General features: G+C 48.4%; 1 protein-coding gene, 1 long non-coding RNA gene and 1 other non-coding gene across 5 annotated transcripts; 1 reads left to right on the forward strand and 2 right to left on the reverse strand.

Moving 5' to 3' along the window:
* Positions 1–48394: 48394 nt before the first annotated feature.
* Positions 48395–89178, reverse strand: NECAP1 (NECAP endocytosis associated 1). Of its 3 annotated transcripts, none has more exons than XM_063962516.1 (8): positions 89017–89177; positions 88728–88828; positions 82318–82422; positions 82135–82216; positions 81213–81321; positions 57354–57540; positions 50614–50704; positions 48395–49184 (listed from the first exon to the last, which is right to left on the reverse strand). In XM_063962516.1, exons 1-8 carry the CDS (start codon positions 89109–89111, stop codon positions 49139–49141), a joined length of 816 nt encoding a protein of 271 aa, XP_063818586.1. In that variant the 5' UTR covers positions 89112–89177; the 3' UTR covers positions 48395–49138. The 3 variants fall into 3 exon arrangements, with proteins under 3 accessions (XP_063818586.1, XP_063818585.1, XP_063818587.1); XM_063962515.1 differs by having other exon boundaries at positions 48395–49187; XM_063962517.1 differs by lacking the exon at positions 48395–49184 and adding an exon at positions 49634–50215 and having other exon boundaries at positions 89017–89178.
* On the reverse strand, positions 71451–71569 carry LOC135061731 (5S ribosomal RNA). Its single transcript, XR_010248104.1, has one exon. It is a non-coding gene; the product is annotated as a 5S ribosomal RNA (ribosomal RNA).
* A 1-nt stretch (position 89179) lies between the features above and the next one.
* On the forward strand, positions 89180–106904 carry LOC135056850 (uncharacterized). Its single transcript, XR_010244088.1, has 2 exons — positions 89180–89247; positions 105913–106904. It is a non-coding gene; the product is annotated as an uncharacterized LOC135056850 (long non-coding RNA).
* Positions 106905–144179: the final 37275 nt, after the last annotated feature.

The raw sequence follows: 144179 nt of genomic DNA on the forward strand, positions 1-144179 counted from the left end.
AATAAGTAATAACTGCAGATAGAGTCCGCACTGGGACGGGCGCCCAGCATCCTCTACGGACTAAGAGAAAAGGATTTACCGGTAGGTATTAAAATCCTATTTTCTCCTACACTACTTCATGGCAGCCCTTACTCTTGGGATTGTATCCCATTCCTAGACTTAGACAGGGAATCCTCTCAACACTTTAGGACCACCCACCTTGGGTATATAGCCCTGCTCCTCCCCTTCCTCCATTAGTCTTTTTCCTGTCTCCTAGCTTGACAGGGGATTATGTGTTTTGATTTTTGAGAAACGTTTTTTACCTGTATTCCCAGTAATACGCCTCTGTGTAGCCGTACTGGAAGAGGGTGGCTCCCTGGAGAAGGCAGAGTGTGCTTGGGGCGATTGTAAGTCCCCGCTGTTCAGCTTAAGGTGTCCGCCCGCTGTTTTGCTGCTGGTCCCTCTCCCTAGTGCCGCTGTCTGAAGCCGTTTCCCCGGGTGCTTTGCTCCGCTAGCCGCAGCGCCTGTATCTCCGGCGAGACCGGAAGTGCGGGTAGCCGGAAGGGCAGCGGGGCGAAGGGGAAGTGCGGCTGGCGGGCGGAAGCGCTGTGAGAGACAGCGTGCGGCGGTTGGCGGGCGGAAGTGCTGGGGCGGCCGTCCTGTAGCTGGGACGGTCTGCTCAGCGCCGCTCACTATGATCCTTTGGAGCTTAAATATGGCGCTGCACACTAGGAGTGAGAGTCTCCTATGAGCTGGGCAGGTGTATGCTTACCAGCAGGATGGATAGAGAGCCTTCTCCCCATAAGCCGATGAGTGCCCGGAAGAGGTAAGTCCTCATAGAGGATATGGTTTTTGATTTTCTGCGTGGTTAGGATTTTAATGTAGTACTACTGCTGTTCATTTTTTAGTGTGTCTCCTCCTAAGAAGAGGCTATGCAAGAAGAGGCATATGGATATACAGTGTGCAGCATGTGATAAGATCTTTTCTTCTACTGAGAATGTGAAGTTCTGTGAGGACTGTATACAGAGTGACATTTAGCAGGCCAGTCAAACCAGTCAGATTCAGCAATTGAAGGACTGGATGAAGAGGTCTTTTGTTACGAGAGAACAGCTGGCTGATTTGCAGGGAAATAAGAGGTCTAGATCCCTGGCTAGTATTGACTCTCAGGACGAGTCAGCCTCTTTGTATGCTGATTATCAGGTTTCCTCTAGTTCTGGGTCAGAAGAGAAGGAGGAAGTCAGAGAGTTTAATTTGGATCTCGTTGACAGTCTCTTAAAGAATATATTTAAGACCATGAACTATAGGCAAAAGGATAAAGGAGATGAAGATAAGGATGTCTTGTTTGGAGATAAGTCCAAAAGGAGCAGATACTTTCCGGTTCACAGAGCATTGAAGGATGTAGTGTCTAAGGAGTGGCAAAACATAGATAAGAGACTTGGAAGTATTAAACGAGTGGATCGGATGTTTCCAGTAGAAGATGAGCAATTTCTGGGCTGGTGCACAGTGCCTAAGATAGATGCGGCAGTGGCAGAAATGGTGTCTAAAACTACGATTCTGTTAGAGGACGGAGCTGTCCTTAAGGATGGCATGGATAAGCGTATGGAGAGTGCGCTAAAGAAATTACATATGTCCTCGGCAGTATCCTTAAGGTCCGGTGTGGCTGTGGCATCTGTTTCCAGAGCTTTGAGAGTTTGGGGATCAGTGTTGTCCACAGATATTGAAGAGAAAATCTCAAGGCAATACTTGCAGAGAAGCCTGGGTATTATGCTCAAGGGCATAGAGTATCTGTGCGAAGCTTCTTTGGATGTGTTAGATTTCGCAGCGAAATCCATGGCGGCAGGCGTTATGGCTAGAAGAGCTTTGTGGCTTAGAGCATGGTCGGCGGATATGCATTCCAAGAACCGGTTGGTGTCATTACCGTATGAGGGTTCCCTATTATTTGGAAATAAGCTTGAGGCTATTATACAAAAGATGTCAGGGGGTAAGTCAGCGAGGCTGCCTCAGGACAAGAGGAATAAATTTCCGTTTCCTTCTTCTAAACAACAATTTAAGGAAGCGAGAAGTTATAGGCCGGGGCGAGCTTATATGGGAAGGTATTCCTCGGGGACGAATAGGCAGTCCTTTCGCCAGGCCTATAGGAGAGGTGGACGGAGACAATGACTGTCGCGGAGTTCTGGTATCCTTTCCGGTGGGAGCCAGGCTTCAGAAGTTTGCCAGTCTCTGGCAGTATTCAATTCAGGACACTTGGGTACTGGATGTGATATCTCAGGGATACCGGATAGAGTTTTCCGAAGTTCCAAAGAGGGACAAATTTGTGAGTTCAAGAAGCCCAGCTGCGAGTCTGGAACTAAAGGCTCTGGAAGACAGTTTGGAAAAATTGATCCAGGTGAATGCGGTAGAACCTGTTCCTCCTTCAGAAAGAAAGAGGGGATTTTATTCCAGAATTTTTCTGATAAGAAAGGCGTCGGGAGATTTCAGAACGATACTAGATCTCAGACAGCTCAACAATTATGTAAAGACGATAAGATTTCGTATGGAGACGATGAAATCCATTCTGTCAGGGGTAAGGAAGGAGGATTTCCTAGCGTCCATAGACCTAGAGGATGCTTACTTTCATGTGCCGGTACACACACGGCACAGAAGATACCTGAGGTTTTCGGTCATGGGCAAGCATTTTCAGTTTACGTGCCTCCCTTTCGGTCTGAAATCGTCTCCAAGGATATTTACCAAGGTACTGTCGGCACTGGTAACCGTAATAAGAGGTCAAAGAATTGCAATTTGGGCATATCTAGACGATCTACTAGTGTGCGGAGAGTCAAAACAGGAAGTAAAGATGGCGTTAGAAGTGACGCTGCAGATCCTACAAGAACATGGCTGGTTAATAAATTGGAAGAAAAGTCAACTAGAACCAAGACAAGAAATTCAGTTTCTCGGAGTACAGGTGGATACTGCCAATTATACAATAGGTCTGTCAGAAGAAAGATGCTCGAAGATTCGGAGTCTGGCTTCTTTGCTAAGGGAATGCAACAGTGTGACTCTGCGTCAGGGGATGAGTCTTTTGGGTATGATGGCCTCCTCCATAGACGTGGTCCCGTGGGCGAGATGGCGGATGAGGGACCTTCAGCTAGAGATACTAGGCTATTGTCGGAGACGTTATTCCCTGAATCATCGCATAGGGTGAAGTCAAGGGGCAAAACGTTCCCTAGACTGGTGGATGGAAACAGAACTGGTCGACAGGAAGACGACTCTGTCGGATCGTCACTTCCTCATTCTAACAACAGATGCAAGTGCAGTCGGTTGGGGGGCGCACTTGTTGCAACAGAATTGCCAAGGAAGGTGGAACCACCAGGAGAGAAGATTATCCTCAAACCACAGGGAAATGAGAGCTGTGTGGAAGGCGATGAAATATTTCCAGAAGCAGTTACAGGGGAAACATCTCAGGATATTTTCAGACAATGTAGCAGTGGTAGCCTATCTCAATCGGCAAGGAGGCACCAGAAGTCATGTATTAATGGAAGAGGTGTCAAACATACTTCATTGGGCGGAACGTCATCTAGAATCCCTATCAGCACTACATGTTCCCGGAGTAGACAATTACGTGGCAGATTTCCTCAGCAGACAAGAGGTGTTACCGGGAGAGTGGGAATTGAACGACGCAGTGTTCAATCAGATTGTACAAAGGTTCGGCCAGCCACAGGTGGATCTGATGGCCACACACGTCAATACGAAAGTTCCTCTGTTCTTCTCCCGATATCTCCCAGGATCAAGCGGGGTGGATGTCTTCTCTCTCCCATGGGGGTTCAGACTAGCATATGTTTTCCCTCCGTTTCCAATGATTGCACGTATCCTAAGGAAGATCAGAGAAGAGAGGGCGCAGGTCATAATAGTTCTTCCATATTGGCCAAAGAGAGCGTGGTTTCCTTCAGTACTGAGGATGGCAGCAGGGGAACCTTTGACGTTGCCGCTAATAACGGATCTGTTGCATCAGGGTCCATTGCTGCACCCGAATTTGCGACAACTGCATTTGACGGCATGGAAATTGAACGGCAATTATTGAGAGGTAAAGGGTTGTCTGAGCAAGTTGTTAATTTGTTGATTCAGTCGAGAAAGAAGGTATCCTCTAAGATCTACTATAGAGTCTGGAAAACTTTCATTTCCTGGTCGGGCTCAAGATTTAACCCGCAGGAAGCAGAGACATCGCAGGTCCTTCAATTCTTGTTTGATGGATTTGAGAAGGGGCTGGCGGTATCTACCATCAAGGTCCAGATAGCAGCACTGAGTGTCCTATTGGAGAGAAGATTATCTGATGAGAGCTTAGTGAGGAAGTTCTGTCAGGCAATTAAAAGGATAAGACCTCGCTTCAGGTCGGTGGTCGCTCCGTGGGATCTGAATTTAGTTTTAAATTCATTAATGTTGTCTCCGTTTGAGCCATTGCAGGACGTCTCCGTTAAATTTCTAACTTGGAAAGTAGTGTTCCTGGTAGCCATTACGTCAGCCAGAAGAGTTGGAGAGCTACAGGCCCTGTGGTCAGAGGAGCCCTACCTTAATTTCCTTCCGGGTAGACTTGTTTTAAGGACGAATCCAGAATTTTTGCCTAAGGTGGTGTCAGATTTCCATTTGAATCAAGACATCGTGTTACCATCATTCTACCCACAGCCGCAGAATGAGGAGGAGAAGAGAATGCATAGTTTGGATCTAATCAGAGCAATTTCAGTATATCTGGACAGAGTGAAGGAGTTCCGTAAGACAAAACACCTGTTTGTGTTATATTCAGGTGCAAGGAAGGGTGAGAAACCTACGAAACAGACCATCTCCAGATGGATCACAGAACTCCTGGCGTTTATTTACAAACAGAATGGTCAAGAGGTTCCGGAGCAGCTAAAGGCACACTCTACCAGGGCCATGGCAGCTTCCTGGGCTAAGAAGGCAAGGCTTTCGGCGAAGGATATATGTGCAGCAGCCACATGGTCTTCTATGCATACATTCTCCAGTCATTATGCGGTGGATGTTATGGAGGCACACTTTGGGAAACGTGTCTTTGATGCAGCATTGAATTAAACAAATTATAGTTTTCAGCATTGACAAGATGTCTGTGGTATTTTTTTTATTGCCCTCCCTATATTGAGTGTTGGTATATCCCAAGAGTAAGGGCTGCCATGAAGTAGTGTAGGAGAAAAAAGCAAATTATACTTACCGATAATTTCATTTCTCCGAGGTACTTCATGGCAGCCTACAATATACCCTCCCTTAGTAAAGTTTAAATATAGTCTGGTCACAGGAGACACTCAAAAGACTAATGGAGGAAGGGGAGGAGCAGGGCTATATACCCAAGGTGGGTGGTCCTAAAGTGTTGAGAGGATTCCCTGTCTAAGTCTAGGAATGGGATACAATCCCAAGAGTAAGGGCTGCCATGAAGTACCTCGGAGAAATGAAATTATCGGTAAGTATAATTTGCTTTTTTCTCATACGTCCTAGAGGATGCTGGGGACACTTCAAGAACCATGGGGTTTATACCAAAGCTCTAGAACGGGCGGGAGAGTGCGGATGAATCTGCAGCACCGATTGACCAAACATGAGGTCCTCATCATCCAGGGTATCAAACTTTCTCTGACGTCCTAGTGGATACTGGGGACTCCGTAAGGACCATGGGGAATAGCGGCTCCGCAGGAGACTGGGCACAAAAGTAAAGCTTTAGGACTACCTGGTGTGCGCTGGCTCCTCCCCCTATGACCCTCCTCCAAGCCTCAGTTAGATTTTTGTGCCCGAACGAGAAGGGTGCACACTAGGTGGCTCTCCTGAGCTGCTTAGTGAAAAGTTTAGTTTAGGTTTTTTATTTTCAGTGAGACCTGCTGGCAACAGGCTCACTGCATCGAGGGACTAAGGGGAGAAGAAGCGAACTCACCTGCGTGCAGAGTGGATTGGGCTTCTTAGGCTACTGGACACCATTAGCTCCAGAGGGATCGAACACAGGCCCAGCCATGGAGTCCGGTCCCAGAGCCGCGCCGCCGGCCCCCTTACAGAGCCAGAAGCAAGAAGAGGTCCGGAAAATCGGCGGCAGAAGACATCCTGTCTTCACCAAGGTAGCGCACAGCACTGCAGCTGTGCGCCATTGCTCCTCAGCACACTTCACACTTCGGTCACTGAGGGTGCAGGGCGCTAGGGGGGGGGGTGCCCTGAGCAGCAATTAAAACACCTTGGCTGGCGAAAATACATCACATATAGCCCCCAGGGCTATATGGATGAATTTTAACCCCTGCCAGAATCCATAAAAAAGCAGGAGAAAAGTCCGCGAAAAAGGGGCGGAGCCTATCTCCTCAGCACACTGGCGCCATTTTCCCTCACAGCTCCGTTGGAGGGAAGCTCCCTGGCTCTCCCCTGCAGTCACTACACTACAGAAAGGGTTAAAAAAGAGAGGGGGGCACAAATTAGGCGCAGTATTAACAATACAGCAGCTATAAGGGGAAAAACACTTATATAAGGTTATCCCTGTATATATATAGCGCTCTGGTGTGTGCTGGCAAACTCTCCCTCTGTCTCCCCAAAGGGCTAGTGGGGTCCTGTCCTCTATCAGAGCATTCCCTGTGTGTGTGCTGTGTGTCGGTACGTTTGTGTCGACATGTATGAGGAGGAAAATGATGTGGAGGCGGAGCAAATTGCCTGTAATAGGGATGTCACCCCCTAGGGGGTCGACACCTGAGTGGGTGAACTGTTGGAAGGAATTAACAGTGTCAGCTCTTTACAAAAGATAGTGGTTGACATGAGACAGCCGGCTACTCAGCTTGTGCCTGTCCAGACGTCTCATAGGCCGTCAGGGGCTCTAAAGCGCCCGTTACCTCAGATGGCAGATACAGACGCCGACACGGATACTGACTCCAGTGTCGACGGTGAAGAGACAAATGTGACTTCCAGTAGGGCCACACGTTACATGATTGAGGCAATGAAAAATGTTTTACACAATTCTGATAATACGAGTACCACCAAAAGGGGTATTCTGTTCGGTGAGGAAAAACTACCTGTAGTTTTCCTGAATCTGAGAAATTAAATGAGGTGTGTGATGAAGCGTGGGTTTCCCCCGATAAAAACTGATAATTTATAAACAGTTATTGGCATTATATCCTTTCCCGCCAGAGGTTAGGGTGCGTTGGGAAACATCCCCTAGGGTGGATAAAGCGCTCACACGCTTGTAAAAACAAGGGCTCTACCCTCTCCTGAGATGGCCGCCCTTAAGGATCCTGCTGATAGAAAGCAGGAGGGTATCCTAAAATGTATTTACACACATACTGGTGTTATACTGCGACCAGCAATCGCCTCAGCCTGGATGTGCAGTGCTGGGTTGGCGTGGTCGGTTTTCCTGACTGAAAATATTGATACCCTAGATAGGGACAGTATATAATTGCCTATAGAGCATTTAAAAGATGCATTTCTATATATGCGTGATGCACAGCGGAATATTTGCCGACTGGCATCAAGAGTAAGTGCGTTGTCCATTTCTGCCAGAAGAGGGTTATGGACACGACAGTGGTCAGGTGATGCGGATTCCAAACGGCATATGGAAGTATTGCCTTATAAAGGGGAGGAGTTATTTGGGGTCGGTCTTTCAGACCTGGTGGCCACGGCAACAGCTGGGAAATCCACGTTTTTACCCCAGGTCGCCTCTCAACATAAGAAGACGCCGTATTATCAGGCGCAGTCCTTTCGTTCCCATAAGGGCAAGCGGGCAAAAGGTTCCTCATTTCTGCCCCGTGACAGAGGGAGAGGAAAAAGGCTGCAGAAATCAGCCAGTTCCCAGGAACAGAAGCCCTCTCCCGCCTCTGCCAAGCCCTCAGCATGACGCTGGGGCTTTACAAGCGGACTCAGGCAGGGTGGGGGCCCGTCTCAAGAATTTCAGCGCGCAGTGGGCTCACTCGCAAGTAGACCCCTGGATCCTTCAGGTGGTATCTCAGGGGTACAAATTGGAATTCGAGACGTCTCCCCCTCGCCGTTTCCTAAAGTCGGCTTTACCGACGTCTCCCTCCGACAGGGAGGCAGTTTTGGAAGCCATTCACAAGCTGTATTCCCAGCAGGTGATAATCAAGGTACCCCTCCTGCAACAGGGAAAGGGGTATTATTCCACACTGTTGTGGTACCGAAGCCGGACGGCTCGGTGAGACCGATTTTAAATCTAAAATCTTTGAACACTTACATACAGAAGTTCAAATTCAAGATGGAGTCACTCAGAGCAGTGATTGCGAACCTGGAAGAAGGGGACTACATGGTGTCTCTGGACATAAAGGATGCTTACCTTCATGTCCCAATTTACCCTTCTCATCAAGGGTACCTCAGGTTTGTGGTACAGAACTGTCACTATCAGTTTCAGACGCTGCCGTTTGGATGGTCCACGGCACCCCGGGTCTTTACCAAGGTAATGGCCGAAATGATGATACTCCTTCGAAGGAAGGGAGTTTTAGTTATCCCTTACTTGGACGATCTCCTGATAAGGGTAAGATCCAGAGAACAGTTGGAGGTCGGTGTAGCACTATCTCAGGTAGTGTTGCGGCAGCACGGTTGGATTCTCAATATTCCAAAATCACAGCTGGTTCCGACGACTCGTCTTCTGTTCCTAGGGATGATCCTGGACACAGTCCAGAAAAAAGGTGTTTCTCCCGGAGGAGAAAGCCAGGGAGTTATCCGAGCTAGTCAGGAACCTCCTAAAACCGAGCCAAGTCTCAGTGCATCAATGCACAAGGGTTCTGGGAAAAATGGTGGCTTCCTACGAAGCAATCCCATTCGGCAGATTCCACGCAAGAACTTTCCAGTGGGACCTGCTGGACAAATGGTCCGGGTCGCATCTTCAGATGCATCAGCGGATAACCCTGTCACCAAGGACAAGGGTGTCCCTCCTGTGGTGGTTGCAGAGTGCTCATCTTCTAGAGGGCCGCAGATTCGGCATTCAGGACTGGGTCCTGGTGACCACGGATGCCAGCCTGCGAGGCTGGGGAGCAGTCACACAGGGAAGGAATTTCCAGGGCTTATGGTCAAGCCTGGAGACATCACTTCACATAAATATCCTGAAGCTAAGGGCCATTTACAATGCTCTAAGCTTAGCAAGACCTCTGCTTCAAGGTCAGCCGATGTTGATCCAGTCGGACAACATCACGGCAGTCACCCACGTAAACAGACAGGGTGGCACAAGAAGCAGGAGGGCAATGGCAGAAGCTGCAAGGATTCTTCGCTGGGCGGAAAATCATGTGATAGCACTGTCAGCAGTATTCATTCCGGGAGTGGACAACTGGGAAGCAGACTTCCTCAGCAGACACGATCTCCACCCGGGAGAGTGGGGACTTCACCCAGAAGTCTTCCACATGATTATAAACCGTTGGGAAAAACTCGACAGGTATTGCGCCAGGTCAAGGGACCCTCAGGCAATAGCTGTAGACGCTCTGGTAACACCGTGGGTGTACCAGTCAGTGTATGTGTTCCCTCCTCTGCCTCTCATACCCAAGGTACTGAGAATTATAAGATGGAGAGGAGTAAGCACTATATTCGTGGCTCCGGATTGGCCAAGAAGGACTTGGTAACCGGAACTTCAAGAGATGCTCACGGAGGATCCGTGGCCTCTACCTCTAAGAAGGGACCTGCTCCAGCAAGGACCCTGTCTGTTCCAAGACTTACCGCGGCTGCGTTTGGCGGCATGGCGGTTGAACGCCGGATCCTGAAGGAAAAAGGCATTCCGGATGAAGTCATCCCTATCCTGATCAAAGCCAGGAAGGATGTAACCGCAAAACATTATCACCGCATTTGGCGAAAATATGTTGCGTGGTGCGAGGCCAGTAAGGCCCGACGGAGGAATTTCAACTGGGTCGATTCCTACATTTCCTGCAAACAGGAGTGTCTATGGGCCTGAAATTGGGGTCCATTAAGGTTCAAATTTCGGCCCTGTCAATTTTCTTCCAAAAAGAACTAGCTTCAGTCCCTGAAGTTCAGACGTTTGTAAAAGGGGTACTGTATATACAGCCTCCTTTTGTGCCTCCAGTGGCACCTTGGGATCTCAATGTAGTTTTGGGTTCCAAAAGTCACATTGGTTTGAACCACTTAAATTTGTGGAGTTAAAATATCTCACATGGAAAGTGGTCATGCTGTTGGCCCTGGCCTGGGCCAGACGCGTGTCAGAATTGGCGGCTTTATCCTGTAAAAGCTCTTATCTGATTTTCCATTCGGACAGGGCGGAATTGAGGACTCGTCCTCAGTTTCTCCCTAAGGTGGTTTCAGCGTTTCACCTGAACCAACCTATTGTGGTGCCTGCGGCTACTAGGGACTTGGAGGACTCCAAGTTGCTAGACGTTGTCTGGGCCCTGAAAATATATGTTTCCAGGACGGCTGGAGTCAGAAAATCTGACTCGCTGTTTATCCTGTATGCACCCAACAAGCTGGGTGCTCCTGCTTCTAAGCAGACTATTGCTCGTTGGATTTGTAGTACAATTCAGCTTGCACATTCTGTGGCAGGCCTGCCACAGCCAAAAATCTGTAAATGCCCACTCCACAAGGAAGGTGGGCTCATCTTGGGCGGCTGCCCGAGGGGTCTCGGCTTTACAACTTTGCCGAGCAGTTACTTGGTCAGGAGCAAATACGTTTGTAAAATTCTACAAATTTGATACCCTGGCTGAGGAGGACCTGGAGTTCTCTCATTTGGTGCTGCAGAGTCATCCGCACTCTCCCGCCCGTTTGGGAGCTTTGGTATAATCCCCATGGTCCTTACGGAGTCCCCAGTATCCACTAGGACGTCAGAGAAAATAAAGAATTTACTTACTGATAATTTTATTTCTCGTAGTCCGTAGTGGATGCTGGGCGCCCATCCCAAGTGCGGATTGTCTGCAATACTGGTACATAGTTATTGTTACCAAAAATCGGGTTATTGCTGTAGTGAGCCATCTTTTCTAGAGGCTCCTCTGTTATCATGCTGTTAACTGGGTTTAGATCACAAGTTATACGGTGTGATTGGTGTGGCTGGTATGAGTCTTACCCGGGATTCAAAATCCTTCCTTATTGTGTACGCTCGTCCGGGCACAGTATCCTGTGTAGTGTGCACCCTTCTCGTTCGGGCACAAAAATCTAACTGAGGCTTGGAGGAGGGTCATAGGGGGAGGAGCCAGTGCACACCAGGTAGTCCTAAAGCTTTACTTTTGTGCCCAGTCTCCTGCGGAGCCGCTATTCCCCATGGTCCTTACGGAGTCCCCAGCATCCACTACGGACTACGAGAAATAGAATTATCGGTAAGTAAATTCTTATTTATAAAATTTAGCAAAAGTGTTTGAACCCGACCAAGTAGCTGCTCGCAGAGTTGTAATGCCGAGACCCCCTGGACAGCCGCCCAAGATGAGCCCACCTTTCTGGTAGAGTGGGCCTTCACTGATTTCGGTAACGGCAATCCAGCCGTAGAATGAGCATGCTGAATCGTATTACAGATCCAGCGCGCAATAGTCTGCTTGGAAGCAGGCGTCCCAATCTTGTTGGCAGCGTACAGGACAAACAGAGTTTCCGTTTTCCTAAGTTGAGCTGTTCTGGTGACATAAATCTTTAAGGCCCTGACAACATCGAGAGATTTTGACTTTGCGAAGGCGTCAGTAGCCACCAGTACCACAATAGGCTGGTCCATGTGGAACGATGAAACCACCTTCGGCAGAAATTGTTGACGAGTCCTCAACTCCGCTCTATCTTCATGGAAGATTAAATAAGGACTCTTGTGAGACAAAGCCGCTAACTCAGACACACACCTTGTGGATGCTAAGGCCAATAGCATGACCACTTTCCAAGTGAGAAATTTCAACTCTACCTTCTGTAAAGGTTCAAATCAATGCTACTGAAAGATATGCAACACCACGTTAAGATCCCATGGTGCCACTGGGGGCACAAATGGAGGATGGATGTGCAACACGCCTTTCACGAAAGTCTGAACTTCTGGAAGGGAGGCCAATTGCTTTTGAAAAAAAACCGACAAGGCCGAAATTTGTACTTTAATCGAGCCTAACTTTAGGACCTCATCCACACCTGCTTGCAGGAAATTGTGAAAACGCCCTAGCTGAAATTCTTCCGTAGGAGCCCTCTTGGATTCACACCAAGACACACATATTTTCTCCAAATACGGTGATAATGTTTAGACGTTACTCCTTTTCTAGCCTGAAGAAGTGTGGGAATGACTTCACTGGGAACACCCTTTTCAGGCTAGGATCCGGCGTTCAACCGCCAAGCCATCAAACGTAGCTGCGGTAAGTCATGATATACGCACGGCCCCTGCTGTAACAGATCCTCTCGTAGAGGAAGAGGCCAGGGACCTCTTATGAGTAATTCCTGAAGATCTGGATACCAAGCCCACCTTGGCCAGTCCGGAACAATGAGGATCGCCTGAACCTTTTTTCTTCTTATGATCTTTAGCACCTTTGGAATTAGTGGAAGCGGAGGGAACACGTACACCGACTGAAACACCCATGGTGTCACCAGTGCGTCCACTGCTATTGCTTGAGGGTCCCTCGACCTGGAACAATATCTCTGAAGCTTCTTGTTGAGGCGAGACGCCATCATGTCTATTTGAGGAATTCCCCAAAGACTTGTCACTTCTGTGAAGCCCTCTTGATGAAGACCCTACTCTCCTGGATGGAGATCGTGTCTGCTGAGGAAGTCTGCTTCCCAGTTGTCTACTCCTGGAATGAAGATTGCTGACAGAGCGCTTGTATGTCTTTCCGCCCAGCGGAGAACTTTTGTGGCCTCTGCCATTGCCGCCCTGCTCTTTGTTCCACCCTTGCGGTTTATGTGCGCTACTGCTGTTATGTTGTCCGTCTGTATTAGGACGGGTAGATTGCGAAGAAGATGTTCCGCTTGAAGAAGGCCGTTGTAAATGGCCCTCAACTCCAGAACGTTTATGTGTAAACAAACTTCCTGGCTTGACCATTTTCCCTGGAAGGATTACCCCTGTGTGACTGCTCCCCAGCCTCGGAGACTCGCATCCGTGGTTACTAGGATCCAGTCCTGGATCCCGAACCTGCGTCCCTCTAGGAGGTGAGAGTTGTGCAGCCACTACAGGAGTGAGATTCTGGTCTTGGAGGACAGGATTATTTTCCGGTGCATGTGCAGATGGGATCCGGACCACTTGTCCAATAGGTCCCACTGAAACACTCTGGCATGGAATCTGCCAAACTGAATGGCCTCGTAGGTCGCCACCATCTTCCCCAGCAATCAAGTGCATTTTTGGATTGATACTCTCACTGGTTTCAGAATTTGTTTGACCAAACTCTGAATTTCCAGAGCCTTCTCTTCTGGAAGAAAAACTCTCTGTAAATCCGTGTCCAGAATCATTCCCAAAAACGACAGCCGTTTCGTCGGATTTAACTGCGATTTCGGCAAGTTCAGGAGCCAACCATGTTGCTGTCAGGGAGAGTGCAATGTCCTGCTCCAGCTTGTCTTTGGATCTCGACTGTATCAGGAGATCGTCCAAGTAAGGGATAATTGTGACTCCTTGTTTGCGAAGGAGAACCATCATTTCCGCCATTACCTTGGTGAAAATCCTCGGAGCCGTGGACAAACCAAACGGCAACGTCTGAAATTGGTAATGACAATCCTGAATAGCAAACCTCAGGTAAGCCTGATGCGGAGGATAGGATATATGGGGACGTGTAAGTAGGCATCCTTTATGTCGACCGACACCATGAAATCCCCTTCCTCCAGACTGGAGATCACTGCTCGGAGGGATTCCATCTTGAATTTTCTTAGGTAAAGATTGAGGGAATTTAGGCTCAGAATTGGTCTGACCGAGCCGTCCGGTTTCGGGACCACAAACAGGCTTGAATAAAAGCCTTCTCCCTGTTGTGACGGGAGAACCCTGATAATGTGTTGATTCAGACACAACTTTTGTATTGCATCGCATACAACCTTCCTGTCCGGAAGAGAAGCTGGTAAGGCCGATTTGAAAAATTGGTGAGGGGGAACGTCTTGAAACTCCAGTTTGTACCCCTGGGACACTCTCTCTAAAACCCATGGGTCCAGGGCCGAACGAGCCCAGAATTGACTGAAGAGCTTGAGACGTGCCCCCACCGGTGCGGACTCCCGCAGAGGAGCCCCAGCATCTTGCGGTGGATTTGGCCGAAGCTGGCGAGGACTTCTGCTCCTGGGAACCTGCCACGGCCGGAGATCTTTTACCTGTTCCTCTTCCCCTATTAGTAAGGAAGGAAAAACCTCTGCCTTTTTTGTATTATTTGGCCGAAAGGACTGCACCTGAAAGTGGTGAGCTTTCTTTTGTTGTGGAGGAACATAAGGCAAAAATGACAACTTACCCGCGGTAGCCGTAGATACCAGATCAGTGAGACCCTCACCAAACAAAACACTATTTTTATATGGGAGAGACTCTATAGCGTTCTTAGAGTCAGCATCAGCATTCCATTGATGAATCCACAATGCCCTCTTAGCTGAAATCGCCATGGCATTGGCTTTTGATCCCAAAATGCCAATATCTCTCGCCGCCTCCTTTAGGTAGGCCGAAGCGTCCCTGATATAACTCAGAGTTAACAGGATGCTATCCCTATCTAGGGTATCTATATCAGATGACAAGTTATCTGCCCACTTTTTGATAGCACTACTCACCCACGCAGATGCGATGGTTGGTCTGAGCAGTGTACCTGTGGTGACGTAAATGGATTTTAACGTATTTTCCTGTCTACGATCCGCAGGATCCTTAAGGGCTGCCGTGTCAGGAGATAGTAAAGCCACCTTTTTAGACAACCGTGATAGCGCCTTGTCAACAATGTGGGATGACTCCCATTTTTCTCTATCCCCAGAGGGGAACGGATACGCCACCTAAATCCTTTTGGGAATCAAACTTTTTGACAGGATTTTTCCACGTTTTTTCAAACAGAGTATTCAGTTCATGAGAGGGAGTAAACGTTACCTCAGGTTTCTTTCCCTTAAACATACAGACCCTAGTAACAGGAACCGCAGGGTCTTCAGTGATATGTAACACGTCTTTTATTGCCACAATCATGTACTGAATGTTCTTTGACGATTTTGGGTCTAATCTGGCATCACTATAGTCGACACTGGAGTCAGTGTCCGTGTCGGTATCTGTGTCTACCAACTGAGCAAACGAACGTTTATGTGACACCTAGGGGGTCTGAACCTGTGATAACACATCCTCCACAGATTTCTTCCATACCTGGTTCTGAGAATCAGATCTATCTAATCTCTTATTAATAAGAGCTACATTAGCATTCAAGACGTTTACCCAATCAGTAGGTCGGCGGTGCAGACAGGGTCACTTCCACAGCCGTTTCTGTCCCCAACAGTCTCCTCCTGGAAAGAGCACTCCGCCTCAGACATGCCGACACACGCGTACCGACACCCACAGACACACTGGGCAACAAGGGGACAGACCCACAGTAAAGCCTGTCAGAGAAACACAGAAGGAGTTTGCCAGCTCACAACCCAGCGCCCAATCCCGGTTTTGAAACGATAATATAAAGCTTCAGACCTGTAGCGCTTTTAGAATACTTATATTTGCACCAAATCAACTGTGCCCCCCTCCCCCGTTTTGCACCCTGTTACTTGTACAGCAGTGTTGAGGAAGAACCAGCGTCTCTGCAGCTCAGTTAAAAGAAAATAGGATTTTAATACCTACCGGTAAATCCTTTTCTCTTAGTCCGTAGAGGATGCTGGGGACTCCGTAAGGACCATGGGGTATAGACGGGATCCGCAGGAGACATGGGCACACTAAAAGACTTTGACTGGGTGTGAACTGGCTCCTCCCTCTATGCCCCTCCTCCAGACCTCAGTTAGAAAACTGTGCCCAGGGAGACGGGCATTTTGAGGAAAGAATTTATTGTGTAAACACGGTGAGTGTCATACGTGGCATTCAATAGAATACCAGCCAACAGCATGAACAATACACAGCCACATGCTGAGAGAATATGTAACACAACCAGTGTGTCAACACAACCAACAAGACACTGCATGCCCTGGCATGCACAACGTCAGCAACAGCCTGACAGAAAAGAAACACCACAAGAGTGTAACCATAACCAATAACTGCAGAGACAGTACACACTGGGACGGGCGCCCAGCATCCTCTACGGACTAAGAGAAAAGGATTTACCAGTATGTCCTAGAGGATGCTGGGGACTCCGTAAGGACCATGGGGTTTATACCAAAGCTCCAGACCGGGCAGGAGAGTGCGGACGACTCTGCAGCACCGATTGAGCAACCATGAGGTCCCCATCAGCCAGGGTATCAAACTTGTAGAACTTAGCAAAAGTGTTTGAACCCGACCAAGTAACCGCTCGGCAAATTTGAACCGCCGAGACTCTTTGGGCATCCACCCCAGAAGAGCCCATCTTCCTAGCAGAATGGGTCTCCACCGACTTCGGTAACGGCAATCCAGCCGTAGAACGAGCACGCTGAATCATATCACAGATCCAGCGTATAACAGACTGCATACACGCAGGCGCCCCAATCCGGATAAACAGAGCCTCTGTTTCCCCAATCTGAGCCAAATTGGTGACATAAATATTCAAAGCCCTGACTACATCGAGAGACCTTGAATCAGCCAATGCTTAAGCAACCACAGGCATCAAATAAGCAGGTTTCTGCGAAACACCGAAAACACTTTTGGCAGAACTATTATCAGAGTTCTCAAATCCGCTCTATCCACCTGTAAGTTCAAACAAGGGCTCTTGTGAGACCCAGCCGCTACTTACGAAATCCGCCCTGCGGACGCCAAAGCCAAAAGCATGACCACTCTCCAAGAGAGAGTTTTTTAACACAACCTTTCATAAAGGTTCCAACAATTTGACACAAGAAAACGCAACACCACGTCAAGGTCCCACGGTGCCAATGGGGGCACAAATGGAGGTTGAATGCGCAGTACTCCTTCCACGAAGGACCGAACTTCCGGAAAGGTTGACAATTCATTCTCGAAAGAAAATTTATAAGGCCAAAACCGCACTTAAATGGAGCTTAATTTTAGGCCTGCACCCACACCGGCTTGTAATGAATTGAGAAGAACGACCCAGCTGAAATCTTCCGTAGTAGCCTTCTTGGATTCACACCAAGACACACATTTTCTCCAAACACGGTGGTAAGGCTTTGCCGTTACTTCTTATCTAGCCCGAAGAAGTGTGGAAACGACTTCACTGGGAATATCCTTTTCTGGGTAGGATATGGCGTTCAACCGCCACGCCGTCAAACGCAGCCGCGGTAAGTCTTGAGACACGCACGGATCTTGTTGTAACAGTTCCTCATGTAGAGGAAGAAGCCAGAGATCTTCCATGAGTAAATCCTGAAGAACTGGATACCAAGCCCTCCTCGTTTAGACCGGAACAATGAGGATCACCTGAGCCTTTGTTCTTCTTACGTTTATCACCTTCAGAAGAGTGAAAACGGAGGGGAAACATAAACCAACTGTAAACACTCAAGGTGTCCTGAGGACGTCCACTGCTATAAGCTTGAGTGTCTTCTGACCTGGAACAATATCATTGAGATCTCTCGTTGAGGCGAGACGCCAACATGTCCAATTGAGGCACTCCCCAAAGACTTGTCGCTTCAGTGAAAACTTCTCGATGACGACCGTGTTTCTCCTCGTCTGCAGAGGAATCTAAGTCTCCGTCGTTCACATCCGGAACGAAGACTGCTAATATAGCGTTTACCAGTCTTTCCACACAGCAAAAAACTTTTTTCGGCATCTGCCATCGCCGCTTTGCTCCTTGTTCTGTCCTAGCGGCTTACTTACACCACTGCTGTCAAGTCGTCCGACAGAATTAACAGGGGCAGATCACGAAGCATATGTTCATTGAAAATAGCTCTAAATTCAATTAAGCTTATTGCAGACAAGCTTCCCAGCTTGACCTTTTCCTCTGGAAATACTTCCCTTGCACGGACTGCTCCCCAGTCTCGGAGATCTGCATGCATGGACACCAAGATCTCATCCTGTATTGCGAACCTTTGTCCCTCTAGGACAGGGGTGGGGAACCTCCGGCCCGCGGGCCGTATAAGGCCCGCTAAGCCGTTTGGTCCGGCCCACCCGCTCCTCTCAGTGAGACACGCCACTGCACAGTCCGGCAGCAGCGTGTCTCAGCTGTCACCACACGGAGGAGAGCGCGGTTATTGTCGGGTGGCGGCGTGTAGGACTTGAAACCAGCCGCCGGTTCGTGAGCCAATCAGAGCTTGCGGACCGGCAGCCAATCAGGAGCCGCGGCTGCCGGTCCGCGAGCTCTGATTGGCTCTCGAACCGGCGGCTGGTTTCAAGTCTTACACGCCGCCGCCCAACATAGCCGCGCTCTCCTCCGTGTCCCCGCCGAAAGGAGCGGTAAGCGGGATGGGGGGGCGGAGGGGCGGGGGGGGGGGCGGAGGGGCGGGGGGGGGGGGCGGCGCATCTGTATACCTGGCACTGTGGGGGGGCATCTGTATACCTGGCACTGTGAGGGGCATCTGTATACCTGGCACTGTGAGGGGCATTTGTATGCCTGGCACTGTGAGGGGCATTTGTATGCCTGGCACTGTGAGGGGCATTTGTATGCCTGGCACTGTGGGGGCATTTGTATACCTGGCACTGTGGGGGCATTTGTATACCTGGCACTGTGAGGGGCATTTGTATACCTGGCACTGTGTGGACATCTGTATACCTGGCACTGTGGGGGCATTTGTATACCTGGCACTGTGGGGGCATTTGTATACCTGGCACTGTGAGGGGCATTTGTATAGCTGGCACTGTGGGGGCATTTGTATACCTGGCACTGTGGGGGCATTTGTATACCTGGCACTGCACTATTGGGGGCATGTGTGTATCACGTCCCATTTTAACTGGCCACACCCATTTTTTTGGCACGCGCGGGGACAGACTTGTATGGCCCCCGAAGGATTTTATAAATATACAAATGGCCCTCGGTAGAAAAAAGGTTCCCCACCCCTGCTCTAGGAGGTGAGAACCAAGCCGACACCACAGGAGGGAAAACCTGGCCATCAGGATTATATTCCGGCGCATGCGCAGGTGAGACCCGGACCACATTTCCAACTGGCTCCGTGAAAACCAGTCTGGCATTTGACCTGCTCACCGAAAAGGCCTCTTAGGCTGCACCGATCTTCTTCATCAACGGAACATATTGATGGATTGTCACTTCAAATCTGATCCGACACCGGGTCCTCAGATCTCTTTCCACAGGAACACACAGAACTTTAACCGTTCCGTATCTACTCTGATACCCACCTCCGACGCCTGCGTCGTTGGGAACAACAGCCTTCCCCTGTGTTGAAGAACAGAGAGAAAACAACGATTTGCACCACTTGTGTCTTGACCTCGCCTTAATCAGGAGAGTGTCCCAGTACAGAACATCAATGGCTCTTACTATTGAAAGAATACCATCCCACTGCCATCACTCTGGGGAAATGGTAATCTGAATGCGGAGAACAACGCATTTAAACTAGAGATGTGCACTTGAAATTTTTCGGGTTTTGGTTTTGGGTTCGGTTCCGCGGCCGTGTTTTGGGTTCGACCGCGTTTTGGCAAAACCTCACCGAATTTTTTTTGTCGGATTCGGGTGTGTTTTGGATTCGGGTGTTTTTTTTCAAAAAACCCTAAAAAACAGCTTAAATCATAGAATTTGGGGGTCATTTTGATCCCAAAGTATTTAGAGGTAAGGGCGCACAGGCTAAAGTACAGATACGTATTGTTTAAGCACAAAAACCCCCAGAAAAATATTGATTTTAATTTCACTCTAAGATTATCACAAAAAAAATGGGGGGTGCTACCACGGACACAGAGACTGTAGTCATATAATTCAAAAGAAAGAGGAAAATGTCCAGAATGTGGTGCACAAGAAATTACATAATAACTAAAATATAACCTTTATTAATATTCCAAGTTTAAAAATATACGTAAAAAGCGAAAAATTGATTTAAAAGGAGTATAGAAGTGTCACAAAAGAATGAAAAATGTGTGTTAAAAAATGCTATATGTGAAAAGACTCCATGAGCTATTTTTTCTAGAAATTCAGAAAATAGAAGGAGAGCAAATAATCTGTGCCCAGTATGTTAATATATCGTGATGTAATATCCAGTCTTGGGTACAGTCTGGTCTCCAAAAGGTATATATCAATCACTTTTAAGTCTGTGGGACCTTATGGGTTCATTTCTCATATGGTTTTATACCTTAAATATGCCCTAATGGGTAGAACTCCCAATGTCCTCAAAAAGTGTCATGCACCTGGAGCTGTAAACATCACAGTTGGACTAGTTGGCTGAACATATCAATTTTATGTGTTAAATACATTGATAGGTGCTAGTGCCCACTCCCAAGCTTGTTGTACTGATTATAGATTAATCCACCTATAGGATAGGGCTCCAGAAATCCCTCCTATCATGTACGTGGTTATATAAATAGAAAATTCTCCCAATCACAGGAGTATTATATCTATCCTTAAACCACTGAGATGGAGAATAGTGGGTAGCTCCCAAATCTCAGGTTAAACTAATACACTGAGGGAGAGAAGTGTTGGGATGTCAACCTCAAAAACCATAATTTCCACTCATTTTCAGTCTATTCTGAATACCTCACAATATTATTTTTAGTCCTAAAATTTGCACCGAGGTAGCTGTGTGAGTAAGATAAGCGACCCTAGTGGCCGACACAAACACCGGGCCCATCTAGGAGTGGCACTGCAGTGTCACGCAGGATGGCCCTTCCAAAAAACACTCCCCAAACAGCACATGACGCAAAGAAAAAAAGAGGCGCAATGAGGTAGCTCTGTGAGTAAGATAAGCGACCCTAGTGGCCGACACAAACACCGGGCCCATCTAGGAGTGGCACTGCAGTGTCACGCAGGATGGCCCTTCCAAAAAACACTCCCCAAACAGCACATGACGCAAATAAAAAAAGAGGCGCAATGAGGTAGCTGTGTGAGTAAGCTAAGCGACCCTAGTGGCCGACACAAACACCGGGCCCATCTAGGAGTGGCACTGCAGTGTCACGCAGGATGGCCCTTCCAAAAAACACTCCCCAAACAGCACATGACGCAAAGAAAAAAAGAGGCGCAATGAGGTAGCTGTGTGAGTAAGCTAAGCGACCCTAGTGGCCGACACAAACACCGGGCCCATCTAGGAGTGGCACTGCAGTGTCACGCAGGATGGCCCTTCCAAAAAACACTCCCCAAACAGCACATGACGCAAAGAAAAAAAGAGGCGCAATGAGGTAGCTGTGTGAGTAAGCTAAGCGACCCTAGTGGCCGACACAAACACCGGGCCCATCTAGGAGTGGCACTGCAGTGTCACGCAGGATGGCCCTTCCAAAAAACACTCCCCAAACAGCACATGACGCAAAGAAAAATTAAAGAAAAAAGAGGTGCAAGATGGAATTGTCCTTGGGCCCTCCCACCCACCCTTATGTTGTATAAACAGGACATGCACACTTTAACCAACCCATCATTTCAGTGACAGGGTCTGCCACACGACTGTGACTGAAATGACGGGTTGGTTTGGACCCCCACCAAAAAAGAAGCAATTAATCTCTCCTTGCACAAACTGGCTCTACAGAGGCAAGATGTCCACCTCATCATCATCCTCTGATATATCACCGTGTACATCCCCCTCCTCACAGATTATCAATTCGTCCCCACTGGAATCCACCATCTCAGCTCCCTGTGTACTTTGTGGAGGCAATTGCTGCTGGTCAATGTCTCCACGGAGGAATTGATTATAATTCATTTTAATGAACATCATCTTCTCCACATTTTCTGGAAGTAACCTCGTACGCCGATTGCTGACAAGGTGAGCGGCGGCACTAAACACTCTTTCGGAGTACACACTTGTGGGAGGGCAACTTAGGTAGAATAAAGCCAGTTTGTGCAAGGGCCTCCAAATTGCCTCTTTTTCCTGCCAGTATAAGTACGGACTGTGTGACGTGCCTACTTGGATGCGGTCACTCATATAATCCTCCACCATTCTTTCAATGGGGAGAGAATCATATGCAGTGACAGTAGACGACATGTCCGTAATCGTTGACAGGTCCTTCAGTCCGGACCAGATGTCAGCATCAGCAGTCGCTCCAGACTGCCCTGCATCACCGCCAGCGGGTGGGCTCGGAATTCTGAGCCTTTTCCTCGCACCCCCAGTTGCGGGAGAATGTGAAGGAGGAGATGTTGACAGGTCGCGTTCCGCTTGACTTGACAATTTTCTCACCAGCAGGTCTTTGAACCCCAGCAGACTTGTGTCTGCCGGAAAGAGAGATCCAAGGTAGGTTTTAAATCTAGGATCGAGCACGGTGGCCAAAATGTAGTGCTCTGATTTCAACAGATTGACCACCCGTGAATCCTTGTTAAGCGAATTAAGGGCTCCATCCACAAGTCCCACATGCCTAGCGGAATCGCTCCGTGTTAGCTCCTCCTTCAATGTCTCCAGCTTCTTCTGCAAAAGCCTGATGAGGGGAATGACCTGACTCAGGCTGGCAGTGTCTGAACTGACTTCACGTGTGGCAAGTTCAAAGGGCAGCAGAACCTTGCACAACGTTGAAATCATTCTCCACTGTGCTTGAGACAGGTGCATTCCACCTCCTATATCGTGCTGAATTGTATAGGCTTGAATGGCCTTTTGCTGCTCCTCCAACCTCTGAAGCATATATAGGGTTGAATTCCACCTCATTACCACTTCTTGCTTCAGATGATGGCAGGGCAGGTTCAGGCGTTTTTGGTGTTGCTCCAGTCTTCTGTACGTGGTGCCTGTACGCCGAAAGTGTCCCGCAATTCTTCTGGCCACCGACAGCATCTCTTGCACGCCCCTGTCATTTTTTAAAAAATTCTGCACCACCAAATTCAAGGTATGTGCAAAACATGGGACGTGCTGGAATTTGCCCAGATTTAATGCACACACAATATAGCTGGCGTTGTCCGATGCCACAAATCCACAGGAGAGTCCAATTGGGGTAAGCCATTCCGCGATGATCTTCCTCAGTTGCCGTAAGAGGTTTTCAGCTGTGTGCGTATTCTGGAAACCGGTGATACAAAGCGTAGCCTGCCTAGGAAAGAGTTGGCGTTTGCGAGATGCTGCTACTGGTGCCGCCGCTGCTGTTCTTGCGGCGGGAGTCCATACATCTACCCAGTGGGCTGTCACAGTCATATAGTCCTGACCCTGCCCTGCTCCACTTGTCCACATGTCCGTGGTTAAGTGGACATTGGGTACAGCTGCATTTTTTAGGACACTGGTGACTCTTTTTCTGAGGTCTGTGTACATTTTCGGTATCGCCTGCCTAGAGAAATGGAACCTAGATGGTATTTGGTACCGGGGACACAGTACCTCCAACAAGTCTCTAGTTGGCTCTGCAGTAATGATGGATACCGGAACCACATTTCTCACCACCCAGGATGCCAAGGCCTCAGTTATCCGCTTTGCAGCAGGATGACTGCTGTGATATTTCATCTTCCTCGCAAAGGACTGTTGGACAGTCAATTGCTTGGTGGAAGTAGTAAAAGTGGTCTTACGATTTCCCCTCTGGGATGACCATCGACTCCCAGCAGCAACAACAGCAGCGCCAGCAGCAGTAGGCGTTACACGCAAGGATGCATCGGAGGAATCCCAGGCAGGAGAGGAATCGTCAGAATTGCCAGTGACATGGCCTGCAGGACTATTGGCATTCCTGGGGAAGGAGGAAATTGACACTGAGGGAGTTGGTGGGGTGGTTTGCGTGAGCTTGGTTACAAGAGGAAGGGATTTACTGGTCAGTGGACTGCTTCCGCTGTCGCCCAAAGTTTTTGAACTTGTCACTGACTTATTATGAATGCGCTGCAGGTGACGTATAAGGGAGGATGTTCCGAGGTGGTTAACGTCCTTACCCCTACTTATTACAGCTTGACAAAGGCAACACACGGCTTGACAAATGTTGTCCGCATTTCTGTTGAAATACTTCCACACCGAAGAGCTGATTTTTTTGGTATTTTCACTAGTGATGAGCGGGTTCGGTTCCTCGGAATCCGAACCCGCCCGAACTTCAGCTTTTTTTACACGGATCCGAGCGACTCGGATCTTCCCGCCTTGCTCGGTTAACCCGAGCGCGCCCGAACGTCATCATGACGCTGTCGGATTCTCGCGAGGCTCGGATTCTATCGCGAGACTCGGATTCTATATAAGGAGCCGCGCGTCGCCGCCATTTTACACGTGCATTGAGATTGATAGTGAGAGGACGTGGCTGGCGTCCTCTCCGTTTAGAGAAGAAATAGATAGGAGAGTGAGACAGTGACACTTCATTTACTGGAGCTTAGGAGGAGTACTCAGACAGAGAGTGCAGAATTTTGCTGATAGTATTAGTTAGTTATACTAGTGACAGAGTGAGACAGTGACACTTCATTTACTGGAGCTTAGGAGGAGTACTCAGACAGAGAGTGCAGAATTTTGCTGATAGTATTAGTTATACTAGTGACTGACCAGTGACCACCAGTGCAGTTTTATATTATTTAATATAATCCGTTCTCTGCCTGAAAAAACGATACACAGTGACTCAGTCACATACCATATCTGTGCTCAGCCCAGTGTGCTGCTGCATCATCTATGTATAATATCTGACTGTGCTCACACAGCTTAATTGTGGGGGAGACTGGGGAGCAGTTAGGTTATAGCAGGAGCCAGGAGTACATATTAAAATTAAACAGTGCACACTTTTTTTCTGCAGGAGTGCCACTGCCAGTGTGACTGACCAGTGACCTGACCACCAGTATATAGTATACTATATTGTATTGTGAATGTCTGCCTGTAAAAGTTAAACACACGTCGTGTGACTTGTGTGGTGTTTTTTTATTCTATAAAATAAAAAACTCATTCTGCTGACAGACAGTGTCCAGCAGGTCCGTCATTATATAATATATACCTGTCCGGCTGCAGTAGTGATATATATATATTTTTTATATCATTATTTATCATCCAGTCGCAGCAGACACAGTACGGTAGTTCACGGCTGTAGCTACCTCTGTGTCGGCACTCGGCAGTCCATCCATAATTGTTTACCACCTACCCGTGGTTTTTTTTTTTCTTTCTTCTTTATACATACTACATCTCATTATCATCCAGTCTATATTAGCAGCAGACACAGTACAGTACGGTAGTCCACGGCTGTAGCTACCTCTGTGTCGGCACTCGGCAGTCCGTCCATAATTGTATACCACCTACCCGTGGTTTTTTTTTTTCTTTCTTCTTTATACATACTACATCTCATTATCAACCAGTCTATATTAGCAGCAGACACAGTACGGTAGTCCACGGCTGTAGCTACCTCTGTGTCGGCAGTCCATCCATAATTGTATACCACCTACCCGTGGTTTTTTTTTCTTTCTTCTTTATACATACATCTCATTATCATCCAGTCTATATTAGCAGCAGACACAGTACAGTACGGTAGTCCACGGCTGTAGCTACCTCTGTGTCGGCACTCGGCAGTCCATCCATAATTGTATACCACCTACCCGTGGTTTTTTTTTCTTTCTTCTTTATACATACATACTACATCTCTTTATCAACCAGTCTATATTAGCAGCAGACACAGTACGGTAGTCCACGGCTGTAGCTACCTCTGTGTCGGCACTCGGCAGTCCGTCCATAATTGTATACCACCTACCCGTGGTTTTTTTTTCTTTCTTCTTTATACATACATACTACATCTCTAAATCAACCAGTCTATATTAGCAGCAGACACAGTACGGTAGTCCACGGCTGTAGCTACCTCTGTGTCGGCACTCTGCAGTCCATCCATAATTGTATACCACCTACCCGTGGTTTTTCTTTCTTTCTTCTTTATACATACATACTACATCTCATTATCAACCAGTCTATATTAGCAGCAGACACAGTACGGTAGTCCACGGCTGTAGCTACCTCTCTGTCGGCACTCGGCAGTCCATCCATAATTGTATACCACCTACCCGTGGTTTTTTTTTCTTTCTTCTTTATACATACATACTACATCTCATTATCATCCAGTCTATATTAGCAGCAGACACAGTACAGTACAATAGTCCACGGCTGTAGCTACCTCTGTGTCGGCACTCGGCAGTCCATCCATAATTGTATACTAGTATCCATCCATCTCCATTGTTTACCTGAGGTGCCTTTTAGTTGTGCCTATTAAAATATGGAGAACAAAAATGTTGAGGTTCCAAAATTAGGGAAAGATCAAGATCCACTTCCACCTCGTGCTGAAGCTGCTGCCACTAGTCATGGCCGAGACGATGAAATGCCAGCAACGTCGTCTGCCAAGGCCGATGCCCAATGTCATAGTACAGAGCATGTCAAATCCAAAACACCAAATATCAGTAAAAAAAGGACTCCAAAACCTAAAATAAAATTGTCGGAGGAGAAGCGTAAACTTGCCAATATGCCATTTACCACACGGAGTGGCAAGGAACGGCTGAGGCCCTGGCCTATGTTCATGGCTAGTGGTTCAGCTTCACATGAGGATGGAGGCACTCAGCCTCTCGCTAGAAAAATGAAAAGACTCAAGCTGGCAAAAGCAGTAGCACCGCAAAGAACTGTGCGTTCTTCGAAATCCCAAATCCACAAGGAGAGTCCAATTGTGTCGGTTGCGATGCCTGACCTTCCCAACACTGGACGTGAAGAGCATGCGCCTTCCACCATTTGCACGCCCCCTGCAAGTGCTGGAAGGAGCACCCGCAGTCCAGTTCCTGGTAGTCAGATTGAAGATGTCAGTGTTGAAGTACACCAGGATGAGGAGGATATGGGTGTTGCTGGCGCTGGGGAGGAAATTGACCAGGAGGATTCTGATGGTGAGGTGGTTTGTTTAAGTCAGGCACCCGGGGAGACACCTGTTGTCCGTGGGAGGAATATGGCCGTTGACATGCCTGGTGAAAATACCAAAAAAATCAGCTCTTCGGTGTGGAACTATTTCAACAGAAATGCGGACAACAGGTGTCAAGCCGTGTGTTCCCTTTGTCAAGCTGTAATAAGTAGGGGTAAGGACGTTAACCACCTCGGAACATCCTCCCTTATACGTCACCTGCAGCGCATTCATAATAAGTCAGTGACAAGTTCAAAAACTTTGGGCGACAGCGGAAGCAGTCCACTGACCAGTAAATCCCTTCCTCTTGTAACCAAGCTCACGCAAACCACCCCACCAACTCCCTCAGTGTCAATTTCCTCCTTCCCCAGGAAAGCCAATAGTCCTGCAGGCCATGTCACTGGCAATTCTGACGAGTCCTCTCCTGCCTGGGATTCCTCCGATGCATCCTTGCGTGTAACGCCTACTGCTGCTGGCGCTGCTGTTGTTGCTGCTGGGAGTCGATGGTCATCCCAGAGGGGAAGTCGTAAGACCACTTTTACTACTTCCACCAAGCAATTGACTGTCCAACAGTCCTTTGCGAGGAAGATGAAATATCACAGCAGTCATCCTACAGCAAAGCGGATAACTGAGGCCTTGGCATCCTGGGTGGTGAGAAACGTGGTTCCGGTATCCATCATTACTGCAGAGCCAACTAGAGACTTGTTGGAGGTACTGTGTCCCCGGTACCAAATACCATCTAGGTTCCATTTCTCTAGGCAGGCGATACCGAAAATGTACACAGACCTCAGAAAAAGAGTCACCAGTGTCCTAAAAAATGCAGCTGTACCCAATGTCCACTTAACCACGGACATGTGGACAAGTGGAGCAGGGCAGGGTCAGGACTATATGACTGTGACAGCCCACTGGGTAGATGTATGGACTCCCGCCGCAAGAACAGCAGCGGCGGCACCAGTAGCAGCATCTCGCAAACGCCAACTCTTTCCTAGGCAGGCTACGCTTTGTATCACCGGTTTCCAGAATACGCACACAGCTGAAAACCTCTTACGGCAACTGAGGAAGATCATCGCGGAATGGCTTACCCCAATTGGACTCTCCTGTGGATTTGTGGCATCGGACAACGCCAGCAATATTGTGTGTGCATTAAATATGGGCAAATTCCAGCACGTCCCATGTTTTGCACATACCTTGAATTTGGTGGTGCAGAATTTTTAAAAAAACGACAGGGGCGTGCAAGAGATGCTGTCGGTGGCCAGAAGAATTGCGGGACACTTTCGGCGTACAGGCACCACGTACAGAAGACTGGAGCACCACCAAAAACTACTGAACCTGCCCTGCCATCATCTGAAGCAAGAAGTGGTAACGAGGTGGAATTCAACCCTCTATATGCTTCAGAGGTTGGAGGAGCAGCAAAAGGCCATTCAAGCCTATACAATTGAGCACGATATAGGAGGTGGAATGCACCTGTCTCAAGCGCAGTGGAGAATGATTTCAACGTTGTGCAAGGTTCTGATGCCCTTTGAACTTGCCACACGTGAAGTCAGTTCAGACACTGCCAGCCTGAGTCAGGTCATTCCCCTCATCAGGCTTTTGCAGAAGAAGCTGGAGACATTGAAGGAGGAGCTAACACGGAGCGATTCCGCTAGGCATGTGGGACTTGTGGATGGAGCCCTTAATTTGCTTAACAAGGATTCACGGGTGGTCAATCTGTTGAAATCAGAGCACTACATTTTGGCCACCATGCTCGATCCTAGATTTAAAGCCTACCTTGGATCTCTCTTTCCGGCAGACACAAGTCTGCTGGGGTTGAAAGACCTGCTGGTGAGAAAATTGTCAAGTCAAGCGGAACGCGACCTGTCAACATCTCCTCCTTCACATTCTCCCGCAACTGGGGGTGCGAGGAAAAGGCTCAGAATTCCGAGCCCACCCGCTGGCGGTGATGCAGGGCAGTCTGGAGCGACTGCTGATGCTGACATCTGGTCCGGACTGAAGGACCTGACAACGATTACGGACATGTCGTCTACTGTCACTGCATATGATTCTCTCAACATTGAAAGAATGGTGGAGGATTATATGAGTGACCGTAAGTCCGTACTTATACTGGCAGGAAAAAGAGGCAATTTGGAGGCCCTTGCACAAACTGGCTTTATTCTACCTAAGTTGCCCTCCCACAAGTGTGTACTCCGAAAGAGTGTTTAGTGCCGCCGCTCACCTTGTCAGCAATCGGCGTACGAGGTTACATCCAGAAAATGTGGAGAAGATGATGTTCATTAAAATGAATTATAATCAATTCCTCCGCGGAGACATTGACCAGCAGCAATTGCCTCCACAAAGTACACAGGGAGCTGAGATGGTGGATTCCAGTGGGGACGAATTGATAATCTGTGAGGAGGGGGGATGTACACGGTGATATATCGGAGGATGATGATGAGGTGGACATCTTGCCTCTGTAGAGCCAGTTTGTGCAAGGAGAGATTAATTGCTTCTTTTTTGGGGGGGGTCCAAACCAACCCGTCATATCAGTCACAGTCGTGTGGCAGACCCTGTCACTGAAATGATGGGTTGGTTAAAGTGTGCATGTCCTGTTTATACAACATAAGGGTGGGTGGGAGGGCCCAAGGACAATTCCATCTTGCACCTCTTTTTTCTTTTATTTTTCTTTGCGTCATGTGCTGTTTGGGGAGGGTTTTTTGGAAGGGCCATCCTGCGTGACACTGCAGTGCCACTCCTAGATGGGCCCGGTGTTTGTGTCGGCCACTAGGGTCGCTTATCTTACTCACACAGTCAGCTACCTCATTGCGCCTCTTTTTTTCTTTGCGTCATGTGCTGTTTGGGGAGGGTTTTTTGGAAGGGCCATCCTGCGTGACACTGCAGTGCCACTCCTAGATGGGCCCGGTGTTTGTGTCGGCCACTAGGGTCGCTTATCTTACTCACACAGTCAGCTACCTCATTGCGCCTCTTTTTTTCTTTGCGTCATGTGCTGTTTGGGGAGTGTTTTTTGGAAGGGCCATCCTGCGTGACACTGCAGTGCCACTCCTAGATGGGCCTGGTGTTTGTGTCGGCCACTAGGGTCGCTTATCTTACTCACACAGCGACCTCGGTGCAAATTTTAGGACTAAAAATAATATTGTGAGGTGTGAGGTATTCAGAATAGACTGAAAATGAGTGTAAATTATGGTTTTTGAGGTTAATAATACTTTGGGATCAAAATGGCCCCCAAATTCTATGATTTAAGCTGTTTTTTAGGGTTTTTTGAAAAAAACACCCGAATCCAAAACACACCCGAATCCGACAAAAAAAATTCGGTGAGGTTTTGCCAAAACGCGGTCGAACCCAAAACACGGCCGCGGAACCGAACCCAAAACCAAAACACAAAACCCGAAAAATTTCCGGCGCTCATCTCTAATTTTCACCAGGCATGTCAACGGCCATATTCCTCCCACGGACAACAGGTGTCTCCCCGGGTGCCTGACTTAAACAAACCACCTCACCATCAGAATCCTCCTTGTCAATTTCCTCCCCAGCGCCAGCAACACCCATATCCTCCTCATCCTGGTGTACTTCAACACTGACATCTTCAATCTGACTATCAGGAACTGGACTGCGGGTGCTCCTTCCAGCACTTGCAGGGGGCGTGCAAATGATGGAAGGCGCATGCTCTTCACGTCCAGTGTTGGGAAGGTCAGGCATCGCAACCGACACAATTGGACTCTCCTTGTGGATTTGGGATTTCGAAGAACGCACAGTTCTTTGCGGTGCTTTTGCCAGCTTGAGTCTTTTCAGTTTTCTAGCGAGAGGCTGAGTGCTTCCATCCTCATGTGAAGCTGAACCACTAGCCATGAACATAGGCCAGGGCCTCAGCCGTTCCTTGCCACTCCGTGTGGTAAATGGCATATTGGCAAGTTTACGCTTCTCCGACGACAATTTTATTTTAGATTTTGGAGTCCTTTTTTTACTGATATTTGGTGTTTTGGATTTGACATGCTCTGTACTATGACATTGGGCATCGGCCTTGGCAGACGACGTTGCTGGCATTTCATCGTCTCGGCCATGACTAGTGGCAGCAGCTTCAGCACGAGGTGGAAGTGGATCTTGATCTTTCCCTAATTTTGGAACCTCAACATTTTTGTTCTCCATATTTTAATAGGCACAACTAAAAGGCACCTCAGGTAAACAATGGAGATGGATGGATACTAGTATACTTATGGATGGACCAGCGACTGCCGACACAGAGGTAGCTACAGCCGTGGACTACCGTACTGTGTCTGCTGCTAATATAGACTGGATGATAATGAGATGAAATCAATATATATATATATATATATCACTAGTACTGCAGCCGGACAGGTAGATATATTTATTATGTAATGACTGATGACGGACCTGCTGGACACTGTCAGCTCAGCAGCACCGCAGACTGCTACAGTAAGCTACTATAGTAGTATGTATAAAGAAGAAAAAAAAAAAAAAACAACCACGGGTAGGTGGTATACAATTATGGATGGACGAGCGACTGCCGACACAGAGGTAGCTACAGCCGTGGACTACCATACTGTGTCTGCTGATAATATAGACTGGATGATAATGAGATGAAATCAATATATATATATATATATATATATATATATATATATATATATATATAATATATCACTAGTACTGCAGCCGGACAGGTAGATATATTTATTATGTAATGACTGATGACAAACCTGCTGGACACTGTCAGCTCAGCAGCACCGCAGACTGCTACAGTAAGCTACTATAGTAGTATGTATAAAGAAGAAAGAAAAAAAAAAAAACACGGGTAGGTGGTATACAATTATGGATGGACGAGCGACTGCCGACACAGAGGTAGCTACAGCCGTGGACTACCGTACTGTGTCTGCTGCTAATATAGACTGGATGATAATGAGATGAAATCAATATATATATATATATATATATATATATATATATATAATATATCACTAGTACTGCAGCCGGACAGGTAGATATATTTATTATGTAATGACTGATGACGGACCTGCTGGACACTGTCAGCTCAGCAGCACCGCAGACTGCTACAGTAAGCTACTATAGTAGTATGTATAAAGAAAGAAAAAAAAAAACCACGGGTAGGTGGTAGACAATTATGGATGGACTGCCGAGTGCTGACACAGAGGTAGCTACAGCCGTGGACTACCGTACTGTGTCTGCTGATAATATAGACTGGATGATAATGAGATGAAATCAATATATATGTATATATAATATCACTAGTACTGCAGCCGGACAGGTATATATATTTATTATGTAATGACTGATGACGGACCTGCTGGACACTGTCAGCTCAGCAGCACCGCAGACTGCTACAGTAAGCTACTATAGTAGTATGTATAAAGAAGAAAGAAAAAAAAAACCACGGGTAGGTGGTATACAATTATGGATGGACTGCCGAGTGCTGACACAGAGGTAGCTACAGCCGTGGACTAACGTACTGTGTCTGCTGATAATATAGACTGGATGATAATGAGATGAAATCAATATATATGTATATATAATATCACTAGTACTGCAGCCGGACAGGTATATATATTTATTATGTAATGACTGATGACAGACCTGCTGGACACTGTCAGCTCAGCAGCACCGCAGACTGCTACAGTAAGCTACTATAGTAGTATGTATAAAGAAGAAAAAAAAAAAAAACACGGGTAGGTGGTATACAATTATGGATGGACTGCCGAGTGCCGACACAGAGGTAGCTACAGCCGTGGAGTAACGTACTGTGTCTGCTGATAATATAGACTGGATGATAATGAGATGAAATCTATATATATATATATATATATATATAATTATATAATATCACTAGTACTGCAGCCGGACAGGTATATATATTTATTATGTAATGACTGATGACGGACCTGCTGGACACTGTCAGCTCAGCAGCACCGCAGACTGCTACAGTAAGCTACTATAGTAGTATGTATAAAGAAGAAAGAAAAAAAAAAAAACCACGGGTAGGTGGTATACAATTATGGATGGACTGCCGAGTGCCGACACAGAGGTAGCTACAGCCGTGGACTAACGTACTGTGTCTGCTGATAATATAGACTGGATGATAATGAGATGAAATCAATATATATATATATATATATATATATATATAAATAATATCACTAGTACTGCAGCCGGACAGGTATATATATTTATGTAATGACTGATGACGGACCTGCTGGACACTGTCAGCTCAGCAGCACCGCAGACTGCTACAGTAAGCTACTATAGTAGTATGTATAAAGAAGAAAAAAAAAAAAAAGAAAAAAAACACGGGTAGGTGCTAGGTGGTATACAATATTATATATATATTATATACAATTATATATATATATATATATATATATATATATTAAACTCATAAACTGGTGGTGATTATTAAACTGGTGGTCAGGTCACTGGTCACACTATCAGCAACTTGCAAGTAGTACTCCTGAGTCCTAAGCAGACAATCACAATATATATTATACTGGTGGTCAGTGTGGTCACAAACAATGGCAGTGTGGCACTCTGGCAGCAAAAGTGTGCACTGTACGTTATATGTACTCCTGAGTCCTGCTCTCAGACTCTAATTGCTCCCCACTGTCAGTGTCTCCCCCACAAGTCAGATAATACAGTCACACTATCTCTATCACTTCAGCAAGTACTAGTAGTAGTAGTACTCCTCCTAATGCTCCCCAAAATTACTACTGTGTCTCTCTCTGTCTCACTCTCTTCTCGAATCTCTATAAACGGAGAGGACGCCAGCCACGTCCTCTCCCTATGAATCTCAATGCACGTGTGAAAATGGCGGCGACGCGCGGCTCCTTATATAGAATCCGAGTCTCCCGATAGAATCCGAGCCTCGCGAGAATCCGACAGCGTGATGACGTTCGGGCGCGCTCGGGTTAACCGAGCAAGGCGGGAAGATCCGAGTCGCTCGGACCCGTGTAAAAAAAACCTGAAGTTCGGGCGGGTTTGGATTCCGAGGAACCGAACCCGCTCATCTCTAATTTAAACCTCTTAGTTTTTAGTTTTTTTAAAAACAGGGATAGCAGGACAATGCCCTGAACCTGACGCACCTCTGGTATGGCGTCGCGTACTACCTCCCCTTCCAGAGGGGAAACGGCAAGATCTATTAGAAAAATCAGTGCGGGGAAACATCTGTAACGCCAGAATGTCCCCCCTTTGGATTCTATAATTAACTCACAGGTCCTAGTCTATTCCCGGACTGAGTGAAAAGTAGTAGACGAGTTCCCACCAGAGTGGGCTCCAGCCAGATAGACTCAGCGACATGTGGTGGATGTGGTAGAAACAGAAAACGACATCTGGTTCTGCGAACCACACAAGGCTGCAGAGCTCTTACCTTTTCACCGTCCACTTGTCTGCACAGAAAAGGAAAAAAGAATGGTATTGAACCGGTTAAAACGACTGCATTCCTCAAAATAATGCGTCACCAACCGTTGTGAAGGAGACTAACTCACGAAGTTAGATTTACCAGCAGTATCCGCCGAGAATGCCTGAACTGAGGCATCCCCAAACAGCGGTACACCGTTACCGGGAAAAAACTCCAGTATCTCTTGGAGTCAGCCTCAGCATTCCCCCCGGCCACACCTCCTGTATACACACGGCAGCCAGCCGCAATGTTATAGAGAACAAATAACAGAAGAAACATCCCCTCTCTCTTTAGGGTAATTCTATTGGATGCCTTTCCGAATATAAACACCTCATGTGCATGTAATGCAAATAGGGCCAAAGCATAGAAATAAAATATCACTTAGCTTCTCCTGTATGCAAGCCTTTGTGACAGAGCCCCGTGTCGACCAGGAGTTGACTTTCACAGTATTCTATCCGCGGCGGGAAAAGAATAAACATTCGGACTCCTTGAGAGGATCTGAGACCAACTCGTCACGGCCGACCTAGAGCTTTATCAACAGAGCGACCAGCACATGAGAAGGAATACTATTACCTCAGCATTCATTATAAATCATAATGTAACACACAATTACACACATATCATAATAAATATATATATATATATATATATATATATATATAGAGAGAGAGAGAGAGAGAGAGAGAGAGAGAGAGAGAGAGAGAGAGAGAGAGAGAGAGAGAGAGAGAGAGAGAGAGAATTCCACAGATACCTGGCACTCCTAGACTAAAAAACAGACAATACTCAAGTACTTGCTGTCAACGTTTCGGGATTTTATTCCCTTTGTCAAGACCCTATATATATCTCATACATATAAGTGGATTGTCCGGAACCTTCGGGTCCCTAGTGACATTAATGTGTTCTGAATGTGAATGACCATGTACTGAATGCCCTAGGTGTGGATCTACCAGGAAACATTATGGTCGACAGAAAACCCAGTAGTCGTCGACAGCAGGGAGTAGTAACCAGGCAAAAAAACATTCTTGCAACCCCGAGGGGTCCGAGGGAAGTATACATAAATAAATTTACTAACACTCCCCCACATATACTACCATGTCTGTGCTCGAGCTACAGGCCCAGGGAACCGTACCATATATATACACATAAATATGTATACAGGTATAAGGCAGTTACAACATGCTAATTTACACCCAGTAATAACAGTTGGTGCCGACAGGGTCACCCCCACACTACTGTGTTTCCCATACAGTGTTTACTTTTGATAAGCATACAACTACCGACCTGCTAACACTGCATCTACTGAATCAAGTACCCACAGGCGTCGGCGATGCCGACAGTGATCCCCACAGCCGGTTGTGTCAACATATGTGGACTAAAATGCTATAGTGGGTATATCTGACAGGGAACACACAGAGATATATGCACAACACAAGGATTAGATGACCATTTCTAAAATAGTGCTAAATGTCCTCTATAAAGCACTAAAAAACTGTGCCCCCCATCGTTTGTACTGTATACATTGCTTTTGGCGGGGACATTGAGAAAATGGCGCTGAATCCTGTTGTGAGGGCTAAGCCCCGCCTATTCTCGGCGCGCTTCAGCCCCACTATTAATATAGCTTTTTATGCTGGCAGGGGTCCGCATACAGTGCCTATGCACTGCATACATGCTTTGCCAGCCTAATTTGAGGTAATATATTGCCACCAAGGGCGCCCCCCCCCCCCCCCCTGCGCCCTGCACCCTTGTAAAGCCGTTGGCGCGTGGGAGCAATGGCGCGCAGCGCGACCGATGCTATATATATACTGGCGGGGGTATCGTACACGGTGCCTGGGAACCGAATATGGATCTTATGCCAGTGAAGAGACCATCAGTAACTTGCTGCCCAGGGTGCTCCCCCCCAGCGCCCTGTGAGTGCCGTTGGTGTGCGTTTGGAAGCGCGACCGCTGCGCTGTACCTCCGTTACTGAAGTCTTCTGCCGTTACTGAAGTCTTCTGATCTTCACATACTCACCCGGCTTCTTTCTTCTGGCTTCTGTGAGGGGGGGTGACGGCGCGGCTCCGGGAACAAGCAGCTAGGCGCCAAGTGATCGAACCCTCTGGAGCTAATGGTGTCCAGTATCCTAAGAAGCAGAGCCTTGAAACTCACAGAAGTAGATCTGACTTCTCTCCCCTCAGTCCCACGATGCAGGGAGCCTATAGCCAGCAGGTCTCTCTGAAAATAAAGAACCTAACAAAAGTCTTTCCAGAGAAACTCAGTAGAGCTCCCCTAGTGTGTGTCCAGTCACTCCTGGACACAGAATCTAACTGAGGTCTGGAGGAGGGGCACAGAGGGAGGAGCCAGTTCACACCCAGTCAAAGTCTTTTAGTGTGCCCATGTCTCCTGCGGATCCCGTCTATACCCCATGGTCCTTACGGAGTCCCCAGCATCCTCTAGGATTTTATAGAATCACACTGGCGGGGTTAAGATTTTGTGTCTAAGCACTTAATTTCCACTTTGCCAGCCTTAATGAGTTTTATGCTGCCCAGGGCGCGCTCCCCCCCCCCTGTAGTGCCGCGGTGTGTGAGAGCATGGCGCGCAGCGCGATCGCTGTGCGGTACCTCAGAAGCCATCACTGAAGTCTTCTTTTCTTCTACTCGCCTGTATTCTGACTTCTCGCTCTGCAATGGGGGTGACGGCGGGCTCTGGGAGTGAACCCCTAGGCGTACCTAGTGTTCCAAACCCTCAGGAGCTAATGGTGTCCTGTAGCCAAGAAGCAGAGCCTTTAAACTCACTAGAAGTATGTCTGACTTCTCTCCCCTAAGTCCCAGGATGCAGGGAGACTGTTGCCAGCAGTCCTCCCTGAAAATAAAAAACCTAAGTCTTTTCAGAGAAACTCAGTAGAGCTCCTCCAAGTGCATCCAGTCTGCCTCGGAACAATTCTAAAACTGGAGTCTGGAGGAGGGGCATAGAGGGAAGAGCCAGTTTACACCCCTTAAAAGTCTTAAAGTGCCCATGTCTCCTGCGGATCCCGTCTATACCCCATGGTTCTTTTAGTGTCCCCAGCATGGTAAGAAATTACCATTGATAAGGGTATTTCTACTAAGTCCACAGGGATCCCACCCCGGCGCACCTGATTTGAGGATCTTTCTACTCACTAAACCTCTTCCTTCTTGTACGGAAGGGTGTGCATGTGTGTTCTTCTCGCCTGATTAGGGATCTACATGATGCTCCTGCCTTCTGCTTTGGAATACAACTGATTTGCCTGAGCCAGTGGGCGGAGCTATACGGACGGGCCCGTTGCATCCCGGGAGGCCAGAAAGCTTTAATCGATTGATGCCAATCCGTTGACGCTCCATCATATCCCATTGTTATCCTGTGGCCTTAGGAGAAAAATAAGATTTTACTCACCGGTAAATCTATTTCTCGTAGTCTGTAGTGGATGCTGGGGACTCCGTAAGGACCATGGGGAATAGACGGCTCCGCAGGAGACTGGGCACATCTAAAGAAAGCTTTAGGACTATCTGGTGTGCACTGGCTCCTCCCCCTATGACCCTCCTCCAAGCCTCAGTTAGGACACTGTGCCCGGAAGAGCTGACACAATAAGGAAGGATTTTGAAACCCGGGTAAGACTCATACCAGCCACACCAAATAACTCGTGATAGGAACCCCGGTTAACAGTATGATAACAATGGAACCTCTGAATAGATGGTTCGCAATAACAACCCGATTTGTGTAACAATAACTATTTACAAGTATTGCAGACAATCCGCACTTGGGATGGGCGCCCAGCATCCACTACGGACTACGAGAAATAGATTTACCGGTGAGTAAAATCTTATTTTCTCTGACGTCCTAGTGGATGCTGGGGACTCCGTAAGGACCATGGCGATTATACCAAAGCTCCCAAACGGGCGGGAGAGTGCGGATGACTCTGCAGCACCGAATGAGAGAACTCAAGGTCCTTCTCAGCCAGGGTATCAAATTTGTAGAATTTTGCAACGTGTTTGCCCCTGACCAAGTAGCAGCTCGGCCAAGTTGTAGAGCCGAGACCCCTCGGGCAGCTGCCCAAGATGAGCCCCCTTCCTTGTGGAATGGGCTTTTACAGATTTAGGCTGCGGTAGTCCCACCGCAGAATGCGCAAGCTGAATAGTGCTACAAATCCAGCGCGCTATAGTCTGCTTAGAAGCAGGGGCACCCAGCTTGTTGGGTGTATCCAGGATAAACAGCGCGTCAGTTTTCCTGACTCCAGCCGTCCTGGAAATATAATTTTTCAGGGCCCTGACTACGTCCAGTAACTTGGAATCCTCCAGGTCCCTAGTAGCCGCAGGCATCACAATAGGTTGGTACAAGTGAAAACCTGATACCACCTTCGGGAGAAAGTGAGGACGAGTCCTCAACTCTGCCCTATCCATATGGAAAGTCAGGTAAGGACTTTTTAATGACAAAGCCGCCAAATTCTGACACATGCCTGGCCGAAGCCAGAGCCAACACATGACCACTTTTCATGTGAGATATTTCAAATCCACGGTTTTAAGTGGCTCAAACCAATGTGATTCCAGGAACTCCAAAATCACATTGAGATCCCAAGGTGCCACTGGGGCACAAAAAGGGGCTGAATATGCAGCACTCCCTTACAACGTCTGAACTTCAGGCTGACATCCTTCCTGGCTTTGATCAGGATAAGAACGACTTCCTCCGGAATGCCTTTTTCACTCAGGATCCGGTGTTCAACCGCCATGCCGTCAACGCAGCCGCGGTAAGTCTTTGAACAGACAGGGCCCCCTGCTGCAGCAGATCCTGTCCGAGTGGCAGAGGCCATGGGTCCTCTGAGATCATCTCTTGAAGTTCCGGGTACCAAGCCCTTCTTGGCCAATCCGGAACAATGAGTATAGTTCTTACTCCTCTTTTTCTTATTATCCTCAGTACCTTGGGTATGAGAGGGAGAGGAGGGAACAGATAAACCGACTGGTACACCCGCGGTGTCACTAGAGCGTCCACAGCGATCGCCTGAGGGTCCCTTGACCTGGCGCAATATCTTTTTTTTATTGAGGTGGGACGCCATCATGTCCACCTGTGGTCTTTCCCAACGGTTTACCAGCATTTGGAAGACTTCTGGATGAAGTCCCTATTCTCCCGGGTGGAGTCTGCTGCGGAAGTCTGCTTCCCAGTTGTCCACTCCCGGAATGAACACTGCTGCCAGTGCTACCACATGATTTTCCGCCCAACGGGGAATCCTTGTGGCTTCTGCCATTGCCCTCCTGCTTCTTGTGCCGCCCTGCCTGTTTACATGGGCGAGCCCCATGATGTTGTCTGATTGGATCAGTACGTCTGGTTTTGAAGCAGGGCCTTGTAAATGGCTCTTAGCTCCAGAAAATTTATGTTAAGTGAAATCTCCTGTTTGGACCACAGTCCTTGGAATTTTACTCCCTGTGTGACTGCACCCCAGCCCCGAAGGCTGGCATCCGTGGTCACCAGGACCCAGTCCTGTATTCCGAATCTGCGGCCCTCTAGTAGATGAGCCCTCTGCAGCCACCACCGCAGCGACACCCTGGTTCTTGCCGACCGGGTTATCCGCTGCTGTATCTGGAGATGGGACCCGGACCATTTGTCCAACAGGTCCCACTGGAAAATCCTTGCGTGGAACTTTCCGAATGGAATTGCTTCGTACGAAGCTACCATTTTTCCCAGGACTCGTGTGCATTGATGTACCGACACCTGTCCCGGTCTTAGGAGGTTTCTGACTAGAGATGACAACTCCTCGGCTTTTTCCATTGGAAGAAACACTTTTTTCTGGTCTGTTTCCAGAATCATTCCCAGGAACAGAAGACGTGTCGTCGGGACCAGCTGTTACTTTGGAATTGAGAATCCAGCCCTGCTGTTGCAGCACTTCCCGAGAAAGTGCTACCCCCTTACCAACTGTTCCTTGGACCTCGCCTTTATCAGGAGATCGTCCAAGTACGGGATAATTAAAACTCCCTTCTTGCGAAGGAGTATCATCATTTCGGTCATTACCCTGGTAAAGACCCTCGGTGCCGTGGATAATCCAAACGGCAGCGTCTGGAACTGATAGTGACAGTTCTGTACCACAACCTTGAGGTACTCCTGGTGAGGAGGGTAAATGGGGACATGCAGGTAAGTATCCTTGATGTCCAGAGAGACCCTGTAATCCCCCTCGTCCAGGTTCGCAATAATCGCCCTGAGCGATTCCATCTTGAACTTGAATCTTTTGTTATATGTGTTCAAGGATTTTAAATTTAAGATGGGTCTCACCGAACCGTCCGGTTTCGGTACCACAAACATTGTGGAAAAGTAACCCTTTTCCTGTTGAAGGAGGGGTACCTTGATAATCACTTGCTGTGAATACAGTTTTTGGATAGCCACCAACACTGCCTCCCTGGCAGAGCGAGTTGCCGGTAAGGCAGATTTTAGAAAACGGCGGGGGGGAGACGTCTCGAATTCCAGCCTGTACCCCTGAGATACTGTTTGAAGAACCCAGGGATCCACCTGTGAGAGAGCCCACTGTGCGCTGAAATTCCTGAGACGGGCCCCCACCGTACCCGGGTCCGCCTGAGCAGCCCCAGCGTCATGCTGTGGACTTACCGGACGCAGGGGAGGACTTCTGCTCTTGGGAACTAGCTGTGTGCTGCAGCTTTTTCCCTCTACCTTTTCCTCTTGGCAGAAAAGATGAGCCTCTAGCCCTCTACTTTTCTGGGGCCGAAGGGACTGTACCTGATAATACAGTGCTTACTTTTGCTGTGGGGTAGCTTGTGGCAAAAGTTTTGATTTCCCAGCCGTAGCTGTGGCAATGAGGTCTGAAAGACCATCCCCAAACAGTTCCACCCCCTTATAGGGCAAACTTCCATGTGCCGTTTTGAATCGGCATCGCCCGACCATTGCCGAGTCCATAACCCCCGTCTGGCGGCAATGGTTTTACATAGCGCTTATTAGTGATGCCAGTCGGCAAATATCCCTCTGTGCATCACGCATGTATAAGACAGCGTCTTTTATATGCTCTATTTTCAGCAAAATATTGTCCCTATCTATAGTATAAATATTATCCGACAGGGAATCTGACCACGCAGCTGCCGCACTGCACATCTATGCCGAGGCAATAGCAGGTCTCAATATAATGCCCGTGTGTGTGTATATAGCTTTAAGGGTAGTTTTCTGCTTTCTATCAGCAGGTCCTTAAGGGCTGCCGTATCCGGAGACGGTAGTGCCACCTTTTTTTAATAAGCGTGTAACCGCTTTATCTACCCTAGGGGGTATTTCCCAACGTGACCTATCCTCTGGCGGAAAAGGGTACGCTGCTTAGAAATTATCAATTTCTTATCGGGGGAAGTCCACGCTTCCTCACACACCTCATATCAATTCCTCAGATGCAGGAAAACTACTGGTAGTTTTCTGTCACCAAACATAATACCCTTTTTTGTGGTACCTGGGGTATTACCAGAAAATGTGTAATACATTTTTCATTGCCTCAATCATGTAACGGGTGGCCCTATTGGAAGGTACACTAGTCTCATCGTCGTCGACACTGGAGTCGGTATCCGTGTCAACATCTGTGTCTGCTATCTGAGGTAGCGGGCGTTTTAGAGCCCCTGATGACATTTGAGACGCTTGGACAGGCACAAGCTGAGCAGCCGGCTGTCCTATGTCGTCAAACCTTTTATGTAAGGGGTTGACACTGTCACGTAATTCCTTCCATAAGTCCATCCACACCGGTGTCGACCCCGCAAGGGGTGACATCCCATTCACAGGCATTTGCTCCGCCTCCACATTATTATCCTCATCATACATGTCGACACAGCAGTACCGACACACAGCACACACACAGGGAATGCTCTGACAGAGGACAGGACTCCACAAAGCCCTTTGGGGAGACAGAGGGAGAGTATGCCAGCACACACCAGAGCGCTATATATCACAGGGATATCACCTATAGAGAGTGTTTTCCCTTATAGCTGCATAATATATTTATACTGCGCCTAATTTGTGCCCCCCCCCCTCTCTTTTTAACCCTTTTCTGTAGTGCAGGACTGCAGGGGAGAGCCAGCGGAGCTGTGAGGGAAAATGGCGCCAGTGTGCTGAGGGATATGGCTCCGCCCCTTTTTCGGCGGGCTTTCTCCCGCTATTGTAAAAGTTCTGGCAGGGGTTAATAAACACCTATATAGCCCCTGGGGCTATATATGGTGTCAGTTCGCAAGCCAAGGTGTTAATATTGCTGCTCAGGGCGCCCCCCCCCCCCCCCCCAGCGCCCTGCACCCATCAGTGACCGCAGTGTGTGGTGTGCATGAGGAGCAATGGCGCACAGCTGCAGTGCTGTGCGCTACCTTGGAGAAGACAGAAGTCTTCAGCCGCCGATTTTCCGGACCTTCTTGCTTCTGGCTCTGTAAGGGGGATGGCGGCGCGGCTCCGGGAACGGACGACGAGGTCGGGTCCTGTGTTCGATCCCTCTGGAGCTAATGGTGTCCAGTAGCTTAAGAAGCCCAAGCTACCACCACTTAGGTAGGTTCGCTTCTTCTCCCCTTTGTCCCTCGGTGCAGTGAGCCTGTTGCCAGCAGGTCTCACTGAAAATAAAAAACCTAACATATACTTTCTTCCTAGGAGCTCAGGAGAGCCCCTAGTGTGCATCCAGCTCAGCCGGGCACAGAAATCTAACTGAGGCTTGGAGGAGGGTCATAGGTGGAGGAGCCAGTGCACACCAGATAGTCCTAAAGCTTTCTTTAGATGTGCCCAGTCTCCTGCGGAGCTGTCTATTCCCCATGGTCCTTACGGAGTCCCCAGAATCCACTAGGACGGACTAGGAGAAAAGGATTTACCGGTAGGTTATCAAAATCCTATTTTCTCATACGTCCTAGAGGATGCGGGGACGACATCAAGACCATGGAGTCTATACCAAAGCTCCAGTACGGGGGGGGAGGGGGGGGGGGGGGGAAAGAGTGCGGATGACCCTGCAGCACCGATTGACCAAACTTTAGGTTCTCATCGGCCAAGGTGTCAAACTTGTAGAATTTAGCAAAATGTGTTTGACCCTGACCAAGTAGCTGCTCGGCAAAGTTGTAATGCAGAGATCCCCCGGGCAGCCGCCCAGGAGGAGCCCACCTTCCTAGTAGAATGGGCCCTCACCGACATCGGTAACGGCAATCCAGCCGTAGAATGAGCTTGCTGAATCGTACCTCTGATCTAGCGCGCAATAGTCTGCTTGGAAGCAGGACACCCAATCTTGTTGGGAGCATACAGGACAAACAAAACCCTCTGTTTTCCGTATTTGAGCTGTTCTAGCGACATAAATCTTCAAAGCTCTAACCAAATCTAGAGACTTTGACTCAGCGAACGTGTCAGTAGCAACTGGCACCACAATAGGTTGGTTAATGTGGAAAGAGGAAACCACCTTTGGAAGAAAATGTTGACGAGTTCTCAACTCTGCCCTATCTTCATGGAAGATCAGGTAAGGGCTCTTGTGGGACAAGGCCCCCAATTCAGACACCCGCTTTGCGGATGCTAACGCCAAAAGCATCACCACTTTCCAAGTGAGAAACTTCAACTCTATTTCTTGTAGAAGCTCAAACCAACCCGATTGAAGGAACTGCAACACCACATTTAGGTTCCATGGTGCCACTGGAGGTACAAATGGAGGCTGGATGTGCAGAACCCCTTTCACGAACGCCTAAACTTCTGGAAAGGAGGCCAATTGTTTTTGAAAGAAAACTTATACGGCCGACATCTGGACCTTGATTGACCCCAATCTAAGGCCCGCATCCACACCAGCCTGCAGAAAATGGAGAAAACGTCCCAACTCAAACTCTTCCGTAGGAGCCTTCTTGGATTCACACCAAGACACATATTTTCTCCAAATACGGTGGTAATGTTTAGACGTTACTCCTTTCCTGGCCTGAATAAGAGTGGGGATGACTTCCTTGGGAATACCCTTTCGGGCTACGATCCGACGCTCAACAGCCATGCCGTCAAACGTAGCCGCGGTAAGTCTTGATACACACACGGCCATTGCTGTAGTAGGTCCTCTCGAGGAGGAAGAGGCCGGGGATCTTCTATGAGCAACTCCTGAAGATCTGGATACCAAGCCCTCCTTGGCCAGTCTGGGGCAATGAAGATTGCTCAAACTCTTGTTCTTATTATTATTTTGAGAACTTTTGGAATCAGTGGAAGTGGAGGGAAAACATATACCGACCGAAACACCCACTGGGTCACCAGTGTATCCACTGCCATTGCTTGAGGGTCTCTCAACCTGGAATAATATCTCTGAAGCTTCTTGTTTAGACGAGATGCCATCATGTCTACTTGAGGAACTCCCCAAAGACTCGTCACCTCTGCGAAGACTTCTTGGTGGAGGCCCCACTCTCCTGGATGGAGATCGTGTCTGCTGAGGAAGTCTTCTTCCCAGTTGTCCAATCCCGGAATGAAAATTGCTGAAAGAGCTCTAACATGTCTTTCTGCCCAGAGGTGAATCCTTGTCACCTCTGCCATTGCCGCTCTGCTTTTCATTCCGCCTTGCCTGTTTATGTACGCGACTGCTGTTACATTGTCTGACTGGATCTGCACGGGATCTTGAAGAAGATGTACCGCTTGTAGAAGGCCGTTGTAAATGGCTCTCAATTTCAGAACGTTTATGTGAAGGCAGGCTTCCTGACTTGACCATTTTCCTTGGAAGCTTTCCCCGTGGGACAGCTCTCCAGCCTCGGTGACTTGCATCTGTGGTTATTACGACCCAATCGTGAATCCCAAACCTGCGTCCCTCTAGTAGGCGAGAACCGTGTAGCCACCACAGGAGCGAAATCCTGGCTTTGCGGGACAGGATTATTTTCCGGTGTATGTGTAGGTGGCATCCGGACCACTTGTCCAACAGGTCCCACTGGAATACTCTGGCATGAAATCGGCCAAACTGTATGGCCTCGTAGGCCGCTACCATTTTCCCCAACAATCGAATGCATTGATGAATCAACACGCTTGTTGGTTTCAATATTTGTTTGACCATTTTCTGGATTTCCAGAGCCTTTTCCACTGGAAGAAATACTCTCTGTACTTCTGTGTCCAGAATCATCCCTAAAAAGGACAATCTTGTCGTTGGTTCAAACTGCGACTTTGGAAATTTCATGATCCAACCGTGTTGTTGGAGTATTGACAGGGAGAGTGCGATGTTCTGCACCAACTGTTCCCTGGATCTCGCTTTTATCAGGAGATCGTCCAGATAAGGAATTATATTGACTCCTTTTTAACGAAGGAGGACCATCATCTCCGCCATCACCTTGGTGAACACCATCGGTGCCATGGAGAGTCCGAACGGCAACGTCTGAAACTGGTAATGGCAATCCTGTACTGCGAATCTCAGATAAGCTTGGTGAGGAGGATAAATGGGAACATGTAAGTAAGCATCTTTTATGTCTACTGACACCATGAAGTCCCCCTCTTCCAGACTGGAAATCACTACCCTCAGGGATTCCATCTTGAACTTGTTCCTTTTCAGATAGAGATTCAGATTTTCAGGTTTAAAATCGGTCTGACCGAGCTGTCCGGCTTCGGAACTACGAAGAGGCTTGAATAAAAAAAACCTTCTCCTTACTGTGCCAAGGGTACCAGGACAATGACCTGATCCTGACATAATTTTTGAATTGCCGTTGTTACTGCCTGTCTTCCCGGAAGAGAAGCTGGCAAGGTTGATTTGAAAAATCGGCACGGGGGGACGTCTTGAAACTCTAGTTTGTACCCATGGGACACTATTTGTAAGACCCATTGGTCCAGGCCAGATTGAATCCAGATTTGGCTGAAAAGTTTCAGACGTGCTCCCACCCGAGCGGACTCCTGCAAGGGAGCCCCAGCGTTATGCTGCAGATTTGGCAGAAGCAGGGGTGGACTTCTGCTCCTGCGATCCGGGAGACGCTGTGGATTTATTTCCTTTTCCCCTTCCCCTACCTGCAAAAAAAAGGGGAGACCTTGGCCTTTTTTGTATTTGTTGGGCCGAAAAGGACTGTATGTGAGGGTGATGTGTCTTTTTCGCCGGTGTAGGAGCATAAGGCAAGAATGTCGACTTACCTGCGGTAGCCGCCGAGACTAACGCATCCAGCCCATCACCAAACAAGGCCTCACCTTTATACGGGATAGCCTCCATATTTTATTTTGGAATCTACATCAGCATTCCACTGGCGAATCCACAACGCCCTCCGAGCCGATACTGCCATGGTAGCGGTTCTTGATCCCAAGAAACCAATATATTTCATGGATTCTAGTAAGTACGCAGCAGCGTCTTTGATATGACCTAACGTTAGGAGTACCTCGTCTCCATCTATTGTGTCAATGTCTAATGACAAGTTTTCTGACCACTTTTCAATAGCACTACTCACCCACTCACAGACAATGGTAGGCCTGAGTAGTGTCCCATTGGCCACATCAGTAAATCACCTCACTCACTTGCAGTCTGTCGGCTCCTTAAGTGAAGCCATTCCAGGCGCAGGGAGAAACACCTTTTCTCTTTATGACAGGGGCCTGTCTAAAATGCGGGGTGACTCCCGCCTTTTTTGGAAAAAGGTAAGCTGCCTGAATTCCTTTTGGGAATCTGAAATTTCTTTTCAGGTTAAATCAGACCTGAGGTGGAGGGAAAATTACATTACTTCTTTACTAAAGTAAACCCTCTCCTTGTGGTAAAAGAGGGGGCTTCGTAACTTCTAACACCTCCTTTATAGCTAAAACATGTTTTGAATGCTTTTTTGCTAACTTAGGACCTATTCCCCTGGAATCACTAGTGTCGACAAAGGAATCAGAGTCCGTGTCGGTATCAGTTTGTACTACTTGTGCAAATTTGTATGTGACCCAGAAAAGTCCCTGTGGAAGAAAGGCAGAACTATTAAAAATCACATCTTCAACAGATTATTTTCATTTTCTATATGATATTCAGTCCAACCTCTTACGGATATGATTCACACTATCATGTAACCTTTCACCCAGTCAGGCTCTTAGTGTCATATTACACTGCTGTGTCCCTAACATGTCTCCACAGAGTTCCCTGCCACAGACATGTCACACACGTCCAGAACCACACCACAGACACTCCGGGACTTATAGGGGGACAGACCCACAGTAAAATCTGTCAGAGGGACACAGATGGGATTTGCCAGTTCACAACCCAGCGCCAGTAACACAATGTCTGTGAACACAAAATGCCCACTGACATTCAGCGCTTTTATAATGTTAATCACACAATTATATAGCACCAAATTCACTGTGGCCCCCCCTGTTATGCACCCTGATACTTGTTCAGTAGTGGAGGAGGACCTGCCTTGTCTCTGCAGCCTGAGGAGAGAGAAAATGGCGCTGAGCAGCGTGCTAGCTGACTGAGGAGGAAGCTCCACTCTTCAATGGTGTGTTTCTCCTCAGCTTTTATGAGGTCATGTTTTATACTGAAGGGGGTAGGACTGTGCCTCAGCAACTTATGCCCCTTATTTATGCCAGTTTCCATAGGTTTCATGCTGCCCAGGGCGCCCCCCCGCGCCCTGCAGTGCCTGTGTATGTGTGGGCAACATGGCGCGCTGCGCTCCCGCCAGCCGCGCGGTACCTTTAGCCGTCACTTTCTTGATTGAAGATCTGTCTTCTAACACTCACCTGTCTTCTGACTTCTGGCTCTGTGAGGGCAGTGACAGCGTGCTGTGGGAGTGAGCAAGCATCTAGGCACGGCTAGCGTTCAGTACCCTTCAGGAGCTAATGGTGTCCTGTCAGCTAGAAGCAGAGCCATTAAACTCTTTAGGAAGTTGGTTCCTACTTCTGCCCCCTCAGTCCCACGAAGCAGGGAGTCTGATGCCAGCAGATCTCCCTGAAAATAAAAACTTAAAATAAGTATTTTCAGAGAAACTCAGTAGAGCTCCTCAGAGTGCATCCAGTCGACCTGGGCACATTTCTAAAACTGAGGTCTGGAGGAGAGGCATAGAGGGAGGAGCCAGTTCACACCCAATGAAAAGTCTTTAGAGTGCCCATGTCTCCTGCGGATCCCGTCTATACCCCATGGTCTTGATGTCGTCCCCAGCATCCTCTAGGACGTATGAGAAATACCGGTATCAACGGTAAGTTCTTACCATAACGTATATTTTCTTCACCTTATATAATATAGTGCGGGAATAGGCAGCCTGCATTAACACTAGGAGTCCCAGCATGCCCTGTCAGAGGGGACTTGCTTCAGCTTGATGTAGAGAAATGTGTATACCTGAGTGCAGTGCTAATAAAACGACATGATACAAGCAGAGTTGATACATTTAATTTATTGTTATTATATACAGATTGTTTCTTTATTCCGTAAGGATCACTATATAATAAATATGTTTCATGATCACAAGACAAAGTACACAGATCTAACTGACCCTACCGCTCTGGAGGGTCCCTAATCCCACTTAGCCTGCAGGAGAATATGATAGAAGCAAGCCCCACTTCTATTTGGAAAGGGAAAGTCTAACCGAAAACCAAATTATCCAATCATGGGACGGGTCAGGCTCCTGAAATGTTTATTCTTTACAATGTCTTTATATAGTCGATGAAAGTAAAACCAGGTCCAAACTTCCCTGCATGATTCAGAGGAAGAACCTTGGAGGGGTCTGACATATATTCATGTTGGGAGACCAATGGCTCCTGTACACTGTGGGCAGCTGCACTACTAGTCTACCCTCGTCACATACAGGAACTTTGGGGTAGCAGTGCCAGCTACCGCCATCACACTATTACCCTGCATGCGTGCGGCACCTGGAATGACAACGAAGCGATGATACAGTAACAGAGGGTGAGGCAGGCAGGGAGGAGGAGGAGGGCAGGCTTGGCAGAAAGGAAGAAAGAATGAGATGCACGACACATTGTCCTCTCGGGAGTACCACGGAGACCGAGAATGTGGAGACGTCACAATGATACGCGTTACGGCCGTATGGCTCCAGTTCCTGCCAGCGGAGGGCGCTGTCTGTTTTCCAGAAGAAGAAAAGGAAGAGTCCCAGAAGCAGGAGTTAGAACTGCACCCAGCTAGAAGACTCAGGAGCTTGAGAGGACAGACTGCTGGGCAGGAGAAAGACGAAGTATAAGGACATGATGCAGAGGACAGGGCAAGCAGCAGAAGGGTAATAGTTACACACAGCAGAAGTTAGAGCATGCTAGGACTTGTAGTTCTGAGGGATATGCTTGTCTAAGCCGGCCGGATGGTATTCAGGCTCTCTGCCATACATACCACAGGAGCAATAAAACATTCCCCATATCTGTGACCATCCCGCTCCTGTGTGAAGGATACAACACCTGGCTCTTATACCCCAAGTATCTGCTCAGTACTCCGTCATCGGTTAGTTAATGCCCATGGTGCCAGGAATGTTACAACCTTATCAGATGTGTTAATATGGGGATGCAGTGGGAATCCCGACACATGACCGCAATGCCGACACCAGATGCCGGAATCCCAACATCTCAATCGTAAGTATGCAGGGACTGGTTTAGGCACCCCCGGGATGGTTAGGGTTAGGCTGTAGGTAAGGGAGGCTTAAAGGTTAGGCTGCGGGGAGGGGAGGTGAGGTTTAGGCACCCCAGGTATAGTTCGGCTTACGCTGCGGGGAAGGAGTTAGGGTTAGGCTGCGGGCAGGGGACGGGGGCAGGCTTAGGAATGCCCGCAGATGGTTAGGTTTAGACACCCCCGGAGAGGGTTATAGTTAGGCTGTGGGGGAGGGACGGTTAGGTTTAGGCACCCCTGAGATAGTCAGGGTTAGGCTGCGGTCGGGGACAGGGGGAAGCAGGCTTAGGCATGCCCGGGGAGGGTTAGGTTTAGGTTTAGGCACCCACAGGGAAGGTTATGTTTAGGCTGTGGGGGAGGAACGGTTAGGTTTAGGCACACCCGGGGAGGGTTAGGGTAAGGCTGCTGGAGGTTAAGGTTAAGCTGTGGGGAGGGTTAGTTAGGGTTAGGGGGGTACTGGGGGAAGGCAAGTTTACTTACCTACCCCCTGTCTGGATTCTCTTCATCGGGATGCCGCAGTCGGTCTTCTGACCCCTGGCACCCTGATCACCAGTAAATTACATCACACCCATTTACATTCCTGCGGCAGCTTAAAGTAAACAGAATGTAACAGGAGACTGTACACATTACTGTACTACATCTAATATACATAGCCCTCCAATAAAGGGGAGCACCATAATACAGGACAAAGCTGGCACCATGTAGGGGTGAGGAAGAGTTCCACCAACATCGCCTTACTAAGATTAGCGGCAGAAGGGCGCTCTCTGTACCTGGTCTTTCCCAGAATACAGCAGGGTATTCCGGTCACACAACCAATGCTATGTTGTGGGTCACAAAGCTCCATTCGCCACAAAGCTCTGCCCACCATTAGCTTAGCCCTAAGCCAGGTAACTGTCCTACACCTAAATGGTCACCTGGAGCCACCTTATGTTATACAGTATGTCAGTATCCTGCAGTACACATTCTGCTGCCCCTGAACTCTCTCACCTGCCGGCAGTATTAAAATCACCCCACAGGTCCGCCGAGGCTGTCGCTGCTTTGGGTGCTGGCAATGGGGAACCCAAATCTAGCAAGATATCTGAGGAGGAAACACAGAAACAAATATTAAACAATCACATGCACAAAGAGAAGAGCTAGATCTACCACGCGGCGGGTTATGCCAACTGTCACTTCTCAGTGGGTCTGGCCCGGAAATGTAAAACTGTAATATGTGAAACACAGGATGGACTTCTAATAATAATAATAATGATAATAAATAGCCACTTTAGATTTCCAGGTAAACGCAGACACTGTGTAAAGTTGAGCCCTAAGGCCGGGATGAGGTGTGGCCTTGGTGACATTATATAATTTGGCTCTGGATGGAGAAGGAGGAAGTAGTTCTGTTTAGGCACATACATAGGAAGATGAAGTATGTGGTTCTGGGGTTAAGTATGACATTATATAGAACTTAATGTATATAATACAGCAGGGAAGCTGTTCTATAGACTGGAGGAAATGTATTATCCGATACCTGGGCTGGGGGAGGTGTTCTATAGACTGGAGGAAATGTATTATCCGATACCTGGGCTGGGGGAGGTGTTATATAGACTGGAGGAAATGTATTATCTGATACCACAGGAGCGAAATCCTGGCTTTGCGGGACAGGATTATTTTCCGGTGTATGTGTAGGTGGCATCCGGACCACTTGTCCAACAGGTCCCACTGGAATACTCTGGCATGAAATCGGCCAAACTGTATGGCCTCGTAGGCCGCTACCATTTTCCCCAACAACTGAATGCATTGATGAATCAACACGCTTGTTGGTTTCAATATTTGTTTGACCATTTTCTGGATTTCCAGAGCCTTTTCCACTGGAAAAAATACTCTCTGTACTTCTGTGTCCAGAATCATCCCTAAAAATAAGAATTTACTTACCGATAATTCTATTTCTCGTAGTCCGTAGTGGATGCTGGGGACTCCGTAAGGACCATGGGGAATAGCGGCTCCGCAGGAGACTGGGCACATCTAAAGAAAGCTTTAGGATCACCTGGTGTGCACTGGCTCCTCCCCCTATGACCCTCCTCCAAGCCTCAGTTAGGATACTGTGCCCGGACGAGCGTACACAATAAGGAAGGATTTTGAATCCCGGGTAAGACTCATACCAGCCACACCAATCACACTGTACAACTTGTGATCTGAACCCAGTTAACAGCATGATAATAGAGGAGCCTCTAGAAAAGATGGCTCACTACAACAATAACCCGAATTTTTTTTTTTTTTTTTGGTAACAATAATTATGTACCAGTATTGCAGACAATCCGCACTTGGGATGGGCGCCCAGCATCCACTACGGACTACGAGAAATAGAATTATCGGTAAGTAAATTCTTATTTTCTCTGACGTCCTAGTGGATGCTGGGGACTCCGTAAGGACCATGGGGATTATACCAAAGCTCCCAAACGGGCGGGAGAGTGCGGATGACTCTGCAGCACCGAATGAGAGAACTCCAGGTCCTCTTTAGCCAGGGTATCAAATTTGTAGAATTTTACAAACGTATTTGCTCCTGACCAAGTAACTGCTCGGCAAAGTTGTAAAGCCGAGACCCCTCGGGCAGCTGCCCAAGATGAGCCCACCTTCCTTGTGGAGTGGGCATTTTAAGATTTTTGGCTGTGGCAGGCCTGCCACAGAATGTGCAAGCTGAATTGTACTACAAATCCAACGAGCAATCGTCTGCTTAGAAGCAGGAGCACCCAGTTTGTTGGGTGCATACAGGATAAACAGCGAGTCAGATTTTCTGACTCCAGCCGTCCTGGAAACATGTATTTTCAGGGTCCTGACCACGTCAAGCAACTTGGAATCCTCCAAGTCCTTAGTAGCCGCAGGCACCACAATAGGTTGGTTCATGTGAAATGCAGAAACCACCTTAGGTAGAAAATTTGAGGACGAGTCCTCAATTCTGCCCTTTCAGAATGAAATATTCAGTAAGGGCTTTTATATGATAAAGCCGCCAATTCTGACACACGCCTGGCTGAAACCAGGGCTAACTCGTCACTTCCATGTGAGATATTTTAAGTATACAGTGGTGAGTGGTACAAACCAATGTGACTTTAGGAAACTCAACACAACATTGAGATCCCCAAGGTGCCACTGGAGGCACAAAAGGAGACTGTATATGCAGCACCCCTTTTACAAATGTCTGAACTTCAGGCACTGAAGCCAGTTCTTTTTGGAAGAAAATCGACAGGGCCGAAATTTGAACCTTAATGGACCCTAATTTTAGGCCCATAGACAGTCCTGTTTGCAGGAAATGGAGGAAACGACCCAGTTGAAATTCCTCTGTAGGGGCCTTCTTGGCCTCACCCCACGCAACATATTTTCGCCAAATGCGGTGATAATGTTTTGCGGTTACGTCTTTCCTGGCCTTGACCAGGGTAGGGATCTTCAGGATCCGGCATTCAACTGCCATGCCGTCAAACGCAGCCGCGGTAAGTCTTGGAACAGACAAGGCCCTTGCTGGAGCAGGTCCTTTCTTAGAGGTAGAGGCCACGGTTCGTCCGTGAGCATCTCTTGAAGTTCCGGATACCAAGTCCTTCTTGGCCAATCCGGAACCACGAGTATAGTTCTTACTCCTCTCCTTCTTATGATTCTCAGTACTTTTGGTATGAGGGGCAGAGGAGGGAACACATACACTGACTGGTACACCCACGGTGTTACCAGAGCGTCCACCGTTATTGCCTGAGGGTCCCTTGACCTGGCGCAATATCTGTCTAGTTTTTTGTTTAGACGGGACGCCATTATGTCCACCTTTTGTTTTTCCCAACGGTTTACAATCAGGTGGAAGACTTCTGGGTGAAGTCCCCACTCTCCCGGGTGAAGGTCGTGTCTGCTGAGGAAGTCTGCTTCCCAGTTGTCCACTCCCGGAATGAACACTGCTGACAGTGCTATCACATGATTTTCCGCCCAGCTAAAATCCTTGCAGCTTCTGCCATTGCCCTCCTGCTTCTCGTGCCGCCCTGTCTGTTTACGTGGGCGACTGACGTGATGTTGTCCGATTGGATCAATACCGCCTGACCCTGAAGCAGGGGTTTCGCTTGACTTAGGGCATTGTAAATGGCCCTTAGTTCCAGAATGTTTATATGAAGAGATGTCTCCAGGCTTGACCATAAGCTCTGGAAATTCCTTCCCTGTGTGACTGCTCCCCAGCCTCGCAGGCTGGCATCCGTGGCCACCAGGACCCAGTCCCGAATACCGAATCTGCGGCCCTCTAGAAGATGAGCACTCTGCAACCACCACAGGAGGGATACCCTTGTCCCTGGTGACAGGGTTATCCGCTGAAGCATCTGAAGATGCGACCCGGACCATTTGTCCAGAAGGTTCCACTGTGCGTGGAATCTGCCGAATGGGATTGCTTCGTAGGAAGCCACCATTTTTACCCAGAACCCTTGTGCATTGATGCACTGAGACTTGGTTCGGTTTTAGGAGGTTCCTGACTAGCTCGGATAACTCCCTGGCTTTCTCCTCCGGGAGAAGCACCTTCTTTCTGGACTATGTCCAGAATCATCCCTAGGAACAGAAGACAAGTCGTCGGAATCAGCTGCGATTTTGGAATATTGAAAATCCAATCGTGCTGCCGCAACACTACCTGATATAGTGCTACACCGATCTCCAACTGTTCCCTGGATCTTACCCTTATCAGGGAATCGTCCAAGTAAAGGATAACTAAAATTCCCTTCCTTCGAAGGAATATCATCATTTCGGTCATTACTTCAGTAAAGACCCGGGGTGCCGTGGACCATCCCTACGGCAGCGTCCGAACTGATACAGTTCTGTACCATAACCTGAAATACCCTTGGTGAGAAGGGTAAATTTTGACATGAAGGTAAGCATCCTTGATGTCCCGAGACATCATGTAGTCCCCTTCTTCCAGGTTTGCAATCACTGCTCTGAGTGACTCAATTTTGAATTTGAACCTCTGTATGCAAGTGTTCAAAGATTTTAGATTTTAAAATCGGTCTCACCGAGCCGTCTGGCTTCGGTACCACAATAGTGCGGAATAATACCCCGTTCCCTGTTGCAGGAGGGGTACCTTGATTATCACCTGCTGGGAATACAGCTTGTGAATGGCTTCCAAAACTGCCTCCCTGTCAGCGGGAGACGTCGGTAAAACAGACTTTTGGAAACGGCGAGGGGAATACGTCTCGAATTCCAATTTGTACCCCTGAAATATTATCTGAAGGATCCAGGGGTCTACTTGCGAGTGAGCCCACTGCGCACTGAAATTCATTGAGAACGGGACCCCACCGTGCCTGAACTTGTAAAGCCCTAGCGTCATACTGAGGGCTTGGCAGAGGCGGAAAAGGGTTTCTGTTCCTTGGAACTGGCTGATCTCTGCAGCCATTTTCCTCTCCCTCTGTCACGAGCAGAAAAGAGGAACCCTTTTGTCCGCTTGCCAACCAGGACTGCGCCTGATAATACGGCGTCTTATTTTGAGAGGCGACCTGGGGTACATCCCCTCTTTTAAGGCAATACTTCCAAATGCCGTTTGGAATCCGCATCACCTGACCACTTTACTGGAATAATTGGACAACGCACTTATACTTGATGCCAGTCGGCAAATATTCCGCTGTGCATCATGCATATATAGAAATGCATCTTTTAATTGCTCTATAGGCAATAATATACTGTCCTTATCTAGGATATCATATTTCCAGTCAGGGAATCCGACCACGCCAACCCAGCACTGCACATCCAGGCTGAGGCGATTGCTGGTCGCAGTATAACACCAGTATGTGTGTAAATACATTTTAGGATACGCTCCTGCTTTCTATCAGCAGGATCCTTAAGGGCGGCCATCTCAGGAGAGGGTAGAGCCCTTGTTTTTACAAGCGTGTGAGCGCTTTATCCACCCTAGGGGGTGTTTCCCAACGCACCCTAACCTCTGGCGGGAAAAGGTATACTGCCAATAACTTTTTAGAAATTATCAATTGTTATTGGGGGGAAACCCACGCATCATCACACACCTCATTTTATTTCTCAGATTCAGGAAAACTACAGGAAGTTTTTTCTCACCAAACATAATACCCCTTTTTTTGGTGGTATTCATATTATCAGAAAAGTGTAAACTTTTTCCATTGCCTCAATCATGCAATGTGTGGCCCTATTGGAAATCACGGTTGTCTCTTCAACGTCGACACAGGAGTCAGTACCCTTGTCGGCGTCTGTATCTGAGGTAACGGGCGCTTTAGGGCCCCTGTATGAGACGTCTGGACATGCACAAGCTGAGTAGCCGGCTGTCTCATGTCAACCACTGTCTTTTATACAAAGCTGACACTGTCACGCAATTTCAACAGTACATCCACTCAGGTGTCGACCCCCTAGGGGGTGACAACACTATTTCAGACACTCTACTCCGTCTCCTCATCATTTTTCTCCTCATACATGTCGACACCAACGTACCGACACACAGCACACACACAGGGAATGCTCTGATAGAGGACAGGACCCCACTAGCCCTTTGGGGAGACAGAGGGAGAGTTTGCCAGCACACACCAGAGCGCTATATATATATACAGGGATAACCTTATATAAGTGTTTTTCCCTTTATAGCTGCTGTATTGTTATATACTGCGCCTAATTTGTGCCCCCCCTCTCTTTTTTAACCCCTTTCTGTAGTGTAGTGACTGCAGGGGAGAGCCAGGGAGCTTCCCTCCAACTGAGCTGTGAGGGAAAATGGCGCCAGTGTGCTGAGGAGATAAGGACGCCGAGAAAGGGGCGGAGCCTATCATCCTTTTTCTGTATGTTTTGGCAGGGGTTAAATGCATCCATATAGCCCAGGAGTTATATGTGATGCATTTATTTTAGCCATATAAGGTTTTTTATCGATTTATTGCGTCTCAGGGCGCTGCCCCCCCCAGCGCCCTGCACCCTCAGTGACCGGAGTGTGAAGTGTGCTGAGAGCAATGGCGCACAGCTGCGGTGCTGTGCGCTACCTTATCTGAAGACAGGATCGTCTTCTGCCGCCGATTTTTCCGGACCTCTTCGCTCTTCTGGCTCTGTAAGGGGGACGGCGGCGCGGCTCCGGTGACCCATCCAGGCTGAACCTGTGATCGTCCCTCTGGAGCTAATGTCCAGTAGCCTAAGAAGCCCAATCCACTCTGCACGCAGGTGAGTTCGCTTCTTCTCTCCTTAGTCCCTCGATGCAGTGAGCCTGTTGCCAGCAGGTCTCACTGAAAATATAAACCTAAACTAAAACTTTCACAAAGAGCTCAGGAGAGCCCCTAGTGTGCACCCTTCTCGTCGGGCACAGAAATCTAACTGAGGCTTGGAGGAGGGTCATAGGGGGAGGAGCCAGTGCACACCAGGTGATCCTAAAGCTTTCTTTAGATGTGCCCAGTCTCCTGCGGAGCCGCTATTCCCCATGGTCCTTACGGAGTCCCCAGCATCCACTAGGACGTCAGAGAAAAGGACAATCTTGTCGTCGGTTCCAACTGCGACTTTGGAAAATTCATGATCCAACAGTGTTGTTGGAGTATTGACAGGGAGAGTGCGATGTTCTGCACCAACTGTTCCCTGGATCTCGCTTTTATCAGGTGATCGTCCAGATAAGGAATTATATTGACTCCTTTTTAACGAAGGAGGACCATCATCTCCGCCATCACCTAAGGTGTGGAGGAAATGTATTATCTGATACCTGGGCTGGGGGAGGGGTTGCTTGGCGGCAGGTGTGGAGGAAAAGTATTATCTGATACCTGGGCTGGGGGAGGGGTTGCTTGGCGGCAGGTGTGGAGGAACAACATGATTAGCAACAGGTACGGAATTGGTCACAGGGACAGTGGGTACTGAAATCTTCCCCCCAGGAGGAGGAGGCAGCAATGTAAGACCACCAGCGCCAGCGTTCTTCTGAGGCTTACAGGAACCGTCCTTCTTCTTCATATGCTGAAAAAGATTAAAGGAAAACTGTACATAAAATATTTTGCATGTGTATGAATAAGACGCCATATGTCTAAGAAATAGCGATACAGTCCTGCAAAGTAACATCACTCATCGCTGTATATCCCAGAGATCTGCAATGTTTTTCTCGGGGCTTTAGATGAAGGGACTCACACAGATGCTCCAATACGCCGCTGCCCTGGCCAATGGTGAAAGGTATAGCCTTGCCGGGTTCTAATGTATAGACCGTGTCTAGAGAGACCGTTAACAGGGTGACACCATATGGCCGACATGCATTAAGTCGACATGGTCAAAAGGTCGACATGTAAAAGGTAGACAGTGCTTAAGGTTGACATGCACAAAAAGGTCGACAAGTTTTTACGTGTTCTTTCACATATTTTTCTACTTTTGCTGTATTTTCCATCCACGTGGACTACGATTGGGAATGGTTACCTGAGGCGAGCGCAGTGAGTCCCCTTCGCAGAAGCGTGCCCTCGTTCAGTGATTGGAATAAATAAGATTTTACTCACCGGTAAATCTATTTCTCGTAGTCCGTAGTGGATGCTGGGACTCCGTAAGGACCATGGGGAATAGCGGCTCCGCAGGAGACTGGGCACAACTAAAGAAAGCTTTAGGACTACCTGGTGTGCACTGGCTCCTCCCACTATGACCCTCCTCCAGACCTCAGTTAGGATACTGTGCCCGGAAGAGCTGACACAATAAGGAAGGATTTTGAATCCCGGGTAAGACTCATACCAGCCACACCAATCACACCGTATAACTCGTGATACTATACCCAGATAACAGTATGAAATATAACTGAGCCTCTCAACAGATGGCTCATAACAATAACCCTTTAGTTAACAATAACTATGTAAAAGTATTGCAGACAATCCGCACTTGGGACGGGCGCCCAGCATCCACTACGGACTACGAGAAATAGATTTACCGGTGAGTAAAATCTTATTTTCTCTGACGTCCTAAGTGGATGCTGGGACTCCGTAAGGACCAGGGGGATTATACCAAAGCTCCCAAACGGGCGGCAGAGTGCGGATGACTCTGCAGCACCGAATGAGAGAACTCAAGGTCCTCCTCAGCCAGGGTATCAAATTTGTAGAATTTAGCAAACGTGTTTGCCCCTGACCAAGTAGCAGCTCGGCAGAGTTGTAAAGCCGAGACCCCTCGGACAGCCGCCCAAGAAGAGCCCACCTTCCTCGTGGAATGGGCTTTTACAGATTTAGGATGCGGCAGGCCAGCCGCAGAATGCGCAAGCTGAATTGTGCTACAAATCCAGCGAGCAATAGTCTGCTTCGAAGCAGGAGCACCCAGCTTGTTGGGTGCATACAGGATAAATAGCGAGTCAGTCTTCCTGACTCCAGCCGTCCTGGAAACATACATTTTCAAGGCCCTGACTACGTCCAGTAACTTGGAGTCCTCCAAGTCCCTAGTAGCCGCAGGCACCACGATAGGTTGGTTCAAGTGAAAAGCTGATACCACCTTAGGGAGAAATTGGGGACGAGTCCTCAATTCTGCCCTATCCATATGGAAAATCAGATAGGGGCTTTTACATGACAAAGCCGCCAATTCTGACACACGCCTGGCCGAAGCCAAGGCCAAAAGCATGATCACTTTCCACGTGAGATATTTTAAATCCACGGTTTTAAGTGGCTCAAACCAATGTGACTTTAGGAAACCCAACACCACGTTGAGGTCCCAAGGTGCCACTGGAGGCACAAAAGGAGGCTGAATATGCAGCACCCCCTTAACAAAGGTCTGAACTTCAGGCAGTGAAGCCAGTTCTTTTTGGAAGAAAATCGACAGAGCCGAAATCTGGACCTTAATGGAACCCAATTTTAGGCCCATAGTCACCCCTGACTGTAGGAAGTGCAGAAATCGACCCAGCTGAAATTCCTCCGTTGGGGCCTTCCTGGCCTCACACCACGCAACATATTTTCTCCATATGCGGTGATAATGTTGTGCGGTTACATCTTTCCTGGCTTTAATGAGCGTAGGAATGACTTCCTCCGGAATGCCCTTTTCTTTCAGGATCCGGTGTTCAACCGCCATGCCGTCAAACGCAGCCGCGGTAAGTCTTGGAACAGACAGGGTCCCTGCTGCAGCAGGTCCTGTCTGAGCGGCAGAGGCCATGGGTCCTCTGAGATCATTTCTTGAAGTTCTGGGTACCAAGCTCTTCTTGGCCAATCCGGAACCACGAGTATCGTTCTTACTCCTCTCATTATTATTCTCAGTACCTTTGGTATGAGAGGCAGAGGAGGGAACACATAAACCGACTGGTACACCCACGGTGTCACTAGAGCGTCCACAGCTATCGCCTGAGGGTCCCTTGACCTGGCACAATATTTTTTTAGCTTTTTGTTGAGGCGGGACGCCATCATGTCCACCTGTGGCCTTTCCCAACGGTTTACCAGCATTTGGAAGACTTCTGGATGAAGTCCCCACTCTCCCGGGTGGAGGTCGTGCCTGCTGAGGAAGTCTGCTTCCCAGTTGTCCACTCCTGGAATGAACACTGCTGACAGTGCTAACACGTGATTTTCCGCCCATTGGAGAATCTTTGTGGCTTCTGCCATCGCCATCCTGCTTCTTGTGCCGCCCTGTCGGTTTACATGGGCGACAGCCGTGATGTTGTCTGACTGAATCAGTACCGGCAGGTTTTGAAGCAGGGGTCTTGCTTGACTTAGGGCATTGTAAATGGCCCTCAGTTCCAGAATATTTATCTGTAGGGAAATCTCCTGATTTGACCATAGTCCCTGGAAGTTTCTTCCCTGTGTGACTGCCCCCCAGCCTCGAAGGCTGGCATCCGTGGTCACCAGGACCCAGTCCTGTATTCCGAATCTGCGGCCCTCTTGAAGATGAGCACTCTGCAGCCACCACAGCAAAGATACCCTGGTCCTTGGAGACAGGGTTATCAGCCGATGCATCTGAAGATGCGATCCGGACCACTTGTCCAACAGGTCCCACTGAAATGTTCTTGCATGGAACCTGCCGAATGGAATTGCTTCGTAGGAAGCTACCATTTTATCCAGGACTCGCGTGCAGTGATGCACAGACACCTGTTTTGGCTTCAGGAGGCCTCTGACTAGAGATGACAGCTCCTTGGCTTTCTCCTCCGGGAGAAACACTTTTTTCTGGTCTGTGTCCAGAACCATCCCCAGGAACAGTAGACGTGTCGTAGGAACCAGCTGTGACTTTGGAATGTTTAGAATCCAACCGTGCTGTTGTAGCACTTCCCGAGATAGTGCTACCCCGACCAACAACTGCTCCTTGGACCTCGCCTTAATCAGGAGATCGTCCAAGTACGGGATAATTAAAGCTCCCTTCCTTCGAAGAAGTATCATCATTTCGGCCATTACTTTGGTAAATACCCTCGGTGCCGTGGACAGCCCAAACGGCAGCGTCTGGAATTGGTAATGACAATCCTGTACCACAAATCTGAGGTACTCCTGGTGAGAATGGTAAATGGGGACATGTAGGTAAGCATCCTTGATGTCCAGGGATACCATGTAATCCCCCTCTTCCAGGCTTGCAATAACCGCCCTGAGCGATTCCATCTTGAACTTGAATTTTTTTATATATATGTGTTCAAGGATTTCAAATTTAAAATGGGTCTCACCGAACCGTCCGGTTTCGGTACCACAAACATTGTGGAATAGTAACCCCGTCCTTGTTGAAGTAGGGGCACCATGACTATCACCTGCTGGGAATACAGCTTGTGAATTGCCTCTAGCACAGCCTCCCTGCCTGAGGGAGTTGTCGGCAAGGCAGATTTGAGGAAACGGCGGGGGGGAGACGACTCGAATTCCAGCTTGTACCCCTGAGATACTACTTGAAGGATCCAGGGATCCACCCGTGAGCGAGCCCACTTATCGCTGAAATTTTTGAGCCGGCCCCCCACCGTACCTGGCTCCGCCTGTGGAGCTCCACCGTCATGCGGCGGACTTGGAGGAAGCGGGGGAGGGCTTTTGCTCCAGGGAACCGGCTGTCTGTTGCAGCTTTTTCCCCCTACCTCTGCCTCTGGGCAGAAAAGACGCGCCTTTTCCCCGCCTGCTTTTCTGGGGCCGAAAGAACTGTACCTGATAATCGGAGCTTTCTTAGGCTGTGAGGGAACATGGGGCAAAAATGCTGACTTCCCAGCTGTTGCTGTGGAAACTAGGTCTGAGAGACCATCCCCGAATAACTCCTCACCCTTATAAGGCAAAACTTCCATGTGCCTTTTAGAATCTGCATCCCCTGTCCACTGCCGGGTCCATAACCATCTCGTGGCAGAAATGGACATTGCACTTATTCTAGATGCCAGCCGGCAGATCTCCCTCTGTGCATCTCTCATGTATAAGACTGCGTCTTTTATATGCTCTATGGTTAGCAATATAGTGTCCCTGTCTAGTGTGTCAATATTTTCCGACAGGGAATCTGACCACGCAGCTGCAGCACTGCACATCCATGCTGAAGCAATAGCTGGTCTCAGTATAATACCTGAGTGTGTATAAACAGACTTCAGGATAGCCTCCTGCTTCCTATCAGCAGGCTCCTTTAGGGCGGCCGTCTCCGGAGACGGTAGAGCCACCTTCTTTGACAAGCGTGTGAGCGCTTTATCCACCCTAGGGGGTGTCTCCCAACGTGACCTATCCTCTGGCGGGAAAGGGTACGCCATTAGTAACCTTTTAGAAATTACCAATTTTTTATCGGGGGAAGCCCACGCTACTTCACACACTTCATTTAATTCTTCAGAAGGGGGAAAAACCACTGGTAGTTTTTTCTCCCCAAACATAATACCCTTTTTTGTGGTACCTGGGGTAATATCAGAAAATAAGAATTTACTTACCGATAATTCTATTTCTCATAGTCCGTAGTGGATGCTGGGGACTCCGAAAGGACCATGGGGAATAGCGGCTCCGCAGGAGACTGGGCACAAAAGTAAAAAGCTTTAGGACTACCTGGTGTGCACTGGCTCCTCCCCCTATGACCCTCCTCCAAGCCTCAGTTAGGATACTGTGCCCGGACGAGCGTACACAATAAGGAAGGATTTTGAATCCCGGGTAAGACTCATACCAGCCACACCGTACAACTTGTGATCTGAACCCAGTTAACAGCATGATAACAGAAGGAGCCTCTGAAAAGATGGCTCACAACAACAATAACTCGATTTTTGTAACAATAACTATGTACAAGTAATGCAGACAATCCGCACTTGGGATGGGCGCCCAGCATCCACTACGGATTATGAGAAATAGAATTATCGGTAAGTAAATTCTTATTTTCTCTAACGTCCTAGTGGATGCTGGGGACTCCGAAAGGACCATGGGGATTATACCAAAGCTCCCAAACGGGCGGGAGAGTGCGGATGACTCTGCAGCACCGAATGAGAGAACTCCAGGTCCTCCTCAGCCAGGGTATCAAATTTGTAGAATTTAGCAAACGTGTTTGCCCCTGACCAAGTAGCTGCTCGGCAAAGTTGTAAAGCCGAGACCCCTCGGGCAGCCGCCCAAGATGAGCCCACTTTCCTTGTGGAATGGGCTTTTACAGATTTTGGCTGTGGCAGGCCTGCCACAGAATGTGCAAGCTAAATTGTACTACAAATCCAACGAGCAATAGTCTGCTTAGAAGCAGGAGCACCCAGCTTGTTGGGTGCATACAGGATAAACAGCGAGTCAGATTTTCTGACTCCAGCCGTCCTGGAAACATATTTTCAGGGCCCTGACTACGTCCAGCAACTTGGAGTCCTCCAAGTCCCTAGTAGCCGCAGGTACCACAATAGGCTGGTTCAAGTGAAACGCTGAAACCACCTTAGGGAGAAATTGAGGACGAGTCCTCAATTCTGCCCTGTCCGTATGAAAAATTAGGTAAGGGCTTTTATAGGATAAAGCCGCCAATTCTGAGACACGCCTGGCTGAAGCCAGGGCTAACAGCATTACCACTTTCCATGTGAGATATTTTAAGTCCACAGTGGTGAGTGGTTCAAACCAATGTGATTTTAGGAATCCCAAAACTACATTGAGATCCCAAGGTGCCACTGGAGGCACAAAAGGAGGCTGTATATGCAGTACTCCCTTGACAAACGTCTGAACTTCAGGAACAGAAGCCAGTTCTTTTTGGAAGAATATTGACAGGGCCGAAATTTGAACCTTAATGGACCCCAATTTGAGGCCCATAGACAGTCCTGTTTGCAGGAAATGCAGGAAACGACCCAGTTGAAATTCCTCTGTAGGGGCCTTCCTGGCCTCGCCCCACGCAACATATTTACGCCAAATACGGTGATAATGTTGTACGGTTACATCCTTCCTGGCTTTGATCAGGGTAGGGATGACTTCATCCGGAATGCCTTTTTCCTTCAGGATCCGGCGTTCAACCGCCATGCCGTCAAACGCAGCCGCGGTAAGTCTTGGAACATACATGGTCCCTGCTGGAGCAGGTCCTTTCTTAGAGGTAGAGGCCACGGGTCTTCCGTGAGCATCTCTTGAATTTCCGGGTACCAAGTCCTTCTTGGCCAATCCGGAGCCACGAGTATAGTCTTTACTCCTCTCCTTCTTATGATTCTCAGTACTTTTGGTATGAGAGGAAGAGGAGGGAACACATACACTGACTGGTACACCCACGGTGTTACCAGAGCGTCCACAGCTATTGCCTGAGGGTCCCTTGACCTGGCGCAATATCTGTCCAGTTTTTTGTTGAGGCGGGACGCCATCATGTCCACCTTTGGTTTTTCCCAACGGTTCACAATCATGTGGAAGACTTCTGGGTGAAGTCCCCACTCCCCCGGGTGAAGATCGTGTCTGCTGAGGAAGTCTGCTTCCCAGTTGTCCACTCCCGGAATGAACACTGCTGACAGTGCTATCACATGATTCTCCGCCCAGCGAAGAATCCTTGCCACTTCCATCATTGCCCTCCTGCTTCTTGTGCCGCCCTGTCTGTTTACGTGGGCGACTGCCGTGATGTTGTCCGACTGGATCAACACCGGCTGACCCTGAAGCAGAGGTCTTGCCTGACTTAGGGCATTGTAAATGGCCCTTAGTTCCAGGATATTTATGTGAAGTGACGTTTCCATGCTTGACCACAAGCCCTGGAAATTTCTTCCCTGTGTGACTGCTCCCCAGCCTCTCAGGCTGGCATCAGTGGTCACCAGGACCCAATCCTGAATGCCGAATCTGCGGCCCTCTAGGAGATGAGCACTCTGTAACCACCACAGGAGAGACACCCTTGTCCTTGGAGACAGGGTTATCCGCTGATGCATTTGAAGATGCGATCCGGACCATTTGTCCAGCAGATCCCACTGAAAAGTTCTTGCGTGAAATCTGCTGAATGGAATCGCTTCGTAAGAAGCCACCATCTTTCCCAGGACCCTTGTGCATTGATGTACTGACACTTGGCCTGGTCTTAGGAGGTTCCTGACTAGGTCGGATAACTCCTTGGCCTTCTCCTCCGGGAGAAACACCTTTTTCTGTACTGTGTCCAGAATCATCCCTAGGAACAGCAGACGTGTCGTCGGAATCAGCTGCGATTTTGGAATATTTAGAATCCATCCGTGCTGTCGTAGTACTACTTGAGATAGTTCTACTCCGACCTCTAACTGTTCTCTGGACCTTGCCCTTATCAGGAGATCGTCCAAGTAAGGGATAATTAAGACGCCTTTTCTTCGAAGAAGAATCATCATTTCGGCCATTACCTTGGTAAAGACCCGGGGTGCCGTGGACAATCCAAACGGCAGCGTCTGAAACTGATAGTGACAGTTCTGTACCACAAACCTGAGGTACCCTTGGTGAGAAGGGCAAATTGGGACATGGAGGTAAGCATCCTTGATGTCCAGAGACACCATATAGTTCCCTTCTTCCAGGTTCGCTATCACTGCTCTGAGTGACTCCATCTTGAACTTGAACCTTTTTATGTAAGTGTTCAAGGATTTCAGATTTAAAATGGGTCTCACCGAGCCGTCCGGCTTCGGTACCACAAACAGCGTGGAATAATACCCCTTTCCCTGTTGTAGGAGGGGTACCTTGATTATCACCTGCTGGGAATACAGCTTGTGAATGGCTTCCAATACCGCCTCCCTGTCGGGGGGAGACGTTGGTAAAGCAGACTTCAGGAACCGGCGAGGGGGAGACGTCTTGAATTCCAATTTGTACCCCTGAGATACTACCTGCAGGATCCAGGGGTCCACTTGCGAGTGAGCCCACTGCGCGCTGAAATTCTTGAGACGGGCCCCCACCGTGCCTGAGTCCGCTTGTAAGGCCCCAGCGTCATGCTGAGGACTTGGCAGAAGCGGGGGAGGGCTTCCGTTCGTGGGAAGAGGCTGTCTGCTGCAGTCTTTTTCCCCTTCCTCTGCCCCGGGGCAGATATGAGTGGCCTTTTGCCCGCTTGCCCTTATGGGGACGAAAGGACTGAGCCTGAAAAGACGGTATCTTTTTCTGCTGCGAGGTGACTTGGGGTAAAAAGGTGGATTTTCCAGCCGTTGCCGTGGCCACCAGGTCCGATAGACCGACCCCAAATAACTCCTCCCCTTTATACGGCAATACTTCCATATGCCGTTTGGAATCCGCATCCCCTGACCACTGTCGCGTCCATAATCCTCTTCTGGCAGATATGGACATCGCACTTACTCTTGATGCCAGAGTGCAAATATCCCTCCGTGCATCTCGCATATATAGAAATGCATCCTTTAAATGCTCTATAGTCAATAATATATTGTCCCTGTCCAGGGTATCAATATTTTCAGTCAGGGAATCCGACCAAGCCACCCCAGCACTGCACATCCAGGCTGAGGCGATTGCTGGTCGCAGTATAATACCAGTATGTGTGTATATACTTTTAAGGATATTTTCCAGCTTTCTATCAGCTGGTTCCTTGAGGGCGGCCGTATCAGGGGACGGTAACGCCACTTGTTTTGATAAGCGTGTGAGCGCCTTATCTACGCTAGGGGGTGTTTCCCAACGCGCCCTATCCTCTGGCGGGAAAGGGTATAATGCCAATAACTTTTTAGAAATTAGCAGTTTATCGGGGGAAACCCACGCTTCATCACACACCTCATTTAATTCATCTGATTCGGGAAAAACTACGGGTAGTTTTTTCACACCCCACATAATACCCTTTTTTGTGGTACTTGTAGTATCAGAAATGTTCAAAACCTCCTTCATTGCCGTGATCATGTAACGTGTGGCCCTACTGGAAAATACGTTTGTTTCCTCACCGTCGACACTGGAGTCAGTGTCCGTGTCTGTATCGACCTGAGGTAACGGGCGCTTTAGAGCCCCTGACGGTGTTTGAGACGCCTGTACAGGTATTAACTGATTTGCCGGCTGTCTCATGTCGTCAACAGTCTTTTGTAAAGTGCTGACACTATCACGTAATTCTTTCCATAAGACCATCCAGTCAGGTGTCGACTCCCTAGGGGGTGACATCACTAACACAGGCAATTGCTCCGCCTCCACACCATTTTCCTCCTCATACATGTCGACACAACGTACCGACACACAGCACACACACAGGGAATGCTCTGATAGAGGACAGGACCCCACTAGCCCTTGGGGAGACAGAGGGAGAGTTTGCCAGCACACACCAGAGCGCTATATATATACAGGGATAACCTTATATAAGTGTTTTTCCCTAATATAGCTGCTGTATATATTTATATGCCAATTTAGTGCCCCCCCTCTCTTGTTTTACCCTGTTTCTGTAGTGCAGGACTGCAGGGGAGAGTCAGGGAGCCTTCCTCCAACGGAGCTGTGAGGAAAAAATGGCGCCAGTGTGCTGAGGAGATAGGCTCCGCCCCTTTTTCGGCGGCCTTTCTCCCGCTTTTTTATGTAAAAATAGGCAGGGGTTAAATACATCCATATAGCCCAGGAGCTATATGTGATGTATTTTTTGCCAAAATCAGGATTTTGGTACTTACCGATAAATCCCTTTCTCCGATTCCACAGGGGCCACTGGAGTGTAGTTACAATGGGGAGATAGTAGGTGGTATTGGTAGCTGGCACTTTAAAAATTCTCACACTGTGGCTAGCTCCTCCCCTACTATCTCCCCTCCAAGCCAGTCTACGTTAAACTGTGCCCGAGGAGAGCTGTAATAAACAAACCGTAAGGTAGAGGAGGTTAACGACGCCCTGTAAACCAGGCGAACACAAACTAAACCTGGAACAGAACCTGACAAAAAACCAGGCTAGCCTGAACCCAACAAGCAGTCATATGGTGATCTGCAATCGTTAATCAAACAAAAATCAGGAGAAACAGCGCTGGGCGGGCGTCCAGTGGCCCCTGTGGAATCGGAGAAAGGGATTTATCGGTAAGTACCAAAATCCTGATTTCTCCTTCATCCACTAGGGGCCACTGGAGTGTAGTTACAATGGGGACGTCCCAGAGCTCCCAAAAAACGGGTGGGAAAGCGCTGAGAGTCCTGTAAAAACTGCTCGGCCAAACAGTGATGCAGAGGCCGTAAAAGTGTCAAACTTGTAGAATTTGACAAAACGAATGTCGGTTTGACCAAGTAGCCGCCCGACAAAATATTCATGGAGACCCCGCGGGCGGCTGCCCACGAAAGTCTTACAATGCGCGTAAAGCGCGCTGAAATGGAAAACGGAGGTTCCCTAGTAACCGCCAAGAAGACTGTCTGATGATCAGATGTATCCAACTGTCCAGCATATGCTGGGGCCCCGGCTATTTAGTACGGGAGCATCATCCAGAGCAAAGAAGAAAAAACACTTCATCGAATAGCCTGAGACCTCTGTAGAGAGAGTTGACGAGCCCTGACAACATTCAGAGAGGATTGAAAACCACTAGTGTCAGATTTATATGAAAAATGGACCTCCCCTCTGGAAGAAACGACCGCTGAGGCCGAAGCCGAGCCCGGGGAGTTGCCAATAGAGTACTCCCTGAACAAGAGGCCGAACTTACGGCCGCTAGGCTAATCTCATTTGGAAGAAAAGCGAAAAAGGCAGAGACCTAAAATTCCGGTCAGTGTGGTTTGAAGCGCAGCGGAGCAAAAAACCTCCCAGAGAAACCAAAGATGAATGGTAACTGGAAGAAGGGGGAAAAAACCCCTTTTATCTTCATTATGTTCCATAAAGTTTTCCCAAAGTGGCAAAAGCGAGAAGAGGTAATAGACTTCTGAAATCGGAGCCCAGTAGGCCTAACCGAACTAGGGAACTCCTCCCTTCTGAGGTCTCGTGAACAGTCACACGGGTAACCGAAACCAGTGTAAAATTGAACAAGGAGAAAAAAGGAGCCTGTTGAAGTAGACAGTCCAGTCGAGGTAGGAGCCAAGGCTCCTCTACTGACAACAGGCGTATCTGTATCTTCAAGTCATGCGTGGCCCAACCAGCGCCACCGAGAGGACTAGCACGCATAATCCCCTCCTGTGTTACTGAACATGAAGTAGAAATAGAAAAAGGAGGCAGGATAGAATAACCAGAAAACTCCCCGGAGCCCTGAGGGCCTCCACGGCTACTGCCGTCCGAGAGTAATAAAGGGTTAACGAGTCAGTCAGAACGCCCTGAGGTCGATCCGAAATCTCCGCCCACAGCGGACCAGCTGACAAAACTCCGGGGCATGTTCCCTCACCCAGGAGTCTGACCTGGTGGCTTGATCTGGAAACAAGATTGTTGTCCCCCGTTCCGAGAGGAATGGAGGCGACCACTCATTACGTCGCAACTTGACTGAAGAAATAGAGCCTCTGGTGCCGAGGAATGAAAAAACCTCTGACGGACCGTGTTGAGAAACGTCTATGCGGAGCATAAATTGGATCTGTGTCGAATCAGAAGCTCGTGGATCCTCCGGATATTCAGAAGCCACCTAATGTACAGAGTGGGATAGTAGCAGTAAATTGTCCCATTAGGGAACCAACGTCACCCACTGCCCCTGAAAAAGAGTTATTCTGTTATCTTCCTAAACTCTGTGGGAGCGGAAGAGAGAAGAGTAAAGGACTTACAGTGAAAATGAGAATCCTGTTAAGGGGGAATCTGAGAAAAGCCTGTCCAACGGAAATCAGTAAACAGGCATCTCTGAAGACAAGGGACACGTAAAACTCCCTTTCTTGTTTAAACTAGCAATCACAGACTAAAAGGATTGTAAGGCCAGAATAGGCCTGTCCGAGCCACTTGGCTTCGGAACGTGAAAAGAAAACAAAGGCCTGAGAACTGTCCTAATTCAAATGATATGTGAAAAACAGGGATCAACACCCTTTGCGGTTAGAAACCTATGGAGCGCAGCCTGCAGTATGACTCTCTTGTCATCGTAAATCAGCCGACCTATGCCGAGGGACTCCTGAGACGGTTGTAACCGCCCAAGCCTTCTCCCATCGACCTGCGCCTACCCTGGGACCCTGCAGGTGTAATGGGTGTATAGGATGACATAAAATCAGACTGGACTGAGGATGTTGAACCTCTGCTTCAGCCTTTTTACCCTGAGAACCCCTGGCGACGAAGATATCACCCGTGTGGAGTCAAAAACCTGAAAGGGCACGAAAAAATCTAAAGGGAAGACCAGTAAAGGTCTGTCTTGGAGCTGGGGCAGTAGTAGGAGAAATCAAAGTGGACCTACCTCCATTGGTTCAAGAAATCCTGCAGAAAGTTCCTTCCCCAGAACCATCTGCCCCGTAGGATTTCATGTTTACTTGTCACTGTCGCAGCCCCAGAGGTCGTCGGGTTAAGACAGCCCAAGCGAAGATGCAGGGTCCGAGTCTGTAGACATGGAGACCTCCAAGGAACATAAAGCAGAATCGTGATTCTGACCTGTATCAAAGTATCAATTGATCCTGATGCGAAGCATCCTGTAACCTAGAGGACAATTGTTCCCCAACCTACCTGCTCCGGATACGGTAGAACCATGCTGCCGCATATGTCGATGGATCCCTGAGCAAGGTTGCCTCAGGAAAACGGCGGCTTGATGGACCGGCGATACACCGAGGTGTATACCCTAGAGAGGTTCTGATACCATCTCCTGCCATCTGCGGGGAAAAGATAGGAAAACAAACCTTGTTTGATACCTGATATTGTGTATTCGGGTGTCTGTCGGCCGCCTACCGGAGCCTGCCCAGCTCATCCGAAACTGAACCAGTCGCTGTCATTTTCGTCAATGGCGTGGAACCCTGATGGACTTGACGTGTCCTCCTCCTTTACCTGCAGTATCAGATGAACTGCTGTATTATGTACCTGTATATTCTGAGACACTGGTTCAGATCCACAGAAAACAGACATCAGTAATGCATGGAATGTTAGCAAAGTTTCTTTTTGGAAAGGTGTGTTTGGTCCCGCTGTGATTTGATCCTGTGACCTTGGAAACCAAAGTCCAAGGGCTTACCTGATGAGTTATTGTCTGGTTAATAGTGACATTACCTGCATCATTGATCAAACAGGGGTGTGCAGGTGCGTGGAGGGCGAAGCAGATGGCTCCGCCGCATACTTCACACCTAAGAGGGAATTCTTCGACTATCCCAGGAGAGACAAACGAAAGGAGAAAAGGTGGGTTAAATAAACAGAGCCCTACGTAAGGTGTGCACTATAATGTGTAGTGACCGATACGATTAAAATAAACTTTCTGGAGCAGCGGAGACCTGAACCAGCAACGCTGCGCTGTGGGACAGGAGTCTTAGCCCTAGGCTATAGGAGTTCTCCTTAAAGTTTTGTTTGGATTCAAACCCCTGTTCAGATACCCGCTACTAGCGTACTGAGCCGCAGCGCTATTTGTCTTATGCCTTACACGCATTCCACAATTACAAATAGCATTAGTAACTAGTGACAACAAGGAATAATAAAGGGAAGGCAACACCCCGCCCTGTATTTAGTGTACCGCTAATTAAGGTGCACCAGATGTTTCTCTGAGGTTCCGCTGGCTTTTCAAAATGGTGACCAGCCTGTGAGAAAGATGGGGGAAAATGTTATGTGCAAGATGTTGTTATTAGAAAACATTGCGGAAGTAGCCTACAGCACCTGGTATTCCCAGGCGGTCTCCCATCCAAGTACTAACCGGGCCTGACCCTGCTTAGTTTCCGAGATCAGACGAGATCGGGCGTGTTCAGGGTGGTGTGGCCATAGGCTTTTATCCCCTATATCTGGTATTTTATGGATTTATCTATATACATACCTACACGCACTTAAATATATATATCTATATATATACATGCACAAACATAACTATATATGTATATATACACACACACCGTAGGTAAATAAATACTGCACAGTAGATCCTTTTAATTATTATTGAGCTGAGTCCCAGCTACTGTAATAGAGCAGGTTCCCTGATTTGCAAGTAGGAAAATGCTGGGTAGAGGACTCTACTGCAGGAGGAATGTATCTATATTTCAGCAGCCTGAAGTATCGAAAAGTTACAAATCCCAGAGCTGTTGCCTAGCGACGGGGAGACCTGGGAGCCCGCTGAGTAAAGCAGGTTAACTGTTAATATACCTGGGACTTTATTTGTATTTGTCTCTGAGTATGCAAGATTAGCCCACTGGGCTATAGGAGACACTGCAAATATGAAGCCAGGTCTGTGCATGGAGGAAATGGCCGCCAGAGTGAAACTCCTCTGGGCTATGCGATAAAATCTATATAGTGGATAACTGGATTAGTGCTGAGCCACTCTGACTATATCACATTCTCCTCAGCACCATGTGCATTAAACTCACATAAATGCCTATTACACTATAACAGTGGCCGGGGAGCGGAGAATGCTGAGCCCGCTGTACAGAGCGGGAGTTAGCTCCGCCCCCCGGCTATGGCGCCTTATTGCAAAACTAAGCGGGAAGCGAGCTGTACCCTCCGCTGGGCCTGCGAGTCACCGCCGGGGAGCGCTGAGCGCTGAGCCCGCTATACAGCGCTAGTAGAGCCCTGTATCTGCTAGCCGCCGCCGGGGAGTGTTGCGCTGAACAGAGCGCGAGTCGCCGCCTGGGAGCAGGGAGCGCTGAGCTCGCTCTACAGAGCGGGACTTAGCTCCGCCCCCTCCGTACAAGGCGCCAAATTTAAACATTGCTTTGCGCTCGAGCGGGATCCCTGTGCCGGCTCTGTGAGTCGCGCTGAGTGGGGATCTGTGCGGGGGGTGCGGGGAGCTGGGGGAGCAGAGGGTTATCAGAATGACACACACCCGTTTTTCAGTCAGGGTTGTATAAACACATACTCAGCCTCCCCCAATCATCCTGTCTGTTTCTCCATGAGGAGGACAGGTAAGGATACAATAAAGTACATTACAGCCCCAGAGAGCCCTTCTGGAGTGGGTTGTACAACAATAAACAGTGCATTGCTCTAAAAACATACATAGCCACCACAAATAAAGTATACTTGTTCTTGGTGGATCGGCCCCGACACACGCCGCACGCAGCGGCGTCCAGCCGGAATCTTCTGTGGTGGGGTGGTCCCGACACAAGCCGCACGCAGCGGTGTCCGACCATTTTTTGATACTCACCGCTGCCATGCTGCCGGAATCTTCTGCTGGATGGAGTGGCCGCGACACGCGCCGCACGCAGCGGTGTCCGCCAACTCAGGAGAGCTCAGTGTCTCCCTCAGCCGGGGCCCATCCCTAGCCGCACGCAGCTGCGATGGGACCCCGCCGGCAGCTCCCACGGTGCAGACTGGCAGTGGCAGAGCTGCCAGTCTGTGAGTGTGTGTAAGAAAAATAAAATAATAAAGAAAAAAGAAGAAAATTCTTCAGCTAAACCCAAGTGAACCAGCTACCTCGGGCACTTAACTAAGACTGGCTTGGAGGGGAGATAGTAGGGGAGGAGCTAGCCACAGTGTGAGAATTTTTAAAGTGCCAGCTACCAATACCACCTACTATCTCCCCATTGTAACTACACTCCAGTGGCCCCTAGTGGATGAAGGAGAAAAGGTGTTTTTATTGCGTCTCAGGGCGCCCCCCCCCCCAGCGCCCTGCACCCTCAGTGACCGGAGTGTGAAGTGTGCTGAGAGCAATGGCGCACAGCTGCGGTGCTGTGCGCTACCTTAGTGAAGACAGGACGTCTTCTGCCGCCGATTTTCCGGACCTCTTCAGTCTTCTGGCTCTGTAAGGGGGACGGCGGCGCGGCTCCGGGACCCATCCATGGCTGGGCCTGTGATCGTCCCTCTGGAGCTAATGTCCAGTAGCCTAAGAAGCCCAATCCACTCTGCACGCAGGTGAGTTCGCTTCTTCTCCCCTTAGTCCCTCGATGCAGTGAGCCTGTTGCCAGCAGGTCTCACTGAAAATAAAAAAACCTATTTAAACTTTTACTCTAAGCAGCTCAGGAGAGCCACCTAGATTGCACCCTTCTCGTTCGGGCACAAAATCTTAACTGAGGCTTGGAGGAGGGTCATAGGGGGAGGAGCCAGTGCACACCAGGTAGTCCTAAAGCTTTTTACTTTTGTGCCCAGTCTCCTGCGGAGCCGCTATTCCCCATGGTCCTTTCGGAGTCCCCAGCATCCACTAGGACGTTAGAGAAATGTGTAATACATTTTTCATTGCCTCAATCATGTAACGAGTGGCCCTATTGGACATTACATTAGTTTCTTCGTCGTCGACACTGGTATCAGTATCCGTGTCGACATCTGTGTCTGCCATCTGAGGTAGCGGGCGTTTTAGAGCCCCTGATGGCCTTTGAGACGCCTGGCCAAGCACGAGCTGAGAAGCCGGCTGTCCCGCATTTGGCATGTCAATTTTTTTTTTCTAGGAGCTCAGGAGAGCCCCTAGTGTGCATCCAGCTCGGCCGGGCACAAGATTCTAACTGAGGTCTGGAGGAGGGTCATAGTGGGAGGAGCCAGTGCACACCAGGTAGTCCTAAAGCTTTCTTTAGTTGTGCCCAGTCTCCTGCGGAGCCGCTATTCCCCATGGTCCTTACGGAGTTCCCAGCATCCACTAGGACGTCAGAGAAATAATGTTAATATACCGGCTGTCGGGATCCCGGCTTTCAGGATACAGACGCTGGAATCCCGACAGCAGATGAAATGCCGGTGGTCACAATCCCGTATTCCCACGAGGGTGTTGGGTCCATGCCACCTGAGTGGGAATATAACCTGTGGCGTGCAAAGTTCGACACTGGGCCCGAAACATGGCAAGCCACAGCGAGGGGACTGAGGGATGCCACTGATGGAATAGTGACAGCCGGTCTTCCATATGTGCTCTGATGAAACATACAGAACGACAATCAAAAAACTTCTGTCGATCCTTTTCCATGATGACCTTTTGACCCTGCCGACCTAATGCATGTAGAGCCAATGACTGTCTATCTAATTAGTCTAGATCTTCTATATCATGGTGCAGGGGTGAAAGTTCACAGTACTGTGATCTGCCTTGGAAGTGTTTGTGTGTATGCACAACCTTAGGTCACATATGTGCGCAAAACCACGCGGAGGGAGCGGATGGATCTTTGCACTCGGACGGTTCTTCGGGGTGTGGTTCATCAAATCGACAGTATCTAGGTCGACAATGTTTAGGTCGACCACTATAGGTCGACAGTCACTAGGTAAACATGGATGGAAGGTCGACAGGGTTTCTAGGTCGACATGTGCTAGGTCGTCAGGTCTAAAGGTCGACATGAGGATTTTTTTTTTTGTGTCGTTTTCTTTGTAGAGTGACCGGGATCCCAAATTAGTGCACCGCGTCCCCTCGCATGGCTCGCTTCGCTCGCAATGCTTCGGGCATGGTGCCTTCGCTCCGCTACCGCTTCGTCCGGCACAGATTACCGTTCCAATCGTAGTCCACGTGGATCGTTAAGTATGGGGGGGGGGGAAAAAAGTGTGAAAAACTCATGTCGACCTTTAGACATGTCGACATATCACACGTCGACCTTCCATCCATGTCGACATAGTGACTGTCGACCTATAGTGGTCGACCTAAACATTGTCGATCTTCAGACCGGATCCCGGTTCTTCAGACGTTCTAACGCCATTTCATCAGCTATCATTTTGTTCTTACAGGATGAGAAATTGTACAACTGCTGAGTCCCCCCTACACTGTATGCAGATGGCGGGATGCTGAGATTTGATAGTGGAAATCTTATATAAACTGCTGTTCCTGCATGATACACCATGAGAAAAGCTTTATAAATAGGCAAATAATAGGATTTTAAATACCTACCGGTAAATCCTTTTCTATGAGTCCGTAGAGGATGTTGGGCACTCTCAAAAGACCATGGGGTATAGACTGGATCCGCAGGAGACATGGGCACTTTAAGACTTTCAAAGGGGCGTGACCTGGCTCCTCCCTCTATATCCCTCCCCAGACTCAGTTTGGAACTGTGCCCGGCGAGACGGACATTTCGAGGAAAGGACTTAACGAACAAGGTGAGCCAACACCAGCTCACGCCATAAGAATGCCGTATAACATGGCAGATAACTGAACACATCAACGGACATGAACAAAACCTCAGCAACAAGCTGAAGAAAAAAACAAAAACACAACCTGTGTGTAACCAGAACTAAACTGCAGATACAATACGCACTGGGACGGGCACCCAACATCCTCTACGGACTCATAGAAAAGGATTTACCGGTAGGTATTTAAAATCCTAATTTTTCTTTCGTCCTAGAGGATGTTGGGCACTCTCAAAAGACCATGGGGTTTATACCAAAGCTCAATAGCGGGCGGGAGAGTGCGGATGACTCTGCAGCACCGATTGACCAAATTTAAGGTCTTCATCGGCCAAGGTATCAAACTTGTAGAATTTAGCAAACGTGTTCAACCCCGACCAAGAAGCAGCTCGGCAAAGTTGCAATGCCGAGACACCCCGGGCAGCCACCCAGGACGAACCCACCTTCCTAGTGGAATGGGCCTTCACCTGATTTCGGCAACGGCAAGCCTGCCATTGAATGAGCCTGCTGAATCGTCTGACATATCCAATGGGCAATGATCTGCTTGGAAGCAGGAACCCCAATCTTATTGGGAGCATACAAAATAAACAGATACTCTGTTTTCCTCAATGGAGCCGTCCTGGCTACATAAATCTTTAAAGCTCTGACCGCATCCAGAGACTTATTCTCAGCCAAAGCGCCAGAAGCCACTGGCACCACAATAGGTTGGTTGATATGAAAAGAGGAAACCACCTTTGGCAGAAACTGTTGCCGAGTTCGCAACTCTGCTCTATCTTCATGGAAAATTAAATAAGGGCTCATGTGAGACAAGGCCGCCAACTCCGACACCCGCCTTGCGGATGCCAACGCCAACAAAATGACAACTTTCCAAGTGAGGAATTTTAACTCCACGTTACGCAAAGGTTCAAACCAATGTGACTGAAGGAACGATAATACGACGTTAAGGTCCCAAAGTGCCACAGGGGGCACAAAAGGAGGTTGGATGTGCAACACCCCTTTCACAAAGGTCTGCACTTCAGGAAGTGAGGCAAATTGTTTCTGAAAGAAAATGGACAAGGCAGAAATCTGCACTTTAATGGAGCCTAATTTAAGGCCCGCATCCACTCCATTCTGTAGAAAATGGAGAAAACGTCCAAGGTCAAATTTCTTCACTGGAGCACTCTTGGACTCGCACCAGGAAAAATACGATGATAGTGCTTTGACGTCACAGCCTTCCTGGCAAGAATAAGAGTAGGTATGACTTCACTGGGAATACCCTTCCGGGCTAAAATCTGGCGTTCGACCGCCATGCCGTCAAACGTAGCCGCTGTAAGTCTTGGTGGACGAACGGCCCCTGCCGCAGCAGGTCCTCGCGAAGAGGAAGAGGCCAGGGATCGTCGACTAGTAACGTCTGAAGATCCGGGTACCACGTTCTCCTTGGCCAATCTGGGACTACAAGGAGCGCTGTAATGTTTTTTTTTTTTTTAGAAGTCTCAACACCTTTGGGATGAGAGGAAGTCGAGGGAAAATGTACAACCGACGGAAACACCCAGGGTGTTGTCAGCGCATCCACTGCCTCCGCCTGAGGGTCCCTGGACCTGGAACAATACCTCAGAAGTTTTCTGTTGAGGCGAGACGCCATCATGTCTATATGGGGAACCCCCCATCGAACTGTTATCAGTGCGAAGACCTCCTCATGGAGGCTCCACTCTCCTGGATGAAGGTCGTGTCTGCGGAGGAAGTCTGCTTCCCAGTTGTCCACTCCCGGAATGAATATTGCCGACAGAGCGCTTGTATGTTTTTCCGCCCAAAAAAGAATTTTCGTGGCTTCTGCCATTGCTGCTCTGCTTCTCATGCCGCCTTGGCGGTTGATGTAAGCCACTGCCGTGACATTGTCTGATTGGATCAGAACCGGCAGGTTCCGAAGATGTTCCGCTTGTAGGAGGCCGTTGTAAATGGCTCTCAGTTACAGAAGGTTTATGTGAAGATGCGTTTCCGGACTTGACCATCTTCCTTGGAAGCTCACCCCCAGAGTGACTGCCCCCCAACCTCGGAGACTTGCCTCCGTTGTTACCAGGATCCAGTCCTGGATCCCGAACCGGCGTCCCGCAAGGAGGTGAGAGCTGTGGAGCCTTCACAGAAGTGAGACTCTGGTGTTGGGAGATAGAATTATCCTCCGGTGCATATGAAGGTGGGATCCGGACCATTTGTCCAACAGGTCCCACTGGAACACTCTGGCATGGAACCTCCCAAACTGGAGGGCCTCGTATGCCGCCACCATTTTTCCCAGCAATTGAATAATGCATTCAATGAATGGAGACCATTTTCGGTTTTAGCAAGAATTTTACCAGACTCTGAATTTCCCGAGCTTTCTCCATGGGGAGGAACACTCTCTGTCGGACCGTGTCCAGTATCATGCCCAAAAACGCCAACCGGGTTGTCGGGATTAACTGTGATTTCGGCAAGCTCAGGAGCCAGCCGTGCTGTTGTAGAATTGACAGGGATAGTGCAATGTCCTGCAACAATTTATCCTTGGACCTCGCCTTTATCAGGAGATCGTCCAAGTACGGGATAATTGTAACCCCTTGCTTGCGCAGGAGAACCATCATTTCTACCATTACTTTGGTGAAAATCCTCGGAGCCGTGGATAGACCAAACGGCAACGTCTGAAACTGGTAGTGCGTATCCTGGATAGCAAACCTCAGGAAACTTTGATGAGGAGGATAAATGGGGACATGAAGGTAGGCGTCCTTGATGTCCAATGAGACCATGAATTCCCCAACCTCCAGACTGGAGATCACCGATCAGAGACTCCATCTTCAATTTGAATTTCACCAGGAAGAAATTGAGAGATTTCAGGTTGAGGATTGGTCTTACCGAGCCATCCGGCTTTAGCACCACATACAGGCTTGAATAAAACCCCTGCCCCTGCTGTGCCAGGGGTACCGGGACCACAACCTGATTTTGTACTGCACCGCAGATTAGAGCCCTGTCCGGAAGCGAAGCTGGTAAGGCTGATCTGAAAAAACGGTGAGGTGGAAAGTCTTGAAACTCCAGTTTGTACCCTTGGGACACAATACTCAATACCCAAGGGTCTAGACCCGAGCGAACCCAGACCTGACTGAAAAGCTTTAAGCGTGCCCCCACCGGTGAGGGCCCCTGTAAGGGAGACCTGGCGTCATGCGGAGGATTTGGCAGAAGCCGGGAGGACTTCTGCTCCTGGGAACCCGAGGATGCGGGTACCCTCTTGCCTCTTCCTCTGGTAGCCAGGCAGAAGTTTCCTCTGCCTCTTCTATACTTGTTGGGCCGAAAGGACTGCATTTGATAATGTGGCGGTTTCTTCTGTTGCGTAGGAACAGAAGGTAAAAAGGTAGATTTACCCGCGGTAACTGCTGATACTAAATCAGTAAGATCGTCACCGAAAAGTTCACCTCCCTTAAAAGGAAGAGACTCCATATTTCTCTTGGAATCAGCATCAGCATTCCACTGGTAAGTCCAGAGCGCTCGCCTAGCCGCAACGGACATAGCATTCGCCTTAGCACCTAGCAGGCCAGCATCCCTTGCAGCCTCTTTCAAGTATGCAGCTGCATCTCTGATATAACCAAGCGTTACCTGGATGTTATCTCTATCCAGAGTATCCCAATCAGAAGACAAAATGTCCGCCCACTTTTCAATAGCACTACTGACCCACGCAGACGCAATAAGAGGCCTGAGCAGCGTCCCTGTAGTAGTGAAAATAGCCTTTAGGGTAGCCTCCTGCTTACGGTCCGCCGGCTCCTTAAGGGCCGTCGATTGGGCTGCAGGAAGGGCTACCTGTTTTGACAAACGCGCCAGGGCTTTGTCTACTGTGGGGGATTTTCCCACGTATCCCTATCAGACTCGGGAAAGGGGTATGCCACCCTGATCCTTTTAGGAATCAGACATTTTTTATCAGGGCTATTTCTAATGTTATCAAAGCGGGTTCAGTTCAAAACAAGGAGGAAAGGTAACCGAGCGCTTCTTCTCCTTGTAAATAAGGACCCTGGTTTCAGGTGTAATAGGGTCCTCATTAATATTCAAGATATCTTTGACAGCAACAATCATATACTGAATACTCTTAGCCATTTTAGGGTCCAACCTAGAATCAGCATAATCGACATCGGCCTCCGAGTCCGTGTCGGTACCCGTGTCAACTAACTGGTCAAAACTACGCTTGTGCGACCCCGCAGGGTCTTGCATTTGTAATAAAGCGTCCTCCACTGATCTTTTCCACACCTGGGATTGAGACTCAGACTGATCAAATTTTTGATTTAATGACGTGACACTAGCATGCAAGGCATTCAATGTAGTTAACCAATCTGCAGTCGGCGGTGCCGACAGGGCCACCCCCAAAACACTCGGTGTCCCTGATAAAGTATCCCCCGAAGAAGGATAATCTGCCTCCGACATGTCGACTACCCAGAGACAGCACACACCAAGCCTGTGAGGGAACACAAAGGGAAATAGCCAGCTCACACCCCAGCGCTAAATAAGCAGGTCTGACCACACTAATAAATGTCCCAGAGCTGCTGCGCTTTACTTATAATAAATAAATATGCCCCCCCCCCCCTTCTGTTCTGAGCCCCCTGGTACTTGCTGCGGGTGAGGAAGGACCAGCGACTTCACTGAGGAAAATGGCACCAGTGAGCAGTGAGGAAGAAGCCCCGCCCCCAACATGGCGCGCTTCGTCCCGCTTAATTTTATATATTTATCCTGGCGGGGGAATTGCAGACAGTGCCTGGGCACTGAATATCATTGCCAGCCAGTTTATAGAGGTAACACGCTCCCCAGGGCGCGCCCCCCCCCCCCAGCGGTGTGACCTGAACGGGAGCCTGGCGCGCACTGAGCAAGCCGCTGTGCGGTACCTCTTCTATGCCGTCTTTTTGAAGAAGATGTCTTTTCCTCAATACTCATCTGTCTTCTGACAGAAGAGCGGGGATGGCAAGCTGTGGGAGCGAGCATCCAGGAGAGCCCAGCGTTCATCTCCCCTCAGGAGCTGAAGGCATCCTGTCAGCAGCAGCAGAGCCCTGGTACTCATCAGAAGTGGGTCTAGACTGCTCTCCCCTCTTTCCCACGAAACAGGGAGTCTGTAGCCAGCAGATCCCCCCCAAAATAGAAAACCTAACATTAAGTCTTTTCAGAGAAACTCTAAGAGCTCCCCGAGTGCCCTGTGTCTCGTCCGGACACATTTCTAAAACCGAGTCTGGGGAGGGATATAGAGGGAGGAGCCAGGTCACGCCCCTTTGAAAGTCTTAAAGTACCTATGTCTCCTGCGGATACTGTCTATACCCCATGGTCTTTTGGGAGTGCCCAACATCCTCTAGGACGAAATAGAAAAGTAGGTTTAATATGATAAAAAACTGTCCGTGTCATATTGAGTACAGAAAATACAAGTACAGCACATACCCCAATGTTAAGCTTGATCGTCTGTCCTTCTTTGAACCCCAAATCCAGCTTGGGGTGATTGTCCTGTCCTTGGGGCTCTTTGGAGAAGTCAGATTCCTGTTTCACCCACCTGTGTCAAATTACAGGTCACAGTCAGCCACTTGTGAGAGGCGAGGAGTCCCTGTCAAATGCCAGGAGCTGGCGATCTGCAATCCTACGGAGTGGAACAAGGACTGGCACCATATCTGCACATTCTGCAACGGAGAATATTCAGTACTAAAGGCCCCCCATACACAGGTCCGATTTGGCCTGTTTTCCTTCGATGCAGAAGGATCGGATGAAAACCGGCCATATTATCTGTGTTTTGACATCAGGTCGGATCCGATGCATGTTCCTGTATGCATTGGATCGGAGTCGGAAAGCGGACGTGCTGCACGTCCGACCGCCGACTTGGGGCGGGCTACGGCAGTGGGAAATGGGATCGCATGCAACATGTCACATGCAAAAGGGCCGCATGCGATGCTGTTGCCCGGGAAGCTCAAGGGGCATCGGCTGGGATTTCTCCCGTAGGAGAAATCGCACCGGTGTATGGCGGCCTTAAGGCTCAGTGTGGCCAGACGGCAGAATCATTTATACAGACTCACAGGACATTTTCCATTACTGTACCTCTATGAATGACTACTTACAAAACAGCAAAAAGTAAGAATTCTCCTGGGTGAAGGTGAAGTCTAATGAATGACTGGCCAGGGAACTGGCACAGACCGGGTGGAGCCTGATAAACCCTGAAAGGTTCTCCGCTCTTTAAATCCCGAACCCAACCCAACCCTTCCATCACGCTATGGCGATGTCCCAATAATACACGCTGTGGCTTGCAGATTTTCTGGATGGCAATGAAGTCTATGGGATGTTCACAAGATCTGATCCTGTTCTAGTTCACACTCACTTGAAGTGATCCTGTAACGTTACATTGAAGTCAAAGGCATCCCCCCGATCTGAGAAGCCAATTCCAATGAAAGCGCTTCTTCCTGCGGGGGAACAGGAAGGTCACAATGATCCGTCCGATGCAGAGCAGCACCTCCCGTCATTTTCTCTCATTGACATCCTAACCTCCACTCATTATACATACCGTTTCCATCCTGGATCCTGAGTACAAAGTAACGGCTTGAATCAGTCACTGTCTCCACTGCAATTCCAGGAAACTGGTCAACTGGGGCCTGAGCAAAGAGCTCCCCTGAGAAACATAAAGACATTACTGAGAGTCCTGCATTGCTGTACAGTGCGGAGTCCGGGCAGTCCTGTCCTGCCTCAAACCCAGCGCCGACAGCAGGCGTAGGCAATATGCCCAGTCTAGGAAAAGAGATGTTATCAATCCCATCCACGGCTTATAAACAGTTTATGCAAGCACCTAACTACTGAACGTGCTATGGACCTCTATGCACTGGCCTGGTCACCGGTGAGAAGCTTTTCTTTTACTACACAGCAGCGGCGTCTGCAAGCACCTGCCTAGTTAGTATTGTAGTGTCCGGTCTATGAAGTGCCCGTGGAGAGTGCCTTGGTCTCTGCAAGCACCTGCCTAGTTAGTATTGTAGTGTCCGGTCTATGAAGTGCCCGTGGAGAGTGCCCTGGTCTCTGCAAGCACCTGCCTAGTTAGTATTGTAGTGTCCGGTCTATGAAGTGCCCGTGGAGAGTGCCCCGGTCTCTGCAAGCACCTGCCTAGTTAGTATTGTAGTGTCCGGTCTATGAAGTGCCCGTGGAGAGTGCCCCGGTCTCTGCAAGCACCTGCCTAGTTAGTATTGTAGTGTCCGGTCTATGAAGTGTCTGTGGAGAGTGCCTTGGTCTCTGCAAGCACCTGCCTAGTTAGTATTGTAGTGTCCGGTCTATGAAGTGCCCGTGGAGAGTGCCCTGGTCTCTGCAAGCACCTGCCTAGTTAGTATTGTAGTGTCCGGTCTATGAAGTGCCCGTGGAGAGTGCCCCGGTCTCTGCAAGCACCTGCCTAGTTAGTATTGTAGTGTCCGGTCTATGAAGTGCCCGTGGAGAGTGCCCCGGTCTCTGCAAGCACCTGCCTAGTTAGTATTGTAGTGTCCGGTCTATGAAGTGCCCGTGGAGAGTGCCCCGGTCTCTGCAAGCACCTGCCTAGTTAGTATTGTAGTGTCCGGTCTATGAAGTGTCTGTGGAGAGTGCCTTGGTCTCTGCAAGCACCTGCCTAGTTAGTATTGTAGTGTCCGGTCTATGAAGTGCCCGTGGAGAGTGCCCTGGTCTCTGCAAGCACCTGCCTAGTTAGTATTGTAGTGTCCGGTCTATGAAGTGCCCGTGGAGAGTGCCCCGGTCTCTGCAAGCACCTGCCTAGTTAGTATTGTAGTGTCCGGTCTATGAAGTGCCCGTGGAGAGTGCCCCGGTCTCTGCAAGCACCTGCCTAGTTAGTATTGTAGTGTCCGGTCTATGAAGTGTCTGTGGAGAGTGCCCTGGTCTTTGCAAGCACCTGCCTAGTTAGTATTGTAGTGTCCGGTCTATGAAGTGCCCGTGGAGAGTGCCCTGGTCTCTGCAAGCACCTGCCTAGTTAGTATTGTAGTGTCTGGTCTATAAAGTGCCCGTGGAGAGTGCCCTGGTCTCTGCAAGCACCTGCCTAGTTAGTATTGTAGTGTCCGGTCTATGAAGTGTCTGTGGAGAGTGCCCTGGTCTCTGCAAGCACCTGCCTACTTAGTATTGTAGTGTCCGGTCTATGAAGTGCCCGTGGAGAGTGCCTTGGTCTCTGCAAGCACCTGCCTAGTTAGTATTGTAGTGTCCGGTCTATGAAGTGCCCGTGGAGAGTGCCCTTGTCTCTGCAAGCACCTGCCTAGTTAGTATTGTAGTGTCCGGTCTATGAAGTGTCTGTGGAGAGTGCCCTGGTCTCTGCAAGCACCTGCCTAGTTAGTATTGTAGTGTCCGGTCTATGAAGTGTCTGTGGAGAATGCCCTGGTCTCTGCAAGCACCTGCCTAGTTAGTATTGTAGTGTCCGGTCTATGAAGTGCCCGTGGAGAGTGCCTTGGTCTCTGCAAGCACCTGCCTAGTTAGTATTGTAGTGTCCGGTCTATGAAGTGCCCGTGGAGAGTGCCTTGGTCTCTGCAAGCACCTGCCTAGTTAGTATTGTAGTGTCCGGTCTATGAAGTGCCCGTGGAGAGTGCCTTGGTCTCTGCAAGCACCTGCCTAGTTAGTATTGTAGTGTCTGGTCTATAAAGTGCCCGTGGAGAGTGCCCTGGTCTCTGCAAGCACCTGCCTAGTTAGTATTGTAGTGTCCGGTCTATGAAGTGTCTGTGGAGAGTGCCCTGGTCTCTGCAAGCACCTGCCTAGTTAGTATTGTAGTGTCCGGTCTATGAAGTGCCCGTGGAGAGTGCCTTGGTCTCTGCAAGCACCTGCCTAGTTAGTATTGTAGTGTCCGGTCTATGAAGTGCCCGTGGAGAGTGCCCTTGTCTCTGCAAGCACCTGCCTAGTTAGTATTGTAGTGTCCGGTCTATGAAGTGTCTGTGGAGAGTGCCCTGGTCTCTGCAAGCACCTGCCTAGTTAGTATTGTAGTGTCCGGTCTATGAAGTGTCTGTGGAGAATGCCCTGGTCTCTGCAAGCACCTGCCTAGTTAGTATTGTAGTGTCCGGTCTATGAAGTGCCCGTGGAGAGTGCCTTGGTCTCTGCAAGCACCTGCCTAGTTAGTATTGTAGTGTCCGGTCTATGAAGTGCCCGTGGAGAGTGCCTTGGTCTCTGCAAGCACCTGCCTAGTTAGTATTGTAGTGTCCGGTCTATGAAGTGCCCGTGGAGAGTGCCTTGGTCTCTGCAAGCACCTGCCTAGTTAGTATTGTAGTGTCTGGTCTATAAAGTGCCCGTGGAGAGTGCCCTGGTCTCTGCAAGCACCTGCCTAGTTAGTATTGTAGTGTCCGGTCTATGAAGTGCCCGTGGAGAGTGCCTTGGTCTCTGCAAGCACCTGCCTAGTTAGTATTGTAGTGTCCGGTCTATGAAGTTCCCGTGGAGAGTGCCCTGGTCTCTGCAAGCACCTGCCTAGTTAGTATTGTAGTGTCCGGTCTATAAAGTGCCTGTGGAGAGTGCCCTTGTCTCTGCAAGCACCTGCCTAGTTAGTATTGTAGTGTCCGGTCTATAAAGTGCCTGTGGAGAGTGCCCTGGTCTCTGCAAGCACCTGCCTAGTTAGTATTGTAGTGTCCGGTCTATGAAGTGTCTGTGGAGAATGCCCTGGTCTCTGCAAGCACCTGCCTAGTTAGTATTGTAGTGTCCGGTCTATGAAGTGCCCGTGGAGAGTGCCCCGGTCTCTGCAAGCACCTGCCTAGTTAGTATTGTAGTGTCCGGTCTATGAAGTGCCCGTGGAGAGTGCCCCGGTCTCTGCAAGCACCTGCCTAGTTAGTATTGTAGTGTCCGGTCTATGAAGTGCCCGTGGAGAGTGCCCTGGTCTCTGCAAGCACCTGCCTAGTTAGTATTGTAGTGTCTGGTCTATAAAGTGCCCGTGGAGAGTGCCCTGGTCTCTGCAAGCACCTGCCTAGTTAGTATTGTAGTGTCCGGTCTATGAAGTGTCTGTGGAGAGTGCCCTGGTCTCTGCAAGCACCTGCCTAGTTAGTATTGTAGTGTCCGGTCTATGAAGTGCCCGTGGAGAGTGCCTTGGTCTCTGCAAGCACCTGCCTAGTTAGTATTGTAGTGTCCGGTCTATGAAGTGCCCGTGGAGAGTGCCCTTGTCTCTGCAAGCACCTGCCTAGTTAGTATTGTAGTGTCCGGTCTATGAAGTGTCTGTGGAGAGTGCCCTGGTCTCTGCAAGCACCTGCCTAGTTAGTATTGTAGTGTCCGGTCTATGAAGTGTCTGTGGAGAATGCCCTGGTCTCTGCAAGCACCTGCCTAGTTAGTATTGTAGTGTCCGGTCTATGAAGTGCCCGTGGAGAGTGCCTTGGTCTCTGCAAGCACCTGCCTAGTTAGTATTGTAGTGTCCGGTCTATGAAGTGCCCGTGGAGAGTGCCTTGGTCTCTGCAAGCACCTGCCTAGTTAGTATTGTAGTGTCCGGTCTATGAAGTGCCCGTGGAGAGTGCCTTGGTCTCTGCAAGCACCTGCCTAGTTAGTATTGTAGTGTCTGGTCTATAAAGTGCCCGTGGAGAGTGCCCTGGTCTCTGCAAGCACCTGCCTAGTTAGTATTGTAGTGTCCGGTCTATGAAGTGTCTGTGGAGAGTGCCCTGGTCTCTGCAAGCACCTGCCTAGTTAGTATTGTAGTGTCCGGTCTATGAAGTGCCCGTGGAGAGTGCCTTGGTCTCTGCAAGCACCTGCCTAGTTAGTATTGTAGTGTCCGGTCTATGAAGTGCCCGTGGAGAGTGCCCTTGTCTCTGCAAGCACCTGCCTAGTTAGTATTGTAGTGTCCGGTCTATGAAGTGTCTGTGGAGAGTGCCCTGGTCTCTGCAAGCACCTGCCTAGTTAGTATTGTAGTGTCCGGTCTATGAAGTGTCTGTGGAGAATGCCCTGGTCTCTGCAAGCACCTGCCTAGTTAGTATTGTAGTGTCCGGTCTATGAAGTGCCCGTGGAGAGTGCCTTGGTCTCTGCAAGCACCTGCCTAGTTAGTATTGTAGTGTCCGGTCTATGAAGTGCCCGTGGAGAGTGCCTTGGTCTCTGCAAGCACCTGCCTAGTTAGTATTGTAGTGTCCGGTCTATGAAGTGCCCGTGGAGAGTGCCTTGGTCTCTGCAAGCACCTGCCTAGTTAGTATTGTAGTGTCTGGTCTATAAAGTGCCCGTGGAGAGTGCCCTGGTCTCTGCAAGCACCTGCCTAGTTAGTATTGTAGTGTCCGGTCTATGAAGTGCCCGTGGAGAGTGCCTTGGTCTCTGCAAGCACCTGCCTAGTTAGTATTGTAGTGTCCGGTCTATGAAGTTCCCGTGGAGAGTGCCCTGGTCTCTGCAAGCACCTGCCTAGTTAGTATTGTAGTGTCCGGTCTATAAAGTGCCTGTGGAGAGTGCCCTTGTCTCTGCAAGCACCTGCCTAGTTAGTATTGTAGTGTCCGGTCTATAAAGTGCCTGTGGAGAGTGCCCTGGTCTCTGCAAGCACCTGCCTAGTTAGTATTGTAGTGTCCGGTCTATGAAGTGTCTGTGGAGAATGCCCTGGTCTCTGCAAGCACCTGCCTAGTTAGTATTGTAGTGTCCGGTCTATGAAGTGCCCGTGGAGAGTGCCCCGGTCTCTGCAAGCACCTGCCTAGTTAGTATTGTAGTGTCCGGTCTATGAAGTGCCCGTGGAGAGTGCCCCGGTCTCTGCAAGCACCTGCCTAGTTAGTATTGTAGTGTCCGGTCTATGAAGTGCCCGTGGAGAGTGCCCTGGTCTCTGCAAGCACCTGCCTAGTTAGTATTGTAGTGTCCGGTCTATGAAGTGCCCGTGGAGAGTGCCCCGGTCTCTGCAAGCACCTGCCTAGTTAGTATTGTAGTGTCCGGTCTATGAAGTGCCCGTGGAGAGTGCCCTGGTCTCTGCAAGCACCTGCCTAGTTAGTATTGCAGTGTCCGGTCTATGAAGTGCCCGTGGAGAGTGCCCTGGTCTCTGCAAGCACCTGCCTAGTTAGTATTGTAGTGTCCGGTCTATAAAGTGCCTGTGGAGAGTGCCCTGGTCTCTGCAAGCACCTGCCTAGTTAGTATTGTAGTGTCCATTCTATAAAGTGCCTGTGGAGAGTGCCTTGGTCTCTGCAAGCACCTGCCTAGTTAGTATTGTAGTGTCCGGTCTATGAAGTGTCTGTGGAGAGTGCCCTGGTCTCTGCAAGCACCTGCCTAGTTAGTATTGTAGTGTCCGGTCTATGAAGTGTCTGTGGAGAGTGCCCTGGTCTCTGCAAGCACCTGCCTAGTTAGTATTGTAGTGTCCGGTCTATGAAGTGCCTGTGGAGAGTGCCCTGGTCTCTGCAAGCACCTGCCTAGTTAGTATTGACACAGCGCCCCCCCATGGGTGGGGGGTGGTGGCAAAGGTTGGACACAGCACTGCCGGGGAGGGGTGGCGGGGGGTGGTGCAGGTGGGACACAGCGCTATAAAGGGGGGATAGCGCTATAGGGGGATAGCGCAGGTGGGACACAGTACTATAGTGGGAAGGCGGAGATGGGACACAGCGCTACCAGGGGGCGGAGGGTGGCGCAGTTAGGACACATCGCTACCGGGTGGAGGGATGTGGTGCAGGTGGGACACAGCGCTGCCGGCGGTCAGGGGGGGGGGTTTTGATAGGTTGGACACAGCTCTACCGTGGGGATGGTGCAGGTGCGACACATCACAGGGGAACAGTGCTTCCGGGGGGGGCAATTCGGACACAGCGCTACCTGGGGGCGGGGGGTGGAGCAGGTGGGACACAGCAGTACCGGGGGGGGGGGGGGGGGCAGGTGAGACACAGCACTTTGGGGGGGGGGCGGCGCAGGTGGAACACAGCACTATAGTGGGATGGCGGAGGTGGGACACAGCGCTACCAGGGGGTGGGGGGTGGCGCAGTTGGGACATGGGGGGTGGCGCAGGTGGGATACAGCGCTACAGGGGGATGACAGGTGGAGTGATATGTGACGTGTCTGCGGTACCTGACACCTTGTCTTCCAGCTTGATGAAGGCCACTTTCCCCTTGGACGTCAGCCTCATCCTCCCCGTCCAGTCCGGCTGATCCAGCTTCCAGTCCGAGGCCCTGATACGGGGAAACGGGAGCGTGAGACTGGCGGGGCAGGAGCTATTATTGGGGTGACAGGGTGCAGTGTATAGGGGGTGGGGGGCTGAGTATTTTGGGGTGACAGGGTGCAGTGTATAGGGGGAGGGGGGCTGAGTATTTTGGGGTGACAGGGTGCAGTGTATTCGGGGTGTCAAGGGGTCACCCACCTGTAGCCCCGGTTGGACGCCCGGGGCGGAATCCGGTACACGCTGATTTCGGGCTTCACACAGAGCACGGATTCGTACTCCGCCTCCGCCGCCATCTTTACCGAGCCCTAACAGCTGGCGGCCCGACTTCCGCTCGTCACCATGGAGACCGCATCCGGGCCTCGTCTAGTCGGTCACATGACTTGCCTGGGCTCCGCCCCAGTGCGGCCGATCGGAGTCGCACGTCCATCGGTATGTCAGTGAGCAATTCCCGCTGGCCGCCTGTAGGTGGTGCTATACATTACTATGTATATACTGTTTTTGCAGGGGCAAACGCAGGATTTTTAAAGAGGGGTTTCCAAGCGTTTTTTTAGGTGTGTGTATATATACACATATATATATATATATATATATATATATATATATATATATATATATATATATATACAGGCGTGGAGGCGCGGCACTCAGCTTCCCAATAGAATAATGCACGGACCAATATTGTCATATGTCAACGTTTCAATGTATTGTTCACATTTTCGTCGTGTGAACAATACATTGAAACGTTGACATATGACAATATTGGTCCGTGCATTATTCTATTGGGAAGCTGAGTGCCGCGCCTCCACGCCTGTATCTATTTTCTTCTTGCGAGGGCACCAGCGTTGTTTATATTATATTACTATGGAGTGCCAGACCCCAGAGCAGACTATATATATATATATATATATATTTACCAAACCCGGTCTTGTGTTTTCACTCCTTTACAAAGGGCTTTCTTAGCGTTTCAATCGCTCAAACAAGCATACACATTGTAAGGTATTTAAGCGTTACATCATTGTAGTAATTGACTATTAAGGTTTTCAGGTAAAAGCATATTCTTACTGTGTTTAATATAACAAGGTTTAAAGGTTATCGACTGTGTGTGCGTACCACGTGCAAAGTCTTTGTACGCAAATAGCGTACAAAGTGCGTAGCACGTGCATGTGGTCTGGCGGCCATTACGGCTCCAAGGTGATTGTATATAGCTTTATGTTTAAAGGTAATATTTGACATTATCAATTGAGGGCTCGTACGGTCCTCCTCATATCCGCAACCTAGCAGGACAAGGCAGACTTTTATCCATCAGCAAAGGGCGGGAAAGTAGTATCCCTTTTTAGCCGTTTGGTGGTCGGGGATACAGTAGTGCTGATTAGATAAGTGTCTGCTCCGCTTGGTTTGTAGGGATGCTGGTGGGATCCGTGTAAGGTAAGAACGTAAAGCTATTGTTTAAATCTGTTAAATTTCTGTTTGGTACAAACTGCGCACGCAACACACGCACACACCTGTATTTTCATTTGTGTATTTTTCGCATATCTACCTTCTTGTGTGCCATTAGCATTGATCACGTGCTGAGAAAAATTTGTTGCTATTTAGTTAAAAGTAAAAGTAATACTTAAGGGAGTAATTGTAAAACACACACGCAGCCTGACCCAGTTATAAAGGTTATACAGGAGATACTGTGTGGTGCTTGATAAGCGATTATAGTTAAATATCGTTTACATTTATAGAAGCGTATTATTTGTGTTACTGTGGACGTATCCGGCCTGTGTACACGTGTCTCTGACCGCGTGCGAGACTGCGTACGCAACGCAAAGGCCTACAGACGTGTTTACGCAACGTGGGTGGAGATACGCCCACTAAATACAAATCACACGATAGCATTGTTTTAGTAGGCGATACGGAAGCCACGCGATAATAGCACAAATTGGTTTCAGTTTCCAAAATTTTAGTTCAAAAGATCCTCCTCTTGTTGCATCACCTCTGGGATTAGCTGTTTCACCTGAATGAAAGTAATTTTCTGTACAGAAAAATCAAAGTGTATATGAAGTGAACGAGCGTGTGTATGCAAATAAAGGTTTTGTGAACCCCTGAATTCGGGATCCCGTCGAAGGACACCCGTGAAGTGAACACGTGGGAGTGGCTTTCCTCACGTTAACATTGTATAAGGTATAAAGGAGCAAGGTAGCAAACAGCAGACCAAAAGGCCGGCGAAAGTCAGAAATCCGTTTAAGGTAAGTAATGAGGTTCTGAAAACCCTGACTTAGGAAAGGTCAGAGGTAGAGAGCGCAGCCCCGGGGGTTGGCGCAGTACCCATATAGGCCCGTTTTGAGAAAACGCTCCGGCTGAGGTTTTGCAGCCTAAACAACCGATTCCGTTGGTCGTTCAGTGGATAAGTAATAGTTACCTATACGCAGTGCGACTGTACCGCACATTACGGTGTGCATTAGTTGGTTACCTTGATACCCATTACGCAATTTGCGTACACTTTGCGGTATCATAAACGCTATTTGTACACTTTGACGTGATTTGTGTAGGTTTTTTTTATTTTAAGGGCGTTTCGCTGGTTACTCAGGAATTCTCCAGCAACTGATATTTACTGGGAAGGGTAGCATACTCCCACACGCTCCCAGTAAATAGAGGTTACACATAGGGCCCTGGGTTGGGTACGCCAGCACTGAGGACGGTGTGTGGGTGTATTGGCCGACGTGGGCGAAAGTGAGTGAGAGCACTTGTTGAACTTTCACCGTCGCCTTACCTCTGGGAACTTGGTTTTTGTAGGAATTCGCTGAGAAGGCAATACCTGCAAAGAATGGGGGCCAGTTGCTCAAGTAAGGGACGATCAACCCAGGTTCAGGTTGATATAATTCCGCGGCCAGCAGGGTCGGCGAGGTATATAATGTGTGAAAAATATGGATCACACGCAGAGGTTCTATGCAATGAATGGAAATGTATGACTGTGAACGATGGGGAACAGTTCCCTAGGGTAGGCAGTTTTAATCCTGAGGTTTTGCAAAATTTAAGGAGAAGGATATGTCTGATAAAATCCGGAAAGCAACGGATTAGACATTATGATTATTTACAATTATGGCAACAGGAAGGTGAGATACAAAGGGGATTGGCTCAAGCAGCTGGTTCCAACCCTATCAGAAAACTGATAGCTACAGCACCACCACCACCATACATAACAGGAGAGAAAGTGGCTACAGAGAATGGCATACTGGTATATGATAAAAGTGCACTTAATAAATGTATTAATGGTAAAAGTAAAGTAGATAAGTGTATTGATGCTAATGCTAACCCGTGCAAGTTGTATCCCGTCTTAAACTTCCCTCAGGACTGCGAGCAGGAAGATGAACCTACCACAATATCGGCACTCTCTCTAGCAGCCACCATACGAGAGACTACAGTGGGCACGGCCCAACCAGTAAGAGGAGTAGCAAAGGCCCCTTGTGGAGGGACAGGTGAGGTCATGTCCACATGTAAGTACGGCACTGTACATTATGCAGAAACAATTACACCACACATTGTAGAATCAACCCAGAGTAATGTGATTGAACTTAATCCTGTCAGGGTGATCGCAGTCCCCAATGGAAAAACTGACACTTCGGGAGTCACTCCCGTCAGAAACATTGCAATGCATTGTCCCTTTTCCCGGACAGAATTAAGGACAATTATGTCTGAATTTCCTGATCCTAGGAAAGATCTAGTTGCAAGCCAAAGGTTCATTAAAGAACTAGGTAACTCCGCAGAACCCAATAACAAAGATTGGCGGACATTGCTGAGGGCATGTTTGCCCCCCAATATCGACTCTGCGAGATTCATCACTGATTGTAAGTTAGATGAAGAGGTACCTCTCACTGATGAGTACAATCAGGACAATGTAAAATGGATAAACCTGCAGTTAGGAGTATATTTCCCAGCTGTTGTCAAGTGGAACAAAATCTTCTCCATAAGACAAAAGGAAGGTGAAACTGCTCCTGATTATGTCCATCGGGCACTGCAGGAAATGGCTAAGTATACTGGAATAGAAGACATTAAGAGTAATGTGCACCATAGGGAAGTAGCGGTTTCTGTATTAATGGATGGGTTAAAGGAAGTGTTGAGAACTAGGGTACAGACCACTCAACCTAACTGGAGAGGTATGCCGGTGGCTGCTTTGAGAGAGTCCGCTATTGAGCATGATCGGAACATCATCAGACACGGAGTCACAGGGCGATAAGCTGATGGCAGTAAGCATACAGGCCCTTACAACAAAGCCACCTCAGCCTAAGCCCCAGACCCCTGTTGGTAAGTCGAATGTGATAACATGTTTTAACTATCAGAGAGAAGGACATTTTGCTCGAGGTTGTATGTTTAAAGACACACATAAGGTATATCGACCCCCTAGACAACAGTATGACACACGCAATTGGGATCAGGGACCGCAGAGAAGAGGTGATGAACCGCATGCAGGGGAAACAAAGAGGTACCCACCAAGGAGAGACTGGCAGGTCTCTGAAAATCCCCAGTTACCCCCTTCACATGTTGTAGCTGCCAGCGCGCTGCGGGGAGGTCACCACATACAATAGGGGTGGGGCCACACCTGTAGTCTGCAGCCAGTGAAATTAATTGCGAGCCTTGGAAATGAACCCGAGGTCACAATTGATGTAGCTGGTAGATCACTACCTTTCCTTGTAGATACGGGGGCGGCCAAGTCAGTGTTAAATTCAACGGTGGGTATGAAAACCACTGGTAAAACAATTCCAGCCATGGGAGTAACAGGAGTAGTACAACACTACCCTTTAAGTAAACCAGCAGAGATTACGATAGGGCCTTTGCAGACCAAGCACTCCTTTTTGCTAGCTGCATCGGCTCCGACTAATCTACTTGGGAGAGATTTACTGTGTAAGATGGGCTGTGTCATATATAGTACTCCTGGAGGTGTATTCTTAGATATACCCGAGAATCACGCTCAGGAAGTGCAGGATATGCTAGACTCCTCTCAAAGGTTAATGTCACACACTGCTGTTACAGACAGGTGTCCATCCAAGGTAGAGGAAATGATCTCCCAAATACCGGAGTCACTTTGGACCAAGGATGGACAAGACACTGGATTGATGGCAAATGTAGCTCCTGTAGTAGTTCAAGTAAAAGATGGTAGGATAGCTCCAAAAATCCCACAGTATCCTCTGAAGCCAGAGGTGGAGTTAGGAGTTTACTCAGTAATAGAGCGCTTGCTACAACAGGGCATTCTGGTTAGGACGTCCAGCGCTGCCAATAGTCCCATCTTCCCTGTGAAAAAGAGTGGGGGGAGGGGTTACAGGCTAGTGCAGGATCTAAGGGGGATCAACAAAATAGTTGAGAGCCAATTCCCCGTAGTGCCAAATCCAGCTGTCATCCTTATGCAAATCCCTCCCACTGCGAAATTTTTCACTGTGATTGACCTCTGCTCCGCTTTCTTTTCGGTTCCTCTGCACCGTGACGGCCAATATTTGTTTGCATTCACATACAGAGGAGTACAGTACACCTGGGCTCGTTTACCACAAGGTTTCATTGACAGACCAAGTATTTTCTCACAGGCTTTGCAATCTTGTTTACAATCCTTTCAACCTGAGAGCGGAACAGTATTAATACAGTATGTAGATGACTTACTGCTGTGTTCTGATTCACTCGAATCGTCCTTGAGAGACACGAAACAGCTTTTGTTTCATCTTTCTGATACGGGACACAAGTTTACACAGGATAAGTTGCAGTTATGCCAAGCCAAGGTAAAATATTTGGGACATTGCTTGACACAAGGACTGAGACACCTCACCGCTGATAGAATACAGGCAATTCGCGACATGACTCTGCCACAAACCCAGCAACAGATTTGCACCTTCCTAGGAATGTGTGGGTACTGCCACAACTGGATCCCAGGGTTTTCCATACTGGCCTTACCTTTACAAGAGATGGTCTCATCAAACAAACCAGATCGGATTTCGCACACAGACGAGTCCGAACTGGCATTTGAGAGACTCAAACAGTGCCTATCGCAGGCACCAGCATTAGGTATGCCAGATTATGGGAAACCCTTTGAACTGTATGGTACGGAAAGTGCTGGGTGTGCGGCAGGTGTTTTAACCCAGAAACATGGTGATGCCAGCAGGCCGGTAGCCTACTACAGTGCTCAGCTAGACACCATAGCACGATCCCTCCCCACATGCTTGCGAAGTGTTGCAGCGATAGCATTGCTAGTGAGTAAAAGCGAAGATGTAGTGCTAGGACACAACCTGACCATCCAGACACCTCATGCAGTGTCAGCCTTACTGAATTCTGCCCAAACCAGACACATCTCATCTGCACGGTTTACAAGGTGGGAATTAGCACTAATGGCCCCTGTAAACATCACCATAAGGAGATGCAGCGTACTAAATCCTGCAACGTATCTCCCAGGTGTGCCTGGACAGGCACAAAGGATGGGGGATGAGAGTGATGGTGAAGGAGGATTTAGTACAGACACTGACACACATGATTGTATGGAATATTTGACCCAAAATTTCACTGCAAGGCCCGACATCAGTGAAAACCCACTGGAAGGTGTAGATTTTACGTTTTACACTGACGGTAGTTGCCACAGACAGACGGACTCGGGAGACTTGTGTACTGGATACGCAGTCGTAGATGACAAAGGTACCATAGAAGCGAAACCCCTGGGCCCACCACACTCAGCACAAGTTGCTGAGCTGGTCGCCCTAACCAGAGCGTGTGAATTGGCTAAAGGTAAGTCAGCCAATATGTACACGGATTCTAGGTATGCCTTTGGAGTAGTGCATGATTTCGGGGCCCTATGGCGCCTCAGAAATTTCATGACGGCAGCTGGCACACCCGTGGCACATGCAACCCACATCAAAAGACTTCTAGCAGCGATACAGGAACCTGACAGAGTGGCTGTTATCAAGTGTAAAGCCCACACATACAGCCAAGACCCAGTGTCACTTGGTAACAGCCGGGCAGACGAAGCTGCTAAATCAGCAGCCAGCACCCCCATACAGACAGACATCACACAACTGATGGTATTCAATACCGTCAACACACAGAAATTGAGTGAAATGCAAAATTTGTGTTCTCCACAGGAAAGGCAGTCTGGAGGTCAAAATGATATGGCCAGGAGTCCTCAGAACTCTGGACAGATGGACAGGGTAAGCCAGTGGCACCCAGAGCATACCTTCCAAGTTTACCTGAGGCGGCACATGGTCTGACTCATCTTGGCAAAGAAGGTATGTGCAAGTTGGTAAGAGCCTACTGGTGCGCGCCAGGATTTTCTTCCCATGCGGGTAAGAGAGCAATGACATGCCTCACCTGCTTGAGGAAGAATATTGGAAAGGCGATACCAACAGAACCATCCCATATCCCGCCAACGGACGGCCCTTTTCAGGTGATACAAATTGATTTCATACAATTGCCACCTTGTAGAAATTTAAAGTATGTATTGGTTTGTATTGATGTGTTTTCAAATTGGGTTGAAGCGTTCCCCGCTGCCACAAATACCGCTGTGTTTACTGCAAAGAAAATTGTGCAGGAATTTGTGTGCAGGTATGGTATCCCTAGAATAATTGAAAGTGATAGAGGTACCCATTTTACAGGTGAAGTCTTTCAGGTAATGTTCAAATTGATGGGAATTAATTGTAAGCTGCATACTCCGTACCGCCCACAGGCGAGTGCGAAAGTGGAAAGAGTAAGCAGCACTATTAAGAACAAGTTGAGCAAAGTGATGGCTGAAACTGGATTGTTGTGGCCAGAAGCTTTGCCACTTGTGTTGTACAGCATCAGAACCACTCCAAGGTCCCCTCTTAACCTGTCACCCTTTGAGATTCTTTTTGACAACCCCATGTAATGATTGACCCCCAGGATGATTTGAAATGTAACAATGAAGTAACCGTAAAGTATTTGGTTAAGATGAGCAAGCAGTTGAGGAATCAAAATAGCAATCTAAAGCTAATGATTCCTGATCTGCTGGACAGTAATTGTCATGACATTGAACCTGGGGATTATGTAATGTTTCAGAATTTTCTACGCTCAGGTTGTCTAATTGACCGTTGGGAAGGACCGTACCAAGTCTTACTGACCAGCACAACAGCATTGAAGGTTGCCAAGAGAGAGACTTGGGTCCACTCGTCCCACTGTAAGAAGGTCGCTGACCCAGAGAAAGCCCGTGACAAAGAGCAGAGTGTGGAGGAAACCATATCACTGGATTGTCTGTTCAGGGAAAGTTGAGAGGCAGGACTGTTGTCACGGCACCTGAGCAAAGAGAACTACAGGATCAGAGGCGGTTGTCGCACCAGTCTACTTTCCCTCCTAATTATTTTCTTTCCCCCATTACAACTCTTTCTTTCTCCTCCTGCAAGATGGACTTGCCCCAAGAGCCTGCATTCCGTATTTTCCTGTTGACCCTGTTGTTGACCAGAGCAGTCTGTTTCGGTGAGAGTACCAGGGAGGTCGAGAAAGGATCTGGAATGGGTTCTGATGACAAGGACGGATTCATAGAATCACTGAGTAAAGGCGAGTATCAGAAAACGATCTGGTAGCCATGACACTAGGAGACATTGTGAAGGATCGTTAGCTGAAAAGAATTGTATCTGCAGGAATTGTGAGAACATAGTTGAGGACGGGTGCATCCAGAGATGTCAGTCCAGCCTTAATATCAACATGGACCGTCATCCATTGAGTGACTATCACTCATTAGTGGGGAAGGTTTTAAACCAAACGGAATGTTGGGTGTGCTCACAAGTACCTCAAGGTCATAGAAAGTCAGGGCTAGTGCCATACTCTTTAACGCTAGATGAGGTACTTGGATTAAGGGGTGGGAGACCAGTGGACAAGAAATGTAATATTTCTAAGCCTCCTAGTTTGAAGCTCCATCAATATCATGTAGATAGGTCCCTAATATGTTTTAACATTTCCAATCCCCGAAAGCCGGGAAATTGGGAAGTGACATGGAACAACCAAACCATGGCATTTTCACACAGAGCCGAGAGAATGCCCGTAGACTCAGAACTTATACGCCAAATAGCCAATGGTGGGAGATATTTTCAGTACAGGTACACTCTAGGAAGTAGGACCATGCGAGTCGGAGAAGTATCACCAGGATACTGTGCACATATCATACAGCCTGATACGTGTACTAGACAAATGAGAGAGTTAGGGATAGGATTTTTCACCTGGAAGTTTTGTAATATGGTGATGTCATATTCTGTCCCATATGTCCTCCCCGATGATGCATATTTCATATGTGGGAGGAAGGCATAAAAGTGGCTTGCCCCAAACTCAGAGGGATTGTGTTACATTGGAAGAGTGTTGCCAGAAGTAATGACCATTACCCATGAAAAGATGAAAGACGTTCACCGCAATGCTCAAGCTCCTTATACTCACACTCATTATGAACACATCGTTAAGAGACACCTTGTAGATAGGACAGAGCATGCAGCCTCTGATTTGATCCACGAATCCACCGGGATTCAATTCCTACTCGCGTTAGATATCACCCGTACCGCCAGAGGAGTTATACATTTTAGGTATATAACTGCGCTGGCGAACCTGATAGACAATATCACCGAGATGTATGATGACACCTTCAGGTATACTGGGAGAGAATTGCAAGCTTACAAAACGGAACTGATCCAGCACAGGATGGTTCTCAATTACATCACAGCGGTGACAGGCTGGTATTGTGTCACCCTAGCAACTCAGTATGGTGTGAAGTGCTGTACATATATCACGAACAGCACTGAGGACCCAACCGAGGTCATAGATCAAAAGATGGACAATATCTTGCAATTGAAGTGGGAGTTCCGAAGGAGGCACAACCTTACCTTTGCTGCTGTGGGTAATGAATTGACCGGCTGGGTTTCATGGTTGAACCCACGCAATTGGTTCTCAGGTTTAGGAGAATGGGCTCAAAATGTTATCGTTAATGTAGGAAAATTTCTCTTATGTATCCTAGGAGTTGTCATAATGATTGGATTGATATTTAGATGTGTTCGGATTTTAGTGCATTGCAAGCGAAGTACCAAATTGATGAGTTTAAGGAGTGAGGGCATTGTTACAACAACTGGTTTAATTTATGACCCATCAATCGAAACAATGCTGTGATAAGACGTGATTCCACGGTCCGTTTCTTTCACCCGTTTCTCCTTTGTTTTTCTCCAAGGTAAAACGACATCCACACGGAAGAAGATTTTGATGACCCTTTATACAGACCATTGATGAACTTTTCACAGAGCATTGATGAACTTTTAGAGACTTTAACTTTTATGGACACTTGAAAAACTTTGCTTGCCACTTACAGCAAAGATACAGCAACCCGGACAAGACATCAACAAGACATCCAAGGACGATCACACACATTACCATATGACTGCATTTATAATGAATGTTTCTTATCTTCATCTCTATGATCTTCAGGTAGTGACACACATAGTCGACAGGTAATATAGGTACATATATTAGCACTCACATATTTTCCCCTTTCATGTATCATCAACTAATGTGCACCCCATTTGTTGGAACTAAAAGCCGAAAAGAGCTCGGTAGAGTTTGTTAGCCCACTTACAGACCCTTAATACGGGATAAGAAGGATTCAATGTATACTTCGCAATACCTCGAAGCTTATTTTAGAACATGTACGGCACGATGATACATGACCCCTCAGACATGAATTCCATACATACATGCTTTTACTATCTCATTAGGTCATTCATTTCTCACCTTCTCCTCTCCTCCCTACTCCCAATCATATATAGGTATTCCACGGTATTATATATTTTTCTGCTTAATTGTTTAGATGAGTGGCAATTATTGTTGACTGCCAAAGGGTGGACTGTCAAAGTCGAAAAATATCATGATGCAAATGCCTTGTGCTAACCCCAATGCACATGCCCGCTGCGCGTGCACACGCTCTGCCGTGCGTGCACATATCCGCAATTTGCGTACGATCGCTCCGGCGATCGGGCGCGTGGTATGCGCATTTACGATAGAGTTTGTGAGCATGTAGCGTGCGACTCGATTGTAGTATATTTAACCCATATAGTGTGTTTTATAGTTAATATTCCCCTAGACAATGTCAGCGAGTATGTTTAGTTTAAACGGTTCCTGGACAGAGAGATTCCTCTTTGCATGATAGGAAGGGTCAGATAAAGGTTGAAAGGTGGTGTCTAGTATCCAGCTGTAGGGTATTTTAAGGGTAACATTTCGGTGTTAGTTAGGAAAGGATCGCTCGCTCCTGCGTATAGTTATGTACAGAAGTAGTATATGGACATTAAATGTATTTGCTGTTTATTACACATGCGGCGGGAATCCAGAGGATACCTCCCACCTGAGCAGTTGGGGAAAGACACAGCCCACCTGTTCAAATCCACCTATGACCTTTCTTAGAATGCGGAGACACATTCCTGTGTCCAATGAACAATGAGATTGCAGGGACCATTGTATTGTGAATGTATGCTGTGTATATAAGGACCACCATTGCCTGGCCAGCCTCAGACTCTTTCTCTGAAGGCTTTCTCCCTGAATGCTGAGGACTGGATCCAGGTCGCGCTTGCGAATCATTCTCATGTATGTATATTCTCTGTGGCCATCTTATTCTCTGTTATTGTGTTAGATTTTGATGTTAGTTTGTAGTGTATAACTTGTACTGTGTTTTTCCCTTTTCTCTGAATAATCCACGGCAGTGTTAGAACTGCTGCGGTTTTTACCAAACCCGGTCTTGTGTTTTCACTCCTTTACAAAGGGCTTTCTTAGTGTTTCAATCGCTCAAACAAGCATACACATTGTAAGGTATTTAAGCGTTACATCATTGTAGTAATTGACTATTAAGGTTTTCAGGTAAAAGCATATTCTTACTGTGTTTAATATAACAAGGTTTAAAGGTTATCGACTGTGTGTGCGCCCGCTGTGTGTATTCCGTACACTCAGCGCAGCGTGTGTACACTATGTGCGTACCACGTGCGAAGTCTTTGTACGCAAATAGCGTACAAAGTGCGTAGCACGTGCATGTGGTCTGGCGGCCATTACGGCTCCAAGGTGATTGTATATAGCTTTATGTTTAAAGGTAATATTTGACATTATCAATATACACACACACACACACACACACACACACACACACACACACACACACACACACACGTGTGTGTGTGTGTGTGGAGTGTTCTGAAAAAAATGTATATACTGTATTTATACATTTAATTGTCTTTTATTTAAAATCACACAATTCTTAGAAGTCATACCCAGGATTAGAACTCATGACCTGTTACACTGACAGCAGACACTTTACTGATGGAGTTATTTGCTCCTGTAGAGGAAGCATGAGAATTCTAACTATATGAAGTTACGTGTAATTGTCAGAGAAGTAGCTTCGTATAGTTAGAATTCTCATATTTCCTATACAGGAGCAAACAGCTTCATCAGTAAGGTGCCGCATCCAGTGTAATAGGTTGTGGTTTCTAATCCTGGGTTTGACACTTGTAAAATGTGTATCCACAGTATAATAAAGAGGGTGTGATTTGTAAGGTGCAGGGACTAGTGAGGAAGTCGGACACTGACTAGACAGCTGCAGGTATCAATTGACTTAATTCAATGGTGTCACAGAATGGGAGGAGAGGTACCCGCTTCAGAGCAGGAGCCCGGCGGCAGATGACTCCGTTGCCTCCCAGAGTTCTGCCTCTGGGCGTGTCATGTTGGAGGGTCTGCACTGGCCACCGCTGAAAGGTGCTGGCTGGGCTGCGGCCAATAAAAAAATGGAGCGGGGCTATGCTCTGTGTTCCGCCACCTTGCAATAAAAACAAATTCATTTACGCTGTGTCATCCATGGAGGGAAGCAATCTGGTTCTCTCCCATCGATGGCAAAAGCATACAACATTGGCCATCAACCATCGATTATTACGAATCATCGATGGTCAATGGCCATCCCTATCTCACACTTGTCTCGGTCCTCAGGTTTCCTGGGTCACCTAGCAGGCGCACCGGGGTACCCACTACTCACTGCATACCTCCCAACATGACCCCCTCCAGGAGGAACACAATGCTCTGTTTCTGGAATTCCTGCTTAATTTAGGATTTCCGTCACCTGTGGTGAAAAATATTTGTTATTAATTAACAGGTGAGGGCAAATTTAACTTAAGCGGGTAGTCCAGAAACAGAGCATTGTGTCATCCTGGAAAGGGTCATGTTGGGAGGTGTGCTCACTAACACGTTCCCCCCGTGTCACCCGGCACAGGGCCGACTCCACGCCTACTAGCACCCTGAGCAAGAAATTTCAAAAGCATCCCCCCCCCCCCCCCCTGCTCCTGGGAAAGTGGGAGTGGCCTCCTGGAAAAGTGGGCACGGCCTCTTTACTTCATCTCATCAAACTATAAATATATTTTCACACCCCCTCTACGCACACAATTGGCAGCCTTACACATAACAGCCACAGTAGTGTTCCTTACACACAATGGGGGTAATTTCAAGTTGATCGCAGCAGGAATTTTTTTAGCAGTTAGGCAAAACCATGGGGGTAATTCCAAGTTGATCGCAGCAGGATTTTTGATAGCAATTGGGCAAAACCATGTGCACTGCAGGGGAGGCAGATATAATGTGCAGAGAGAGTTAGATTTGGGTGGGGTATAATGTTTCTGTGCAGGGTAAATACTGGCTGCTTTATTTTTACACTGCAAATTAGATTGCAGATTGAACACACCCCACCCAAATCTAACTCTCTCTGCACATGTTATATCTGCCTCCCCTGCAGTGCACATGGTTTTGCCCAATTGCTAACAAAAATCCTGCTGCGATCAACTTGGAATTACCCCCCATGTGCACTGCAGGGGGGGAGATATAACATCTGCAGAGAGAGTTAGATTTGGGTAGATTATTTTATTTCTATGCAGGGTAAATACTGGCTGCTTTATCTTTACACTGCAATTTAGATTGCAGATTGAACTCACCACACTCAAATCTAACTCTCTCTGCACATGTTATATCTACCCCCCCTGCAGTGCACATGGTTTTGCCCAACTGCTAAAACATTTCCTGCTGCGATCGACTTGGAATTACCCCCAATGTCTCCAGTATAGTGTCAGATACACATAATGTGCAGTGCCAGATAGACATGACATGCCCCCCAGCAGTGCCAGCTACACATGACATGCTCCGCAGTAGTGCCAGCTACACATGACATGCCCCCCAGCAGTGCCAGCTACACATGACATGCCCAGCAGCAGTGCCAGCTACACGTGACATGCCCCCGAGCGGTGCCAGCCACACGTCACATGCCCCTCAGCAGTGCCAGCCACACGTCACATGCCCCCCAGCAGTGCCAGCTACACGTCACATGCCCCCCAGCACTGCCAGATACATGTCACATGCCCCCCAGCGGTGCCAGCTACATGTGACATGCCCCCCAGCAGTGCCAGCTACACATCACATGCCCCCCAGCAGTGCCAGCTACACGTCACATGCCCCACAGCAGTGCCAACTACACGTCACATGCCCCCCAGCAGTGCCAGCTACACGTCACATGCCCCCCAGCAGTGCCAGATACATAAATGGCCACACAGTGCAGATATGCCCCCACAGTGCCAGATACATAAATGCCCACACAGTGCAGATATGCCCCCATAGTGCCATATACATAAATGCCCCCAGTGCCAGATACATAAATGCCCCCACAGTGCAGATGTTCCCCCACAGTGCCAGATACATAAATGCCCCCACAGTGCAAGATACATAAATGCCTCCACAGTGCAAGATACATAAATGCCCCCACAGTGCCAGATACATAAGTGCCCCCACAGTGCCAGATACATAAGTGCCCCCACAGTGCCAGATACATAAATGCCCCCACAGTGCCAGATACATAAGTGCCCCCACAGTGCCAGATAATAAGTGCCCCCACAGTGCCAGATAATAAGTGCCCCCACAGTGCCAGATACATAAATGTCCCCAGTGCCTGATACATAAATGTCCCCAGTGCCAGATACATAAGTGCCCCCACAGTGCAGATATGCCCCCACAGTGCCAGATAATAAGTGCCCCCACAGTGCCGGATACATAAATGCCCCCAGTGCCAGATACATAAATGTCCCCAGTGCCAGATACATAAGTGCCCCCACAGTGCAGATATGCCCCCACAGTGTCAGATACATAAATGCCCCCACAGTGCCAGATACATTAATGCCCCCCAGTGCCAGATACATAAATGTCCCCAGTGCCAGATACATAAGTGCCCCCACAGTGCAGATATGCCCCCACAGTGCCAGATACATAAGTGCCCCCACAGTGCCAGATACATAAGTGCCCCCACAGTGCCAGATAATAAGTGCCCCCACAGTGCCAGATAATAAGTGCCCCCACAGTGCAGATACATAAATACAACCACAGTGCAGATATGCCCTCACAATACCTGCACTGCGATGATGGGAGCCGGGAGGGGTAGTCATGGTGAGGGCGCGGGAGGACTGTTCAAAAGTCTTGTATGCGCGCTATGCGCGCTATGCAGCGCCGGCGTCTGACATCACTGACACGTTTCCCAGGTCACCCGGCAGGTGCACAGGTGTACTCACTACTCACTGACACATTTCCCGGGTCACCTGGCAGGAGCAGAGGTGTGCTTACTACTCACTGACACATTTCCCGGGTCACCCAGAAGGAGCACAGGTGTATTAATTACTCACTGACACATTTTCCGGGTCACCCGCCAGGCGCACAGGTGTACTCACTGAAATATTTCCCGGGTCACCGTGGCAGGCGCACAGGTGTACTCACTACTCACTGACACATTTCCCAGGTCACCCGGTAGGCGCACAGGTGTACTCACTACTCACTGACACATTTCCCAGGTCACCCGGCAGGCGCACAGGTGTACTCACTACTCACTGACACATTTCCCATGTCACTGTGGCAGGAGCACAGGTGTACTCACTACTCACTGACACATTTCCCAGGTCACCCGGCAGGCGCACAGGTGTACTCACTACTCACTGACACATTTCCCAGGTCACCCGGCAGGCGCACAGGTGTACTCACTACTCACTGACACATTTCCCAGGTCACCCGGCAGGCGCACAGGTGTACTCACTACTTACTGACACATTTTTCAGGTCACCGTGGCAGGAGCACAGGTGTACTTACTACTCACTGACACATTTCCCAGGTCACACGGCAGGAGCACAAGTGTATACATTACTCACTGACACATTTTAAAAGATCCACAGGTGGAGCTTTATTACACTTGCGATTCTGTGAGGACACCTGGAAAACCTGCCCTTTTTGCCAACTTTGAGAACCTGTAATGTAGGGAAACACACATTCTCTAATGTTATTATATCACCCAAAGCAGAAGTGGCCAGCAGCCACAATAACCACAATACCCAGCGTGCCCTCCCAGCCAGAAAGCCACAGGTTATATAACCAGCAGATTGGATCATCGCTGGCGGCTGATCTTCCATCATTTCCAAGATTACATCTATTTGACTTTATTAAAAATATATATTGTGACAATTCTTCCTCTTCCCAGAAAGAGTCATATAAAAGAAAAAACAAAGACATAAAATGGGTATATAAATAATGACTTTATAACATATAGTATAAGCACGTTTCTTTTATGTCATTTATTCAACATTTCGCTGGTGAGTGCGTATACCCAATTAATGTAGAACAATAGAGAGTATATCTTTACAATTTGCTGAAACCATTTTAACCCCAACTTTATATTTCTTCACACTTTATATTTCAGATTATGCTACTAACTGGATCTACTGGTTATTTTATGGAAAACAATAAAAGTTATGATTTAAACTTGATCTTTTGAAATGTAGCTGATTAGGAACTGCAATTTTTTTTATTTCCGTTTACTGAGAGTCCTCCCAGACTCCCAGGAGCGCAGGCTAAACTCCCAGAAAGGGCGCTCACTCACCGGCCTGACCTGTAGACGGGGCTGGTCACGATGACGCAAATCCCGTCATGGTATTCCTCGCCCCGTCCACTTGATGATGAGAATGGCTGGTTGCTGTTGCCAGAAGTTCCATGATTTGCTCTGCAATGTGCTGCATTATCTCAGCATGCCAGAAACTAATGGCGCTTGTGTTTCTTTTGCAGAAAACACTGATTTGGCGTTCATTTCTTACAGTAATATTCCCAGTTGAGAACAAAGGTTGTGATAACTTCATTAATGGTGAAACAAGGGTCTTGTGAGCCCTAGAGGACGATGACGGAATCATTATTAAACCATCTGATAAAGATGGTGCCATCACCTTCCTTATTATTATACATCCTTGACTGCTACCTCCTTTCCTTTAGTCTCTCCCCACCTCCTGCTCCGATCCCATCATGCAAATCCAAAATCCCAGCTTTAGGACTCCATTCTCCAGTAATGAAGACCGCTGATGATTCCAAGTCATTCTCCCATCAACAGCTCTGTCCTCTTTCTCACTAATCAGCCTTACGGTCATTTACTTATTACCACTCAGTCATCCCACCCATTAACTTTAATTACCTGCATCCCCCTCTTCTTCTTCTCCCCATCTCCATTTCACAACCAAAACTGTCGTCATCCGTCAAGAAATCTCCTGCTTCCAGAACCATCTAGTTTACTTGCATCCTCCTCCTCTCTCTCCAGAGAGTGCAGTGTGAGAGCCACAGTATGCAGAGTACAGTGGAAGGAACCAGGAACAAAGCGGATCCCCACCTTCAGGGGTACCCAAGAAGAAGGACGGGAGGTGTTAGTCTTCTGGAGAGGACTATCTGGGTGAGTGGTAGGAAACCACATTTGGCGGAAGGCCCCTAGTAACGTGTCCATGAGAGATCCCGTTTAGATAGAGCCCCCAGCGAATAGGGGAGAGCCCACCGAAATGGATCTCAGTTTGCGGACGCCGCACTACTGATTCCCAGAGACTGCACTGGTATGTACAGTACTGTAATGCTGTCCCATCATTGTTAATGCTGTTAATGCCAGTGAAGCAAATGAAAGGAAATGTAACCTGATGTAACCCATATGAATATTTCTCTGAAGAGAAGAGAACAAGAAATCAAATGTTATTGTCGTGATAACCCTGTCTGAACTGTGAATAAACTGCTTGCTTATGTGATGAGACGGCCTGGCGTGCAATGCTTTTAAAAATGACTGATGGACATGACGCTGCCTGGCTACCACATTAGCTTCCTCTTCTCCAGCACCTATCTGTGCCCAGCCAAACTCTGCAACTTGTCCCTCTACACTAGCATTAAGGTTTCAAACCTTCTAAACAGGATACGTGGAGGTGTTGGCCGTAGCAAACAATGAGTTTCCAGCTATCATTTTATAGAATGTACTTGAAATCTTATGCTATGGGCAACCTCCTCTTCTCCTCTCTAGAAGGTCTCATACACCTTCCTCTTAAATACACTGTTATCAACAAATCTTTTGACTTTGCCTCTCTCTTTGAGTACCGCCAATTCTCTATTTTCCCATTTGCCTCCAAACAACCGGAGCGCCAGGTTTATAACTGTCAGCACTTGATTCGTGCTCTTCATCCTCGCCTCTACATACCATCCCCCGCCTTTACATATGTCTCTGTGTGGGTTGGGTATGGTTGACCTATGGTCAGGAGACCGTCAGGCTCCATACCGACGCCAGTATCCCGGCCACAGAACGTCGGCGGGGGGGCTCGAGTGCAACAAGCCCCTTGCTCCCCACGCTACGGGCTTAGTGGCGGCCTGCGAGTGGGATAAGTCCCTGTTGGTCGGCAAGCCGACCGTCGGGATTGTGAGGGGGCGGGATGTATGGGGAGGTATTGTGAACGGTGGTTTCCTGACCGCCGGTCACATAACTACATCCCCTCTGTCTCACTTCCAAACTATTCCTCCCTTCTCTCAGGTCTGATAACCTCTCTCTCTATCTCTCTTGCCGGTTACAGCCGATGTGCTAAAGTTTCCTATTCATGTGTAGGGCTCTGGGAAATCGCGTGGCTAACATTTTCCCGGCGATTCCCCCTACTGTGCATGCACAGGATGCCAGGAAAATGCCACACGCACCATTTTCCTGGTGCTTTTACAGGTCTGCCACAGTGGACACTGGACTCCGGATAGGTGAGTACTTAAAAATGAGTGCAATGTATGCTGTGTAGGGCCCTCTGGACCCAAGGGGGCCTGTTTGCACAGCACACACTGCACCCATTATAGATTTATAGCTATACTAGTGGTTGACACCCATCTTGTCTCAACTTTTCCTCTCCCCATTAGATTGTAAGCTCCTAGGAGAAAGACTCTATCTTTCTGTCTTCTCTGCCCCCGCCTAGTCCAGCAAAGCGTCCATATATTACGCCTTGTGCATGTTCTGTACTACACTTTATGTTTGCTCTATACTTTACCTATTGTGCAGGCTATGTATCAAGCCTTGGAGAGAGCTAAAGTGGAGAAGATGCCCGTAGCAACCAATCAGCTTGTAACTGTTATTTCAAAGACTATGCTGGATAAATGACAGAAACTGGTACTTTATCTTTCTCCACTTTATCTCTCTACAAGGTTTAATACAGCCACCCCCAAAGTCTTGGAACATCTACCCCAATGTTTTAGATATTGTTATTACAGTATGTTATTGATTTTATGATTCTTGAATGTCCTGTATTTTTCCTCACTGTACGGCGCTGCAGCATATTATGGTGCCATATAAATAAACACTAATAATAATAATAATAATAGATTAGGTTTGCCAGAACAGCAGAGCTAAGTATGTGACCCTGCAGTGTGTGAGCAGCTTGCCATGGCAGCTCCTGTGTCTGCGGTTCTGGGATAGCTATTAACCTGTGAATCAGTTTCCGTATCTTGTGATCCTGCCTGCACAGAATACTGACAGCGGGATCCCAACAGATTGCAGTAAGAATTTTTACCCTACCCCTAACCATAACCGCCCGTTTGCAGCCTAAACCTAAGCTTCCCCTCCCACAGCCAAACCCTAACCTTCCCTTCCTACAGCATAGCCCTCCCCTCCCACAGCCAAACCCTAACCTCCACCTCCCACAGCCAAACCCTAACCTCCACCTCCCACAGCCAAACCCTAACCTCCACCTCCCACAGCATAACCCTCCCCTCCAACAGCCAAACCCTTTCCTCCACCTCCCACAGCCAAACCCTAACCTCCCCCTCCCACAGCATAACCCTCCCCTCCCACAGCCAAACCCTAACCTTCCCTTCCCACAGCATAACCCTCCCCTCCCACAGCAAAACCCTGACCTCCACCTCCCACAGCCAAACCCTAACCTCCCCCTCCCACAGCATAACCCTCCCCTCCCACAGCCAAACCCTAACCTTCCCTTCCCACAGCATAACCCTCCCCTCCAAAAGCCAAACCCTAACCTCCCCCTCCCACAGCCAATCCCTAACCTCCCCCTCCCACAGCATAACCCTCCCCTCCCACAGCCAAACCCTAACCTTCCCCTCCCACAGCATAACCCTCCCCTCCCACAGCCAAACCCTAACCTCCCCTTCCCACAGCATAACCTTCCCCTCCCACAACCAAACCCTAACCTCCCCCCTCCCACAGCCAAACCCTAACCTCCCCCTCCCACAGCATAACCCTCCCCTCCCACAGCCAAACACTAACCTCCCCCTCCCACAGTCAAACCCTAACCTCCCCCTCCCACAGCATAACCCTCCCCTCCCACAGCCAAACCCTAACCTTCCCTTCCCACAGCATAACCCTCCCCTCCCACAGCAAAACCTTAACCTCCACCTCCCACAGCCAAACCCTAACCTCCCACAACCAAACCCTAACCTCCCCCCTCCCACAGCCAAACCCTAACCTCCCCCTCCCACAGCATAACCCTCCCCTCCCACAGCCAAACACTAACCTCCCCCTCCCACAGCATAACCTTCCCCTCCCACAGTCAAACCCTAACCTCCCCCTCCCACAGCATAACCCTCCCCTCCCACAGCCAAACCCTAACCTTCCCTTCCCACAGCATAACCCTCCCCTCCCACAGCAAAACCCTAACCTCCACCTCCCACAGCCAAACCCTAACCTCCCCCTCCCAAAACATAACCCACCCCTCCCACAGCCAAACCCTAACCTTCCCTTCCCACACCATAACCCTCCCCTCCAAAAGCCAAACCCTAACCTCCCCCTCCCACAGCCAATCCCTAACCTCCCCCTCCCACAGCATAACCCTCCCCTCCCACAGCCAAACCCTAACCTCCCCCTCCCACAGCATAACCCTCCCCTCCCACAGCCAAACCCTAACCTCCCCTTCCCACAGCATAACCCTCCCCTCCCACAGCCAAACCCTAACCTCCCCCCTCCCACAGCCAAACCCTAACCTCCCCCTCCCACTGCCAAACACTAACCTCCCCCTCCCACAGCATAACCCTCCCCTCCCACAGCCAAACCCTTACCTCCCCCTCCCACAGCATAACCCTCCCCTCCCACAGTCAAACCCTAACCTCCCCCTCCCACAGCATAACCCTCCCCTCCCACAGCCAAACCCTTATTTACCCCTCCCACAGCCAAACCCTAACCTCCCCCTCCCACAGCCAAACCCTAAACTCCCCACTCCCACAGCCTTACCCTAACCTCCCCCCACCTGCAGCCTAATCCTAACCTCCCCACTACCACAGTCTAACCCTACCCTCCCACAGCCAAACCCTAACCTCCACCTCCCACAGCCAAACCCTAACCTCCCCCTCCCACAGCATAACCCTCCCCTTCCACAGCCAAACCCTAACCTTCCCTTCCCACAGCCAAACCCTAACCTTCCCCTCCCACAGCATAACCCTCCCCTCCCACAGCCAAACACTAACCTCCCCCCTCCCACAGCATAACCCTCCCCTCCCACAGCCAAACCCTTACCTCCCCCTCCCACAGCCAAACCCTCCCCTCCCACAGTCAAACCCTAACCTCCCCCTCCCACAGCATAACCCTCCCCTCCCACAGCCAAACCCTAACCTTCCCTTCCCACAGCATAACCCTCCCCTCCCACAGCCAAACCCTAACCTCCCCCCCACAGCATAACCCTCCCCTCCCACAGCCAAACCCTAATTTACCCCTCCCACAGCCAAACCCTAACCTCCCCACTCCCACATCCTTACCCTAACCTCCCCCCACCTGCAGCCTAATCCTAACCTCCCCACTCCCACAGTCTAACCTTCCCCTCCCCTCCCACAACCTAACTCTAACCCTCCCCTCCCACAGCCAAACCCTACCCGCACCCACCCCCTTGTCTGCAGCCTAACCCTAACACTCCCACAACCTAAACCCTAACCATCCCCCCCCACCCACAGCCTAACCCTAATCTCTGCCACAGCCCAACTTTAAACCTCCCCCTTGTGCCTAACCCTAAACTCAAGGCCAGTACTTACCTTCGGGATCCATTGGGTTTCTGACTGTTGGGATCCCGCTGTCAGTGTACTATCAGGATCCTGACTGCTGGGATCCTGATCGCATCCCCTTTAAACCAAGTTCAGACATGTTCATGGTAGCTGTACAGAATAGTAATGCAGCACGTACAAGAATCACACGTGAAGTTTCCAAAATTGTTGCTACTGGCCCCAAAATACATTTGATGTTCACACAGTTACAATTTACAAAGCAGAAGCTTAGAATCGATGAGAACACACAGGTTCTCTCTTCTTTGCTATTGTTATGTTTTCTAACCCCCTAATAAAATAGTTTTACATGTTGCAGCAATAATCTCACTGCTTCTGCTTTTGTTGTCATCCTCATTTTTGCAAGACACAGCACATTCTGCAGCGTCTAGTATCTCTGTGTCTGACTTGGGGAGAGTTAGGAGAAATTCCAGTCAGAAGGTGCAATTTCAAACCTTTTTAAATTACAATGTGCAGAAAGATTAAGGGTCTGATTCAAAAGGGGTGCAGCCGAGGCATCGACGGCGTCTTTGGGTGGTCACCCGTCTGCGATTTTATGCAAATGCCGCTACTAAGCCATTCCCTGGTGTACATCCATGCTTATAAATGTGCAAGGACTGGGATGCCCACTTACAGCGACTGTACACTCTGTAATACCGCCTGGTGCGTGTTCAGCCCCCACCATCGGTCGCACCATCGAAACTTGCATCAGCCCTATGCAGGTTTAGATTTACCATCTGAGTATGGCCTCCAGAGTGAACAATTTGACGTCTGTTTATGCAAATTATTCATCAACACGCTCGCAACACTCACATTACATGCCCACGAGACAGAGCATGCCCGTGCGTCTGCTTAGCCACTTCCCAGTCACTGCCCAGGATTGCCCAGCACATTTCCAAGACATCTCTAATACCACGCGACTCGTATCCTGTCTGTCTATTGACTGTCACAAACCGCACCAAGAGAACCTGCTTGTGTACTAAACATTGACACTTCATAGCAGTTCACCACTCACCTGTCGTGTAGGACAGGTTTTCCAGAAGCACTCTGCATAGTGGAGCTGGTGCCACTGGGACTTGAACGCCGTCACCATGACCGGGCCACAAATCCTCCAGTGCAGGACCAGCTTTACTGCACATGACTGCTGCTGCCAATCAGCAGCCAAAGTGCCCTATTTAAATTTCTCCAGACCCATCCTCCATTGTCAGTGCAACTTCTGTTGATCCTGTATGTACTCTCTGACTGCCATTCTCCGAGTTTGTCTCCACAGTACCACTCCAACTGTTACTGTGTAAATTCTACTCAGCATGTCCTGCTGTTCCTGTCTACAGCGCACTACTAATCTCAGTGCCAGTCTCAACAAATCCTGCTGTTCCTGTCTACAGTGCACTAATAATCTCAGTGCCAGTCTCAGCACATCCTGCTGTTCCTGTCTACAGCGCACTACTAATCTCAGTGCCAGTCTCAACAAATCCTGCTGTTCCTGTCTACAGTGCACTAATAATCTCAGTGCCAGTCTCAGCACATCCTGCTGTTCCTGTCTACAGCGCACTACTAATCTCAGTGCCAGTCTCAGCAAATCCTGCTGTTCCTGTCTATAGTGCAAAACTAATCACAGTGCCAGTCTCAGCACATCCTGCTGTTCCTGTCTACAGTGCACTACTAATCTCAGTGCCAGTCTCAGCACATCCTGCTGTTCCTGTCTATAGTGCAAAACTAATCACAGTGCCAGTCTCAGCACATCCTGCTGTTCCTGTCTACAGCGCACTACTAATCTCAGTGCCAGTCTCAGCAAATCCTGCTGTTCCTGTCTACAGTGCACTAATAATCTCAGTGCCAGTCTCAGCACATCCTGCTGTTCCTGTCTACAGCGCACTACTAATCTCAGTGCCAGTCTCAGCAAATCCTGCTGTTCCTGTCTATAGTGCAAAACTAATCACAGTGCCAGTCTCAGCACATCCTGCTGTTCCTGTCTACAGTGCACTACTAATCTCAGTGCCAGTCTCAGCACATCCTGCTGTTCCTGTCTACAGTGCACTAATAATCTCAGTGCCAGTCTCAGCACATCCTGCTGTTCCTGTCTACAGTGCACTAATAATCTCAGTGCCAGTCTCAGCACATCCTGCTGTTCCTGTCTACAGCGCACTACTAATCTCAGTGCCAGTCTCAGCACATCCTGCTGTTCCTGTCTACAGCGCACTACTAATCTCAGTGCCAGTCTCAGCACATCCTGCTGTTCCTGTCTATAGTGCAAAACTAATCTCAGTGCCAGTCTCAGCACATCCTGCTGTTCCTGTCTACAGTGCACTACTAATCTCAGTGCCAGTCTCAGCACATCCTGCTGTTCCTGTCTACAGTGCACTACTAATCTCAGTGCCAGTCTCAGCACATCCTGCTGTTCCTGTCTACAGTGCACTAATAATCTCAGTGCCAGTCTCAGCACATCCTGCTGTTCCTGTCTACAGTGCACTAATAATCTCAGTGCCAGTCTCAGCACATCCTGCTGTTCCTGTCTACAGCGCACTACTAATCTCAGTGCCAGTCTCAGCACATCCTGCTGTTCCTGTCTACAGCGCACTACAAATCTCAGCGCAAGTCTCAGCACATCCTGCTGTTCCTGTCTACTGCGCACGACTAATCTCAGTGCCAGTTTCAGCACATCCTGCTGTTCCTGGCAACAGCGCACTATTAATCTCAGTGTCAGTCTCAGCACATCCTGCTGTTCCTGTCTACAGCGCACTAATAACCTCAGTGCCAGTCTCAGCACATCCTGCTGTTCCTGTCTACAGCGCACTACTAACCTCAGTGCCAGTCAAAGCACATCCTGCAGTTCCTGTCTACAGTGCACTACAAATCTCAATGCCAGTCTCAGCACATCCTGCTGTTCCTGTCTACAGTGCACAATTAATCTCAGTGCCAGTCTCAGCACATCCTGCTGTTCCTGTCTACTGCGCACGACTAATCTCAGTGCCAGTCTCAGCACATCCTGCTGTTCCTGGCAACAGCGCACTAATAATCTCAGTGTCAGTCTCAGCACATCCTGCTGTTCCTGTCTACAGCGCACTAATAATCTCAGTGTCAGTCTCAGCACATCCTGCTGTTCCTGTCTACAGTGCACTACTAATCTCAGCGCCAGTCTCAGCACATCCTGCTGTTCCTGTTTACAGCGCACTACTAATCTCAGCGCCAGTCTCAGCACATCCTGCTGTTCCTGTCTACAGTGCACAACTAATGTTAGTGCCAGTCTCAGCACATCCTGCTGTTCCTGTCTACAGCGCACTACAAATCTCAGCGCAAGTCTCAGCACATCCTGCTGTTCCTGTCTACAGCGCACTAATAATCTCAGTGCCAGTCTCAGCACATCCTGCTGTTCCTGTCTACAGTGCAATACTAATATCAGTTCAAGTATCAGCACATCCTGCTGTTCCTGTCTACAGTGCACTACTAATATCAGTGCAAGTCTCAGGACATCCTGCTGTTCCTGTCTACAGTGCACTAGTAATATCAGTGCCAGTCTCAGCACATCCTGCTGTTCCTGTCTACAGTGCACAACTAATCTCAGTGCCAATCTCAGCACATCCTGCTGTTCCTGTCTACAGCGCACTAATAATCTCAGTGCCAGTCTCAGCACATCCTGCTGTTCCTGTCTACAGTGCACTACTAATCTCAGTGCCAGTCTCAGCACATCCTGCTGTTCCTGTCTACAGTGCACTAATAATCTCAGTGTCAGTCTCAGCACATCCTGCTGTTCCTGTCTACAGTGCACTAATAATCTCATTGCCAGTCTCAGCACATTCTGCTGTTCCTGTCTACAGCGCACTAATAATCTCAGTGCCAGTCTCAGCACATCCTGCTGTTCCTGTTTACAGTGCACTAATAATCTCAGTGCCAGTCTCAGCACATCCTGCTGTTCCTGTCTACAGTGCACTACTAATCTCAACGCCAGTCTCAGCACATCCTGCTGTTCCTGTCTACAGTGCACAACTAATCTCAGTGCCAGTCTCAGCACATCCTGCTGTTCCTGTCTACAGTGCACAACTAATCTCAGTGCCAGTCTCAGCACATCCTGCAGTTCCTGTCTACAGCGCACTAATAACCTCAGCGCCAGTCTCAGCACATCCTGCTGTTCCTGTCTACAGCGCACTACAAATCTCAGTGCCAGTCTCAGCACATCCTGCTGTTCCTGTCTACAGCGCACTACTAATCTCAGCGCAAATCTCCACATCCTGCTGTTCCTGTCTACAGCGCACTAATAATCTCAGTGTCAGTCTCAGCACATCCTGCTGTTCCTGTCTACAGCGCACTAATAATCTCAGTGTCAGTCTCAGCACATCCTGCTGTTCCTGTCTACAGTGCACTAATAATCTCAGTGTCAGTCTCAGCACATCCTGCTGTTCCTGTCTACAGTGCACAAATAATCTCAGTGCCAGTCTCAGCACATCCTGCTGTTCCTGTCTACAGCGCAAAAATAATCTCAGTGCCAGTCTCAGCACATCCTGCTGTTCCTGTCTACAGCGCACTAATAACTTCAGCGCCAGTCTCAGCACATCCTGCTGTTCCTGTCTACAGCGCACTACAAATCTCAGTGCCAGTCTCAGCACATCCTGCTGTTCCTGTCTACAGCGCACTACTAATCTCAATGCCAGTCTCAGCACATCCTGCTGTTCCTGTCTACAGTGCACAATTAATCTCAGTGCCAGTCTCAGCACATCCTGCTGTTCCTGGCTACAGCGCACAACTAATCTCAGTGCCAGTCTCAGCACATCCTGCTGTTCCTGTCTACAGTGCACTATTAATCTCAGTGTCAGTCTCAGCACATCCTGCTGTTCCTGTCTACAGCGCACTAATAATCTCAGTGCCAGTCTCAGCACATCCTGCTGTTCCTGTCTACAGCGCACTACTAACCTCAGTGCCAGTCAAAGCACATCCTGCTGTTCCTGTCTACAGCGCACTACAAATCTCAATGCCAGTCTCAGCACATCCTGCTGTTCCTGTCTACAGTGCACAATTAATCTCAGTGCCAGTCTCAGCACATCCTGCTGTTCCTGTCTACAGTGCACTACTAATCTCAGCGCCAGTCTCAGCACATCCTGCTGTTCCTGTTTACAGCGCACTACTAATCTCAGCGCCAGTCTCAGCACATCCTGCTGTTCCTGTCTACAGTGCACTACTAATCTCAGTGTCAGTCTCAGCACATCCTGCTGTTCCTGTCTACAGTGCACAACTAATCTTAGTGCCAGTCTCAGCACATCCTGCTGTTCCTGTCTACAGCGCACTACAAATCTCAGCGCAAGTCTCAGCACATCCTGCTGTTCCTGTCTACATCGCACTAATAATCTCAGTGCCAGTCTCAGCACATCCTGCTGTTCCTGTCTACAGTGCACTACTAATATCAGTTCAAGTATCAGCACATCCTGCTGTTCCTGTCTACAGTGCACTACTAATATCACTGCAAGTCTCAGCACATCCTGCTGTTCCTGTCTACAGTGCACTAGAAATATCAGTGCCAGTCTCAGCACATCCTGCTGTTCCTGTCTACAGTGCACAACTAATCTCAGTGCCAATCTCAGCACATCCTGCTGTTCCTGTCTACAGCGCACTAATAATCTCAGTGCCAGTCTCAGTACATTCTTCTGTTCCTGTCTACAGCGCACTAATAATCTCAGTGCCAGTCTCAGCACATCCTGCTGTTCCTGTCTACAGTGCACTACTAATCTCAGTGCCAGTCTCAGCACATCCTGCTGTTTCTGTCTACAGCGCACTACTAATCTCAGTGCCAGTCTCAGCACATCCTGCTGTTCCTGTCTACAGTGCACTAATAATCTCAGTGTCAGTCTCAGCACATCCTGCTGTTCCTGTCTACAGTGCACTAATAATCTCAGTGCCAGTCTCAGCACATTCTGCTGTTCCTGTCTACAGCGCACTAATAATCTCAGTGCCAGTCTCAGCACATCCTGCTGTTCCTGTCTACAGTGCACTAATAATCTCAGTGCCAGTCTCAGCACATCCTGCTGTTCCTGTCTACAGTGCACTACTAATCTCAGCGCCAGTCTCAGCACATCCTGCTGTTCCTGTCTACAGTGCACAACTAATCTCAGTGCCAGTCTCAGCACATCCTGCTGTTCCTGTCTACAGTGCACAACTAATCTCAGTGCCAGTCTCAGCACATCCTGCTGTTCCTGTCTACAGCGCAAAAATAATCTCAGTGCCAGTCTCAGCACATCCTGCTGTTCCTGTCTACAGCGCACTACAAATCTCAGTGCCAGTCTCAGCACATCCTGCTGTTCCTGTCTACAGCGCACTACTAATCTCAGCTCAAATCTCCACATCCTGCTGTTCCTGTCTACAGTGCACTAATAATCTCAGTGTCAGTCTCAGCACATCCTGCTGTTCCTGTCTACAGTGCACTAATAATCTCAGTGTCAGTCTCAGCACATCCTGCTGTTCCTGTCTACAGCGCACTAATAATCTCAGTGTCAGTCTCAGCACATCCTGCTGTTCCTGTCTACAGTGCACTACTAATCTCAGTGCAAGTCTCAGCACATCCTGCTGTTCCTGTCTACAGTGCACTAATAATCTCAGTGTCAGTCTCAGCACATCCTGCTGTTCCTGTCTACAGTGCACAACTAATCTCAGTGCAAGTCTCAGCACATCCTGCTGTTCCTGTCTACAGTGCACTAATAATCTCAGTGTCAGTCTCAGCACATCCTGTTGTTCCTGTCTACAGCGCACTAATAATCTCAGTGTCAGTCTCAGCACATCCTGCTGTTCCTGTCTACAGTGCACTACTAATCTCAGTGCAAGTCTCAGCACATCCTGCTGTTCCTGTCTACAGTGCACTAATAATCTCAGTGTCAGTCTCAGCTCATCCTGCTGTTCCTGTCTACAGTGCACAACTAATCTCAGTGCCAGTCTCAGCACATCCTGCTGTTCCTGTCTACAGCGCAAAAATAATCTCAGTGCCAGTCTCAGCACATCCTGCTGTTCCTGTCTACAGTGCACTAATAACTTCAGCGCCAGTCTCAGCACATCCTGCTGTTCCTGTCTACAGCGCACTACAAATCTCAGTGCCAGTCTCAGCACATCCTGCTGTTCCTGTCTACAGCGCACTACTAATCTCAGCGCAAATCTTCACATCCTGCTGTTCCTGTCTACAGCGCACTAATAATCTCAGTGTCAGTCTCAGCACATCCTGCTGTTCCTGTCTACAGCGCACTAATAATCTCAGTGTCAGTCTCAGCACATCCTGCTGTTCCTGTCTACAGTGCACTAATAATCTCAGTGTCAGTCTCAGCACATCCTGCTGTTCCGGTCTACAGTGCACTACTAATCTCAGTGCAAGTCTCAGCACATCCTGCTGTTCCTGTCTACAGTGCACTAATAATCTCAGTGTCAGTCTCAGCACATCCTGCTGTTCCTGTCTACAGTGCACAACTAATCTCAGTGCCAGTCTCAGCACATCCTGCTGTTCCTGTCTACAGCGCAAAAATAATCTCAGTGCCAGTCTCAGCACATCCTGCTGTTCCTGTCTACTACAGCGCACTAATAACTTCAGCGCCAGTCTCAGCACATCCTGCTGTTCCTGTCTACAGCGCACTACAAATCTCAGTGCCAGTCTCAGCACATCCTGCTGTTCCTGTCTACAGCGCACTACTAATCTCAGCGCAAATCCCCACATCCTGCTGTTCCTGTCTACAGCGCACTAATAATCTCAGTGTCAGTCTCAGCACATCCTGCTGTTCCTGTCTACAGCGCACTAATAATCTCAGTGTCAGTCTCAGCACATCCTGCTGTTCCTGTCTACAGCGCACTAATAACTTCAGCGCCAGTCTCAGCACATCCTGCTGTTCCTGTCTACAGCGCACTACAAATCTCAGTGCCAGTCTCAGCACATCCTGCTGTTCCTGTCTACAGCGCACTACTAATCTTAGCGCAAATCTCCACATCCTGCTGTTCCTGTCTACAGCGCACTAATAATCTCAGTGTCAGTCTCAGCACATCCTGCTGTTCCTGTCTACAGCGCACTAATAATCTCAGTGTCAGTCTCAGCACATCCTGCTTTTCCTGTCTACAGTGCACTAATAATCTCAGTGTCAGTCTCAGCACATCCTGCTGTTCCTGTCTACAGTGCACTACTAATCTCAGTGCAAGTCTCAGCACATCCTGCTGTTCCTGTCTACAGTGCACTAATAATCTCAGTGTCAGTCTCAGCACATCCTGCTGTTCCTGTCTACAGTGCACAACTAATCTCAGTGCCAGTCTCAGCACATCCTGCTGTTCCTGTCTACAGCGCAAAAATAATCTCAGTGCCAGTCTCAGCACATCCTACTGTTCCTGTCTACAGTGCACAACTAATCTCAGTGCCAGTCTCAGCACATCCTGCTGTTCCTGTCTACAGTGCAATATTAATCTCAGTGTCAGTCTCAGCACATCCTGCTGTTCCTGTCTACAGCGCACTAATAATCTCAGTGCCAGTCTCAGCACATCCTGCTGTTCCTGTCTACAGTGCACAATTAATCTCAGTGCCAGTCTCAGCACATCCTGCTGTTCCTGTCTACAGCGCACTACTAACCTCAGTGCCAGTCAAAGCACATCCTGCTGTACCTGTCTACAGTGCAAAACTAATATCAGTGCAAGTCTCAGCACATCCTGCTGTTCCTGTCTACAGTGCACTACAAATCTCAGTGCCAGTCTCAGCACATCCTGCTGTTCCTGTCTACAGTGCACAATTAATCTCAGTGCCAGTCTCAGCACATCCTGCTGTTCCTGTCTACAGCGCAAAAATAATCTCAGCGCCAGTCTCAGGACATCCTGCTGTTCCTGTCTACAGCGCACTACAAATCTCAGCGCCAGTCTCAGCACATCCTGCTGTTCCTGTCTACAGCGCACTACTAATCTCAGCTCAAATCTCCACATCCTGCTGTTCCTGTCTACAGTGCACTACTAATCTCAGTGTCAGTCTCAGCACATCCTGCTGTTCCTGTCTACAGCGCACTACTAAACTCAGTGCCAGTCAAAGCACATCCTGCTGTTCCTGTCTACAGTGCACTACTAATCTCAGTGCCAGTCTCAGCACATCCTGCTGTTCCTGTCTACAGCGCACTACAAATCTCAGCGCAAGTCTCAGCACATCCTGCTGTTCCTGTCTACTGCGCACGACTAATCTCAGTGCCAGTTTCAGCACATCCTGCTGTTCCTGGCAACAGCGCACTATTAATCTCAGTGTCAGTCTCAGCACATCCTGCTGTTCCTGTCTACAGCGCACTAATAATCTCAGTGCCAGTCTCAGCACATCCTGCTGTTCCTGTCTACAGCGCACTACTAACCTCAGTGCCAGTCAAAGCACATCCTGCAGTTCCTGTCTACAGTGCACTACAAATCTCAATGCCAGTCTCAGCACATCCTGCTGTTCCTGTCTACAGTGCACAATTAATCTCAGTGCCAGTCTCAGCACATCCTGCTGTTCCTGTCTACTGCGCACGACTAATCTCAGTGCCAGTCTCAGCACATCCTGCTGTTCCTGGCAACAGCGCACTAATAATCTCAGTGTCAGTCTCAGCACATCCTGCTGTTCCTGTCTACAGCGCACTAATAATCTCAGTGTCAGTCTCAGCACATCCTGCTGTTCCTGTCTACAGCGCACTACTAACCTCAGTGCCAGTCAAAGCACATCCTGCTGTTCCTGTCTACAGTGCACTACAAATCTCAATGCCAGTCTCAGCACATCCTGCTGTTCCTGTCTACAGTGCACAATTAATCTCAGTGCCAGTCTCAGCACATCCTGCTGTTCCTGTCTACAGTGCACTACTAATCTCAGCGCCAGTCTCAGCACATCCTGCTGTTCCTGTTTACAGCGCACTACTAATCTCAGCGCCAGTCTCAGCACATCCTGCTGTTCCTGTCTACAGCGCACTACAAATCTCAGCGCAAGTCTCAGCACATCCTGCTGTTCCTGTCTACAGCGCACTAATAATCTCAGTGCCAGTCTCAGCACATCCTGCTGTTCCTGTCTACAGTGCAATACTAATATCAGTTCAAGTATCAGCACATCCTGCTGTTCCTGTCTACAGTGCACTACTAATATCAGTGCAAGTCTCAGCACATCCTGCTGTTCCTGTCTACAGTGCACTAGTAATATCAGTGCCAGTCTCAGCACATCCTGCTGTTCCTGTCTACAGTGCACAACTAATCTCAGTGCCAATCTCAGCACATCCTGCTGTTCCTGTCTACAGCGCACTAATAATCTCAGTGCCAGTCTCAGCACATCCTGCTGTTCCTGTCTACAGTGCACTACTAATCTCAGTGCCAGTCTCAGCACATCCTGCTGTTCCTGTCTACAGTGCACTAATAATCTCAGTGTCAGTCTCAGCACATCCTGCTGTTCCTGTCTACAGTGCACTAATAATCTCAGTGCCAGTCTCAGCACATTCTGCTGTTCCTGTCTACAGCGCACTAATAATCTCAGTGCCAGTCTCAGCACATCCTGCTGTTCCTGTTTACAGTGCACTAATAATCTCAGTGCCAGTCTCAGCACATCCTGCTGTTCCTGTCTACAGTGCACAACTAATCTCAGTGCCAGTCTCAGCACATCCTGCTGTTCCTGTCTACAGTGCACAACTAATCTCAGTGCCAGTCTCAGCACATCCTACTGTTCCTGTCTACAGCGCAAAAATAATCTCAGTGCCAGTCTCAGCACATCCTGCTGTTCCTGTCTACAGCGCACTAATAACCTCAGCGCCAGTCTCAGCACATCCTGCTGTTCCTGTCTACAGCGCACTACAAATCTCAGTGCCAGTCTCAGCACATCCTGCTGTTCCTGTCTACTACAGCGCACTAATAACTTCAGCGCCAGTCTCAGCACATCCTGCTGTTCCTGTCTACAGCGCACTACAAATCTCAGTGCCAGTCTCAGCACATCCTGCTGTTCCTGTCTACAGCGCACTACTAATCTTAGCGCAAATCTCCACATCCTGCTGTTCCTGTCTACAGCGCACTAATAATCTCAGTGTCAGTCTCAGCACATCCTGCTGTTCCTGTCTACAGCGCACTAATAATCTCAGTGTCAGTCTCAGCACATCCTGCTTTTCCTGTCTACAGTGCACTAATAATCTCAGTGTCAGTCTCAGCACATCCTGCTGTTCCTGTCTACAGTGCACTACTAATCTCAGTGCAAGTCTCAGCACATCCTGCTGTTCCTGTCTACAGTGCACTAATAATCTCAGTGTCAGTCTCAGCACATCCTGCTGTTCCTGTCTACAGTGCACAACTAATCTCAGTGCCAGTCTCAGCACATCCTGCTGTTCCTGTCTACAGCGCAAAAATAATCTCAGTGCCAGTCTCAGCACATCCTACTGTTCCTGTCTACAGTGCACAACTAATCTCAGTGCCAGTCTCAGCACATCCTGCTGTTCCTGTCTACAGTGCAATATTAATCTCAGTGTCAGTCTCAGCACATCCTGCTGTTCCTGTCTACAGCGCACTAATAATCTCAGTGCCAGTCTCAGCACATCCTGCTGTTCCTGTCTACAGTGCACAATTAATCTCAGTGCCAGTCTCAGCACATCCTGCTGTTCCTGTCTACAGCGCACTACTAACCTCAGTGCCAGTCAAAGCACATCCTGCTGTACCTGTCTACAGTGCAAAACTAATATCAGTGCAAGTCTCAGCACATCCTGCTGTTCCTGTCTACAGTGCACTACAAATCTCAGTGCCAGTCTCAGCACATCCTGCTGTTCCTGTCTACAGTGCACAATTAATCTCAGTGCCAGTCTCAGCACATCCTGCTGTTCCTGTCTACAGCGCAAAAATAATCTCAGCGCCAGTCTCAGGACATCCTGCTGTTCCTGTCTACAGCGCACTACAAATCTCAGCGCCAGTCTCAGCACATCCTGCTGTTCCTGTCTACAGCGCACTACTAATCTCAGCTCAAATCTCCACATCCTGCTGTTCCTGTCTACAGTGCACTACTAATCTCAGTGTCAGTCTCAGCACATCCTGCTGTTCCTGTCTACAGCGCACTACTAAACTCAGTGCCAGTCAAAGCACATCCTGCTGTTCCTGTCTACAGTGCACTACTAATCTCAGTGCCAGTCTCAGCACATCCTGCTGTTCCTGTCTACAGCGCACTACAAATCTCAGCGCAAGTCTCAGCACATCCTGCTGTTCCTGTCTACTGCGCACGACTAATCTCAGTGCCAGTTTCAGCACATCCTGCTGTTCCTGGCAACAGCGCACTATTAATCTCAGTGTCAGTCTCAGCACATCCTGCTGTTCCTGTCTACAGCGCACTAATAATCTCAGTGCCAGTCTCAGCACATCCTGCTGTTCCTGTCTACAGCGCACTACTAACCTCAGTGCCAGTCAAAGCACATCCTGCAGTTCCTGTCTACAGTGCACTACAAATCTCAATGCCAGTCTCAGCACATCCTGCTGTTCCTGTCTACAGTGCACAATTAATCTCAGTGCCAGTCTCAGCACATCCTGCTGTTCCTGTCTACTGCGCACGACTAATCTCAGTGCCAGTCTCAGCACATCCTGCTGTTCCTGGCAACAGCGCACTAATAATCTCAGTGTCAGTCTCAGCACATCCTGCTGTTCCTGTCTACAGCGCACTAATAATCTCAGTGTCAGTCTCAGCACATCCTGCTGTTCCTGTCTACAGCGCACTACTAACCTCAGTGCCAGTCAAAGCACATCCTGCTGTTCCTGTCTACAGTGCACTACAAATCTCAATGCCAGTCTCAGCACATCCTGCTGTTCCTGTCTACAGTGCACAATTAATCTCAGTGCCAGTCTCAGCACATCCTGCTGTTCCTGTCTACAGTGCACTACTAATCTCAGCGCCAGTCTCAGCACATCCTGCTGTTCCTGTTTACAGCGCACTACTAATCTCAGCGCCAGTCTCAGCACATCCTGCTGTTCCTGTCTACAGCGCACTACAAATCTCAGCGCAAGTCTCAGCACATCCTGCTGTTCCTGTCTACAGCGCACTAATAATCTCAGTGCCAGTCTCAGCACATCCTGCTGTTCCTGTCTACAGTGCAATACTAATATCAGTTCAAGTATCAGCACATCCTGCTGTTCCTGTCTACAGTGCACTACTAATATCAGTGCAAGTCTCAGCACATCCTGCTGTTCCTGTCTACAGTGCACTAGTAATATCAGTGCCAGTCTCAGCACATCCTGCTGTTCCTGTCTACAGTGCACAACTAATCTCAGTGCCAATCTCAGCACATCCTGCTGTTCCTGTCTACAGCGCACTAATAATCTCAGTGCCAGTCTCAGCACATCCTGCTGTTCCTGTCTACAGTGCACTACTAATCTCAGTGCCAGTCTCAGCACATCCTGCTGTTCCTGTCTACAGTGCACTAATAATCTCAGTGTCAGTCTCAGCACATCCTGCTGTTCCTGTCTACAGTGCACTAATAATCTCAGTGCCAGTCTCAGCACATTCTGCTGTTCCTGTCTACAGCGCACTAATAATCTCAGTGCCAGTCTCAGCACATCCTGCTGTTCCTGTTTACAGTGCACTAATAATCTCAGTGCCAGTCTCAGCACATCCTGCTGTTCCTGTCTACAGTGCACAACTAATCTCAGTGCCAGTCTCAGCACATCCTGCTGTTCCTGTCTACAGTGCACAACTAATCTCAGTGCCAGTCTCAGCACATCCTACTGTTCCTGTCTACAGCGCAAAAATAATCTCAGTGCCAGTCTCAGCACATCCTGCTGTTCCTGTCTACAGCGCACTAATAACCTCAGCGCCAGTCTCAGCACATCCTGCTGTTCCTGTCTACAGCGCACTACAAATCTCAGTGCCAGTCTCAGCACATCCTGCTGTTCCTGTCTACAGCGCACTACTAATCTCAGCGCAAATCTCCACATCCTGCTGTTCCTGTCTACAGTGCACTAATAATCTCAGTGTCAGTCTCAGCACATCCTGCTGTTCCTGTCTACAGCGCACTAATAATCTCAGTGTCAGTCTCAGCACATCCTGCTGTTCCTGTCTACAGTGCACTAATAATCTCAGTGTCAGTCTCAGCACATCCTGCTGTTCCTGTCTACAGTGCACAACTAATCTCAGTGCCAGTCTCAGCACATCCTGCTGTTCCTGTCTACAGCGCAAAAATAATCTCAGTGCCAGTCTCAGCACATCCTGCTGTTCCTGTCTACAGCGCACTAATAACTTCAGCGCCAGTCTCAGCACATCCTGCTGTTCCTGTCTACAGCGCACTACAAATCTCAGTGCCAGTCTCAGCACATCCTGCTGTTCCTGTCTACAGCGCACTACTAATCTCAATGCCAGTCTCAGCACATCCTGCTGTTCCTGTCTACAGTGCACAATTAATCTCAGTGCCAGTCTCAGCACATCCTGCTGTTCCTGGCTACAGCGCACAACTAATCTCAGTGCCAGTCTCAGCACATCCTGCTGTTCCTGTCTACAGTGCACTATTAATCTCAGTGTCAGTCTCAGCACATCCTGCTGTTCCTGTCTACAGCGCACTAATAATCTCAGTGCCAGTCTCAGCACATCCTGCTGTTCCTGTCTACAGCGCACTACTAACCTCAGTGCCAGTCAAAGCACATCCTGCTGTTCCTGTCTACAGCGCACTACTAATCTCAGTGCCAGTCTCAGCACATCCTGCTGTTCCTGTCTACAGCGCACTAATAATCTCAGTGCCAGTCTCAGCACATCCTGCTGTTCCTGTCTACAGCGCACTACTAACCTCAGTGCCAGTCAAAGCACATCCTGCTGTTCCTGTCTACAGCGCACTACAAATCTCAATGCCAGTCTCAGCACATCCTGCTGTTCCTGTCTACAGTGCACAATTAATCTCAGTGCCAGTCTCAGCACATCCTGCTGTTCCTGTCTACAGTGCACTACTAATCTCAGCGCCAGTCTCTGCACATCCTGCTGTTCCTGTTTACAGCGCACTACTAATCTCAGCGCCAGTCTCAGCACATCCTGCTGTTCCTGTCTACAGTGCACTACTAATCTCAGTGTCAGTCTCAGCACATCCTGCTGTTCCTGTCTACAGTGCACAACTAATCTTAGTGCCAGTCTCAGCACATCCTGCTGTTCCTGTCTACAGCGCACTACAAATCTCAGCGCAAGTCTCAGCACATCCTGCTGTTCCTGTCTACATCGCACTAATAATCTCAGTGCCAGTCTCAGCACATCCTGCTGTTCCTGTCTACAGTGCACTACTAATATCAGTTCAAGTATCAGCACATCCTGCTGTTCCTGTCTACAGTGCACTACTAATATCACTGCAAGTCTCAGCACATCCTGCTGTTCCTGTCTACAGTGCACTAGAAATATCAGTGCCAGTCTCAGCACATCCTGCTGTTCCTGTCTACAGTGCACAACTAATCTCAGTGCCAATCTCAGCACATCCTGCTGTTCCTGTCTACAGCGCACTAATAATCTCAGTGCCAGTCTCAGTACATTCTTCTGTTCCTGCCTACAGCGCACTAATAATCTCAGTGCCAGTCTCAGCACATCCTGCTGTTCCTGTCTACAGTGCACTACTAATCTTAGGGCCAGTCTCAGCACATCCTGCTGTTCCTGTCTACAGCGCACTACTAATCTCAGTGCCAGTCTCAGCACATCCTGCTGTTCCTGTCTACAGTGCACTAATAATCTCAGTGTCAGTCTCAGCACATCCTGCTGTTCCTGTCTACAGTGCACTAATAATCTCAGTGCCAGTCTCAGCACATCCTGCTGTTCCTGTCTACAGTGCACTACTAATCTCAGTGTCAGTCTCAGCACATCCTGCTGTTCCTGTCTACAGTGCACTAATAATCTCAGTGCCAGTCTCAGCACATCCTGCTGTTCCTGTCTACAGTGCACTACTAATCTCAGCGCCAGTCTCAGCACATCCTGCTGTTCCTGTCTACAGTGCACAACTAATCTCAGTGCCAGTCTCAGCACATCCTGCTGTTCCTGTCTACAGTGCACAACTAATCTCAGTGCCAGTCTCAGCACATCCTGCTGTTCCTGTCTACAGCGCAAAAATAATCTCAGTGCCAGTCTCAGCACATCCTGCTGTTCCTGTCTACAGCGCACTACAAATCTCAGTGCCAGTCTCAGCACATCCTGCTGTTCCTGTCTACAGCGCACTACTAATCTCAGCTCAAATCTCCACATCCTGCTGTTCCTGTCTACAGTGCACTAATAATCTCAGTGTCAGTCTCAGCACATCCTGCTGTTCCTGTCTACAGTGCACTAATAATCTCAGTGTCAGTCTCAGCACATCCTGCTGTTCCTGTCTACAGCGCACTAATAATCTCAGTGTCAGTCTCAGCACATCCTGCTGTTCCTGTCTACAGTGCACTACTAATCTCAGTGCAAGTCTCAGCACATCCTGCTGTTCCTGTCTACAGTGCACTAATAATCTCAGTGTCAGTCTCAGCACATCCTGCTGTTCCTGTCTACAGTGCACAACTAATCTCAGTGCAAGTCTCAGCACATCCTGCTGTTCCTGTCTACAGTGCACTAATAATCTCAGTGTCAGTCTCAGCACATCCTGTTGTTCCTGTCTACAGCGCACTAATAATCTCAGTGTCAGTCTCAGCACATCCTGCTGTTCCTGTCTACAGTGCACTACTAATCTCAGTGCAAGTCTCAGCACATCCTGCTGTTCCTGTCTACAGTGCACTAATAATCTCAGTGTCAGTCTCAGCACATCCTGCTGTTCCTGTCTACAGTGCACAACTAATCTCAGTGCCAGTCTCAGCACATCCTGCTGTTCCTGTCTACAGCGCAAAAATAATCTCAGTGCCAGTCTCAGCACATCCTGCTGTTCCTGTCTACAGTGCACTAATAACTTCAGCGCCAGTCTCAGCACATCCTGCTGTTCCTGTCTACAGCGCACTACAAATCTCAGTGCCAGTCTCAGCACATCCTGCTGTTCCTGTCTACAGCGCACTACTAATCTCAGCGCAAATCTCCACATCCTGCTGTTCCTGTCTACAGCGCACTAATAATCTCAGTGTCAGTCTCAGCACATCCTGCTGTTCCTGTCTACAGCGCACTAATAATCTCAGTGTCAGTCTCAGCACATCCTGCTGTTCCTGTCTACAGTGCACTAATAATCTCAGTGTCAGTCTCAGCACATCCTGCTGTTCCTGTCTACAGTGCACTACTAATCTCAGTGCAAGTCTCAGCACATCCTGCTGTTCCTGTCTACAGTGCACTAATAATCTCAGTGTCAGTCTCAGCACATCCTGCTGTTCCTGTCTACAGTGCACAACTAATCTCAGTGCCAGTCTCAGCACATCCTGCTGTTCCTGTCTACAGCGCAAAAATAATCTCAGTGCCAGTCTCAGCACATCCTGCTGTTCCTGTCTACAGCGCACTAATAACTTCAGCGCCAGTCTCAGCACATCCTGCTGTTCCTGTCTACAGCGCACTACAAATCTCAGTGCCAGTCTCAGCACATCCTGCTGTTCCTGTCTACAGCGCACTACTAATCTCAGCGCAAATCTCCACATCCTGCTGTTCCTGTCTACAGCGCACTAATAATCTCAGTGTCAGTCTCAGCACATCCTGCTGTTCCTGTCTACAGCGCACTAATAATCTCAGTGTCAGTCTCAGCACATCCTGCTGTTCCTGTCTACAGCGCACTAATAACTTCAGCGCCAGTCTCAGCACATCCTGCTGTTCCTGTCTACAGCGCACTACAAATCTCAGTGCCAGTCTCAGCACATCCTGCTGTTCCTGTCTACAGCGCACTACTAATCTTAGCGCAAATCTCCACATCCTGCTGTTCCTGTCTACAGCGCACTAATAATCTCAGTGTCAGTCTCAGCACATCCTGCTGTTCCTGTCTACAGCGCACTAATAATCTCAGTGTCAGTCTCAGCACATCCTGCTTTTCCTGTCTACAGTGCACTAATAATCTCAGTGTCAGTCTCAGCACATCCTGCTGTTCCTGTCTACAGTGCACTACTAATCTCAGTGCAAGTCTCAGCACATCCTGCTGTTCCTGTCTACAGTGCACTAATAATCTCAGTGTCAGTCTCAGCACATCCTGCTGTTCCTGTCTACAGTGCACAACTAATCTCAGTGCCAGTCTCAGCACATCCTGCTGTTCCTGTCTACAGCGCAAAAATAATCTCAGTGCCAGTCTCAGCACATCCTGCTGTTCCTGTCTACAGCGCACTAATAACTTCAGCGCCAGTCTCAGCACATCCTGCTGTTCCTGTCTACAGCGCACTACTAATCTCAGCGCAAATCTCCACATCCTGCTGTTCCTGTCTACAGCGCACTAATAATCTCAGTGTCAGTCTCAGCACATCCTGCTGTTCCTGTCTACAGCGCACTAATAATCTCAGTGTCAGTCTCAGCACATCCTGCTGTTCCTGTCTACAGTGCACTAATAATCTCAGTGTCAGTCTCAGCACAAGTCTAAGGGCAGGGCCACAACCAGGGGAGGGGCCTAAGGGGTGTCAAAGTCAGAAAAATATCACGCTACACACTGCCATATATGCACCTCATGCGAGTGCCTGCTGTGTGTGCATGAGCCCTCCCGTGCGTGCGCAAACTCTCAGTTGCGTGCACCCGCAGGCGCACGGTATGCGCATTTACGGTAGAGTTTGTGTGCGTCTAGCGGGCGACTCAATCGTAACATGTTTTAGTCATATAATGTATTTTGTAGATTATGGTCCCTTTGATAGAATCTGAAAGTTTAGTTAATGTAGTATGTTCGGGGACAAAGAGATCCCTCTTTGTTTGATACGAAGGGTCAGACAGGGGTTACACAGTGGTGTTTAGTATCCATCGGAAGAGAATATACTTAGCAATATTCCGGTGTTGGTTTGAAGCGGATTAATCGCTCGTGCGTATGGTTATGGACATAAGAAGTTTATGGACATTTACTATATTTGCACTTTATTACCCATGCGGCGGGAAACCCAGTTTCCCACCCACCTGAGCAGTTAGGAATAGTCACAGCCCACCTGTATGAACCAACCTATGACCTTTTGTTATAATGCGAAGACGAATTCCTGTGTCCAATGAACAATAAGAATGTAGGGACCATTGTACTGTATTGTGTGTAGTGTATAAAAGGACAAGCCGATCTGGGCCAGCTCTCTACTCTCTTCAACGGTTCTCATTGCTGATAATCGGGAGCTGGATATCCAGAAAGGCGCTTGCGATTGTTTCCCCTGGTGCGTAAGTTCTTTGCAACCATATTGTCTCTTATTTAATGTTATAAGCCATTCTCTCTCTCCTTCCCCCCTTTAAATGTAATTGTATCTGTATTGTATTTTATGTGTAGTGATTCGATTAGGTATTTTATGTTATCTTGGTAGTGTATAACTTGTATTGTATTATTCTTTTGCAATTGAACGTTCATTCTCTTCCTTAAAAGTGTTGTGACCTTAGACCGGTATTAGAGTGTTTATTATATTGCTAAAGGGTTCTCAGAGCGTCACATACGCTCATACAGCTTTTAAACTAACAAGGTTACACTGTGTTGCATTTACACCTTATCACTGCACAAGGGTTTACAGTATAAGTACATTATATATGGTATAGTTATAAAGGTTTAACACTGTGAGCGTCAGCGCCGCTTGTGATCTCCTCGTGGTCCTGAGCGTCCGCTACGCTGATAGCGTATCATTACGTTAGTCGGCAGCCTATAGCGTGCTTGCCTTTACGCTCTAAGCCGTGAGCGAACGTGCCGCTCGTGCGTCTCATCCACGGCTAAGCGTTCGTTACGCTACGTGCGTACTCTTATGGTATTCCATACGCCAATTGCGTACTGTGTTCTTTAACCTTTTAGAGTGTTTTATACAAGGTATATTATAGGCATTATCAATTGAGGGCTCCTCCGGTCTTCACATATCTGCACTAGGTAATTTCAGCAGACATTATCGATCAGCAAAAGGCGGGAGGTAATATTCCTCGTAGTGCTGACCAGATAAGCGTCTGCTTCGCTTAGTAAAGAATGCTGAAGGAATCCAGAACCGGAAGGTAGGAACAGTACGTTATTGTCTTTTAAAACCTGTTTAGTTTCTGTTTTGCGAACGTACGCATAAGCAATAAGCATACACACCTGTATTTCTTGCTTAGTAATATTTGTCCATATCTCATTCTCCTGGTTGCCATTTCATAATTGATAACATGCTGAGAAAGATTTGTTGCTATTGGTAGTTAAAGAGTAAAAATAATACATTCAGGGGTAATTTGTAAAACACACACACAGCTTTGCCTAAGATACAAGGAGAGACCTGTGTGGTGCTCGGTAGATGATTACAGTTAAAGATCATCTACATTGATAAACGTGCTAATTGTATTTCTGTGGACATATCTGGCCAGTGTACACGTGTCTCTAACAAAAGGGTGAGACTAGCGTACGCGACGCAAGGGTCGACGCACGGAGCGTATATTACGCAACGGAGCGTCTGGGTACACCCACCGAAACTCAAATCGCACAATAGCATTGTTTTAGTGGGGGCGGTATAGTATAGCCACGCGATAATAGCACCAATTGATTTCAGTTTCCAAAATTTAGTTTAAATACCTTACTTTACTGTAACGCCTCTGGGGAGAGCTATCAGATTACGGGAAATTATTTTTCTGATCAGAAAACTATAGAATGTTAGTGTGGGTTGAATAGGGTGTGAATATATTGAATCCCGCTTGGTGAACTTGGTGAACTTGGTGAAGCTTGGTGAAACGTGATAAGCACGGTCTAGGTGAAAACGTGCGACGGAGTGTGATAAAGTTTTCGTTGTATTACGCTCCGGCTGTTGTGGAGCACAGTAGGAAGACTCCAGTGATCCTACCATTTATAGATAACAAGTATCTATAAGTGGTACGATTGGACCGCACGGTTGTATGTGTGACCAATAACGCAACGTGATATGAGGTCGTATATTTAAATTGCCCTCATGCGTGTTGTAGGGAGCACATGCAAGCGTGATTTGTGTAAAATATAAAGGTAAGGAATTTTCGCTGGTAGGGCCTGCAACGATTACGTGGGTCTGCTAAAAGGGGCGGATTCGTTGTACTCGGAGCAGAAGAAGCTGGTGGTAGAGCTTGGAGAACTTCCACCGTAGACTTCTGTGTTTGGTGCATTTTAGGAAGTTTTTCTGTGTTAAAAAGGTCCACAATGGCAGCCAAGTGCACAACACAGGGACGTTCAGCAGTCAGGGTTCAGACTGAAGAGGCTTGCAGACCCCGAGGGTCTGCTCGGTTAGTAATGTGGGGGAGGTATGGTCCCCACACTGAGACCTTTTGTGACGAATGGACACGAATGACTGTGGGGGATAAAGCACCATTTCCCGGGATAGGTAGTTTTGACTCAGAGGTATTGCATAATTTAAGGCGAAGGATCTGTCTCATCAAATCCTGGAAACAACAAATTAGACATTATGATTGTTTACAGTTATGGCAACAGGAAAGTGAAATGCAAATAAATTTAACTTACATACCTAACTTTCATCTTGAGAGGAGAGACATGGCAATGGAGAGGATTATGGCTGCAGAGAATGGCACGAGGGTGTACGATAAAAATGCACTTAGTAACTGTATTAAGAATGAAAGTAACAAATGTAATAAGGTTTATAAAAATGAAAGTGTTAAATGTACAACTATTAACCCATGCAAGTCGCACCCCATGTTAAACTTTCCTCAGGATCACCAGCAAGAAAGAGAGCCCAGCACGATGTCGGCATCTTTTCCAGCAGCCATCATACAAGACATCCAGGTGGACGTGACCAAATCGGTAAAGGCAGTAATCAAACCCCCTAACGAAGGGTCAGGTGAGGTCGTGTCCACAGGTACGTATGGTGTTATACATCACGCACAAACAAATGTACCTCATATCGTAGAACCAATTCAGAATGACGTTATTGGACTTAATCCTGTCAGGGTAATTGCAGTACCAAATGGGAAAACTGACACTTCAGGAGTCACTCCTGTCAGGAACATCGCCATGTACTGCCCCTTTTCCCGAACAGAATTAAGAACAATTTTGTCTGAATTTCCTGACCCTAGGAAAGACTTAGGCCCTCATTCCGAGTTGATCGCTCGCAAGGCGAATTTAGCAGAGTTGCTCAGGCTAAGCCTACGCCTACTGGGAGTGTATCTTAGCTTCTTAAAATTGCGACCGATGTATTCGCAATATTGCGATTACAAACTACTTAGCAGTTTCAGAGTAGCTTCAGACTTACTCGGCATCTGCGATCAGTTCAGTGCTTGTCGTTCCTGGTTTGACGTCATAAACACACCCAGCGTTCACCCAGACACTCCCCCGTTTCTCCGGCCACTCCTGCGTTTTTTCCGGAAACGGTAGCGTTTTTATCCACACGCCCCGAAAACGCCGTGTTTCCGCCCAGTAACACCCATTTCCTGTCAATCACACTACGATCGCCGGAGCGATGAAAAAGCCGTGAGTAAAAATACTATCTCCATTGTAAAATTACTTGGCGCAGTCGCAGTGCGAATATTGCGCATGCGTACTAAGCGGAATTTCACTGCGATGCGATGAAAAATACCGAGCGAACGACTCGGAATGAGGGCCTTAGTTGCATGCCAAAAGTATATTAGAGAGCTAGGAAATTCTGCAGAGCCAAATAACAAAGATTGGAGGATAGTTTTGAGGGCATGTTTACCCCCCGATGTCGACTCAGTGAAATTTATCGCTGATTGCAAGTTAGATGAGGAAGTACCACTAACAGACAAGTATAACCAAGATAATGTAAAAAGAATCAATCTACAGTTAGGAGTATATTTTTCTGCAGTAGTAAAGTGGAATAAAATCTTTACAATAAGACAAAAAGAAGGTGAATCCACACCAGAGTATTTTCACCGGGCTCTGCAGGATATGGCTAGGTACACTGGTATAGATGACATTAAAACTAATGTACACCACAGAGAGAAAGCTGTGTCTGTATTAATGGACGGCTTAAAAGACACACTAAGAATCAGGGTACAAACCTCTCTACCTCACTGGAGAGGTATCTCGGTGGCTGCATTAAGAGAGTCCGCTATCGAGCATGACCGCAATATCCAAAGAACCAGGGAAGCACAGGGAGAGCGGTTGATGGTAATGAGCATCCAAGCACTAGAGGAGGCATCAAGTCGACCGAAACCCCAGGCCACTAGCACATGGAGGAAGCCAAGGATTTGTTATCTTTGTAAAAGAGAAGGGCATTATGCCAGCAATTGTAATAGCCCACATAAAGTCAGACCCCCTAGACAAAGAAATGAGCAAAGTTATGACACACCAAATTATAATCAGGGATCATATAGGAAGAATTTTGGGCCACACCCATGATATGTAGTCAGGAAAGGTGATCATTAGGACTGATGGTGAGCCTGAGGTTATTGTTAACAAATTGGGAGGTCATTCCTTGAGGACACAGGAATGACCGGGTAAAATTTGTAATGTATCTGTGAAATGTTTTCTTTTTCCCCATCTCTGACGGTTATCGGTAGGACTCAAACATTACATAGCTACTTGGTCTTCGCAGAAGTCTACCAAACCCCAGCATGACCTACCCGCATCAATGTATCCTGGCCAGATACAAAGGGTGGAGTATGGAGGTGCTGGTGGGAGGGACTGCGCAAGGATACCATTGGACATGTAGATATGACAGCCTGATGATGAACGGCAGATCTGACAATGTTTTAAAATGTTTGAAAAATGTTTTTTTCCTGTTGTTGTTTATTGTTGGTTTATGTAATATATATATATGAATTGTTCTCTCTCTCTTTTTTGTTTTTTTTGTTTTCTCTCTTCTCACTCATGTTTTCATGTTTTAAAGATGGTATGTCACACATCAATTAGACAAATGGTGATGCAAGATTTTTGCCCCTTACAGAGAGATCGCTGATTTGGAAGGAATATTGCATCACCGGAGTGTTCGTTTGGAAGACTGAGAGACAGCACCTTTGAGATGACAGCAGAACAAGAAGAACAACAAGACTAGAGAACTAATTATCGTAACAAGTTTCTCTCCCCCTCAAACTGTTTTTCTGTACCCCCATTACAAATTTCTCCTTTCTCCTCCTGTAAGATGGACTCGCCTCAAGAGACTGTGATCCGTGTTTTCATGTTGACCCTGATGTTGACCAGAGAAGTCTGTTTCGGTGAGAGTACCAGTGAGGTCGAGAAAGGATCCAGAATGGGTTTCTGATGACTGAGACGGAGGTGTAAATTTCCAATAGCAACACAATCACCGAGCAAAGGCGAGTACCGGAAACAATCTAGCAGCCATGTTATTTGTAAACATTGTGAAGGATTGTTAGCTAAAAAAAAAAGAACTGCATCTGTAGACACTGTGACAGTAGAGTTGAGGAGGGGTGCATCAAGAAATGGCAGTCCAATTTTAACATTAACATGGACCGGCATCCATTGAGTGACTATCACTCCTTAGTGGGTAAAGTGTTATATCAGACAGATTGTTGGGTATGCTCTCAAGTACCTCAAGGCCATAGCAAATCAGGATTAGTGCCCTTCCCTTTAACTATAGGGGAGGTACTTGAGCTAAGTGGTGGGAGGCCGGTGGACAGGAGGTTTAATATCTCCAGTCCTCCTAGTTTGAAGCTCCACCAATATCATGTGGATAGATCCCTAGTATGTTTTAACATTTCCAATCCCCGAAAGCCGGGAAATTGGGAAGTGTCATGGAATAACCAAACCATGACCTTTTCATACAGAGCCGATAGAATGCCTACAGATACAGAACTTATACGCCACATAGCCGGTAGTGGAAAATATTTCCGATATAGGTATACCCTAGGAAGTAGGACCATGAGAGTTGGAGAGGTATCACCAGGATACTGTGCACATATCGTACAAACTGATACGTGAACTAAACAGATGGGAGAATTAGGGTTAGGAGATTTCATATGGAAAATGTGTAATATGGTAATGTCCTACTCCGTCCCATATGTTCTCCCCGATGATGCATACTTCATATGCGGGAGGAAGGCGTATAAGTGGCTTGCCCCAAACTCAGAAGGGTTATGTTATATTGGAAAAGTACTGCCTGAGGTAATGACCATATCCCACACTAAAATGAAGGATATTCACCGCAGTGCCCAAGCTCCTTATACTCACACTCATTACGAGCACATCGTTAAACGGCACCTGATAGAAAGAACAGAGCATCCGGCCTCTGACCTGATCAATGAATCCACCGGGATTCAATTCCTAATCGCGTTAGATATCACTCGTACCGCCAGAGGAGTGATAAATTATAAATATATATCTGCGCTTGCAAATTTATTAGACAATATCACTGAAATGTATGATGACACATTCAGGTATACCGGAAGGGAGCTCCAAGCTTATAAAACAGAACTGGTTCAGCATAGGATGATTCTCAATTATCTCACAGCTGTGACAGGCGGGTATTGTGTTACCCTAGCGACTCAGTATGGAATAAAGTGCTGCACATATATTACAAACAGCACAGAGGACCCGGTCGAGGTCATAGACAAAAATATGGATGACATTTTGCAATTAAAATGGGAGTTCCGAAGGAAACACAATCTCACCCTTGCCGCTGTGGGTAATGAGCTGACCAGTTGGGTGTCATGGTTGAACCCGCGAAATTGGTTCTCTGGTTTAGGAGAATGGACCCAAGGTATTATCATGGATGTAGGGAAATTTCTTTTGTGTATTCTGGGTGTCATCATATTGGTCGGTCTGATATTTAGATGCGTTCGGGTTTTAACAAAGTGTAAACGTAGCGCCCGAGTGATGAGTTTAAGAAGTGAAGATACTGTAATAACAACGACTGATTTGGTTCATGACCCAACGATAGAGACAATGTTGTGATGAAAATGTGATTCCACGGTCCGTTTCTTTCACCCGTTTCTCCTTTGTTTTCCTCCAAGGTAAAAAGACATCCGCTTGGAAGAAGAATTTGACAACCTTTTACACAGACAACTGATGGACTATGCCATAGACCCCCATATCCCTAGTACCTTTAATTTTACGCTAGCCCAACACTTTTTGTAAGTCTATGGACATTGAAAAAGTTTTTTGCACACCGTTATAGCAAAAGCATCGGGAGACTACAGTCAACATGTACATCGAGACAAGACAAAGACAAGACAAGACAAGACACAAGACAAGACCTCAATCGGCAAATGTATATTAAACTCACATAGTTTATCACTGCATTTACCATAATTGTTCTTTATCTTCATCTCTACAACCTTCAGGTAATAACACACATAGTCGATAGTGAATATAGGCACAGATATCAGCACTCACATATTCCCCCATTCATGTATCATCAACTAAAATGTGCTCCCCCATTTTGTTGCAACCAAAAGCCGAAGAGAGCTCGGTAAAGTTTGGCAGCCCATCCACAGACCCGTACCACGGGATAAGAAGGAATTCAAATGTATACTTCGCAATACCTCGAAGCTTGATTTAAAACACGTACGGCACGATGATACAAGACCCCCCAAACATGGATTCATACACACATGCTTCTGCTATCTCACTAGGTCATACCCTTTTCTCACCTTCTTCTCTCCTCCCCTACCCGACCATAGAAATGTATTTACACATGACATATATTTTTCTCTTTTTGAAATGTTTTAGAAAGTGGCAGTTATTGGTGACTGCCAAAGGGTGGACTGTCAAAGTCAGAAAAATATCACGCTACACACTGCCATATATGCACCTCATGCGAGTGCCTGCTGTGTGTGCATGAGCCCTCCCGTGCGTGCGCATACTCTCAGTTGCGTGCACCCGCAGGCGCACGGTATGCGCATTTATGGTAGAGTTTGTGTGCGTCTAGCGGGCGACTCAATCGTAACATGTTTTCGTCATATAATGTATTTTGTAGATTATGGTCCCTTTGATAGAATCTGAAAGTTTAGTTAATGTAGTATGTTCGGGGACAAAGAGATCCCTCTTTGTTTGATACGAAGGGTCAGACAGGGGTTACACAGTGGTGTTTAGTATCCATCGGAAGAGAATATACTTAGCAATATTCCGGTGTTGGTTTGAAGCGGATTAATCGCTCGTGCGTATGGTTATGGACATAAGAAGTTTATGGACATTTACTATATTTGCACTTTATTACCCATGCGGCGGGAAACCCAGTTTCCCACCCACCTGAGCAGTTAGGAATAGTCACAGCCCACCTGTATGAACCAACCTATGACCTTTTGTTATAATGCGAAGACGAATTCCTCTGTCCAATGAACAATAAGAATGTAGGGACCATTGTACTGTATTGTGTGTAGTGTATAAAAGGACAAGCCGATCTGGGCCAGCTCTCTACTCTCTTCAACGGTTCTCATTGCTGATAATCGGGAGCTGGATATCCAGAAAGGCGCTTGCGATTGTTTCCCCTGGTGCGTAAGTTCTCTGCAACCATATTGTCTCTTATTTAATGTTATAAGCCATTCTCTCTCTCCTTCCCCCCTTTAAATGTAATTGTATCTGTATTGTATTTTATGTGTAGTGATTCGGTTAGGTATTTTATGTTATCTTGGTAGTGTATAACTTGTATTGTATTATTCTTTTGCAATTGAACGTTCATTCTCTTCCTTAAAGGTGTTGTGACCTTAGACCGGTATTAGAGTGTTTATTATATTGCTAAAGGGTTCTCAGAGAGTCACATACGCTCATACAGCTTTTAAACTAACAAGGTTACACTGTGTTGCATTTACACCTTATCACTGCACAAGGGTTTACAGTATAAGTACATTATATATGGTATAGTTATAAAGGTTTAACACTGTGAGCGTCAGCGCCGCTTGTGATCTCCTCGTGGTCCCGAGCGTCCGCTACGCTGATAGCGTATCATTACGTTAGTCGGCAGCCTATAGCGTGCTTGCCTTTACGCTCTAAGCCGTGAGCAAACGTGCCGCTCGTGCGTCTCATCCACGGCTAAGCGTTCGTTACGCTACGTGCGTACTCTTATGGTATTCCATACGCCAATTGCGTACTGTGTTCTTTAACCTTTTAGAGTGTTTTATACAAGGTATATTATAGGCATTATCAGGGGGCATGCGCCCCGGGTGCAGGATTTGAGGGGGCACCAAAGAGTTACAGAGGAGCAGGGTTTTTTTTTTTTTTTACTGACAGTGCTGTGCTGCTCAAGTGAGACAGCAGACTGCTCCCAGGGCAATGTACCTGACTCACCTGTCTGCCTGCAGCTGGCTGCGATGCTGTGCGGGTGAGCTCCAGTACCTGGGATCTCTCCTATGTCGGCTACTGTCTTAAACTCTCTTCTTTGCCATGCAATGCTGCGACTAGCGTGCAGTGCACAGTACAAGCTATAGAAGCGCACTGTGCTCCCAGTTAGCGGTATCAACCTACGCTTTGCCTCCCAGATGGGGGGATTTGGTGTAGCTTACAGTGGGGTGTAGTGCAGTGATGTAGTGATGTGCACCGGACATTTTTCGGGTTTTGCGTTTTGGTTTTGGATTCGGTTCCGCGGCCGTGTTTTGGATTCGGAAGCGTTTTGGCAAAACCTCACCGAAAATTTTTTGTCGGATTCGGGTGTGTTTTGGATTCGGGTGTTTTTTTCAAAAAACCCTAAAAAACAGCTTAAATCATAGAATTTGGGGGTCATTTTGATCCCATAGTATTATTAACCTCAATAACCATAATTTCCACTCATTTCCAGTCTATTCTGAACACCTCACACCTCACAATATTATTTTTAGTCCTAAAATTTGCACCGAGGTCGCTGGATGGCTAAGCTAAGCGACACAAGTGGCCGACACAAACACCTGGCCCATCTAGGAGTGGCACTGCAGTGTCAGGCAGGATGGCACTTCAAAAAAATTGTCCCCAAACAGCACATGATGCAAAGAAAAAAAGAGGCGCAATGAGGTAGCTGTGTGACTAAGATAAGCGACCCAAGTGGCCGACACAAACACCTGGCCCATCTAGGAGTGGCACTGCAGTGTCAGGCCGGATGGCACTTCAAAAAAATTGTCCCCAAACAGCACATGATGCGAATAAAAAAAGAGGCGCAATGAGGTAAAATGCATAGAATGTAGATGGATAGTATACTTGACGACACAGAGGTGGGTAGAGCATTGGCCTTCCGTACCGTACTGCTATATATACACTGGTGGTCACTGTCAGCAAACTGCAAAACTAAAATGCACTACAAGTATAGAATGTAGATGGATTGTATACTTGACGACACAGAGGTAGGTACAGCAGTGGCCTTCTGTACCGTACTGCTATATATACTGGTGGTCACTGTGTCAGCAAACTGCAAAACTAAAATGCACCACAGGTATAGAATGTAGATGGATAGTATACTTGACGACACAGAGGTGGGTAGACCAGTGGCCTTCCGTACCGTACTTCTATATATACTGGTGGTCACTGTCAGCAAACTGCAAAACTAAAATGCACCACAGGTATAGAATGTAGATGGATAGTATAGTTGACGACACAGAGGTAGGTACAGCAGTGGCCTTCCGTACCGTACTGCTATATATACTGGTGGTCACTGTGTCAGCAAACTGCAAAACTAAAATGCACCACAGGTATAGAATGTAGATGCATAGTATACTTGACGACACAGAGGTGGGTAGAGCAGTGGCCTTCTGTACCATACTGCTATATATACTGGTGGTCACTGTCAGCAAACTGCAAAACTAAAATGCACCACAGGTATAGAATGTAGATGCATAGTATACTTGACGACACAGAGGTAGGTACAGCAGTGGCCTTCCGTACCGTACTGCTATATATACTGGTGGTCACTGTCAGCAAACTGCAAAACTAAAATGCACCACAGGTATAGAATGTAGATGGATAGTATACTTGACGACACAGAGGTAGGTACAGCAGTGGCCTTCCATACCGTACTGCTATATATACTGGTGGTCACTGTGCAGCAAACTGCAAAACTAAAATGCACCACAGGTATAGAATGTAGATGGATAGTATACTTGACGACACAGAGGTAGGTACAGCAGTGGCCTTCCGTACCATACTGCTATATATACTGGTGGTCACTGTATCAGCAAACTGCAAAACTAAAATGCACCACAGGTGTAGAATGTAGATGGATAGTATACTTGGCGACACAGAGGTGGGTAGAGCAGTGGCCTTCCGTACCGTACTGCTATATATACTGGTGGTCACTGTGCAGCAAACTGCAAAACTAAAATGCACCACAGGTATAGAATGTAGATGGATAGTATACTTGACGACACAGAGGTAGGTACAGCAGTGGCCTTCCGTACCATACTGCTATATATACTGGTGGTCACTGTATCAGCAAACTGCAAAACTAAAATGCACCACAGGTGTAGAATGTAGATGGATAGTATACTTGGCGACACAGAGGTGGGTAGAGCAGTGGCCTTCCGTACCGTACTGCTATATATACTGGTGGTCACTGTCAGCAAACTGCAAAACTAAAATGCACCACAGGTATAGAATGCAGATGGATAGTATACTTGACGACACAGAGGTAGGTACAGCAGTGGCCTTCCGTACCGCAATGACGTGCGGTGAGGTCACTGGTTGGGGAGGCACTGGCAGCGAACAAGCCCCCCCCCCCCCCCCCCCCCCCCGAGAAAAAAAGAAGAAGTGTGGTCCCCGATACATATAAAACCAGCACTAGGCAGAACCAGCCAGGGGGAGTAATGCCATAGCAGGGGAGACACTCAGAGTGGGGTCCCCCTGCCATAACATTAATCATCCGCCAAGCCAGTCAGCCCAGTGTTGGCATTCCTCGGAAAGTGGGAACCCCATAAAAATGGGGTCCCCCCTCCCGAGCAATAACCAGCACTGGGCTGATAGCCCAGTGCTATGCCCCGCACCCCTGGTGGCGGTGGGTGCGGGGTTCATTGTGTGTTAATATTCTTTACAGGTGGCCTAAAGGTCCCAGCAAGCCTGCCCCAGCATGCTGGCACTTGGAGAACCACAAGTGCCAGCATGCCTGGACATAAAGGGCTCGCTGGCACCTGTAGTCCACCTGCAAAGAATAGTAATATTGGGGGTAATTCCAAGTTGATCGCAGCAGGAATTTTTTTAGCAGTTGGGCAAAACCATGTGCACTGCAGGGGGGGGGGCAGATATAACATGTGCAGAGAGAGATAGATTTGGGTGTGGTGAGTTCAATCTGCAATCTAAATTGCAGTGTAAAAATAAAGCAGCCAGTATTTACCCTGCACAGAAACAAAATACCCCACCCAAATCTAACTCTCTCTGCAAATGTTATATCTGCCCCCCCCCCCCCCCCCCCTGAATTGCACATGGGAGGTCATTCCGAGTTGTTCGCTCGGTAAAAATCTTCGCATCACAGCGATTTTCCGCTTAATGCGCATGCGCAATGTCCGCACTGCGACTGCGCCAAGTAAATTTGCTATGCACTTAGGAATTTTACTCACGGCATTTTCATCGTTCTGGCGATCGTAATGTGATTGACAGGAAATGGGTGTTACTGGGCGGAAACAGGCCGTTTTATGGGCGTGTGGGAAAAAACGCTACCGTTTCCGGAAAAAACGCAGGAGTGGCCGGAGAAACGGAGGAGTGTCTGGGCGAACGCTGGGTGTGTTTGTGACAACAAACCAGGAACGACAAGCAGTGAAATGATCGCAGATGCCGAGTAAGTCTGGAGCTACTCAGAAACTGCTACGAGGAGTGTAATCGCAATATTGCGAATACTTCGGTCGCAATTTTAAGATGCTAAGATTCACTCCCAGTAGGCGGCGGCTTAGCATGAGCAAATCTGCTAAAATCCGCTTGCGAGCGAACAACTCGGAATGAGGGCCCTGGTTTTGCCCAACTGCTAAAAAATTTCCTGCTGCGATCAACTTGGAATTACCCCCATTGTTCTTTACAGGTGGCCTACAGGTCCCAGCAAGCCTGCCCCAGCATGCTGGCACTTGAAGAACCACAAGTGCCAGCATGCCCGGACATAAAGGGCCCGCTGGCACCTGTAGTCCACCTGTAAAGAAAATATTAAAATAAAACACCACACAGGCTTAAAAATAAGTTTTATTAAACTGGATCTTCACCTGGGGGCGGCGGCCTTTAAGCTCTTTTGCGTGGCCGCCGCCTTCCCAGGGCTTCCTGCGTCTTCACCTGGGGGGGGGGGCGCCATCTCCCCAGGGCTTCCAGCGCTTTCACCTGGTGGGCGGCGGCTGCTAAGCTCTTTTGCATAGCCGCCGCCCATACAGGACTTCCGGCGTCTTCTTTCTTCAGGAGCTCTTCAAAGCTCCTCCTCCGCCGTCGGACTGACGCTCCTCTGCCTCGCGCTGACTTATACAAGTCAGCCGGAGGGGGCGGGGCGATGACGCGCAAGCCGTGATTAGCTCGTGGCGGCCATCTTGAATTTAAAAAATGACGCTGAGGCGCCATTTTTGAAACTGGTACCGCTCCGCTGCCAAACTCTGCAGGCTAAAGGTAAACCCTCGCCGCCCGCACCGCCGCCGCAGCCCGCCGCCCGCACCATCGCCGCATCCAGCCGCCCACACCTCCTCCGCCAGCGTCGCCCACACAGTGATTGACAGCGGATCCAGTGACGGATCCGCTGGCCAATCACTGTGGCCTCACTGAGAGGGACGTGCTTTCATAGGTTGAAAGCACGTCCCTGTATGAAAGCGGCACCTCTAATGGTGCCGCTTTCCCATATATTTTCAATGGGCTTTTACAGCCCATGGCTAGTCCCCGCCCGTGCCCGCCCCCAGCTCCCCATACCTTTCCCCAGAGACAACGGGAGGCACCACGATCGGTGCCTCCCAAACACATACAGAGGGGAGCAATGATAAGAATAATATGAAGAGGATACATATGACACAGAATATGTGTCATATGCATCTTCTTTGTATTATCTTAATCATAAATGACAGGGGAGGCACTGCCTCCCCTGCCTCCCCTGACTGCAGGTCCCTGCCGTACCGTACTGCTATATATACTGGTGGTCACTGTGTCAGCAAACTGCAAAACTAAAATGCACCACAGGTATAGAATGTAGATGGATAGTATACATGATGACACAGAGGTGGGTAGAGCAGTGGCCTTCCGTACCATACTGCTATATATACTGGTGGTCACTGT

The sequence above is a fragment of the Pseudophryne corroboree genome, chromosome 3 (assembly GCF_028390025.1).
Source record: "Pseudophryne corroboree isolate aPseCor3 chromosome 3, aPseCor3.hap2, whole genome shotgun sequence".
NCBI classification, from domain to species: domain Eukaryota; kingdom Metazoa; phylum Chordata; class Amphibia; order Anura; family Myobatrachidae; genus Pseudophryne; species Pseudophryne corroboree.

Coding starts and splice junctions, on each gene's coding strand:
- NECAP1 (XM_063962515.1), bottom strand. CDS start 89,111: ATGGCGGCGGAGGCGGAGTACGAATCCGTGCTCTGTGTGAAGCCCGAA. Junction 57,541..81,212: donor CGATCAAGCTTAACATTGGG/GTATGTGCTGTA, acceptor AATCTTTTTCAG/CATATGAAGAAGAAGGACGG. Junction 50,705..57,353: donor CAACCCCTCCCCCAGCCCAG/GTATCAGATAAT, acceptor TTTCCTCCTCAG/ATATCTTGCTAGATTTGGGT.